The sequence below is a fragment of the Ovis canadensis genome, chromosome X (assembly GCF_042477335.2).
Source record: "Ovis canadensis isolate MfBH-ARS-UI-01 breed Bighorn chromosome X, ARS-UI_OviCan_v2, whole genome shotgun sequence".
In the NCBI taxonomy this organism is placed as follows: Eukaryota; Metazoa; Chordata; class Mammalia; order Artiodactyla; family Bovidae; genus Ovis; species Ovis canadensis.
In genome coordinates, this window is record NC_091727.1 from 122,802,190 (window position 1) to 122,946,368 (window position 144,179).

A 144,179-nucleotide genomic window follows, 5' to 3' on the forward strand; every position below is an offset into this window, starting at 1 on the left:
TGGTTTCGATCCCTGTGATGGGCAGATGCCCTGGAGGAGGGCATGGCAACCAACTCCAATATTCTTGCCTAGAGAATGACATGGACAGAGCAGCCTGGCAGGCTATAGTCCATAGGGTCATATAGAGTTGGACACAACTGAAGTGAGTTAGCACACACACATACAGCATACAGGGCTTTCCAGGTGGCTGAGAAACTAAAGAATCCACCTGCAATGCTACAGACCCAGGTTTGATCCCTGGGTCAGGAAGATCCCCTGGAGAAAGGAATGGTTACCGGACACAGTACCCTTGTCCGCAGAATTCCATGGACAGAGGAGCCTGGTGGGCTACAGTCCATAGGGTCACAAAGAGTTGGGCATGACTTAAGCAACTTAGCACACATGCATACAATATAAAATAGACTATCTACAACATGTTTGGGAAAATCTGGAGAGAGAGTAGGTTTGGGAAATAAGGAAATTCAAAAGCAAGGGACTGGCTGTCAAAGGGACTCTGAAGAGTCTTCTCCACCACCATAGTTTGAAAACACCAATTTGTTGGTGTTCAGGCTTTTTCTGATCAGCTCATCAATTGAGAATTAAAACTAGTAACTCCCCCTACAAAACAATTATCTGTTCCTTTTTTCTACTCTCTTCGATTCTAGAAAGGAAAATTAAAATGTCACAAGTAACATGGTAGTAAAAGAAAATTGAAATAAAACTGTCCAATAATACTAAATATACTATGTATCTGGGCTTCCCTGGTGGCTCAGGCTGTAAAGACTCTGCCTGCAATGCAGGAGACCTGGGTTGAGAAGATCCCCTGGGCTATTTATAACACAGGGATATAAACAAAAAATAGTCCATTTACTGACTTTTGGAATTGAGCAAAAACTGGAAGATAAGACTAATCTGGCCTATTCTCTATTCTTAATTTATGTAACAGATTGACTTTCATCTGTTCCACAGACAGGAATGTTCAGAGTCATCTTCTCTGAGATAGAGGTGGGAGAATGGGATATATTTAGTGGGTTCCACTCCTTCTTTCTAATTAATAGATACATTTTCTCTTTTTTTAGCATGCCTAACACTTGAATATACAGTTTAGGATAAACCATAAATGTAGACTACTGCTTTGGTTAAGCAGTAGGTCATCTTATTCTTGGAGTATTGAAAAAAGTATTCTAAGTGGTTCTTCATAACACTACTTTGTGTAAAATCTTTCAGTAGCTCCTAATGCCTATAGAATGATAAAAATATATATATCTTAGAATGGAATGGAAGAGCACTGTATTCTAGACTACTTATTGAATGTGAAAGTGTTAGTCATTCAGTTGTGCCTGACTCTTTGTGACCCCATGGACTTTAGCCACCAAGCTCCTCTATCCATGTAATTCTCCAGGCAAGTACACTGGAGTAGGTTGCCATTTCCTTCTCCAGGGGATCTTCCCGACGCAGAGTTTGAACCTGGCTCTCCTGCATTGTGGGCAGACTCTTTCCTGACTGAGCCACCAAGGAAGACCTAGTAGGGATTGGCAAAGTAAGCAGTGACAGAATTGTCAGTCTCTCCAAGAGCCTCTGAATCTAAGGATAGAAGACTAGGCAACTTTGACTAAACCAGAGGGGTGCTAGGGAGGAAAAAATGCACATTTTTAAACTTTCTTTCCAATTTACTCATGACCATAAGAATTTGTGTTTTTCAATGATTATAGAATACTTTCAGGAATAAAGATGCTAAAATAGGGTCAAATTACACTTGTTTCAAAAATTCAGCAAGTGGTAAGTTCCGTTTCCCACACCCCACCCCACTCCCACCCCTGCTCCCCCTTTGGAATGCCCTTCAGCTCAGTGGGACTTTCTCAGAAGTCACTGCTTTTCAGGTCTCTCTAGTCTCTCCTCACAGGGTGGCTTGAAATGAGCCATTTTCCATCATCCTTCTCTTGCACCTTAGCTCTTCTCAAAAAAAGGATCCTCAAACTATCTTTGATCCATCCTCGTGCTCTCCCAGTGCCCTGAGGCTGCTTCGCAGGTCTGTAGAATGGGAGAAACTCTCCTTCTGTCCACGGCACAGCTTTAGTCAGTGGCCCTTTTGCCTTTTTTGGTGGAGCCTGTCTTGAATGTTTCCCTTTCCCAGACAAGGAATGAAGATGAAGGCGGGAAAATTGGGTAGAGACAGGAGAAGTGGGCAGAGATCTTCCAAAAGAGAAAATGCAGGTTAGCCTCTGTGATGTATCTTCTGACAATTTTAAAACAACCTGGCTAACACTGAAAGAGCTCCATGACAGAGAGCTGCACTGCCTACAGGCAAAAATAACCAGTCTGATGAAAGAGCAATTGTCAGACGGGAGGTGGACAGGCTCCATAGACAGAATTAGAATTGATGGAGCAAGAGAAAGTCCTTAATGGCATTATCCATGACCTGCGAAATCAATTAAAGGCCAAAGTATGTGACTATTGTACAGTAAATAAAATGTACAGGAATATGTTACAGCAAGAACTTTAGAATATCTAAGAACAAAATCTGAAGTTTATTGGTGAGTTCACAGCAGAAAGGAATAAATTGAGAGAAGAAAACACGGAGTTTTTCAGTTCAGTTCAGTTCAGTTGCTAAGTCGGCTCCAACACTTTGTGACACCATGAACCACAGCATTCCAGGCCTCCCTGTCCATCACCAACTCACGGAGTCCACCCAAACTCATGTTAACTGAGTCGGTGATGCCATCCAACATCTCGTGCTCTGTTGTCCCCATCTCCTCCCGCCCTCAGTCTTTCTTAGAATCAGGGACTTTTCAAATGAGGCAGCTCTTTGCATCAGGTGGCCAAAGTGTTTCAGTTTCAGATTCAGCATCAGTCCTTCCAATGAACACCCAGGATTGATCTCCTTTAGGATGGACTGGTTGGATCTCCTTGCAGTCCAAGGGACTCTCAAGAGTCTTCTCCAACACCACAGCTCAAAAGCATCAATTCTTCGGCGCTCAGCTTTCTTTATAGTCCAAGTCTCACATCCATATATGACTACTGAAAAAAACATACCCTTGACTAAATGGACCTTTGTTGGCAAAGTAATGTCTGTACTTTTTAATATGGTGTCTATGTTGGTCATAGCTTTCCTTTCAAGGAGAAAGAGTCTTTTAATTTCATGGCTGCAGTCACCATCTGCAGTGATTTTGGAGCTCCAAAAAATAAAACCAGCCAGTGTTTCCACTGTTTCCCCATCTATTTCCCATGAAGTGATGGGACCAGATGCCATGATCTTTGTTTTCTGAATGTTGAGCTTTAAGCCAACTTTTTCATTCTTCTCTTTCACATTCATCAAGAGGCTCTTTAGTTCTTCACTTTCTGCTATAAGGGTGGTATCATCTGCATACCTGAGGTTATTGATATTTCTCCCAGCAATCTTGATTCCAGCTTCTGCTTCTTCAAGCCCAGCGTTTCTCATGATGTACTCTGCATAGAAGTTAAATAAGCAGGGTGACAATATACAACCTTGATGTACTCCTTTTCCTCTTTGGAACCAGTCTGTTGTTCCATGTCCAGTTCTGACTGCTGCTTCCTGGCCTGCATATAGGCTTCTCAAGAGGCAGGTCAGGTGGTCTGTTATTCCCATCTCTTTCAGAATTTTCACAGTTTATTGTGATCCACACAGTCAAAGGCTTTGGCATAGTCAATAAAGCAGAAACAGATGTTTTTTTCTGGAACTCTCTTGCTTTTTCCATGATCCAGCGGATGTTGGCAATTTGATCTCTGGTTCCTATGCCTTTTCTAAAACCAGCTTGAACATCTGGAAGTTCATGGTTCATATATTGCTGAAGCCTGGCTTGGAGAACATTTTGAACATTACTTTACTAGTGTGTGGGATGAGTGCAATCGTGCGATAGTGTGAGCATTCTTTGTCATTGCCTTTCTTTGGAATTGGAATGAAAACTGACCTTTTCCAGTCCTGAGGCCACTGCTTTTAGTGCGCAGCAAATCGGGCGGGAAGCAGCAAAAAAGGATTAGGGCATGCACTGTGGAGGTTCCTAGTCTCATGGTCGCATGCCCGGGAACCGCTGTTGCATGAGGGGAAGGCGGGATGCCCAGGTCCATCTTTTAAGCATATAGCTGAACTTGGTTTATTCAGTTTGAGAGTATCTTTTAAGAGCTTAAATGTCTGGAAGTTCAAGCTGTGTAGCGCAGAAGCCGGCAAGAGGAGATTCCCCATGTCCAAGGTCAGGAGCAGCGGCTGAGAGAAGATACCCCACATCCAAGGTAAGGAACTGTGGCTGCACTTTGCTGGAGCAGCCATGAAGACATATCCCACGTACAAGGTAAGAGAAACCCAAGTAAGATGGTAGGTGCTAAGAGAGGGCATCAGAGGGCAGACAGACTGAAACCACAGTCACAGAAAACTAGCCAATCTGGTCACATGGACCACAGTCTTGTCTAACTCAATGAAACTAAGCCATGCCATGTGGGGCCACCCAAGACAGACGGGTCATGGTGGAGAGGTCTGACAGAATGTGGTCCACTGGAGAAGAGAATGGCAAACTACTTCAGTATTCTTGCCTTAAGAACTCCATGAACAGTATGAAAAGGCAAAAAGATAGAACACTGGAAGATGAACTCCCCAGGTCAGTAGGATCAGTGGAGAAATAACTCCAGAAAGAATGAAGAGATGAAGCCAAAGCAAAAACAACACCCAGCTGTGAATGTGACTGGTGATAGAAGCAAGGTCCGATGCTGTAAAGAGCAATATTGCATAGGAACCTGGAATATTAGGTCCGTGAATCAAGGCAAATTGGAAGTGGTCAAACAGGAGATGGTAAGAGTGAACGTCGACATTCTAGGAATCAGAGAATTAAAATGGACTGCAATGGGTGAATTTAATTCAGATGATCATTATATCTACTACTGTGAGCAGGAATCCCTTAGAAGAAATGGAGTAGCCATCATAGTCAACAAAAGAGTCCAAAATGCAGTACTTGGATGCATCTCCGAAACTACAGAATGATCTCTGTTCGTTTCTAAGGCCAACTATTCAATATCACAGTAATCCAAGTCTATGCCCCAACCAGCAATGCTGAAGAAGCTGAAGTTGAACGGTTCTATGAAGACCTACAAGACCTTTTAGAACTAGCACCCAAAAAAGATGCCCTTTTCATTATAGGGGACTGGAATGCAAAAATAGGAAGTCAAGAAACACCTGGAGTAACAGGCAAATTTGGCCTTGGAATACAGAATGAAGCAGGACAGAGGCTAATAGAGTTTTGCCAAGAACATGCACTGGTCATAACAAACACCCTCTTCCAACAACACAAGTGAAGACTCTACACATGGACATCACCAGATGGCCAACACCAAAATCAAATTGATTATATTCTTTGCAGCCAAAGATGGAGAAGCTCTATATGGTCAGCAAAAATAAGTCCAGGAGCTGATTGTGGCTCAGATCATGAACTCCTTATTGCCAAGTTCAGACTTGAATTGAAGAAAGTGGGGAAAACCACTAGACCATTCAGGTATGACCTAAATTAAATCCCTTCTGATTATACAGTGGAAGTGAGAAATAGATTTAAGGGCCTAGATCTGATAGACAGAGTGCCTGATGAACTATGGATGGAGGTTTGTGACGTTGTACAGGACACAGTGATCAAGACCATCTCAAGAAAAAGAAATGCAAAAGAGCAAAATGGCTGTCTGGGGAGGCCTTACAAAGATCTGTGAAAAGAAAGGAAGCCAAAAGCAAAGGAGAAAAGGAAAGATATACCCATTTGAACGCAGAGTTCCAAAAAAGAGCAAGGAGAGATGTCAGGGGATGTTTAACAGGAGGATTTTTGTGTGTTGTTTCTCATAAATCCTCTGTTCCTTATCTGCTTCTGCCAGAAGTGAGTAGAACTGCATGCAGCTCTCAGGACTGAGGTCATAAGATGAGACAGGCCTGAATCTCCTTCAGGAAATATTCTCCTTATGACAAAACTACCCAGTCTCAATCCTCTTTCTTGAGATATGGATTGTCTCCTGACCTTGTGAGCATTATTATCCCTTGTTCTCTTGGCAATGGTTGCTGTACATTTGGTTTTCTGATCTTTATCATTGTCAAAAGAAATTTCTTGTACCATAGCCTATATATTCTCACAGAAAGATCATTAGGCACCTTTGCTCCATCAGAGCTTGGGTCCCCATGTATTTCTTTCTTTCACTCTGTCTTTCTCTCTGGCTAATTATCTGGAGAATAGAAACCCGTCATGATCACTCTCCTGCCTGGGCTTCCAAGACCCCCTCGAGAAGGCACCCTGTGCTTTCACCCCCTCAAGAGGGTGCCCTATGCCTTCATGAGTGATGCAAGCCCTGTGTCAAGAGCTTTATTGGTTCTCTGTGTAAACCAGGAAATATCAGCCTCTTTCTCTCTTTCACTTTCTTATTGTCAACCCGGACTGCTAGGTCCTGGTCCATTAAAGGACCTCAACAAGTGACGCGCGAACAGGGGCACTGGTATACATGGCATTTCGGATGGAGTGACTCCAGGCTTATTGAGGTCAAGGCCTATTGAGGTTGGTAAGTAATGGGTCAAATGGCTGGAAAGCCCCATCATTTCTCTACTTTACTTCACCATTTGTTTAAAGCTCAGGGACTTTTGGATTTGCACCAATGAATAGAGGCTTACTTTCAAACAGTGATTAAATGCAATCCTTGGTTCCCTGATAAATACAGTTTTTTTAAATACAGTTTTGATTTATAAATTTGGCACCGGGTCAAAGAAAATGTTGAATGAGCCACCAAGCAAGAAAAAAATATTGCAATTGATTTCTAGCCCCTATGGCCTCTCATTAAAGCTGTAATTCTGCAATTTCAAGGTAAATTCTAGCCCTCCCAATATTCGACAACAGACAGAACACTTTTGCATGAATATGAATTAGATGATGAAACTTTACAAAAGGCCCAATTAGAACAACATAAAATATTTCAAAATTTTCCTACTACCCCTGCCACAGCTGCTCGAAATGCTCCTCCTCTGCCAGCAGACACAAATCCAAAAGTCTGAATTATCAGAAAAAATAAGAATCCCATTTACTATTACATCAAAAGGAATAAAGTACCTAGAAATGAGCCTACCTAAGGAGGTAAAAGACCAGTACTCAGAAAACTATAAGAAATTGATGAAAGAATTTGAAAGTGACACAAATAAATGGAAAGATACTCTGTGTTCATGGAATGGCAGTATTAACATAATGAAAATGACCATACTACCCAAGGCAATCTACAGATACAATGTAATCCTTAACAAAATGCCAATTCTATTTTTCGCAGAATTAGAATAATTTTAAAATTTGTATGGAAACACATAAAATCCTGAATTGCCAAAACAATCTTGGCAAAGAAGAACAGAGCTTGAGGTATCACATTTCCTTACTTCAGTTATGTAGATGACACCACCCTAATGGCAGAAAGCAAAGAGGAAGTAAAGAGCCTCTTGAGGAAAGTGAAAGATGAGAGAGATAAAGCTGGCATAAAACTCAACATTTAAGAAACTAAGATTCCTGCATCCAGTCCCATCACTTCATGGCAAATAGATGAGGAAACAATGGAAACAGTGACAGGTTTTATTTTCTTGAGCTCCAAAATCACTGTTGATGGACCCCGTCTACGTGGTCGCAGAGAGTCAAACACGACTGAAGTGATTTAGCAGCAGGGAAGTTTTGGACTGTGTCTTTCAGCTTTATAGCTTTACCTCTATTTTCTAAAATACATAGAAAAAGTAAAGTTGGAATAATATATATTAAGTTGCCTCCAGAGGCACTGAGGAGTTTCTGGTCAGAGAATAACTCATTAAGAACAGTATAGACCTCATTGTTCAGAAAGCACCCTCTTTTTTGAAAATATAGCAATAAGACAAATGGCAACAGTTTGGGATCATATGACTAATTGGTTTTCAAATTTAAAATATTCACATTTTGGCATCAAAGATCTCTCATTCAGAATGCCAGCAATATTCAGTAAAATCTCTTAACAAAATATCACTTTGTAAATAAATATATTGCCAAGGATATTTCATTTGAATATTTGAATAATAGAAAATCAGAGCTATTGTGAACAATAAAGATTATCTAGGTCATGCCCTTTAACTCATAGGTAGACAAACTGAGGTCCAGAGAGGTGAAGTGATTGGATTGAAATCACAGATAGTGGCACATTTAAAACAACATTAGCTAGACACTAAGTTTAGAATAGGAGTTTCCGAGTATCTGAGAGAGAGAGTTTTGCCTTTAATGGAATTAAAATCAAAATCACTGTATGGCTTTTCTTTGAACTCATATTGTAAGAGAGACCAGCCAGATCAAACTCCTTTAACATATGTTAACAATCAAGCTGGAAAAATTAATTACATCCTGGCTGATCTCAGATAATTTTTGCAATCAGTATTTTGTAATTTCATGAAAACATTTTATTAAATGGAAATCGAATTCCCTTTACCTACTAACTTTATATAATTAAAAGAGTGAAATTTTGACTGAAAAAATATAATACATTATTTAGAAGTCACTGGTTTCTTGGAATTCTTAATAAAACTTCATATATTTTTTCTGTTTTCAGCAGCATTCTTATTCTCAAGATATATTTACTGTTCATTGTAGTCATGGTGACTTACTGATCTTTGTTAACTAACCTGGAACATAAATGACACAGTAGCAAAGCTTAGTAGAAAGAGCTACGTACTAGGTGGTAAGAGCCCTTCAATTTCAGTTCAGTCCCTCAGTTGTGTCCAACTCTTTGTGACCCCATGGACTGCAGCATCCCAGGCTTCCCTGTCCATCATCAATTCCCAGGGTTTGCTAAAACTCATATCCATTGACTCAGTGATGCCATCCATCCATCTCATTCTCTGTTGGCCCCTTCTCCTCCTGCTTTCAATCTTTCCCAGCATCAGGGTCTCTTCCAATGAGTTAGTTCTTCACATCATGTGCCCAAAGTATTAGTTTCAGCTTCAGCATCAGTCATTCCAATGAATATTCAGGACTGATTTTCTTTAGGATTGACTGGTTGGTTCTCCTTGCGGTCCAAGGGACTCTCAAGAGTCTTCTCCCAACACCACAGTTCAAAATCATCAATTCTTCAGCGCTCGGCTTTCTTTATAGTCCAACTCTCACATCCATAATGACTACTGGAATATCCATAGCTTTGACTAGATGGACCTTTGTCAGTAAAGTAATAAATATCTTTTATTTTTAATATGCTGTCTAGGTTGGTCATAGCTTTCCTTCCAAGGAGCAAGCATCTTTCATGGCTGCAGTCACCATCTGCAGTGATTTTGGAGCCCAAGAAGATAAAGTCTCTCACTCTTTCCACTGTTTCCCTATGTGTTTGCCATGAAGTAACGGGACCATATACCATGATCTTCGTTTTCTGAATGTTGAATTTTATGCCAACTTTTTCACTTTCCTCTTTCACTTTCATCAATAGGCTCTTTAATTCTTCTTCACTTTCTGCCATAAGGGTGGTTCAATCTGCATTTCTGAAGTTATTGCTATCTCTCCTGGCAATCTTAATTCCAGCTTGTGCTTCATCCAGCCCAGCATTTCACATGATGCATTCAGCATAGAAGTTAAATAAACAAGGTGACAATTTGAAACCAGTCTGTTTTTTCATGGCCCATTCTAACTGTTGTTTTTTGACCTTCATACAGATTTCTCAGGAGCCAAGTAAGGTAGTCAGGCATTCCCATCTCTCGAAGAACTTTCCACAGTTTGTTGTGATCCACACAATCAAAGGCTTTGTTGAAGTCAATAAAGCAGAAGTAGATGTTCTTCTGGAACTCTCTTGCTTTTTTGATGATCCAGTGGAAGTTGGCAATTTGATCTCTGTTTCCTCTGCCTTTTCTAAATCCAACTGGAACATCTAGATTTTCATGGTTCACGTACTGTTGAAGCCTGGCATGGAGAATTTTGAGCATTAGTTTGCTAGCATGTGAGATGAGTGCAATTGTGCAGTAGTTTGAACATTATTTGGCATTGCTTTTCTTTGGGATTGGAATGAAAATTGACTTTTTTTCCGTCCTATGGCCACTGCTGAGTTTTCCAAATTTGCTGTCGTATTCCGCACAGCACTTCACAGTATCATCTTTTAGGATTTTAAATAGCTCAACTGGAATTCCATCACCTCCACTAGCTTTGTTCATATGCTTCCTGAGGCCCACTTGACTTTGCATTGCAGAATGTCTGACACTAGGTGAGTGATCACACCATCATGGTTATCTGGGTCATGTAGATCTTTTTTGTATAGTTCTTCTGTGTATTCTTGCTACCTGTTGTTAATATCTACTGCTTCTGTTAGGTCCATACAATTTCTCTCCTTTCCTGTGCCCATATTTGCATGAAATGTTCCCTTAGTATCTTCAATTTTCTTGAAGAAATCTCTAGTCTTTCCCATATTATTGTTTTTCTCTCTTTCTTTGCACTGATCACTGAGGAATGCTTTCTTATCTCTGCTTGCTGTTCTTTGGAATTCTGCATTCAAATGAGTAAGAGCCCTATATTTTAATAAACTACTACATATTTTATTAACTGTTTGATCTTGAGTAGGTTACAGTGGTAGACACCCTCTCCCCATGCCCCTGACCAAAGATGTCTGTGTCTTAATCCCAGGGTTTGCAGTTATATTACTTTTTGTGTGGGATAAGACAATTTGCAAGTGTAATTAACATTACAGACTTTAACATAGAGAGATTATTTAGGATAATCTGAATGGATCTAATCTAATCATGTGAGCCATAAAAGCATAGAATTTTTAAAACTGAAAATTGTAAAGATGAGGCAGAAGGAGCGTTCAGAGAGATTTGAAGCTTAAGAAAGACTCAGCCTAGATTACTTACTCTTAAAATGAAAATAGTAATGCCTGAAGGGAATGCAGGTGATCTCTAAAAGACCCCTGATTGACTTCACTCTCTCTGACACTCTCTAGTTCCTTCTACGTCTATACAAATGAGCCAATTTTGTTCCTCTTTATGGTTGAGTAATATTCCTTGGTATATATGTACCAGGGGAAAGTGGGGTTGGAAGGAATTGGGAGGTTGGAATTGATACATATATAGTATTGATCCATTGTATAAAATATGTAACTAATGAGAACACACTGTATAGTACAGCAAACTCTACTTAATGCACTGTGATGATCTGAATGGTAAAGAAATCAAACCGGAGGGCATATGTGTAAATGTACAGATGATTCATTTTGCTGTAGGGCATAAACTACACCACAAAGCAACTATATGCCAATAAAAACTAATTTAAAAAAATGTTCTTGAATAATAGACAGCAAGGAAGTAGTGACCTCAGTTCTACTGTTGTTCACTCAGTGATGTACAACACTTTGCAACCCATGGACTGCAGCATGCCAGGCTTCCCTGTCCTTGTCAATTTCCCAGAGCTTGCTCAAACTCATGTCCATTGTGTTGGTGATGCCATCCAACCATCTCATCCTCTGTCATCACCTTCTGCTCCTGCCCTCAATCTTTCCCATTATCAGGGACTTGACTTTTCCAGTGAGTTGGTTCTTTGCATCAAGTGGCTAAAGTATTGGATCTTCAGCTTTAGCATCAATACTTTCAATGAATATTCAGGGTTGATTTCCTGTAGGATTGACTCTTTGATCTCCTTGTTGTTCAATGGACTCTCGAGCATCTTCCCCAGCACCACAATTTCAAACTGTCAATTCTTTGGTGCTCAGCCTTCTTAATGGTCCAACTCTCACATCTGTATATGGCTACTAGAAAGACCATAGCTTTAACTATATGGACCTTTGTCTGTTCTGTAGCTATGTGAAATTGAATCTGTCCAACAACTCAAGTGAATGTGGGAGAGGATTTTCTCCTAAAGCCTTCAGATAAGAGCACAGACCAGTTGAAACCTTGATTGAGGTCTGTGAAACTTGGAGCAGAGAAAGCAACCAAGCCCACTCAGACTTTGACTTACAGAACTGTGAAATGATATATTTATGTTGTATTAAGCCACTGCAGTTTTGGCAATTTATTACACAGCAATAGAAAACAAGTGCTGTCATTTATCTTTACTGCCTTGATTATCTCTTTGATAAAAATGCCTTACCTTCTAGATCTATTTAATAGTTATTATACAGGTGGAATTTTGTTTAAAACAGAGTCCTGTGATATAACAGGAGAAGAAAAGGACTGTGTCTATAAGCAGCACATTTTCCATTTAACAAGAAAAGAACTATCTCAGATACCTCCGTAAACCATTCTTTCCTTTCCTAATCTTTAATTGTGTGTCCTGTTATCTAGGCAAAAGAAAAATATGATGAGAACTAGTTTGTAGGAGAGAGATTTTTCTACTGATTCTAAAAGATGCAAAATAAATTATGACTATTGTCCAATTATACCTAAGGCTGAAAACTTATTATTCTCATTACATTAAATTAAATTATTTTTTTTACATTTTTGAGTAGGATATAGCATGTTTTTTGAGTGTATTATATTAATTTCCTTTTACTTGTGGTATAAATTAATTGGATGGTCATTGGGCTCCCCAGAGATGACGTATATAGCAGGAAAATGAGAAGTAAAAAGAAAAATGATTGTACCTTTTGCTTCCTGGGAATTGGAATAGCAAAATAAGCTTACAGAATAATAACAGTGAGAAAACATGAACACTGCTCACAGCTTGTTTAGGTAAATCAGAAAACACAGATATCACCTTACTGTGGAGCTGCCTACATCTCCTGTTAATTTAAAGAGGAAAAAATTTCTCCTATTCCTAAATCTCTGTAGAACAAAACTGCCTTTCCTAACCATAAGCTCAAATTATAATGAATCTTATTATATCTGTTACTTCTTGTAACATTATTATTCAGCTTTGTGTCTCTTTATTGGAACTTCCCTTTTATTACCTGTCACAGCTGTCACATAGATCACATATCCTAATTTCCAGCTCAAAATAACAGGAGCTACATTTTGGAGTTGTGGTTATTTGGATTACCTTCAGTGACCACTAGAGATATTTGGATTTACACATACAGTCTGGTCTATTTGGTTTTTAACCAATTAAATGTACCGTTTTTGGTGTATGTGTGTGTGTGTGTGTGTGTTTGCATTGTTTTAATTCTGTCAGCTACATGAAATATTATTTTGTGTAATGGTTGATATTGTAAAAGAAGAATATTACTTCTCTGGTATGTGAATGAATTTCATGACAAAATTGATATTCTTGTAATTGCCCAAGTTGCTTTCAGCAACTTCTGCCTTCAAAATTACAGTCTAGAAAAGAGCATTTTTCCATGATGGAAATTTGGCCAGGGTATTCTATATCAGGCAGTTTGATTATTTTCAAGTGTTATACTAAAATGCATTTGCATTATCTGTGCTATTGGTGAACTTCAGAATTTTTATAAAGTACTGTTTCAAGAGACCTGGACTGGTCCCAGTACCAGTGTTAATTGGCTTTGTGATTTTAAAGTATTCACTTAGACTCTCTCTGTTTTCTCATCTAGAATACAGAAGTGAAAATAACTCCCACATGCATTGGCCTTAAAACTGTAATTGATTTTCTCTGGCAGTGTAAAAGTGGTTCGTGCAGTTTATTTCCCTGAAAGAGAGAAATTGAGGACAAAATTTGACTGATTTGCACCATGTTTGTCAAACTCGCCCCTTGTCTCTCAAGATCACAATGATGATCTACTGGTCATTCAGTTCAGTTCAGTTCAGTCACTCAGTCATGTCTGAGTATTTTCGACCCCATGAATTGCAGCATGCCAGGCTTCCCTGTCCATCACCAAATTCCAGGGTTCACTCAGACTCACATCCATCGAGTCAGTGATGCCATCCAGCCATCTCATCCTCTGTCGTCCCCTTCTCCTCCTGCCCCCAATCCCTCCCAGCATCAGAGTCTTTTCCAATGAGTCACCTCTTCGCATGAGGTGGCCAAACTACTGGAGTTTCAGCTTTAGCATCATTCTTTCCAAAGAAATCCCAGGGTTGATCTCCTTCAGAATGGACTAGTTGGATCTCCTTGCAGTCCAAGGGACTCTCCAACACCACACTTCAAAAGCATCAATTCTTCGATGCTCAGCCTTCTTCACAGTCCAACTCTCACATCCATACATGACCACAGGAAAAACCATAGTCTTGACTAGATGGACCTTGGTCGGCAGAGTAATGTCTCTGCTTGTGAATATACTATCTAGGTTGGTCATAACTTTTCTTCCAAGGAGTAAGCGTCTTTATTTCATGGCTGCAATCACTATCTGCAGTGATTTTGGAGCCCCCAAAAATAAAGTCTGACACTGTTTCCACTGTTTCCCCATCTATCTGACATGAAGTGATGGGACCAGATGCTATGATCTTCGTTTTCTGAATGTTGAGCATTAAGCCAAATTTTTGCTCTCCTCTTTCACTTTCATCAAGAGGCTTTTTAGTTCCTCTTCACTTTCTGCCATAAGGGTGGTATCATCTGCATATCTGAGGTTATTGATATTTTTCCTGGAAATCTTGATTCCAGCTTTTGCTTCCACCAGCCCAGCATTTCTCATGATGTACTCTGCATATGTTAAATAAGCAGGGTGACAATATACAGCCTTGACGTACTCCTTCTCCTATTTGGAACCAGTCTGTTGATCCATGTCCAGTTCTAACTGCTGCTTCCTGACCTGCATACAGATTTCTCAAGAAGCAGGTCAGGTGATCTGGTATTCCCATCTCTTGAAGAATTTTCCACAGTTTATTGTGATTTACACGGTCAAAGGCTTTGGCATAGTCAATAAAGCAGAAATAGAAGTTTTTCTGGAACTCTCTTGCTTTTTCCATGATCTAGCGGATGTTGGCAATTTGATCTCTGGTTCCTCTGCCTTTGCTAAAACCAGCTTGAACATCAGGGAGTTCATGGTTCACGTATTGCTGAAGCCTGGCTTGGAGAATTTTGAGCATTACTTTACTAGCATGTGAGATGAGTGCAATTGTGCAGTAGTTTGAGCATTCTTTGGCATTGCCTTTCTTTGGAATTGGAATGAAAACTGACCTTTTCCAGTCCCATGGCCACTGCTGAGTTTTCCAAATTTGCAGATGTGAATTGCAAAAGGAAAAGAACAGAGTCCATAATCCAATTTCATTCATAGCTCACTATAACCATAAGGCAAGCTGGGAAATCTCCATGATTGCAGTTTTTGGGCAAAGTTCCCGGGGACAACTGGCTTCTTCCTTATAGATTCAAAAAAATATACATGCATGTCAATTCAAGGCCACTAGGCAAATGACCAAATGGTATTTTGTGCATAATATTGAGATAGGAAGGGGTAGGACACAATCTTTAAAAGAATGACATAGCTCTGAGGACATGACATATACTGATTAGAACCAACTAGGTCCAAGATGGTAGATGAGTCAACTTCCACTAGACCTTGAGCCTCAGTATACCCTCATTGTAACACATCAGCTAGCTAAATGACATACCCACAAGTGTTAGGACAGTTCCAAAGCTGACTATAAAGGTCAAAAAGTGGGTGGTGGCCCAATTCCTGGAAACCCCCACCTTTTCCCCAAAATAGCTGGAATACTCCTCCCACTCATTAGTCTATGAAATTACCCACCCCTGTAAAAACTGACAACCCCATACCCTAGTGCCTCTCTTGTCATCCGAGAGGAACCACACTCAGTCTATGGAGTGTGTGTCATCCTGAATTAATGGCTTGTTCTTGAATTCTTTTCTGCACGGAACCAAGAATCCATACTTGGTAGTCATCCCAGGAACTCACCTGAGGCCTGGAACATGACCATCCTCTCTAGCCCTACCTCCTGCTACATTATAATACTGAATAATAGTGAAATTTTGGGCTTCATGAGTGGCTCAGTGGTAAAGAATCTGCCTGCAATGAAGGAAATGCAGGTTTGATCCTTGGGTCAGGAAGATCCCCTAAAGAAGGTAGTGGAAACTCACTCCAGTATTCTTGCCTGGAAAATCCCATGGACAGGAAACCAGGTGGACTATGGGGGGGTTGCAAAAGTGTCTGACACGACTTAGTGATTAAACAACAAAATAGTGAAATTTAAGGAAAGAAATGCAACCATATATCTAATGAACTTAGAAATGGAAATATCAGAATACTAATGTTCACTGATGTGATTCTTAAGAAACAAGGAATTTGTTTTCCAATCATTTTGTTTATAAAGGAACAAAGATGCCTGGTATAAATAAATAAAGATGCATTAAGCAAAAATTTTCAGGAACTGCTATGTAAGAAACCCAGTACTCTGATGTGCAAAATTGGGACCCAGGAATGAAAGATTTAGCTGGCAATTGGACTGGAGGGCAAGATTTTTTAAGAGTACTTCATACCAAAAAACAAGTAGAAAACAATGTGAGATCATGCATATTGCTGTGCTTGATGACCTAGAATTTTAGCAAAGAGGTTACTTATAGCTTCCATAAGAAGCTGGCTTTAACTGACTCTCCTAATATTATCTACCTGTCCCTACTACATGCCCTACACACTCCAGTCACCATTCCCTACACGAGAATTTTATGGTTTTTTGAGTTTGTCATTACTATCTTTAAATGAAATACACGTCTCTGATTGGTAAAGTTCTACTTTCACTAAAGACTCATCTCTTTCATTTCTCTTCTCTGTTAATTATGCATCCATTTTGTGTTATTTTCTCCATTCTATTTTAGTACTTAGAATGCTCAGATTTATTTAAGTCAAGGACAGGTATAACAGCTTAATGCTCTCTATAGTGCCGCACACCCAGCAGAATGTTTGACTCATAGTTGATGTTTAATAAACAGTTGTTCTTCTATTTGAATAAATATTTGTTCATCCATTCAACTTATATATACATAAGTTTAGAAAAATAAGGTAAGAATAAGTTGATGAAGGAAATGTGCATATCTACTTGAGGTGTTTGGGATTTCTGCTGCAGAAATGGGGATCCACAATAGGTTTTTGAGTAGACTAGAATAATGAAAGCATTTTTGTAGAGAGATCATTCTGGAGGTGATAAAAATCAAGAGAAGGAAGGAGATGATCTATAAGGAGCTAAAGACACAACAGTAAGATAGATCATAATCTTCCTAGCAATTACCTAGCAATTTAATGGAATATATAATCACTCAGTTGTGTCCGACTCTTTGAGACCACATGGACTGCAGCCCACCAGTCTTCTCTGTCCATGGAATTCTCCAGGCAGGAATACTGGAGTAGGTTGCCATTTCCTTCTCCAGGCATTCTTGTACAGGTCTCACCCAATTTTCTCACTTATGAACATTTTATTTTCTTAATGTATTTGGCAAGCCTAAGAAACAAATATCAGTACACTGCTACTAACAAAATTTCATACTTAATTTGTATTTCACTTGTTTTTCCATTAACGTCGTCTTTCTTTTCAAGGATCCAAACCAGGGTGTTACTGAGCAGTTAAATATCATTACTTCTTGGTTTCCTTTGGTTTGTGACACCTTTCTGTATTTTTTTTTTTTAATGATCTTGTTTATCTGTAATGGTAGTGGTCAAGTATCCTGTAGAATGTCCCTTCATCTGAATTTGTCTGGTGTTTTCCTCATGATTAGACTGAATTTATAGATTTCCAGGAAGAGTACCAGAGAGAGGAAGTTTCCCTTTTCATCACATCTATCAAAGTTTATAAGATATCCATACGATGTCACTGATGATGTTAACATGCATCACTTACTTAATGTAATGTTTGCCAGGTTTATTTATAAAGTTATTATTTTTCCTTTCCCCTTCCTATTCTTTAGAAGCAAGCCATTGATTTCAGTCTATCCTAAGGGGGTTGAGTGAGGAATAAGATCTAGTTCCTTGAGAGGGAAGCATCTACATATATTATTTGAAATATTTTTATAAAAAACATTTTCTTCACTCCTCAATGTATTTATGTATTTAATAATATGTTACTTTCACTATGTGTGCATGTGTATTTATTTCATACTTTGAATTATAATCCAATCATACTTGATTTAGTTTGTTATTTAAATTGTTCCAGATTTGGCCATTGGGAGCTTTTTTAGTTGTTTTCAGTATCCTTTTGACATATCCTCATCATTGGGAATTTTTCTTGGAGAAGGGAAGCACTTTTATAATTTCTGGCCCTATGAGAAGCTCAATTATTTTATATATTCCTCACTCCAGCCCTAGTATCAGCCATTTCTCCAAGGAGCCCTGGTGCCTGGATCTACCTGTTGCTACTGGAATGTCATTCTTTTCTAGGCCCTTTCAGTAGACAAAGCAAGAAAATACACATGTGTATATGAAACTATGTGTATAAACATCATTAATACCATTAATGTACATGAATATCATTAAACATTTCTTTATGTACTGAGTTTAGACATCATGGAGATGTCTCCAACTCTAATCCAGTATCACATAGTTCATTCTAGTCTTGTTCTTTTGCTTATCTGTAACTCCAACACTAAGAAACCTGGTTGTCACTATTTACTGTACATTTAGTTACTTCCCTGATGGCTCAGATGGTAAAGCGTCTGCCTGCAATGTGGGAGACCTGGGTTCGATCCCTGGGTTGGGAAGATCCCCTGGAGAAGGAAATGGCAACCCACTCCAGTACACTTGCCTGGAAAATTCCATGGATGGAGGAGCCTGGTAGGCTACAGACCATGGGGTCACAAAGAGTTGGACATGACTTAGTGACTTCACTTTTTTACTTACTCCATAGCAATATACATGGAAAACAGTTTCAGAATTGTTAACATGTGTCCTCACGTGAAACAAATTTACCAACTAGAGTAGAGTTTATAAACATTTCCATTTGTCTTCAGTTTACAGGTTCCACTCAAAATATTCTTTTCCAAAATTATCTAAGTCAGTTCTTTTTCCCCCACCTCCTTCATTGTCTTTATATTATATATTTTCAGTAGAGAGAGATTTGTTTGTCACAGTCTTCATTCTGTCCTGAGATACCTCAAAATCCTGACTAATTTTTTTTTTTTTTTTTTTAGTTTACATACATTAAAGTTGACTCTGTAATATAGTGTCCTATCAGTTCAGTTCATTTGCTCAGGCATATCTGACTCTGCATGTCTGACTGTATGTCTTTGAATATTTCATGACTAAGTAAGTGAGTATAAACATAGGAATAACTGAGATCCATATGATGAAGACCTGGTGATTATTAACCAATCTGTAAAATACAGATAGCTGTACTACTCAGATGGCAGAGCTGTAGTCATTAGTTTGGTTGTGTGAATCCTAAGATTATGGTTTTAACATAATTTTTAAACATATTATTATAATCATTAGCAAAAATTAAAATAAGTCTTTAAAAGCCTGAGCTTCAAGAATTACTTTTCTAGTTTTTTCTTGGGGTCATATACATTTCTGGTTGCCTATGATGTTCACATAAAGTACACAATTTTCTCCCCAAAATGTCAGAAAGTCTAGCACACATAAGAAGCATAAAAATTGATACAGGTGAACACAAGTATAGCTTTAAAAATGTAAATATGAAGTATTAAAATATCTATGATAAAGAGCTTTATAATACCATAAGTAAAGTTCTATTCTCCAAAGCAATGAATATGTAACAACAAATTAGCTTAGATATTATTATATTTTTGGTAATTAAACAGCAGAATTTTCCTGAGCCTTTATATACGTGTGATATTTTAAAGCTTCCAAATAAATTATATCAAAATACCCTTAGATTTAAAAATCATGTGTTAACAGTGAGATATGAGAAGTAATATATCTTCTCCTTCTTGGTAGCACTGATAAAATCTTTCCAGTTTAAAAGACCATGGTAGGTACATGTACAACTGCACAGAAGGTGTGCATCTCAAAATTTATATTGTTCAAAGTGAAGTAATATACATAATTCAATTACTACAATAATAGCTAAACCTTACTGAGCACTTCCTTAAGAAGTGCTTTAAGTAGTCTACCAGACAATGCTTTAAGTAGTCTACATCCATTATTTAATTCCATCTTTATAATCTTATGAAGAATGTATTTATAGCCATTTTTCAGATGAAAAATGACCAAGAAATTAAAAGCCTTACTCAAGTTCACACAGTAAACTGGAAAGATAAGATCTGAATCCACAGAGTCTGACTATAGAACCTGTGCTTTTTACCATGAGGCAACAGAACTCAGATTCCAAAGGCTCATGTTTTCCAGTTTGAAGATGCTGAATTAAGTTCACATATGTAAAAGTCATCTGCCACAAATTTCAATATACACACTGTGTTTAATTAAATATTTGGCATTCCATGGATCACTATAGGTAAAATAGTGAATAAAAATTTATGTTACCTGCCAGTGAAAATACAATTATAATAGCTGGAAAAGTACAGTAACAATGAGGATGGAGGGAAATTAATGGAACTGAGAAATATTTGGGAGGTAGCACGGCTGGAAATTGATGAAGAAGTGGATAGCTGTGTTAAAGGAGAAGTTACACTGAGAACAAAGAATAAATTCATTGATGAAGTTGGAGATAAATCAATAGATCTGATTTTGAAGTGGATGTGGGGTATCAAAATGGATAACTAGTACAGGACTGGAAATTCAAGTCTAGATCTTAGGAGAAAGTCCTGGAGGAAAGATACTAGAAGGAGGGGGTATAAAAATCGTATATGAAGCCCTGGAAGTTTGGGAGGCCACTTAAGGACAGGGAGATGAAAAGAGACTGAGGAACATAAACATTTAAGCGGTAGGCAGAGGAAATGATCCAGATCTTTAGGTATAACTGTCCTAAAGACATTTCCTGTTTAGATATTTTATAGATATCTCAAATAGAATATGTAGTTTCCACTCACAGTATAGGATACTAGTTTATTTTGCGCCAAACCTCTTGCTGAGAACAAAAGGAAAAGTTAGATAAATGCACTTGAAGATCTTGGAAATCTATAGACACAGGATGGACTTGTGGGACCAGTATCCCAGAGAAAAGATATCAAGAGAAGACCTAAAATTTGGTGCAACTTTTCCCTGAGAAATCCACATGTAGAGTTTTCAAGTAGTCTCATGTGGCTGAGTAAATTTATTGAAGTTCAAGGCCCCAAGAGGAGGATGAGCTCTGATAAGCACTCCAAGCTTTAATTTAGTACATCTTAAGGCACACTGGTGAAATAAAAATAGATTAGCTCTTACAAGGACTAAAGCATAGCTTTGAATCAGTACACTTCATGATTGGATTAAGATAATCTGTCCCTAACATAAATAACTTGTAAAATGAACACTAAATTTTCTCTGAAGGAAGGTAATGTTGTTCAGATTCTAAATCTCTATTTTTTTTCATTCACAATGACTGACATTCAATCAAATCTAGTCAGTTAAGAATTAAGCAGATATTGGTATGCCATATGGCAAACTATGAAAATGCCTTGCCATGAAAAACATTAAAAAAATAACATGAATCAAAGCAAATTTGGATCCAGCTATTAATTAAAAGCAAGGATCTGAAAAAAATTTGGTCAAAATTGGCCCAAAGACTGTAATTTACCAACCTATGATACACACGAAATATAGAGGACAGGGGAAAATAGTAACTCTATACTACATGGAAGCAATCTGCAAAAGCTAGCCTGTGAAAAACTATCCAAAACAAATAACCAAGTTTCTTTATTTTTGAAATAAATAAGTTGCATGAAAAAATACTGAAACTATATTAAAACCATGCATATGTCTATCAGTGGCATTAATTTTAGATTTAATGGTAAAAGTACATATTTATCAGTACCATTTTACACTAGTCAGAATGGCTGCGATCCAAAAGTCTACAAGCAATAAATGCTGGAGAGGGTGTGGAGAAAAGGAAACCCTCTTACACTGTTAGTGGGAATGCAAACTAGTACAGCCACTATGGAGAACAGTGTGGAGATTCCTTAAAAAACTGGAAATAGAACTGCCTTATGACCTAGCAATCCCACTGCTGGGCATACACACTGATGAAACCAGAATTGAAAGAGACACGTGTACCCCAATGTTCATCGCAGCACTGTTTCTAATAGCCAGGACATGGAAGCAACCTAGATGTCCATCAGCAGATGAATGGACAAGAAAGTGGTGGTACATATACACAATGGAGTGTTACTCAGCCATTAAAAAGAATACATTTGAATTAGTTCTAATGAGGTGGATGAAACTGGAGCTGATTATACAGAGTGAAGTAAGCCAGAAAGAAAAACACCAATATAGTATACTAACACATATATAGGAAATTTAGAAAGATGGTAACGATAACCCTGTATGCAAGACAGCAAAAGAGACACAGATGTATAGAACAGTCTTTTGGACTCTGTGGGAGAGGGAGAGGGTGGGATGATTTGAGAGAATGTCATTGAAACATATATAATATCATATAATAAATGAATTGCCAGTCTAGGTTTGATGCAGGACACAGGATGCTTGGGGCTGGTGCACTGGGATGACCCAGAGAGATGGTATGGGGAGGGAGGTGGGAGGGGGGTTCAGGATTGGGAACACGTGTACACCTGTGACAGATTCATGTTGATGTATGGCAAAACGAATACAGTATTGTAAAGTAAAATAAAATTTAAAAAAAAGTTTTTGAATACTGACTAGATATTTTATGATATAAACTAATTACAGTTTATACTTAGGTATAATAATCATACTCTGATTGCTTTCTACAGTATCCTAATATTTATAAATATGTATTAAAAATAATGTAATATCTGTGATTTGCTTCACAATAATATAAGGGAAGTGGGTGAGCCAGATGGGCTATGTGATAATGATCACTGGGACTGTTGATGAATATATTAGATTAATTATATTTTTCTCTCTGCCTTACATATATTTAAATTTTTCATAATCTGAATAGAGTTAATCTAAAATATATACATATACATATACATACATACATTATATATATATATATATATATATATAGAGAGAGAGAGAGAGAGAGAGAGAGAGAGACAGAGAGACAATAGAAAGAGACCAACAAAGAGACTAAGATTTTGGTATAATTAAATGGAGACATTTCCATGACTCTCATGAAAATTTTCAGAATAAGAATTAAAAATATAAAATATTGCCAGGGATAATACTATCCATACTATAGGATAGTATCTATAAAAATTAATAGAATGAGTTTAGACTTGAAAAACAACTAAAATTGGAAGTCAAAAGATTAGATTTCTGCTTCTTTCCAAGACTGAATTTCAGAAACTAGATTTACCCTATTCTTTTAAAAAATTTAAAAACACACAGAATATATAAAATAATGTTTTTTTAGACATTGGATATATGGTAGGACAAGACAGTGCTCCTAGGGAAATGGAAGACAAATAAGTGAGCCCTGAGCCTGTGCCAGTTTAAGTGAAGGAAAGAGTTTTCAGGCTATAGTACATGGAGAGGAAAACTCAGAATGAGGATAAATTGATCCCTACAACAATATGGATGAATCATAAAATAATGCTGAGTCAAAGAATATAAAAAACCAAAATACATAATTGATTATTCTCTTTATAATATATAAGCATAATGGAAATCATATCAGTGTTTGAAAATAGGTAGAGATAGGATTTGAAGTTGGAATTATGGAGGAGTATAAGAAAACTTGGAAAAGTTAATATGTCCATTATTGTGGTTGTGGTGATAAATTCTTGAGTGTATGCTTAATAGGTAATCAGAAGTAACAAACTATATAGTTTAAATACATGCAAGTCAGTTGTGTTAATGATAAATCATAACAGCTGTTAAAAAGAGGGCTAGATATACCTAGGGCATATTAGATATAGTGGAAGAAGGAATATGTGAACTAGCAGGTAGATCAGAATAAAATACCCAAACTGAAGTATAGGGGGAAAAGAGTTTAAATAATACAAAACAATATTCAAGTCATATGGTACATCAGTATTGTTGTTCAGTTGCTAAGTCGTGTCCAACTCCTTGTGACCCCATGGATGGCAGCACACTCATGGATTTAGTGATTCTATCTAACCATCTTATCCTCTGTCATCCCCTTCTCCTTTTGCCTTCAATCTTTCCCAGCATTAGGATATTTTCCAATGAGTTGGCTCTTTGCATCAGGTGGCCAAAGATTCGGAGCTTCAGCATCAGTCCTTCCAATGAATATTCAGGACTGATTTCCTTTAGGATTAGTCAATCCAATTAGTTTGATCTCTTTGCAGTCCAAGGGACTCTCAAGAGTCTTCTCCAGCACCACAACTGAAACGTATAAATTCTTCAGCACTCAGCCTTATTCATGGTCCAACTCTCACATCCATATATGACTACTGGAAAAAACCATAGCTTTGTTGGCAAGGTGATGTATTTGGTTTTTAATATGCTTTCTAGGTTTGTCACAGCTTTCCTACCAAGGAGCGTCTTTTAATTTCATGGCTGTAGCCACTGTCTGCAGTGATTTTGGAGCCCAAGAAAATAAAATCTGTCACTGTTTCCAGTTTTCCCCCATGTATCTGCCATGAAATGATGAAAATAGATGCCATGATCTTAGATTTCTGATTGTTGAGTTTTAAGCTAGCTTTTTCACTCTCCTCTTTCACCTTTATCAAGAGGCTCTTTTGTTCCTCTTCACTTTCTGCTATTAGAGTGGTCTAATATATTACACACATACACACACACACACACACGTCTAATGTTTAATATGGTGGGCCAGAAGCACAAGAAAGAATGGCACAAAAGAAATATTTGAAGTATAATAATTGATGGTGACTGCAGCCATGTGATTAAAAGACACTTACTCCTTGGAAGGAAAGTTATGACCAACCTAGATAGCATATTCAAAAGCAGAGACATTACTTTGCCAACAAAGGTCCGTCTAGTCAAGGCTATGGTTTTTCCAGTGGTCATGTATGGATTTGAGAGTTGGACTGTGAAGAAAGCTGAGTGCTAAAGAATTGATGCTTCTGAACTGTGGTGTTGGAGAAGACTCTTGAGAGTCCCTTGGACTGCAAGGAGAGCCAACCAGTCCATTCTAAAGGAGATCACCCCTGGGTGTTCTTTGGAAGGAATGATGCTAAAGCTGAAACTCCAGTATTTTGGCCACCTCATGTGAAGAGTTGACTCATTGGAAAAGACTCTGATGCTGGGTGGGATTGGGGGCAGGAGGAAAAAGGGACAACAGAGGATGAGATGGCTGGATGGCATCACCAACTTGATGGATGTGAGTTTGAGTGAACTCCTTGAGTTGGTGATGGACAGGGAGGCCTGTCATGCTGCGATTCATGGGGTCACAAAGAGTCAGACACAACTGAGCAACTGAACTGAACTGAATCAAAAATTTTCCCAAAACTCTCAAAAGTTATAATTTCAAGAAACTCTATATCCTTTAATGAGGATAAATTCAATTAGAATCACATTAAGGAATATCATAGTAATAATATAAATAAATAGCTATAGTAATAATACTAAAAGGTAAAAATGAAGAGAAAATCTTAATGAAACCATATGAAAAGTTAAACTTATTATCATAAAAGGAGCAACACTAAGTTAAAAGCTGAATCTTGAACAGAAGATTGACGTCAGGAGAAGGGGGTGACAGAGGATGAGATGGTTGAATAGCTTCACCAACTCAATGGACGTGAGTTTGAGCAAAGTATGGGAGATAGTGAAGGCTAGGGAAGCCTGGCTGCAGCTGAACAACAACAGCAGTGTTGTAGCCATGCGTTCTGGGAAACAAGCTCACTCAGAAGGACAATGTAGATAGTGGAGTGCAGTTTATTACACCAGCGGGCCCAAGGCAGAGTCTTCTCTTAGCCAAGGACCCTGACCAGCATTTGTTAAAATATTTTATACCCCATGTGTACATGTCCAAACCCACCACTCCAAATTCCTTGAGACTTACATAAACCAAGGAAAATACAATCCCAATAACACCATCATTTGTGTGCTATGTGCTCATGTGCTCAAACAGTCAATTAGCCAATAATCAATAAACCTGAGGTTACACTCCAATTGATACATAAAAATTTATGGCCTGTCTGGAGGAAGGGGTGATTAGTGTATGTTTTCTCTTAGGCGATAAGTAACCTAGATACAATCGTCAAGGTTCCCCTGTCTGGAGGAGGTCTTATCCCTCTGTTGTTGTTTTCATAGGCACTAAACACAGAGTTCAGAGTCCATTGGAAAGGTGGCCGAGCATGATCAGCATGAACAAGCCTAAAATGGAGTCTAGGTCCTATGAATTCCTTCTTCAGTAGCAAACCATCATCCCAACTCATCCCCCTGCCTTCACTGTTTGCTGTCCCCAAAAACTTTTTCTAGGGTGTAGTCAGAATTGACTATCTAAAGCACTGTCACAAAACTGGTCATATAACTTCCCTGTTGAAAAACAATTTATTCTATTCCCCTCCTTTCTCAAGATAAAGCCCATTGCCTATAATGTAACTCATAAAATGTTTAGTAATCAGGCTCCTGATTACTTCTCCTGACTCCTCTTTGCTTTGTTATTTATCCCCTCTTACCACACAGCGCTTGCAAAATACACTCCATCTCTACCAAGTAATTTACACTACCAAAATATGCTGTGCTCTTTCTTTCCATTACTAAAATATGCTTTTGGCTAGTCAAGACTCCAGAGTTCTGTGCAGAAAGCCTTCAGGGACAGCAATGTTGTTGGAAGATAATGCTAAAAAATATTAAAGCTACATTTCCATAACAAATGAACCATTTTGCCTGTGTGCTTTGAAGCTTGGTGGTGATGCTAATAGATATTATGAGGGGCTAATGATTACCTCCCCTTGTCCTCAATTTCCCCTTGACCTTTGTACTTTATGTAATTTATGCATTCTAAACCATTTCTCTTCCTCTCTTTCCACCCAATCATCAGATCATTCTTCTAGTTAAGGTATTACTTCCTCTTTAGTGTAAATCTAGCACCCTTGACTTGGTTCTATCACAGAGCATATTAGGATTGTCAGAGGATAGACTCTAACAGTCATTATCTTGCTTTTCTCCCATTGTGAGAGTTGTAGGTTAATTATAGAATTCATAAACCTAGTAGCTGAGAACACAGAGGAAGGCTTGGAGTCTCAGATTGTGTATATCAGTATGGAGTCTCAGATTGTGTATATCAGTAATAGTAAGTGAACATAGAAAGAGATAAATGGAGGAAGAGTGTGGGTAAGTACAAAGAGAAAAAAAGGTGAAATCTGGAACATGAGGCTGGAAAAGTAGACAGTCCAAGAATCTACTTGTCCAAGTAGACAATTGAAGTTCTACAGTCCAAAACAGCTTTACTGGCTTTCATAGGGAGTTTAGTCTTTACTTTTAGTGCAGTGAAATGTTGATGAAGGATTCTCTTTAATCATGACAAAACTTTTAAGATATATTACATTTTAAAAAAATCAAACTGCAGAACACAGTATACAGAGGCTAATATTTATTTTTAAATGAGATATAGATATTTAGAAATAGAAATCTTTTCAAAAATATATAATAAATGATAGTGTGTATTTCCTTGGACAATAAGGACTTATAGCCTGGAATGGTAGCTATATACTTTTATATTAATTGTGTTTTTGTTCAAGTACATGATTACTTTAGGAAATAAACTTAATTGATCATGAATTTTGTTATCAGACAAAAATAAGTTATAATCTTGTCCTGCTTAATCACTGTGTGACATTGGACAAGTGACTTTATCTCTCTGAAACTCAGTTTCCCCTGTGTTATTGAGGATGACAACCATGAATGCCTATGGTTGTAAGGACCAAATACATTAATGAGAAGTTCTTAAAACAGAGCCTGACACATAATAAACATTCACTATATTTTACCTATTTCTATTACCGTTGCCTCCATATCAAAGTGAATTTAAGCCACACAGATCAGCAGAGCACAGTAAAGAACTTGAGCTGTATAGTTCAGAACTGAGTTCAAAATCTGTTTCGGTTACATTGTGTGACATTTATCAGGTCACTTCCCCTTTCCACGCCTCTACTTCCTTACCATAAATGTGGATAGCTAGAGTGGATAGCCAGGGTGGTTTTGAGACGTGTGCCACTCAATAATGATAACAGCTCCCACTCTGTGTGTACATTCTATCTGCCAAGTTATATTAAGTGCTTACTGATACTGGTTAATATTATAACTCCTATTAGTGTTGTTATTATTGATGGAAATGTGGGGAGGGAGAGAACATCAATAGCAATAATTTAGATGATTACTGATTAGATGATAATAATAATTTAGATGATCACCAATTTTCTTTAGATTACCAAGTTTTCAATAATTTAAATGATTACCAATTTCTTTCCACAAGAAAGCACAAAGACATAATAGTTTATTTTTAATATTTTAATATATCTTAACTCTGCTCTCCAAGTCTCCCTGTTACCAAGCCGTAGCCATTGCAAGGTCAGCCAGGCTACATGGTCCAGTGTGCCATGCACAAATATCAAGGTGCTTGTGGTCCAGATAAAAGGACAGAAGGCAGGTTCTCTGTATTCTGCGCTGGCACCAAATCAGGAAAGTTTCCTCATGAAGCTTATCCACATGACATTCATCATCTATACCTGATACTCAACATGAATAATGAAATGCTATAACAGTGACATCTCGTTACTGCACAAAGAGACATATAAGAAAGGTCTGCCAGTGATTTTGCAGATGACACAGATACACTCTAGATTAATGAGGCAAATATCCATTCGAATTTGCTTTTTCTTTTGCTAGAGTTTACTTGTGGGGACCAGAGAGAAGTCAAAATATATAGTGCTCTTGAGGAAAGATATGTATACACTCCAATGAGGTGTCATTGCTTGTCCTTCAACAACTTGAAGATTAGTTCAGTTAAATTGCTCAGTCGTGTCTGAATTTTGCGAGGCCAGGCCTCCGTGTCCATCACCAACTCCTGGAGTTCACTCAGACTCACGTCCATCAAGTCAGTGATGCCATCCAGCCATCTCATCCTCTGTCGTCCCCTTCTCCTTCTGCCCCCAATCCCTCCCAGCATCAGAGTATTTTCCAATGAGTCAGCTCTTTGCATGAGGTGGCCAAAGTACTGGAGTTTCAGCTTTAGCATCATTCCGTTCAGGGCTGATCTCCTTCAGAATGGACTGGTTGGATCTCCTTGCAGTCCAAGGGACTCTCAAGAGTCTTCTCCAAAACCACGCTTCAAAAGCATCAATTCTTCGGCGCTCAGCCTTCTTCACAGTCCAACACTCACATCCATACATGACCACAGGAAAAACCATAGCCTTGACTAGACGGACCTTAGTAGGCAAAGTAATGTCTCTACTTTTGAATATGCTATCTAGGTTGGTCATAACTTTTCTTCCAAAGAGTAAGAATCTTTTAATTTCATGGCTGCAGTCACCATCTGCAGTGATTTTGGAGCGCCCCAAAATAAAGTCTGACACTGTTTCCACTATTTCCCCATCTATTTCCCGTGAAATGATGCCATGATCTTGGTTTTCTGAATGCTGAGATTAAGCCAACTTTTTCACTCTCCTCTTTCACTTTCATTAAGAGGCTTTTTAGCTCCTCTTCACTTTCTGCCTTAAGGGTGGTGCCATCTGCATATCTGAGGTTATTGATATTTCTCCTGGAAACCTTGATTCCAGCTTGTGTTTCTTCCAGTCCAGCATTTCTCATGATATACTCTGCATAGAAGTTAAATAAGCAGGGTGACAATATATAGCCTTGACGTACTCCTTTTCCTATTTGGAACCAGTCTGTTGTTCCATGTCCAGTTCTAACTGTTGCTTCCTGACCTGCATACAGATTTCTCAAGAGGCAGGTCAAGTGGTCTGGTATTCCCATCTCTTGAAGAATTTTCCACAGTTTATTGTGATCCACACAGTCAAAGGCTTTGGCATAGTCAATAAAGCAGAAATAGATGCCTTTCTGGAACTCTCCTGCTTTTTCCATGATCCAGTGGATGTTGGTAATTTGATCTCTGGTTCCTCTGCCTTTTCTAAAACCAGCTTGAATGTCAGCAAATGCACGGTTCACGTATTGCTGAAGCCTGGCTTGGAGAATTTTGAGCATTACTTTACTAGCGTGTGAGATGAGTGCAATTGTGTGGTAGTTTGAGCATTCTTTGGCATTACCTTTCTTCGGAATTGGAATGAAAACTGAACTTTTCCAGTCCTGTTGCCATTGCTGAGTTTTCCAAACTTGCTGGCATATTGAGTGCAGCACTTTGACAGCATCATCTTTCAGGATTTAATACAGCTCAACTGGAATTCCATCACCTCCACTAGCTTTGTTCATAGTGATGCTTTCTAAGGCCCACTTGACTTTGCATTCCAGGATGTCTGGCTCTAGATGAGTGATCACATCATCATGATTATCTGGGTTGTGAAGATGTTTTTTCGTACAGTTCTTCTGTGTATTCTTGCCACCTCTTCTTAATATCTTCTGCTTCTGTTAGGTCCAGACCATTTCTGTCCTTTATTGAGCCCATCTTTGCATGAAATGTTCCCTTGGTATCTCTAATTTTCTTGAAGAGATCTCTAGTCTTTCCCATTCTGTTGTTTTCCTCTATTTCTTTGCATTGATCTCTGAAGAAGGCTTTCTTATCTCTTCTTGCTATTCTTTGGAACTCTGCATTCAGATGCTTATATCTTTCCTTTTCTCCTTTGTTTTTCACCTCTCTTCTTTTCACAGCTATTTGTAAGGCCTCCCCAGACAGCCATTTTGCTTTTTTGCGTATCTTTTCCTTGGGGATGGTCTTGATCCCTGTCTCCTGTACAATGTCACGAACCTCAGTCCATAGTTCTTCAGGCACTCTATCTATCCGATCTAGGCTCTTAAATCTATTTCTCACTTCCACTGTATAATCATAAGGGATTTAATTTAGATCATACCTGATTGGTCTAGTGGTTTTCCCTACTTTCTTCAATATAAGTCTGAATTTGGCAATAAGGAGTTCATGGTCTAAGCCACAGTCAGCTCTTGGTCTTGTTTTTGTTGACTATATAGAGCTTTTTCATCTTTGGCTGCAAAGAATATAATCAATATGATTTTGGTGTTGACCATCTGGTGATGTCCATGTGTAGAGTCTTCTCTTATGTTGTTGGAAGAGGGTGTTTCCTGGCGACGGAATGAAACACCAACACTGCAGAGTGGTTTAAATCTTTATATTTTTAACACTTGCTTCTTACAGCTGCTTTATTTTATATCCCCTGCACAACAACCTACAGGGCAAGCTGCCAAGCACTATGATTCAGAGACTATACAGTGCGCAGGCGCAGGGAGAGATAACCTTTACCTTGGCTTATTTACTGCAGCTAAGACTTTGTTTTGGGGAACTTACTTATCAACTTAGAATCCGTTTTGTCCCAAGGTCTGTTCCTTTTGAGGAATCAGAGAAACATCCTTGTGTGCAAGCAATGTTCTTTTCCCATGGGAACAAACAGGATTTTTAGCAGAACATCTCGTTTGCAAGAATGCTCAGCCCTGATTGAGAGTCTCATTTGCAAGCACTTCTCAACCTTCTTTATACCTTGTTCCCTACAGGTGTTTGCTATGACCAGTGCATTTTCTTGGCAAAACTCTATTAGTCTTTGCCCTGCTTCATTCTGCATTCCAAGGCCAAATTTGCCTGTTACTCCAGGTGTTTCTTGACTTCCTACTTTTGCATTCCAGTCCCCTATAATGAAAAGGACATCTTTTTTGGGTGTTAGTTCTAAAAGGTCATGTAGGTCTTCATAGAACCGTTCAATTTCAACTTGAACATGCTTGACAGTGTTATCTTCTAGAAGTAGTCTTTGATCTTGCCTCTGCTCAGGTCTCCAATGATGAAAGCTAAAACATCTTTCCTGCTTATGTTTTTCAGACTAGAGTCTAGAGAAATTTCCCTGTTTCCCCTAGATTATAGCACATATTTTCTTTGTCTGGATGACAGATGGCTGCATTGTACCAGCTAGCCAGTGGTTTGAACTGCCCATGGCCTCTTAAAATGGCAGGTCTCAATAGCATGCTGGTTGCCATGTCATCCAGATATATAAAGATAGATTAGACCAATATATTATGAATTTCCACTGATTTCTCTGAACATAAGAGGGACCTGATACCACCATAGTTGCTAGAATCTACTGCTCTTTTTCAGCATGTTGTGGGGCTAATTCATAAAGCCATGAAAACTGTGGGCTTTTTGGATCAGTTCTGGGCTCAGTCTCAAGCCCAGATGGTATCATCTAAGCAAATGACGCAACCTCACGTGTCCAGCTGCTCTGCTATGTATGATACCATTCATAATCATCTGCAAGCTCAGAGTCATAAAGGAAAATGTGCCAAAGTGGCAGCTGAAGCTCACCTAGGCTCTGGAGTGGCTATACTCAGCTACCAACCTCAGGATGCAGTTCTAGCTCCTGCTACACCTCTATTCATCTTGACTTCCAGAAAGTACATGGTCGGAGAAAACTTTGGCCACTACCATGTTGGTCACATGATTAGTAATGTTCAATGCTTTAAAGATAGGGTTGTTACATGATTCAAAATGATTAAAAAAGAATCACTGTGTACATTGTGGATGTAGTTCAGGAGAATGAAAGCAGCAAAAACAGTTATATTATAGTAATCTAGGCCATAGTAGTAACAGCTTGGATAACTACAGAAGTGAAAGCAAGTAGTCATTATATTTGCATGTAAGATTTTGTTTTAATCAAGATTTGAAAAAACATCACATTTGATGTTCCAAATGACAAATGCATCAAAAGCATTCCATTATGACTGGAGTGGTCAGGCACCGATTAACATGAAATATTTGCTCTGATCTTAAAATAAAATAGTCTTTGATAGAGAGGAGAGATGTGACCGGGAAAGCAGAATGAACAAATGCATGGGAATATAAAATTTTAAAAGGGTGCCTAGGGAGTAGTAAATGGAAGAATTTAAAGTAGACAAGTTTTTTTTAAGGGTAAGGTGAAAGTTAATGTTGGTAAAATAAATGTGTGTCAAATTGTGAAAGTTTGTGCCCATATGGATAGTTGGTTTAATTTTATCCTCTGGGCAATGGGAAACTAACAGTCCTATTGAACAGGAAATTAAATCAAAGTGGTAGTTTAGACGGATTAATCTAGCAGTGGTGAGCAGGAGTGATGTGAAAAGCATCTGGAGGCAAGGAGGTCAATCAGTAAGTTACTACAATATTCCAGGCACAAATGCCTAGTCCTGAAATCAATCCATTCCATTCATCGCCAATAAATAATCAGATAATAAATGAGATATTCTTTTGAATTAGCCATATGACAATGAAAATAGGAAAATTCTGCTATGAAAATCTTAAAGGACTTGGGAAAGTTATGTAACACTTGTGAGCTTTAATTAACTCTCATGTATTTTATCATTATTAAGAAGAATATATGAGGCAAATCATGTTAAATGTATAGCAAAGTGCCTGAAACATATCTTCTCAAAGGCTGATTCTTTCCTTTCTTCTTTAATTGCTATTTAGATAATAATCTAAGGCTAAAATTAGGCATCAAAGCCTGATTTGAAAACTTTACACGTACAACATTTACTGAGAAACAAACTATGCTAATTATTATAATAGTAGCCCAGTTAATAAAAATAAATAATTTCAACAAAAGGTATTTTGAGGGAAGAAGATTGGTTAGATTTTTGATATATCATCCTATTCAAGTGCAAGATTATTGCCTATGGTTAGAATTGCTGAATTAGATTGAGAGTCTTCCCCAGAGGCAGGAGCTGAAAAATTGATACTAGATAAAGTTACCAAAGAAGAGATTAAATAAACAGGTCAGAGAAGAATTTTCACCCCTGGCCAGTTGTCAACCTTTTATCTAACAGTTGCTAATTTTCTATAATTTTGGACAGATGCCACAGTAAGGGGTTATATAGTCAGTCTATTTTCCTTGAGCAACTATTCTTTGTTAGATATTCTGTTAAGCATTTTATATGCATTGTCACATGTAATTGTTCCAATGACCTTCAAATAGATTTGAATTATCCTCTTTGTATATGTGAGAAAAACAAGATTCAGAGATGTTTAATGCTTTATGAAAAGACATTCAATTCATGGAATCAGGTATTCAATACAAAGCTAACTGACTATGTTTATTGGGCCTAAATTTGCTAAAAATATTTTGTTTACTAATTCACCATATTTTTTTCTATTGAAACATTCACACATGCATACATACATACAATGAACCTTACAATGTATAAAAGTCAACTCATCAGACACATCTGGGTTTGAATCTTGCCTCTATCACTTCATGTGTAAGCTTGAGCAATGACTGACACTGAGAAGGATTCTGTTGGGCTCCCTGTTTCTTGTTTGTAAGAAAAATGTTTCAGCCTCCTAGACCTTCCCTGAGTCCCAAAGGGCAGATTCAAACAGTTAATGATTAGAATAATAAAGATACAAGACTTCTATTAATAGTTCCTCCTAAAGGACTATACTTAAAAATCCAGTACATATCTCTGAGTTCTTCTACAGGAACTAAGGCCCCCACCAGGTGGAGGATGATAACTTCAGGCTGAGCACATGCACATGGACCCCAGACTAGCAGAACCAGAAGACTGATGATTAGGATGCCTGGAACAAAATCCTGTTACCTCACCACCAACCAACCAGAAGAAAGACACACCCTGCAGCCCTCACCTGATTTGCCTTAAAAAAAACTCTTCTCTGAAACCCTTCAGGGAATTCAAGTCTTGGGAGCACAAGCTGATAATTCTCTTTACATGGCCCTTGCAATAAACCTTTCCCTGCTCCAAACTGATTTTTTTTTTTTTGGTTCATATGGCTCTGTTGTGCATCAGGGACATGAACTGAGGTTGGACAACATAAACTTCTTGAATCCCAGTTTCTTCAGATTTAAAAATTAGACAATTAATGCAAAAAATCTAGTTGTATTTAGCATATTCCTAATGACATACTATGCCAGTTTCCTCCATCTCTCATTTACTCTTTCATCATTAAATTTTTCTTGTCTAGATAAAAATGAGACCTTATCATATTGAAAAAGTTCCTTTCCCAGGGCATATTCTGTCTTGTAATTAAATAAACATTTTAATGCATTTGTCACTTGGAATGTCAACTGTTAGTCTCTCTCAGATTGACATTAAATCACTGTGTGTGTACGTATACATGTGTATATATGTATATAATGACCAGCTTTTGGAAGAATTCTGCCATTTCTATTATCTTGCTCTAAAATACTAGTATTCAACATTTGATAGATTAAGCATTATTCTTTCAGTTCATTATCAGGACTACAAGCACACAACTCTTTCCATGTGTTGCAGGATGGGATATCCCTTCCATGGCCTGAAAATGACCTAACATTTGGAAATGAATTGTCCGAGGAGACACATGTGCTGACAAAGCAAGAGATTTTATTGGGAAAGGGCACCCGGGTGAAAAACAGTAGGGAAAGGGAACCCAGGAGAATAGCTCTGCCACATCTCGGGTTTTAGGTCAACACTGAAATCAGATTGATGATATTCATTGCAGCCAAAGATGGAGAAGCTCTATAGAGTCAACAAAAAGAAGACCAGAAGCTGACTGTGGCTCAGATCAAGAACTCCTTATTGCCAAATTCAGACTTAAAATGAAGAAAGTAGGGAAAACCGCTAGACCATTCAGGCATGACCTAAATCAAATCCCTTATGATTATACAGGGGAAGTGAGAAATAGATTTAAAGGTCTAAATGTGATAGATAGAATGCCTCATGAACTATGGAATGATGTCCATGCCATTGTATAGGAGACAGGGATCAAGACCATCCCCATGGAAAAAAAATGCAAAAAAGCAAAATGGCTGCCTGAGGAGGCCTTACAAATAGCTGTGAAAAGAGGAGAGGCAAAAAGCAAATGAGAAAAGGAAAGATATAAGCATCTGAATGCAGAGTTCCAAATAAGAGCAAGAAGAGATAAGAAAGCCTTCCTCAGTGATCAATGCAAAGAAATAGAAGAAAAGAACAGAATGGGAAAGACTAGAGATCTCTTCAAGAAAATTAGAGATACCAAGGGAACATTTCATGCAAAGATGGGCTCGATAAAGGACAGAAATGGTCTGGACCTAACAGAAGCAGAAGATATTAAGAAGAGGTGGCAAGAATACATGGAAGAACTGTACAAAAAAGGTCTTCACAACCCGGATAATCATGATGGCATGATCACCCATCTAGAGCCAGACATCTTGGAATGCAAAGTCAAGTGGGCCTTAGAAAGCATCACTATGAACAAAGCTAGTGGAGGTGATGGAATTCCAGTTGAGCTGTTCAAATCCTGAAAGATGATGCTGTCAAACTGCTGCACTCAATATGCCAGCAAGTTTGGAAAACTCAGCAGTGGCCACAGGGCTGGAAAAGATCATTTTTCATTCCAATTTTAAAGAAAGGCAATGCCAAAGAATGCTAAAACTACCACACAATTGCACTCATCTCACATGCTAGTAAAGTAATTCTCAAAATTCTCCAAGCCAGGCTTCAGCAATACATGAACCGTGAACTTCCTGAGATTCAAGCTGGTTTTAGAAAAGGCAGAGAAACCAAAAATCAAATTGCCAACATCCACTGGATCATGGAAAAAGCAGGAGAGTTCCAGAAAGGCATCTATTTCTGCTTTCTTGACTATGCCAAAGCCTTTGACTGTGTGGATCACAGTAAACTATGGAAAATTCTTCAAGAGATGGGAATACCAGACCACCTGACCTGCCTCTTGAGAAATCTGTATGCAGGTCAGGAAGCAACAGTTAGAACTGGACATGGAACAACAGACTGGTTCCAAATAGGAAAAGGAGTACATTAAGGCTGTATATTGTCACCTTGCTTATTTAAATTATATGCAGAGTACATCATGAGAAATGCTGGACTAGAAGAAACACAAGCTGGAATCAAGATTGCTAGGAGAAATATCAATAACCTCAGATATGCACATGACACCACCCTTATGGCAGAAAGTGAAGAGGAGCTAAAAAGCCTCTTGATGAAAGTGGAAGAGGAGAGCGAAAAAGTTGGCTTAATCTCAACATTCAGAAAACGAAGATCATGGCATCTGGTCCCATCACTTCATGGGAAATAGATGGGGAAACAGTGGAAACAGTGTCAGACTTTATTTTTTGGGCTCCAAAATCACTGCAGATGGTGACTGCAGCCATGAAATTAAAAGACGCTTACTTCTTGGAAGAATAGTTACGAACAACCTAGATAGCATATTCAACAGCAGAGACATTACTTTGCCGACTAAGGTCCATCTAGTCAAGGCTATGGTTTTCCCTGTGGTCATGTATGGATGTGAGTGTTGGACTGTGAAGAAGGCTGAGTGCCGAAGAACTGATGCTTTTGAAGTGTGGTATTGGAGAAGACTCTTGAGAGTCCCTTGGACTGCAAGGAGATCCAACCAGTCCATTCTAAAGGAAATCAGCCCTGGGATTTCTTTGGAAGGAATGATGCTAAAGCTGAAACTCCAGTACTTTGGCCACCTCATGTGAAGAGTTGACTCATTGGAAAAGACTCTGATGGTAGAGGGATTGGGGGCAGGAGGAGAAGGGGACGACCGAGGATGAGATGGCTGGATGGCATCACGGACTCGATGGACGTGAGTCTGAGTGAACTCCAGGAGATGGTGATGGACAGGGAGGCCTGGCATGCTGCGATTCATGGGGTCGCAAAGAGTCGGACACGACTGAGCAACTGAACTGAACTAAACTAACTCAGAGTCCTTCTGGTGGTGCACACCTTGTTCAGCCTAGATGGATGACAGAGAGAAGGATTCTGGGAGGTGATTGGACATGTGGTGTCTCTTTTTGACCTTTCCTGACCTCTTCTGGTTGGTGGTGGCTTATTAATTCTGTGTTCCTTACCAGGACCTCCTGTCTTAAAACAACTCATGATAATAGTTATTTTTGTGTCTGGCCAGGGCGGGCAGTTTCAGTCAGTGTGCCTCCCCTAACACAAGTACTGATCAAGTATAAATCCATCATATAATTGGATGCAATTTCAAAACTGCTTTGTAAATGAATAGGTCTGGAATATGAATCTAAGGGTATGCAGGTCAGCAATTTTAGCAATATTGGAGGCTTAAAGCACTGCTACGCTGTATGTTTGAACTGTTACACATCTTTTAAAAAAATGCTTAGTTTTGTGAATCTGAATTATAACATATACAAAAATAGAGCTCGACCAACTAAAAAAAACTCAAATTTATTAGCAAGACGTGACTTGTCTCTATTTGTCTCATCCATTCTTCCCTTTAACTACATGTGATTTTTCTCTACGCTTCTATGGATGCTTATCCACCTGAAATGGGGCATCAGTGCAAGTACTGGGTAGAATGCAAGCTAGAAATAGAATGTTTGCTGCTATTGTGAAGTATTAACATCTAAGGTTCAGGCCATTTTTAATATAAATCCCCTGCATATATTTCCTTTATACACCATTATGAGTACTCTGAAATTTAAAGCATAGAGTACCTACACATTTCCCACTGCCTTGGTTCACTTACCTGGGTTTGTCATTTTACCCCTGTCTGATTCCTACTTTGGCATGGACTTGTCCTCCTTTCATGTCACTTAACTCTTAGTCCAATGCTTTCTATGAATTTTGTTGTTAGAGGCCCAAGATACCTTTCAGTTCAGTTCAGTCGCTCAGTCGTGTACAACTCTTTGTGACCCCATGAATCGCAGCATGACAGGCCTCCCTGTCCATCACCGACTCCTAGAATTCACTCAGACTCGTGTCCATCGAGTCAGTGATGCAATCCAGCCATCTCATCCTCGGTCGTCCCCTTCTCCTCCTGCCCCCAATCCCTCCCAGCATCAGAGTCTTTTCCAATGAGTCAACTCTTCACATGAGGTGGCGAAAGTACTGGAGTTTCAGCTTTAGCATGATTCCTTCCAAAGAAATCCCAGGGTTGATCTCCTTCAGAATGGATTGGTTGTATCTCCTTGCTGTCCAAGGGACTCTCAAGAGTCTTCCTCAACACCACAGTTCAAAAGCATCAATTCTATGGTGCTCAGCCTTCTTCACAGTCCAAGTCTCACGTCCATACATGACCACAGGAAAAACCATAGCCTTGACTAGACGGACCTTAGTCGGCAGAGTAATGTCTCTGCTTTTGAATATGCTATCTAAGTTGGTCATAACTTTTCTTCCAAGGAGTAAGCGTCTTTTAATTTCATGGCTGCAATTAACATCTGCAGTGATTTTGGAGCCCCCCAAAATAAAGTCTGACACTGTTTCCACTGTTTCCCCATCTATTTCCCATGAAGTGATGGGACCTGATGTCATGATCTTCGTTTTCTGAATGTTGAGCTTTAAGCCAACTTTTTCACTTTCCTCTTTCACTTTCATCAAGAGGCTTTTTAGTTCCTCTTCACTTTCTGCCATAAGGGTGGTGTCATCTGCATATCTGAGGTTATTGATATTTCTCCTGGCAATCTTGATTCCAGCTTGTGTTTCTTCTAGTCCAGCGTTTCTCATGATGTACTCTGCATAGAAGTTAAATAAGCAAGGTGACAATATACAGCCTTAATGTACTCCTTTTCCTATTTGGAACCAGTCTGTTGTTCTATGTCAGTTCTAACTGTTGCTTCCTGACCTGCATACAGATTTCTCAAGAGGCAGGTCAGGTGGTCTGGTATTCCCATCTCTTGAAGAATTTTCCACAGTTTACTGTGATCCACACAGTCAAAGGCTTTGGCATAGTCAAGAAAGCAGTAACGGATGTTTTCCTCGAACTCTCTTGCTTTTCCCGTGATCCAGTGAATGTTGGCAATTTGATCTCTGGTTCCTCTGCCTTTTCTGAAACCAGCTTGAACATCAGGATGTTCACGGTTCATGTATTGCTGAAGCCTGGCTTGGAGAATTTTGAGCATTACTTTACTAGCATGTGAGATAAGATGCCTTTATATAACTTTATTTTAATAAATTCTTCCCCTACTTAGCATTCTTCACACATGAGGTGTCTAAGTTGCTTAGATCTACTTCCCAGTATCCTCTGTCAATCTCAACATCGTGTACAAGGTTTCCCTCTTCAAACATTTCCTATTATCTGCCTTCATCAAAACTTACCTATATCCAGATCTATTTTTTTTAGGGCCCAATCCCTAGTAACCCAATAAATAAAATCCAGTTTATGTATTAATGATTGATTGTGAGTTGAGGGACAATTCCTAGCAAGAAATACAATTTTATTTTTTCTTAGCTTTTCATGCTTTAACTCCAAATAAGTATGACTGGTGAGGAAGCTATATTGTGGGTTGGGATTGTCTTTGAAACATCCTTCAAATCATGCAGTTGATATTGCAGCCAGTAAATTTCTATATTGTTTTTGAAGAATTATCTTCTGAGAATGTATATTTTATACAGAGTTAAAGACTTCAGCACACATTTACACTTTATCTTCAAATGTGTTTGACATTGAATGTATATTGGGTATAATTTTCTCTGTATAGTTCAGTTACATTTCCCAAATGCAATTATCATGTTTGAATGGAGTTTGTTCCCCAAAGATGAAAACTTCATATTGTGAAAAGAAATCATTGCAATATAAAGTCAAGGAAACAGATAAAGAGGATTGAGACCCCTGTTACAGATAGAGAATGTTAAAAGAAAGAGTCTTCATCAAGGCTTAGTAGACCTTAGTGCAAACTTGTAAATTAGAAAAAAAAAAATCTTGTAACTATCAGTTTTAGCATCTTAAAGACATACAAAAACATGGCCAAATCTTCAACCTATACCCTCTGCTTCCATGTCAGAATCCAAGCCCTCTCAACATTCCCCATAAAGATGATGGAATCAGGGTTCTATGTGCAGTGAATACACCTTAGTAACACTTTCTCATAAAAACCCAAAAATATTATAATAGAATCCTTTTAAATGAACTCATTTCTTATGTTCTCTGGATTAGCAGTAAAGAACCCAGCTGCAGTGCAGGAGACCTGGGTTCGATCCCTGGGTCAGAAAGATCCCCTGGAGAAGGAAATGGCAACACACACTAGTATATTTTTTAAATTAATTTATTTTAACTGGAGGCTAATTACTTTACAATATTGTAATGGGTTTTGCCATACATTGACATGAATCAACCATGGGTGTACATGTGTTGGCCATCCTGAATGTCCCTCCCCATCCCATCCCTCAGGGTCATTCCAATGTACCAGCCCTGAGCACCTTGTCTCATGCATTGAACCTGGACTGACAATCCATTTCACATATGATAATATACATGTTATTATATGTGGTACACTGGAGAATGTGGTCCACTGACAGAATGAGGTCCACTGGAGAAGGGAATGGCAAACCACTTCAGTATTCTTGCCTTGAGAACACCATGGACATTATGAAAGGGCAAAATGATAGGATACCAAAAGAGGAACTCCTCAGGTCATTAGGTGCCCAATATGCTACTGGAGATCAGTGGAGAAGTAACTCTAGAAAGAATGAAGGGAAGGAGCCAAAACAAAAACAATACCCAGCTGTGGATGTGACTAGTGATAGAAGCAAGGTCCGATGCTGTAAAGAGCAATGTTGCATAGGAATCTGGAATGTGAGGTCCACGAATCAATGCAAATTGGAAGTGGTCAAACAAGAGATGGTAAGGGTGAATGTCGACATTCTAGGAATTAGCAAACTAAAACGGACTGGAATGGGTGAATTTAACTCAGATGACCATTACATCTAGTATTGTGGGCAGGAATCCCTTAGAAGAAATGGAGTAGCCATCATGGTCAACAAGAGTCTGAAATGCAGTACTTGGATGCACTCTTAAAAATGACAGAATGATCTCTGTTCGTCTCCAAGGCAAAGCATTCAATATTATAGTTATCCAAGTCTATGCCCCAACCAGTAACACTAAAGAAACTGAAGGTGAACGGTTTTATGAAGACCTACAAGATCTTTAAGAACTAACACCCAAAAAAGATGTCCTCTTCATTATAGGGGACTGGAATGCAAAAATAGGAAGTCAAGAAACACCTGGAGTAACAGGCAAATTTGGCCTTGGAATGCGGAATGAAGCAGGCCAAAGACTAATAGAGTTTTGCCAAGAAAATGCACTGGTCATAGCAAACACCCTCTTCCAACAACACAAGAGAAGACTCTACACATGGACATCACCAGATTGTCAACACCGAAATCAAATTGATTATATTCTTTGCAGCCAAAGATGGAGAAGCTCTATACAATCAACAAAAACAAGACCAGGAGCTAACTGTGGCTCAGATCATGAACTTCTTACTGCAGAATTCAGATTTAAAATGAAGAAAGTAGGGAAAACACCTAGAACATTCAGATATGACCTAAATCAAATCCCTTATGATTATACAGTGGAAGTGAGAAATAGATTTAAGGGCCTAGATGTGATAGATAGAGTGCCTGATGAACTATGGACGGAGGTTTGTGACATTGTACAGGAGACAGGGATCAAGACCATCGCCATGGAAAAGATATGCAAAAAAGCAAAATGGCTGTCTGGGAAGGCCTTACAAATAGCTGTGAAAAGAAGAGAGGCAAAAAGCAAAGGAGAAAAGGAAAGATATAAGCATCTGAATGCAGAGTTCCAAATAAGAGCAAGAAGAGATAAGAAAGCCTTCCTCAGCTACCAGTGCAAAGAAATAGAGGAAAACAACAGAATGGGAAAGACTAGAGATCTCTTCAAGAAAATTAGAGATACCAAGGGAACATTTCATGCAAAGATGGGCTCGATAAAGGACAGAAATGGTCTGGACCTAACAGAAGCAGAAGATATTAAGAAGAGGTGGCAAGAATACATGGAAGAACTGTACAAAAAAGATCTTCACGACCAATATAGTCATGATGATGTGATCACTAATCTAGAGCCAGACATCCTGGAATGTGAAGTCAAGTGGGCCTTAGAAAGCATCACTATGAACAAAGCTAGTGGAGGTGATGGAATTCTAGTTGAGTTGTTTCAAATCGTGACAGATGATGCTGTGAAAGTGCTGCACTCAATATGCTAGCAAATTTGGAAAACTCAGCTGTGGCCACAGGACTGGAAAAGGTCAGTTTTCATTCCAATCCCAAAGAAAGGCAATGCCAAAGAATGCTCAAAATACCACATAATTGCACTCATCTCACATGCTAGTAAAGTAATGCTCAAAATTCTCCAAGCCAGGCTTCAGCAATACATGAACCGTGAACTTCCTGATGTTCAAGCTGGTTTTAGAAAAGGAAGAGGAACCAGAGATCAAATTGCCAACATCCGCTGGATCATGGAAAAAGCAAGAGAGTTCCAGAAAAACATCTATTTCTGCTTTATTGACTATGCCAAAGCCTTTGACTGTGTGGATCACAATAAACTGTGGAAAATTCTTCAAGAGATGGGAATACCAGACCACCTGACCTGCCTCTTGAGAAATCTGTATGCAGGTCAGGAAGCAACAGTTAGAACTGGACATGGAACAACAGACTGGTTCCAAATAGGAAAAGGAGTACATCAAGGCTGTATATGGTCACCCTGCTTATTTAACTTCTATGCAGAGTACATCATGAGAAATGCTGGGCTGGAAGAAGCACAAACTGGAATCAAGATTGCTGGGAGAAATATCAATAACCTCAGATGTGCAGATGACACCACCCTTATGGCAGAAAGTGAAGAGGAGCTAAAAAGCCTCTTGATGAAAGTGAAAGAGGAGAGTGAAAAAGTTGGCTTAAAGCTCAACATTCAGAAAACGAAGATCATGGTATCCGGTCCCATCACTTCATGGGAAATAGATGGGGAAACAGGGGAAACAGTGTCAGACTTTATTTGGGGGGGGGCTCCAGAATCACTGCAGATGGTGACTGCAGCCATGAAATTAACAGACGCTTGCTCCTTGGAAGAAAAGTTATGACCAACCTAGTTAGCATATTCAAAAGCAGAGACATTACTTTGCAGATTAAGATCCGTCTAGTCAAGGCTATGGTTTTTCCTGTGGTCATGTACAGCTGTGAGAGTTGGACTGTGAAGAAGGCTGAGCGCCAAAGAATTGATGCTTTTGAAGTGTGGTGTTGGAGAAGACTCTTGAGGGTCCCTTGGACTGCAAAGAGATCCAACCAGTCCATTCTGAAGGAGATCAACCCTGGGAATTCTTTGGAAGTAATGATGCTAAAGCTAAAACTCCGGTACTTTGGCCACCTCATGAGAAGAGCTGACTCATTGGAAAATACGCTGATGCTGGGAGGGATTGGGGGCAGGAGTGGAAGTGAACAACAGAAGATGACATGTCTGGATGGCATCACGGACTCGATGGACGTGAGTCTGAGTGAACTCCAGGAGATGGTGATGAACAGGGAGGCCTGACATGTTGCAATTCATGGGGTTGCAAAGAGTCGGACACAACTGAGCGACTGAACTGAACTGATATATAAGTCTTTTGTTTATTTAGGTAGATTTATTCCTAGGTGTTTTATTCTTTTCATTGCAATGGTGATTGGAATTGTTTCCTTAATTTTCTGTTTTCTCATTGTTAGTATATAGGAATGCAAGGGATTTCTATGTGTTAACCTTATATCTTGTAACTGTTCTATATTCATTGATTAGCTGTAGTAATTTTCTGGTGGAGTCTTTAGGGTTTACTTTGTAGAGTACCATGTCATCTGCAAATAGTGAGAGCTTTACTTCTTCTTTTCCAATCTGGATTCCTTTTATTTCTTTGTCTTCTCTGACTGCTGTGGGTAAAACTTCCAAAACTTTGTTAAATAGTAGTGGTGAGAGTGGGCACGCTTGTCTTGTTCCTGACTTTAGGGAAAATGCTTTCAATTTTATATCATTGAGGATAATGTTTGCTGTGGGTTGATTATACATGGCTTTTTTATATTGAAATATATTCTTTCTATGCCTGCTTTCTAGATTTTTTTTTATCATAAATGGATGTTGAATTTTCTCAATAGCTTTCTCAGCATCTATTGAGATAATCATATGGTTTTTATCTTTCAATTTGTTAATATGGTGTATCAGATTGATTTATTTGCAAATATTGAAGAATCTTTGCATCCCTGGGATTAAAGACAACTTGGTCATGATGTATGATCATTTTAACATGTTGTTAGATTATGTTTGCTAGAATTTTGTTAAGGATTTTTGCATCTATGTTCATCAGTGTTATTGGCCTGTAGCTGTCTCTTTTTGTGTGCGGCATCTTTGTCTGGTTTAGGTATTAGTGTGATAGTGGCCTCATAGAATGAGTTTAGAAGTTTACCCTCCTTTGCAATTTTCTGGAAGTGTTTGAGTAGGATAGGTGTTTTCTCTTCTCTAAATTTGTGGTAGAATTCAGCTGTGATGCCATCTTGGTCCTGGGCTTTTGTTTGCTGGAAGATTTCTCATTACAGTTTCGATTTCCTTGCTTGTGATGAGTCTGTTAAGATTTTCTATTTATTTCTGGTTCACTTTTGGAAAGTTATACTTTTCTAAGAATTTGTCCATTTCTTCCAAGTTGTCCATTTTATTGGCATATAGTTGTGATAGTAGTCTTTTACAATCCTTTGTATTTCTGTGTTGTTTGTTGTGATTTCTCCATTTTCATTTCTAATCTTGTTGATTTGATTCTTCTCCCTTTTATCTTGATGAGTCTGGCTAATGGTTCATCTATTTTATTTATCTTCTCAAAGAACCAGCTTTTAGCTTTGTGGATTTTTGCTACGGTCCCCTTTGTTTCATTTTCATTTATTTCTGCACTAATTTTTATGATTTCTTTCCTTCTACTAATCCTGGGGTTCTTCATTTCTTCTTTTCCTAGTAGCTTTAAGTATAAAGTTAGGTTATTTATTTGATTTTTCAGTTGTTTCTTGAGGTAAGCTTATATTGCTATGAACTTTCCCCTTAGCAATGCTTTAACTGAATTCCATAGATTTGGGGTTGTCGTGTTTTCATTTTCATTTATGTCTATGCATATTTTGATTTCTTTTTTGATTTCCTCTGTGATTTGTTGATTATTCAAAAGTGTGTTGTTTAGCCTTCATATGTATGTATTTGTAATAGCTGGTTTTGTGTGTGTGGTTTTTTTTTTTTTTTTACTGTAGTTGGCATCTAATCTTAGCACATTGTGATCAGAAAAGATGCTTGGAATGATTTCAATTTTTTTGTATTTACCAAGGATCACCCAGGATGTGATCTACCCTGGAGAAGGTTCCATGTGCACTTGAGAAAAAGGTGAAATTCATTGCTTTGGGGTGAAATGTCTTATAGATATCAATTAGGTCTAACTAGTCCATTGTATCATTTAAAGTTTATGTTCCCTTGCCAATTTCCTGTTTAGTTGATCTATCCATAGGTGTGAGTATAGTATTAAAATTTCCCACTATTATTGTGTTACTGTTAATTTTCCCTTTCATACTGGTTAGCATTTCCTTACATATTGTGGTGCTCCTATGTTGGTTACATATATATTTATAATTGTTATGTCTTCTTCTTGGATTGATCCTTTGATCATTATGTAGTGTCCTTCTTTGTCCCTTCCCCCAGCCTTTTTCAAACTCTATTTTATCTAATATGAGTATTATTACTCCTGCTTTTTTTTTGTTCTCCATTTGCATGAAATATCTTTTTCCAACCCTTCACTTTCAATTTGTATGTGTCCCTTGTTTTGAGGTGGATCTCTTGTAGACAGCATATATAGGCGTCTTGTTTTTATATCCATTCAGCCAGACTTTGTCTTTTGATTGAGGCATTCAACCCATTTACATTTAAGATAATTATCGCTAAGTATGATCCCATTGCCATTTACTTTGTTGCTTTGGGTTCGAGTTTATACACGTTTTCTGTGTTTCCTGTCTAGAGAAGATCCTTTAGTATTTGTTGAAGATCTGTTTTGGTGGTGCTGAATTCTCTTAGCTTTTACTTGTCTGTAGAGTTTTTTATTTCTCCTTCATATTTGAATGAGATCCTTGTGGGTTATAATAATCTGGGTTGTAGGTTTTCCTCTTTCATCACTTTAAGTCTGTCCTGCCATTCCTTTCTGGCCTGAAGAGTTTCTATTGAAAGATCAGCTGTTATCCTTATGGGAATCCCCTTGTGTGTTATTTGTTGTTTTTCCCTTGCTGCTTTTAATATTTGTTTTGTGTGTTTGATCTTTGTTAATTTGATTAATATGTATCTTGAGGTGTTTCACCTTGGGTTTATCCTGTTTGGGACTCTCTGTATTTCTTGGACTTGGGTGGCTATATCTTTCCCTATTTTAGGGAAGTTTTCAACTATTATCTCCTCAAGTATTTTCTCACGGTCTTTCTTTTTGTCTTCTTCTGGGACTCCTATGATTCGAATATTGGGGCATTTGACATTGTGCCAGAGGTCTCTGAGGTTGTCCTCATTTCTTTTAATTCTTTTTTTCTTTTTTCCTCTCTGCTTCATTAAGATGTAAAAAGTGGAAGGAAAACAAATCAACCATTGCCACAGGTTGGAGTAGTAATTGACTGCAAAGAGGATGCAGTAGAGAATTTTGGGGTGAAAAAAACTGTTGTTTTTTTTTTTAAATTTCAGAATATATGAATCACAACTTCACCTTTTCTAAGATAAAATTATATATGGCTATTATAGTTATAATAAATGTAGATATAGGCACTGCCTAAATTTTTTGAGAAATAAGACAGCAATGTGAAATACTGCATCCTAAGCTCTTAAAAACTGAACATATCAATCAACTGTAGGCGGAAAAAACAATCTAGCTGTTCACTGAAGACTGACCTAGAAATGGATGAGAGAGTTGCATTGGAATATCAATGTCTAGCTTAACACTGCAGCCTTTCAAGAATAAATGGGAAGAGGGTTGTAAGGCTGAGCTATTGGAAGTTGGGGAAACTGACTCTTCTGATGATCAGGTGGTTTATTAGTGTTGTTCAAATTATTTTTTCCTGTTGTCATTTCCTCTCCCTAGTTTGGTGTGAGTATAATAGTGATGGAATAATACACAGGGTGGAAACCACTGACTGAGAGCATCTGGAATGTAAGTGAAGTTGGTAACATGAGTTGGGAGAGGCTTGAACATTAATGTGCTAGGGGTATATCCATCACCTCAAAAATAGTGACATTCTTTACGTAAGAAAGAAAACTATAGGAAGTAGTTTGACCAAAGTATGGAAAATGTAGAACTCATTGGGGAGATGGCTGATGGGGAGCTTTTTGAAGGTGCACACTTTGTCTTATTTAAGTATGTGTCTTTAGTGCTTTAGTACTTAGCCTGTTTGTTGAATAAAATATAAATGCACCACAAATTTAGAGAAGTTTCATGTTAATATGACTACCTGAATCCTTAGAGTCTCAGGAATTTGAAATTTCAAACAAGCAAGGGGGTGGAAATTTGAGGTATTGACACTTATAAGGAGAGTAGATCTGGATTCATTAGTGAGGAGACGTGGCTAGCTAAAAAGAAGAAAAACAGCTTTGAGTGCTTGGAGAAAGAGGAATGAAGGTTCGGGAAATAAAACAAGTAGCATCAACAAGGTTAAAATGTCTTCAATACCAACTGAAGCTTTGTCCAGACTCTGAGGACAATGAACTATCACCATAATATCGCTGAGAATAAGCAAAGTCTATTTAGTCTACCAATTAAACATCTTCCCAGTCTAGTCCTCCCTTATCATTTGCACTGCTAAAAATCTAGCAAAATTTCTAATGATCTCTTACTTGGACATTTGCAACAATCCTCAATGAGAATAGAAGTAAGGGTTTTATAAGCATTACTCACTGTTGAACCCTTAGTACTTAGAAGAATGCCAGACACATACAATGATTTCAAGACAAAAAATGTTAAAGACTGTGGTCTGAAATAGCTTTGTTGAATAAATGCTTGAGTATGTGAGTTTGATCCCTGGGTTAGGAAGGTCTCTTGGAGGAGTAAATAGCAACCCATTCCAGTATTCTTACCTGGAAAATCCCATGGACAGAAGAGCCTGGTGGGCTACAGTCTGTGGGGATGCAAAGAATTGGGACATGACTTTGCAACTAAACAACAATAACAGGCACATTAGCAGCTTATTTAACACAGCCCTCTCTATCACGGTCACACAGTTGCCAGATGTTAACTTAGGTGAAGGTGCTGAAATTCATTATAGGAAAGCATGTTTTGTGGTAATTTAATCATACTAGCAAATATATATAGCCTCTGTTCTTGCTAAGCAGTACCAAATAAATCAGTCTGTATATTTCTGGACCTCTCTTTGCTGACTTAAGCCAAAAAAAAAAAAAAAAGAGTTGTCAAGGGCAGATTAGCCAGGGCCCCTAAAAGGGCCCCCTGAAATATTGTACAGTCCAGCTAAAGCACCAAAGAAGAGGCCACAGAACTAGCATAGAAATTGAAGTGCAACCTTAGGGGTAAGAAAGACATGAACAATTGTCCTTGTTTGTTACATCTTTTCCTTTAACTTACAAAAGCTACAAAGAGTGCTGGTAAGGCCTGTGTGACAAAAGCAGCAATTGGGGTCATAGATAATTTTGCTTCTTCTGTCAGCTAATACTGAGCTGGACATCGAGGTAAATGGTAAAGTTCATTAAACTCCAAGGTTAAAGTAGATACTTAAAATTAGCTAGAAGTTTAACTAATATTCTCTGGAAACCAGTAAGCTTACAGAAACAAGTGCAATTCACAAGATATGATTCTATTCAGAATCTTGTAAATGAAAGCAAGAACTGTGTTTTCATGTAGGAAGTAATCAATGTTCCACATTCTGTGATCATTGAAGCAAAACGCTTATTTTCAGGGGAAATTAACCATATATATTTGAGAGAAGAATGTAGATTTCCACTGTAGAATCAGTTTTAATACATGACAAAATAATATTGCACTTAACCTCTCAGATTAGAACTTATTTATTAAAAATAATGACAAGGTATTTAAATTTTAAAAGCTTCCCACCTCCATCAACTCCACCCCCAAAAGTTGAAACATTAAAAAATTCAGAAAATCCATATTGAAAGAGGGCAGTCCTGCTAACATTAAAGTTTTATCCAACTGATTAAAACTAACATTAAAAAGGCCTTTTTGAAGGAAAGTTTTGACTCAAATCTATGCTTTTTTAAATTCAAGGAGAGTATCTCTCCTTAAATTCATTTAGTTAGAAGGGTTCAATAAGCATAGAAAAAAGCAGTCCTTTTGTTTTTCAGTCATAGACAATGAAATTTACCATCATCATTAGCAATTTCAGTGTCATCAAGGTTAATCAATTATTTAATACATCAAACTGTATAACTGTGATGTGTTATCCATAGATCAAATTGGGAAGCACTGTTTGGTAATCCAGATTTTTTACAGGGCTTTGTGAGATTACATCCATCACTTGATCAAATATATATGCCTCTGCTGTGTGCCAAGCATACTGTGTGTATGTATATATTTTTGTATACATATACATTTTTATTATTGTTGTTTCTATGGTTGTTTGTTAGTTTATCTCAGGAAGCTCTCCTTGTTCTGATTCTAGATGTTTAAGATCTGGTACATAATAGTTGCTAAATATTGTGAGAATTAAATATAAAAATACATGTAAATGTTTTGTCCAGGGGCTGGTTTGTACTATGCTTGAATTAAATGGTAACATCATTACTTTCAGTCTGACTATAACTACTGGACTGTCTTTCTTTCTTCCAACTTTTAACTTTAGCACATGCCATCACTCTACTTTGTTTACTTGGTAACCTAAGTTTTTGCTTAACCGTTACTATATAAAAGAAATATGATGCCACTTACTAGCTATGTGACATGATCACTTAACTTTGAGGCTTTAGTTCCCTTGTTGTTTAAGTGAGCTTCTTGGAAGCTGATACCTGAAGTCCTGCCCTAGCCTCTAATTTTATGATTCCAACATTTGCCAAGCTCAACCATTATACTTTTGTACTTTAAAAGTGGAAACTATGTTTCCTCATTGACTTTGAAAACTGCCTCCCTGTAAACATCAGGCAGTGCACCCCACACCACCACTCAAGAAACTCCTTTTGTTGTTGTGATAACAAATTACTTTTAATAGAGAGATTCGATTTCTGAAATCAACCTTAGTGGAACCTTGCTTAGCCACTTCTAATCTTTTATGGAAGAGAGTGGCTTATAAATATTACATAAATAATATGAAAATCAAATACCATATTTAAAATTCCATTTAAACAAAACTTAACAGGATTTTTAAGCACACAAAGCAGAGGCATCAAAACCTCTCTTCCCGGGGAGTTCATTTAGTGGGCTGGGGCAAAGGGTATTCCAAGAATAAACATTACCAAAAAAAAAAAAAAAAAAAACTTGGAGGTGAGAAGGCTTGTACCCAGAGATATCTTCAGCTTGACCAGAATCGTCAGGATGTTTAGGATCGTAGAAACTCAACAAGAAATAATACAATTTAGGCTACCAAGTAAAAAAATAGAGTGATGGCATGTGCTTCAGGTAAGGTAATGACGTTATTACCATTTAATTCAAGCGTAGTACAAACCAGGCCATGGACAAAGCATTTACATGTATTTTTATATTTATTTCTCACATAATTCTATGCAGTTAGTAGTTTTATCCTCATTTAAAGATTGAGGAAACTGAAGCTTATAAAGTTAATTAAATGTTTCAGAATCACAGACTGTATACTTCAGAGTCTATCTAAAAGATTTTCCTAGCCCCACAGTTAAGTTTTTCATTACCATATGGAGTGTCTGTACTTCACTGTGGCCCTGATTATTCCAGAGGTTTGGTCTGACGAATAAGTGTATAGTTTTTATTGTTACTGCTTTATTTGAACTCGGTGTTCCCACCTCCTTCTATTTTGCCAGCATGACTTGTGACATTTTATAATTAATTAACTGAAGATCATCTTACAGTTGTTCCACTTTGTTTTCTTAATGGAGTGACAGATTCTGTTCCTTTGATGAGATTTAGCTCAGAAAACTGCTTAGGTTGTCAGTTAATGCTTCTTAGTTTGTATCCCTTTAAAAAATCTGATCAGAGTCCATTTCAAAAAGATAACAGTGTTCCCATCTTAACACCAACAAAGGTTAACAATAGCACTCATGATATTAAAATGAATTTTAGCCATTTGGCTGCAAAACCAGGCTTGTTTACAAAATAACAATGCAAATAGGTGTTTTGAAGGAAAAAAATCCAAATTTCTTACTATTTTGTTTAAATAGTCTAGTGTTATTTTATGGACTTATGATTAAAATTTTCTTCTAGGGCTTCTTTTGGGAGAATACCTACTTCTCCACTTTCACTTTGGCTTTTAACCATTTGGTACACAGAAAGATATAGATCTGACTCTCTGAACTTAAGTTACATGATTAAGAATATATGAACCAGAATGAATTTATACATTGTGCTAGGAAGTAGGGATGTATGACTGAATTAGAAATTCTTCTTACCTTCAAAGAAGCTTACTGTCTACCCTAGCTTTACCTAAAATATGTTTCTTGAAATTTTGACATTGACTGTGACATTAGATTTTGGAAATCTTGAATATTCCCAGTATAATTAATAAAAGCATTAAAAGATTTTAAATTTATTGAATGAGGAGGAGATTGTTTAATTTTCTTTAAGCAAATTTACTTGATAACAGGTATTTACTTGATAACAGGTATTTTTCATCTTTCTGTCACAGACACACACAGTTTTATTAACATTTATGGGATCTGTATTCTGAAAAAATAGGTTGGAAATGCCAATCTACTCCATTGGAGGAAAAAGGAGGTAAAATGAATAGACCACATCTGTAACCACATTCTTATCTGGCATCATACCTAGGGAAAAGTTTAACTTACATGTGCGTTCTAACTGCTGGGGACAGGCATGAAGTGTCTATTGTTTATGAGACAATGGTTTATGCAGTAATTCTGTTTTTCAACCTGTTTAAGAAATGTTTACATTTAAAAGTAAACTTACTATAACTCATTCTATTATCAAAATTACAGTCTAGACCTCTTTCATCTATCTACTGTATCAGTCAGTTCAGTCACTCAATAGTCCAACTCCTTGCGATCCCATGGACTGTAGCACACCAGGCCTCCCTGTCCATCACCAACTTGCCGGAGCTTGCTCAGACTCATGTCCATCGAGTCAGTGATGCCATCCAACCATCTCATCCTCTGTTGTTCCCTTCTCCTGCCTTCAATCCTTCCCAGCATCAGGGTCTTTTCCAGTGAGTCAGTTCTTCACATCAGGTGACCAAACTATTGGAGCTTCACCTTCAGCATCAGTCCCTCCAATACATATTCAGGACTGATTTCCTTTAGGATGGACTAGTTTGATCTCCTTGCTGTCCAAGGAACTCTCAAGAGTCTTCTCCAGCACCACAGTTCAAAGGCATCGTTTCTTTGGTGCTCAGTTTTCCTTATGGTCAAACTCTCACACCCATACATGACTACTGGAAAACCATAGCTTTGACTTTGTTGGTAAAGTAATGTCTCTGCTTTTGAATATGCTGTCTAGGTTTGTTATAGCTTTTCTTGCAAGGAGCAAACATCTTATAATTTCATGGCTGCAGTCACCATCTGCAGTGATTTTTGAGCCCAAGAAAAGAAAGTGTCACTGTTTCTATTTTTTCCCCTCTATTTGCCATGAAGTGATGGGACCAGATGCCATAATCTTAGTTTTCTGAATGTTGAGTTTAAGCCAGCTTTTTCACTCTCCTTTTTCTCTTTATTTAGTTTCTCTTCACTTTCTGCCATAAGGGTGGTGTCACCTGCATATCTGAGGTTATTGATATTCCTACCTGCAATCTTGATTCCAGCTTGTGCTTCATCCTGTCTGGCATTTCACATGATGTACTCTGCATAGAAGTTAAATAAGCAAGATGACAATATACAGCCTTGACATAAACCTTTCTCTGTTTGGAACCAGTCCATTGTTCCATGTCTGTTTTTAACTGTGGCTTTTTGATCGGCATACGGATTTCTCAGGAAGCAGGTAAGGTGGTTTGGTATTCCCATCTCTTTTAGAATTTTCCACAGTTTGTTGTGATCCACACAGTCAAAGGCTTTAGCATAGCCAATGAAGCAGAAGTAGATATTTTTCTAGAATACTCTTGCTTTTTTTATGACCCAACAGATGTTGACAATTTGATCTCTGGTTCCTCTTCCTTTTCTAAATCCAGCTTGAACATCTGGAAGTTCTCCATTCATGTACTATTGCAGCCTAGCATGGAGAATTTTGAGCATTACTTTGCTAACATGTGAGATGAGTTTAATTATGCAGCAGTTTGAACATTTTTTGGCATTGGAATGAAAACTGACCTTTTATATTAGGGCTTCCCTCATGGCTCAGTTGGTAAAGAATCCTCCTGCAAGGCAGAAGACCCTGGTTCAATTCATGGGTCGGAAAGATCCACTGGAGAAGGGATAGGCTACCCACTCCAGTATTCTTGGGCTTCCCTTGTGGCTCAGCTGGTAAAGAATCCACCTGCAATATTGGAGACCTGGGTTTGATCCCTGGGTTGGGAAGATCCCCTGGAGAAGGGAAAGGCTATCCACTCCAGTATTCTGGCCAGGAGAATTCCATGGACTGTATAGTTCATGGGGTTGCAAAGAGTTGTACATGACTGAGCGATTTTAAGCAAGAGGTAGTTCTAGTTCAAAACTCATGAATCGTATTTATGCTAATCCAGAATGCCTAAGGGCTTTCCTGGTGGTTCAGTGTTAAGGAATCTGCCTGTTATGTAGAAGACACAGATTTGATCCTTGGGTCAGGAAGATCCCCTGGAGAATGAAATGGCAACCCACTCCATTATTCTTTCCTGGGAAGTCCCACGGACAGAAAGAGGAGGCTGGCGGGCTACAGTCCCTGGGGTCACAAAAGAGTTCACACAACTTAGCAACTAAACAACAAACAGCAACAGAATCCCTAAACTCAATTATTGGTCAATTTTAATGCAGCCCCTGGAATGTAGCCTGCCATGCTGCTCTGTCCATGAAATTCTCCAGGCCAGAATATTGGAGTGGATAGCTGTTCCCTTCTCCAGGGGATCTTCCAAACCCAGGAATCGAATCCAGGTCTCCCACATTGTGGGCAGATTTTTTTTTACCATATGAGCCACCTGGGAAGCCCATGAATACTGGATATACATCTTAAAGGATTTTGTCAACCCTATTATATCACTTTGAGATACAGTTTTTTTTCTTTAGTTTGGCAAGAAGCGGGGTATTTGCACTGTTCTAAATAGTAAACCAGTATTTTTTGTGTTGGTAGTTTAAATGTAATTTCTAATTTCAGGTGAATTCTCTAAACAGACGGTTCCATGGTGTTCCAATTATGATCTTATCAATCCAAGTTACCAAAATGAGTTAACTATTTTGTATAAATCAACAGTCTCTCAGAGGAATGTAATTTCTAGTATCAGAACCTCAAAAAAAAAAGAAAGAAAGAAAATATTACAATCCATTACATATTCAGAGGTATAGCATTATAACTTGATATCACAGTCTGCTTTTTTATTGGTGTCGTTCATAGTTGTGTGGATCAATAATAACTTAGCATGAAATAGCAAGTCTAATCATATCAATAGGCATGTCCTCAAGGTCAGTTTAAATAACTTATGACTGAGAAAATTAGTATATATTTTATGATTTGTTTATCTAGATGTCTTCAATGTACCGAGACTAAGAATTCCTTGGGTTTTCCAGGGTACTCAATTTTCTAATTGCCAGAAATATTACACCTTGGAAATGATTTACCATAACAGGAAAAGTTGCAGTGACATATATTATGTTTTTATATATGCATTTGTTCATTTATTAATTTTGTCAACATATACTGAGTTCCTATTTGATACCAAGCACTGAAATGGGTAAGGGGATATAGAGCCAAATAAAACACAGAGCCTGATCTCATGTTTAGTGGATAAGAAAGACTTACAATATATAAAAATGATGAAATGTCTTAAAAACTTTGATAGAGATGAAAAAGTGCTATACAAACACAGAGACAGGAGCAAAAAGGAACATGTATCAAAGTAAAGATAATTCTAGAAACCAGGAATCAGCAAAATTGAAGTAGAACTAGTATTCTTTGGGAGCTGTACAGAACATAGTAATCCTTTATTACCATCCTTACATAAAAGTCATTTTATCAATCATATTAAGACTATGCTCTAAAAATTGAAGTATTAAATGTTACTGAATTTCTCAGTATCACAATTATTCTCAGGGCCTCAGTCCCTACACTTTAACAAAGTAAGATTATATCAAACCAATATGAAGACTGACTCAATAATGTTAGTTTTAATATCTCAGGTGTATTCAGAGTTTATAACTATTAAAAGAGTTGAAATTTGCCCTATACAAAATAAAAGACAATAATTCATTTAAATTGAGTTCAGAACAATGTAGCTTAACTTTAATTTAATTTCCCATGTATATACCCAATTATAATCTACAAGAGAACCAAATTTCCACTGGGTCAGGAATAACAGATGGAATGAAATATGTAATACTCATTCTGAAAATAGTGTTTAAACCCACTTAAGAAGAATCTGTCATCATAAAATTTTATTTGATTGAATAGCAATGTATAAAAATCATTATAAACCCTTGGTTCTTTACTGCTAAGTTATAGATAGACTTCAGATTTTTAAATCCACATGTATTTTTGTAGTTTTCAGTTCTTTAAAACTAAAATTTTATCACAACTTGAAAAGGTCATTCAAATTAATTACTACTATAGTTCCCTTATAGAGCCCTAAATCTTCAGTGCAAATGCTTGTGATATTACACTTGATTGAAACAAGTGTGCTACGTGCATGTATGTGGTAACTGAATCAACAGAATGACTAAATAAGATACTTAACCCACTCCAGTACTCTTGTCTGGAAAATCCCATGGACAGAGGAGCCTGGTAGGCTGCAGTCCATGGGGTTGCTAGGAGTTGGACACGACTGAGTGACTTGACTTTCACTTTCATGCATTGGAGAAAGAAATGGCAACCCACTCCAGTGTTCTTGCCTGGAGAATCCCAGGGATGGGGGAGCCTGGTGGGCTGCCGTCTCTGGGGTCACACAGAGTCGGACATGACTGAAGCGACTTAGCAGTAGCAGCAGCAGCAGCAGAAAGAATTCTGTTTCACACAAAATAGAGGTGGTGGCCCTGGAATCAGGATCAATGGAAAGGAGGATAAAACACTGGGAAAGAAGTTGAAAAGAAGAGTAACATTGTATGCCTAGGTCTTTTTTTTCGCGGAACATAAACTTTTGAGCCCAAGTATTAAAAGTTAAACCAATTAGTGTGAAAGGAGCTGAGATGTGGCAAGACTCACTCTGTCAATCTTCACAGTCTTTATTGATTAAGAGTGATTGTCATGGACAGTCAAGACAGTGTGTCTTTATACATTGGAGCAAAACAAAATGGCTTTGACCAGTCAGTTTAAAATCCCTCAGGCCCTTTGGGGAGAAAATAGAATGTTTCATTGAACATTCTAGCTATTTGAACAATAGTAGGGATTAGATGCAAATTTCATCTATACCCAGCAGGTGCAGGGAGGAAGCTTTCAAAAGAAATTAAATGTTGCTCCTACTATGATCTTTACAAACCACCCTTTTGTGGAGCCTCCAGAGCATTACTAAAAACTGAAGCTTACACAGGTCTTCTTATGGTCCTTAGAAGATGCCAAGGATCTAACACAATCAATTACTAATATTTAATCAGTTTGTTCCTTCTCCCTGGAACTCTCTTGTCTCCCATGACTTCTTTCCTCACACCATTTAGGTCTCTACTCAAATATCAACTCAGAGAGACACTTCCGTGATATCATCTTCTAAATGGAAATTATCTTCTACTCCTTTATCTTTCTTTATTTTTCTCCATAGGGATTTTACTAATTGACCTTATATTATGTTTGTTTTTCTGCCTCCTGCCCATTAAGATGTAAGATCCTTGAAGGCATGCAACATATCTGTTTTGTTCATTGCCCAGAATATATCATATGCAAGATAAGTCCTTAGTAACTATTGTTGCCAAAACTTAACTTAGAATTTAGTATATTAGTTGATCTGATTCTTTTAGTGTGACATGCTATATTTGGTTTTCACTTGGTTGAGACACAGGATGGTTAAATTTTGATGAGTGAAGAATGGAGAGAAAGGATCTAACCGTCAGATTAATGTCAAGATCAGAATAATCAGAGTGGAAAACCACAGTATGAAGTCTTAGATATCTAAGGCCTATGAAGACACTTTGGACTATTCCCCCTAAATGGAGAATGACAATCAGGAGATGGGTCATAGTGGAGATAGTGGTAAGGACATATTTTGAAGGAACCAGTTTAGATGCAGAGGATCATAAATGAATAGAGATAATTATGAGACAAGGAGGAGAAGACAGCAGAATCAAGCACAGGTAAAAAGAGCACCCCAGATTTATATTTTGTCCTCACAAGGATCTAGCCTACTGAGTACCCAGCACTGTCATAGCTTGGGAAATGCTATTCATTATAGTTTATTGAAAAAATTGTACTTTCCTGTGCTATACAGAAAAATCTTATTGTTTAACCATTTCATACATGGCAATGTGTATCTGTTAAACCCATACTCCCAATTTATCCCTCCCTATGCCCTTCCTCTTTGGTAACCAAAAGTTTGTTTTCTGTGTCTCTGCATCTGTTTCTGTTTTGTAAATGAGTTTTTTGGTACTATTTTTTTTAATTCCATATATTAGTGATATCATATAATGTTTTTCTTTGACTTACTTCACTTAGTATGATAATCTTCATGTCCATCCATGTTGCTGCAAATGACACTATTTCATTCTTTTTTATGACTAATATTTAATTGAGTACACTACACACACACACACACACACACACACACACCACATCTTCTTTTTTCATTCATCTGTTGATGGACACTTAGGTTGTTTCCATGTCTTGGCTGTTGTAAATAGCACTGCAATGAACATAGGAGTGCATGTTCCTTTTCGGGTGTTCTCCAGATATATCCTCAGGAGTGGGACTGCTGGATCATATTGCAGCTCTATAGGTGCCATATTCATTGGAAAGACTAATGCTGAAGCTGAAACTGCAATATTTTGGCACCTGATGTGAAGAACTGACTCATTGGAAAAGACCCTGATGCTGGGAAAGATTGAAGGTGGGAGACAAAAGGGATGACAGAGGATAACATGGCTTGATGGCCTTACTAACTCGATGGACATGAGTTTGAGCAAGCTCCAGGAGCTGGTGATGGACAGGGAAGCCTGGCATGCTATAGTCTATGGGGTTGCGAAGAGTAGGACACGACAGAGCTGTTGCAGAAACCAGTACTTGAGAAATCAAGCACCACAATCAGAGAGTTGGAGAACTCAGGTTTATTACACTGGTGGATATGGCACATATATCCAGTGGATTATTACTCATCCATAATAAGAAGGAATAAATTTGAATAAGTCATAGTGAGGTGGATGAAGCTAGAGCCTCTTGTACAGAGTGAAGTAAACCAGAAAGAGAAAAATATTTTATATTAACATGTATATATGGAAATCTAGAAAAATGGTATTGGTGAACCTATTTGCAGAGAAGGAATGAAGATGCAGACATAGAGAAGTGACCTGTGGACACTAGGGCAAGGAGAGAGTGGGACAAATGGAGAAAGTAGCACATATATATGCACATACACTATCATGTATAAAACAGTGGGAAGCTGTTATATAACACAGCCTGTCTTTCTACAACAACCTAGAGGGGTGGATATATAATTATTAGTGATTTGTGTTCTTGTATGGCAGGAACCAATACAACACTGTAAAACAATTATGTTCCACTCAAAAAATAAATTAAAAAAAATAAAATGTTTTAAAAAGGGATTTCATGAGGAGCTCTACCAATTCACAGTAACAATAGATTGTGCTATCCATTGCTTTTGCTGGGGCTGGTCTGTGTCTACTGGCTTGAGTACATGCAGTCTGGTATCCACCTTGTCCTAGCTTCCAGGAGCCTCCTTATTTTGGTGTTGTTTTACATTATATGAGTTTCAGAATGTAACGTAGATGCCTCCTTTTTTTTGTCACATTCAGTTCTTTAAATATTAAATTCCAATCTCAGTTCAATAAAACCTAATACAACTGCTTTTAAATTAAAAAAAAATGAATTAGGTACCAAATAGAATAGGATTGTGGTTGTAATGCTATCATTTTAACTTTTTATTCTTGAGATAATTATTTACATGAAGTCTCAAAAAAAAAAAATGTACAGGGTTGTCCCATGCATCATTTACCAAGTTTTCTTCAACGGTTACAACTAATCTATCTGTGATACAATAGCAAAAAAAGGAAAATGTACAATAATATTTTCAATTATTTTGTTTCCCTACCCCTACTGTTTTAGTGTAAGAAACTATGATAAGTTTAGGTCTTTGATGTGGGAATCTCAGTATTATTTAGAAACCTGATCTAAAAGAGTCAACCATAACACCCTCATTCCTACCCCTAGATTGCAATTTAACATGATCCATCTGGCATGGGATAACCTGGGATTCAGCCACGTTATACATACTTGGTGGGCCACTGGCAGTAGGGTCCTTAAATCTCCCAAGTTCAAAACATTGAGTTAGATTTGGGATTTTCAGAACTCTCTCTGAATTGCAACAACCAACCCAGTTTTAGCTGATTAGCCCCCATAATTTGGGTGAGTCACTTAACCTGTTTACTCCTCAATTTTCTCATAATTTAGCAATTTGCCTCAGAATTTTTGTAAAACGTAAAAAAAGGAAATCTAAAAAAAGTTATTCTGAGATGTATAAAAGTATTTTATTTATATCATTTATATATTATTTTGAGTACTGAATCAACCACTTTCTGAAGTTTCCAGTATGTGTTTCATGATACCTGCCTGCACTCATTGTTGTCCTGCAGGTTCGAAATACTAACTTAGAAGGCAGACTGTTTAAGTCACACTGCATGAGTGCTTAGCATATACCAGGAAATTTCTTGGATGTTTTAGTATATACCATCTCATTCAATCTGCACAGTCACAATGTGAGTTAAGTAGTTAAATTCCCCAGTCTTGTTTGATAAGGAAGCTGAAATTCATAGGCTTTCTTGTCCCTTGTCACTTGTCAAAGGTCACTTTGGTATTAAGAATTAAACTCAATTCAAACTAAGTTTGACCTCTTTCAGATCTCATTTTATCTTCTTTCAGAACCATGCTGCTTTGTGAGGAGCAACTAAGGTCTCTTTAGGAACTAAATTATTCAAACATCTCAAAGGACACAAATATAGTTTGACTGGAGTAGGCAGTTACTAAATTTTGTAACTGGATTGAATTTGAAATATTTGTTTTATAAATTGACATGTATGCAAATACAGACAGAATGTATAGATACAGATGGTTGGTGTTCACAGCTGTGTTTTCTTTATAAGGCCTCTCTGTTTCCTAAGAGCCTGAAAAACAGTGCATTAGAACATACAGTTATGTTCTCAGAATCCTGTCTTTTAAAATATTTCTTTTATGTCAAGGAGAGAGACTTTTCATATGACTTAAATACTTGGGGCTTTCTAGGTGGCTTGTGTGTACATGCTAAGTCACTTCAGTTGTGTCTGATTCTTTGTGGACCCATGGACTATAGCCCACCAGACTCCTTTGTCTATGGGATACTCAAGGCAAGAATACTGGAGTGGCTTGCTGGGCTTCCCAGGTGGCTCAATGGTAAAGAATCCACCTGCCAGTGCAGGAGATGCAGATTCCATCCCCGGGTTGGGAAGATCCCCTGGAGTAGGAAGTGGCAACCTGCTCCAGTCTTCTTGCCTGGAAAAGTCCATGGACAGAAGAGCCTAGAGGGCTACAGTCCATGGGACCATAAAGAGACATGACTGAGCAACTGAGCACAAACAAATATTTTGGAAGAAAAACCCATTCATTTAATAAACTAATACAATAACCTAGCTTAATTTAACATTGAGATACCCTTTGGTCACTAGATCTATCTTTTCATAAACCCATGTTACAGATAGTGCTTTAAAAAGAAGTAAAGCCTGGTGAGCCATGTGCTAAGGAGTAAAGAGGGAGTAAATGTTGATGTGAAGAAAAACAGAAGCCATAAATGTGCTATAATAAATGAAGAATTTCAAATCACTGTCAGGGTCAGATCTTAGAAACACTGTCTTATTTTCTTAGTCCATTCAGGCTTCTATAACAAAATACCACAGACTGAGTATCTTCTAAGAAACAGAAATTTATCTCTTACAAGTCTAGAGACTGGAAAGTCCAAGATCATGGCAACAGCATTGCTATGTTCTGGTGATGGACTTCTCCAAGATTGAAAACTGCTGGCTTCTAGCTGTGTCCTCACATGGTGGAAGTGGGATAGAGATGTTTTGGGAGCCTCTTTTATAAGGGCACTAATTCTGTTTGTGAGGGCTCCACCCTCATGGCCTAATGACCTCTCAAACATCTTACCTCCTAATACAATAGCTTAGGCATTAGATTTTCAACCTATGGAATTCTGAGGTAATGCAAATATTCAGACCATTTCATTTATGAAACAGCAGAAGCATCAATTGTTTCAAAGTCTAAATCTAAAGTCATTTTGTATGTGGGTTGTGGAACATGGTAGAGGAATATGTGTTAAAGCAATTATCCAAATTTTGATATGAGGACATATTACAAGTGTTGGATTAAAACATGCAAGAACTAGTATAGGACAGAACTTTAAGCACTTGAGAACAGAGATATAAAAGTATGTTAGGCAGAGGATTGAAGAGGTAGGAGGATAGGTTTTTGAATTCAAACAGACTGGTATAAGTTCTGATCCTCCAACTTAGTGGCTGTGAGAATTTGAAAAATTACTTAATGTTGTACCTAAAATTTCTTCAGCCTCAAATGATCATAATATCAACTTCACAAGATTGTTGTGAAGATTAAATGAGACAGGCAATATTAAGGATGTAACTCAGTGCCTAGTTGTAATAAGCAGTGATAAGTATTAGATAGTTTCATTGTCTTCTGGCATTTAATGACTAACTCTGAGACCTGCCTTTAAAGTAATCTCTTTGGGAGCAGGAGGGCTGGATTCTTCTAGAATGCTTTCTTTCTTCATAAAATTTAAAACTTTCAAAAAAATACATTTTAATCTATTTTCATTTTTCTATTCTCTGATAAATTATTTAAACTTGTCTATTTAGTTCTCCATTCAACTTATTAATCTTATGTTTCAGTTCAGTTCAGTCACTCAGTTGTGTCCAACTCTTTGCAACCCCATGGACTACAGCATGCCAGGCCTCCCTGTCCATCACCAACTCCCAGAGTTCACCCAAACTCATGTCCATTGAGTCAGTGATGCCATCCAACCATCTCATCCTCTGTCGTCCCCTTCTCCTCCTCCCTTCAATCTTTCACAGAATCAGGGTCTTTTCAAATGAGTCAGCTCTTCATCTCAGGTGGCCAAAGTATTGGAGTTTCAGCTTCAACATCAGTCCTTCCAATGAATCTTATGTTTTGTCCATTATTATTTTCCATGTGTTCTGATCTATTTTGACCAGCTGTATGATATGAGCAAGGTACTTAACCTGTGTGAACTTCAGTTTACTTATCAACAAAGTTGATATATTGGTAATACTTGCTTCAAAGTGTTGTCCTGAGAGGTCAGTTTAAAAAAACAATACATGTAAAGTACTTACTACAGTGCTTGATATATCAATATATTGTTGTTTATATTGTTATTGGCATAATAGCTTTCTCATATCTGCTATGAAGATTATTGTTATAATGTATAAAATTCCTAGCATATGCTTGACATTCAATGAGCAGGTGAGCAAATGGCTAAAGTTATTACAATGATTAACTGCAATCGTAATAAAAAACACAGGATAATCTCTCAGTAGACCACAGACTTCCTCTACTCTGACCAAATAAAGGGTTTAGCCTCTTGTGTTCAGTCATGCCACCAAAACATACATGAGATAGAGCAAGAACTGGTATTTGACAAAATATGTTAGCAGAAAGCAATGATAAGTGAGAGGGAAATCATTGCTATTTCAAGATACCAAGTACTGCTATGTGCTCGGTGTCACCCAAATCATATCACTCAATATAAACCACCTGTCACTTTATTAAATACTTTCGGTATTCACAACTTTGTGGTATATACTGAGAAATGACTAGGATGTGGCCCCTACCCTTTAGTAAATCACAGAGATATGGACATTCACTTAGCAAAATACTTAGAAATGAAAATAATGGAAAGCAGGATGTGGTTAGTGCTAAAGTGGAAGTGCAGATAAAGATGTCTGGGAGTATAAAAGAATGAGATAAAAGCAACTTGTTTGTTTCTGCAGTGGCAGTGGGAAAAACAAAGATATAAATCTAGTTACAAGGAGCTGGCATTAACTAACAAGTAATAATTAAGGATAATTCACAAAAGTTAGGTCAAAACAAGTTATATAAAATATAAATGCATCAACATGTTTAAATTGATTTATTTCACAGAAGAGATAAAGATCAAGAAGGTGAAAGTGTGTAGATCAGACTTAGAAAGGGGACATGTTTTGTCAAACCCACAGAGATGTTGTTTGGAGTGATTTGAGTCTAAGTCTGAGAGATGTCCAATTTAGTAAACTTTATTGGTTTTCTGAAAACAAGGGCAAAAAAATGGACTGGAACCCAAATAAAGCACTGAAATTGGGGAACAAGAATAATAACTTAGTAATAAGCAATCAGTGAGAGAACAAATACGAGTGTACCATCAAAGAATAATTATTCAGAAGCATCTGGATGTGAGGAAGCAGAGTCTTCTTTGACATAGTAAAATATTTTATACTTATGGTTTCAATCTTTGATAATGAACATGGGGATGAGTAATATCTTTGGCTGGCCTTGAAATATTCAAGTAATTGATATTAAGTAAAATCTGTTGTGGGGAAACTTATTTAGGGGATGTCTACAGTATGCTGACAGTTAAAGAAAGGGATTTGTGCTCCCAAACCCCCTTTCTTTTCACATTAAGAAGTAGGGCCATTTTGCAAGTGTGCTTTCTGACAAAGATAGAAGAGACAATTACAGCATTATAAAAGACTGAGTGCACTGGCACTTGGCTATACATAGATGAGTCTGCAAAGAGAGTGAACGTCCTTTGGCAGGAAATTATTCTGAAAGAGATAATAACCACATGGGGAGGAAGGAGGGAGGGGGGTTCATGTGTATACCTGTGGTAGATACATGTTGATGTACAGCAAAACCAATACAATATTCTAAAGTAATTAACCTCCAATTAAAATAAATAATTTTTTTTTAAAAAAGAGATAATAACCGTCAGCTAACTGAAGGATTTAAGCCTACTTGAAGGATATGATTACTACTTTAAACTGGGATGTAAGAGCCAAGGTTCCTGCAATTATCCAGTGAAGTGGGAAATGAAAAGAAAGTTACTGAACTATATTAGTGATCTGAAGATGAATGCCTTATATCCATGACCTCTGTAATATGCCAATGTCATACTTTCCAAAATAGACTGTATATTGTTCTCCTGCTGATCTATTTAGAATCTTTTGTATAAGCATGATGTTTAAGACTGAGTTGTATAAGATCTGAGACTTTGAAATACTAATAATGGTACTAATTCAGAGGAATGGTGTAATGCCTGAGTAGATATAAACATATAAGTGCTTAGAACAATGTCTGGCACAATAAGGGCTCAAGTATAGTAACATGTGGCCATGAGATCCAGGGCTACTTTATCCAGGTCACAATTCTAATGGATAAGGTCTGTATTCAGAGCCCTCAGCTGTATTCTACAACTCTTCAGAGGAAACAGCAACTTCTGTTATCTTTCACAACACAGGGAAACTCTCAGGGAGTCACTGGTGAAGGAATAACCTCTGAGGCTTTCTCCTTTCAGAAACTTCCAGAATTCTAAAGAAGATGTGAGATAAACAGGTATGTATCTGCTTGCTTCACTGGGGCTGGTAGAATCAGTTCAGTTCAGTTCAGTCACTCAGTCGTGTCCTACTCTTTGCAACCTCATGGACTGCAGCATGCCAGGCCTCCCTGTCCATCACCAACTCCCTGAGTTTACTCAAACTCATGTCCATTAAGTTGATGATGCCATCCAACCATCTCATCCTCTGTCAGCCCCTTCTCCCCCTGCCTTAGATTTTTCCCAGCATCAGGGTCCTTTCAAATGAGTCAGTTCTTTACGTCAGGTGGCCAAAATATTGGAGTTTCAGCCTCAGCATCAGTCCTTCCAATGAATATTGAGGACTGATTTCCTTTAAGACGGACTGGTTGGATCACATTCCCTTTTTATCTGCCTTTGTATAAAACTGTAGATCAAGTGCCTTTGCTTCTTGCTGTTAGTTGTAAATAAAAAAGAATTTAGGAAACCAGTATCCCACTCACCTTGTTTCCATCACAAGATTGCCAGTTTCTCCATGTACTTGCCAATATTTGCTACTTTCTGTTTTTTCTTTTTCTTTTTTGTTAAATTTAGTAGCCATCCTAATGGGAGTGAAGTCATATCTTATTGTGGTTTTGATTTTCATTCCCCTAACAGTAATGTTAAACTCCATTTCATGTGCTTATTAGCCATCTAAATATCTTCCTTGGAGAAATGACTATTCAAGTTCTTGGCCCATTTTTTTTTTAATTGAGTGGTTTTTGTTGTTGATGGGTTGTCAGTGTTCTTTTTGTATTATGGATATTACTCCCTTATCAGTTATATGAGCTGCAAATACTTTCTTCCACTCCACAGATTACCCTTTCACTCTGTTGGTAATATCCTTTGATGTAGAGTTCTTAATTTTGTTGGAATTTAGTGTATCTATTTTTTTTTTTAATTGTGCCTTTGGTGTCATGTACAAGAAACCATTGCTGAATCCAATGTCAGGAAGCTTATCCTATTTGTTTTCCTTTCTTTTTTCAAACTGGAGGTATTGACATATAATTGTGTAAGTTTAATATACAGGTGATGATTTGATACATGTATATATTGCAATGGGCTTCCCAGGTGGTGCTAGTGGTAAAGAAATTACCTGCCAATAGAGGAGATGTAAGAGACGTGGGTTCAATCCCTGGGTCAAGAAGATCCCCTGGAGGAGATCATGACAACCCGCTGCAGTATTCTTGCCTTGAGAATTCCATGGACATAAGAGCCTATTGGGATATAGTCCATAGGATTGCAAAGAGTCAGACACGACTGAAGCGACTTAGCATGCACATGGATATATTGCAATATAATTAACACCATAGCATTAGCTAACACATCTATCATGTTACATGATTATAACTTTATGGTGAGAACATTTAAGATCTGATTTCTTAGCAACTTTGAAGTATATATACAATATTTTTTTTTACTGTAATCACAATAGTATGCATTAGAGCTTTAGAACTTACTCATCTTCTGATTGGAAGTTTGTACCATTTGACCAAAAGCTTTCCAATTCTACTGCCCTACAGTCCCTGGTAATCACCATTCTATTCTCTGTTTCTAGTTTGGCTTTTTAAAATTTTATATATAAATGAGACCATACAGTATTTCTCTTTCTCTATCTGACTTATCTTATGTAATAGAATGTCCTCTAGGTCCATCCATGTTACTGGAAATTCCTTCTTTCTCATGGCTGAATAATATGGTTCATTTTGTGTGTGTTTGTGTGTGTGGCACATCTTATTTAACCATTCACCCATTGAAGGACACTTAAGTCATGTCCATATCTTAATTTGAATAATGCTGCAATAAGCAAGGGAGTGCAGATATCTTTTTAATGTCCTGTTTTCACTTCCTTTGGATGTATACCCACCCAGAAGTGGAATTGCTGGATGGTACAGTAGTCTTACATTTAATTTTTTGAGGCACATCCATACTATTTTCCATAGTGGCTGCACCAATTTATATTCCCACCAGTAGTGCTCAAGGGTTCCCCTTTCTCCACGTCCTCACCAACACTTGGTATCTTTTGTCATTCTTATAATAGCCATTCTAACAGTTATGAGGGGATACCATATTCTGGGTTTCAATTGAGTTTCCTTGATGATCAGCGATGTTGAGCATCTCTTCATGTACTTGTTGGACATTTGGATGTCTTATTTAGATAATGTCTATTCAGTTCCTTTGCCGATTTTAAAAAGTCAGATTGTTGTGTGAATTCTGTATATATTTTTGTATTAACCCTTTATTCAACATATGACTTGTAAAAATTTTCTCCCATTCTGTAAGTTGCCTTTTCATTTTTTCACTTTGTTTCTTTTTCCATCCAGAAGATTTTTAGTTTGAGGGAGTCCCACTTACTGATTTTTCTTTTGTTGCTTGTGTGCCCATATGTTTTCTTCTAAGTTTATAGTTTTAGCTCTTACATTTATGTCTTTGAGTCATTTTGAGTTAATTTTTGTATAAAATGAAAGGTAAGGATCCAACTTCATTCTTATACATATGGATATCTTATTTTCTCAGCATCATTTGTTTATAAGAATGTCCTTTCTCCAGTAAATGGTCTTGGCGCACATTTTGAAAATCATTTGACCATATATATATATATATATATGGGTTTATTTCCAAGATCTCAATTTTTAGCTCCACTAGCTCTACCATTTGGCAATTATTGATAACATTGATAAGTTTGTTTCTTCAACCTATGGCTCAGAGGTTAAAGCGTCTGCCCACAATTTGGGAGACCCAGGTTCAATCCCTGGGTAGGGAAGATCCCCTGGAGAAGGAAATGGCAACCCACTCCAGTACTCTTGCCTGGAAAATCCCATGGACGGAGGAGCCTGGTAGGCTACAGTCCACAGGGTCGCAAAGAGTTGGGCACGACTGAGCAACTTCACTTTCACTTTCTTCTTCAACCTAGGCTTACAGATTTGGAAATGGTTCTATTAATATTGGGATTTCTGTTAGGAGTTCACTTTGCTCAACTATCATACAAATACTAGCTCTTCTTGCCTTCCATTTCTACCCCAATGTCCAAGTTAATGGCCATTAGAGAAAGCATTCTTGAATGAGAGAGAAGTGACTAACTCTGCCATGGATAGTGATTTGAAAGGCATGTGAAGAGGCAAAACATTTTGGACAAGGTTAAAAGATCTCTCATGCCCCAACTTAAAAAAAATAAAAGGTTCCACATGCTACAACTAAAGATCCCACATGCCACAACTATGACCTGACACAGCCAAATATATAAAAAAAAAAAAATAAGAAAAAGTGTTGAATTGCCTACTGAGTATAATATATCAGATTAGGAGATATACAGATGCCCAGTGTTCCATTAAAATTGCCCAAAACTCAAACCAAGTATACATTCATGTCCTATATTCAGTAGAGGCTCTTGAGGCATTAACTTATGAAATAAAAATGACCTTTTCCAATGACATTTTGCTCTTATATGAGATATTCTCACATGAGAAGATTTGAGGACAGTAGCATGGCCAGTACTGCTGAATGTCAATAAATGGAGAGACAGCTGAAAGTATGAAAAAGGGTACAAAACCAGGAATAGTAGACAACAAAGAATGAATTTGCCAATTGGATAGCACTGCCAAGCACTGGCCTTTCATGTGGCTCATCAAAGAAACTATTGCTGAATGTTGAAAAGCACCTCTTGGACAAATCCACACATGGGGTCATTGCCATCTGTTTCACTGGCATTTGTTATTCCACAGAGTTTACCCAGGTTTGCATAGAATGTATAAGTTTGGACTTCATAAAATTCTACTCATTGAGTTTTGAAAATCAAAGACAAAAGTTTTCTTACTGCTTTAACTTAAAACATACACTTCATCCAAAATTTAGTCCCTCTGATTTTGTGACAGCAAAGAATATGTAGATGCATATTTTCATTTTAAATATTTTCCTCATTTATTATAGTATAAAATTATTGAGATGAGGAAGAATATAGTTTATTAAATACTGCCAAATATCTTAAGCAAATTATGTGATAATGGAAGTAAAGTAATGTAGTTACTGTTTTCTTTTTCATAATATCTGGCAGAGTTCTGGATTCATAAAAGATTTTAACAGGGCTACAATAAAATGGCCTGCAATGTATTTCAGTCAAATTTAATAAGATAGTCAGTTACTAGCTTCATTAAAACACAGTGAGTTCATTATAACCCAATCTGGCAGGAAATTTCATTGCACTGAGTTTGTGTTACTTTATGTGATACTGCTTTTTCCCCCTCCTTCAAACCCCATCACACCTTTGGTGCTACATTACAGTCAATTAACACATTTTAACTGCTTATTTTCAATACATCACTTTTAAATTACTATTCTAAGGGAGTTTACTTTTTCTTCATTTTCTTCATCAGATCATTGAAGTAAGTCTCCAAGGCTTACATGTTATATTTGATTATACTCAGTGTCTTGAAGAAATGCTATGCTAACACTATGAAATACTACCCTTCTGAATCATTATTTCTTCCCTGTCATAAAAATATAGTTCCATGTTATTTTCTTCTTTTAACTGATAAAAAAAAAAGATATGGGAAGCTCATAGACAAAAAATCTGTAATAGACTGTAAGCTTCTTTAGAGAATGATTAAAATTTTTATTTTCACATAGCATGACAGCTGAATGGTGTATGTATTATACTATTCAATTATCCCTATCTTACAAGTGGAAAATAATGAAGCTCTGAGGGCTTAACCATTAGCCCAAGGTTACAAACTTAGTAGATGTGGAACAAGAGATCATCTCTGGTTCTAACTCAGAAATCAACACTTTATCCATCTTCCAGGCTGCTTCTCAGGGTCTTTGTATCCTTAGACCCCAGGACAGTGATTATCACTGAGTTGGCACTCAAATATTTGTTGACACCAGTATTGATGAAGCTAACAAATCAACAACAATTAGTTGCAATTTACCACTGCTTGTTTCTATGATATCCTTTTTAATAGCCATTTTTGGATGGATTCAACTATTGTTTTATTTTGTTTATTGTCAAAATGATTTATGAGCACACATAGTTCAAAGAGAGCTGAAAAATAAATGTTTGTCATAGCTACAGGGAAGTCTGTAGAGGGGTCAGGGTGTTAAAAAGGAATTTGGCAATCAAAGGAAGCTGACAGAAGGAAGCGAGAGAGAGAAAACAACAACAACAAAAAATTTTGAGAAACAAGAGACAAATGCTTTTACCTCCTCTTGTATTCTCTACTTCGTTTGGTGCCACCCTCCTTTCCCCAGTTATACATGCTAGAAACTTAGGATGCATTTATGGTTCTCCCTTCTTCTTTACCTCCCTTATTCTACTTAATAACATGCGTATTTTAATTACTACATATGTTTTTGTAATCTCTCCTCTCCTCTTCTCCCCTAAAATCACTCTCTTTTATGTCTCACCAGAATTAAAATCTTTCAAATTAGTCTCCCTACTTTCATATTTTTCTTCATTTTAGGTTTTGTCCACAATTGTAATGCTGACATCAAAATTTTAAATCTTATCAGTTAACTTACCTCTTTGAACCTTTTCGGGCTTCCCTGGTGGCTCAGAGGTTAAAGCATCTGCCTGCAATGTGGGAGACCTGGGTTCGATCCCTGGGTCGGGCAGATCCCCTGGAGAAGGAAATGGCAACCCACTCCAGTAATCTTGCCTGGAGAATCCCATGGACAGAAGAGCCTGGTAGGCTACCATCCATGGGGTCGCAAAGAGTCAGACACGACTGAGAGACTTCACTTTCTTTCACTTTCACTTTGGACCTTTTTAGTGGCCTCTTTCCATTCTCCTTTCTCCAGTAGTTTACTCAGAGTAAGCCTATCCTACCTTTCTTTTTAAGTCCATGTTATGTGTTGCAAATGAGTGAAACCAATTTGGATGGTGCAACAAATGCTGGGGTTTTTTATTTTGTTTTGTTTTTACTATGATGTCATTTTGTAAATATTGGTAGCCTCTCGTAGTGACAGGTAGCTGGTGACTATGTTCTCTCTCCCACAGACTGACTGTTAGATGGTATGTTACAATAATAGAGTCTCAAGTTAAATTTCATCCAGTGTACAAACATGAGATCCCACTCTCTGATCTAAAGCCAAAGACTGGTATGTGCTTAGTTGCTCAGTCATGTCCCACTCTTTGTGCCACTCTACCCCATGGACAGAGGAGCCTGACAGTCCATGGGGATTCTCCAGGGAAGAATACTGGAATGGGTTGCCAGCCTCCTCCAGGAGAACTTCCCAACCCAGGGTCAAACCCAGGTCTCCTGCATTGCAGGTAGATTCTTTACCCTTGTACTTTACCTTAAAATCTCATTCTGAGGAAGATGTAATGAAGTAGCAATGATAGAACTAGAGAGCTTTGCAGTGGATTATGGAGCAGAAAACTGAGAAACAGAAGTATTGGGTTGACCAAAAATTTCATTCAGGTTTTTCCATACAAAATTACAGAAAAACCCAAATGAAATTTTTGACCAAACCAATACATGAGACCAAAGTAGCTCTAGACTTCCAGCTCTTTGTTGCCTTCTAAAACCTCCTTTGTGCAAGATTAAGTGGGTATGTCACTTCTAACAATAACCTATCTTAAACACTACTCATTTTAACAATTAAAATGTATTTTTATATTTCTGAAAATGAGTAGACCCTATCATATAGCTCTTGTTAAAGAGGATCAGCATTAAGTAACTAGTCTTGAAGGTAATAATTCCTGATTACTATATTTTCATGTGTTATTTGACAACCCCTAGGAGAAGGCAATGGCAACTCACTCCAGTACTCTTGCCTGGAAAATCCGATGGGCAGAGGAGCCTGGTAGGCTGCAATACATGGGGTCGCTGCGAGTCGGATGCAACTAAGCAGCTTCGCTTTCACTTTTCACTTTCATGCATTGGAGAAGGAAATGGCAACCCACTCCAGTGTTCTTGCGTGGAGAATACCAGGGACGGGGGAGCCTGGTGGGCTGCTATCTATGGGGTCGCACAGGGTCGGACACGACTGAAGCGACTTAGCAGCAGTAGCAGTAGCAGTGACTATTTTAATTCAAGCACTTTGACACTATTAACTGCTCTTATAACACACCATGCCCACTTTCATATACTTTTAGCTCTAGTGACATGTAAATACTTGTAGTTTCTTCACTGGTTCATCCACAAATATTTATTTAATACTCCTTTATTCCAATCACTGTTCTAGAGCCTGAATATATAGTAGGGAACATGGCAAATTCCCTGTTCTCATCGCACTTTTGTTTTAGTGGGGCACAGAAAAAATGTATGTATAGATATATACGTATATATGGTTTTATATATGTACAAAAACATATATAACAATAACATATGCAATAATACAACTATAATATCAATACATTTGATGAGTACTTACTATGTGCCAAGAAATATTCTGCTTTACATGTATTAACATATTAATCCTTACAGTGGTATTGTGTACATACAACTCTCCATTTTACAAAGGAGGAGACTAAGACACAGACAGGTTGGGCAGTTTATCGTCACAATGATAATAAGTGGTGAAACTTACATTTGAACCCAGCCAGCCTCATACTAGAGTATATTGTCCTAGCTTTCATGACACATCTTTTTTCATTTGATACATTGGTATGTTAAAACCCTAGGAAAAGTGTCTCATCTGGATTGGTAATATGCTATCCCTTGTAGAAACTGTTATACCCAGGGGAATGGAATACCATGACTAGCTGTATCCGGGTCATATGTCTACCCTGTAGCAATGGTGGCAGTGTAATATGCTTAACAGTCTCATCGTATAGTTGGAGTGAAAAACATTAATGACTAAAACAATAAAGGGGAAAGAGTACAGAACCAATGAAAAAACTAGAAACAACCTTTTTCATAATGCTGTTTCTCACCTCTGCTCATGAGCTCATATTGCTTTGACTGGCATGTTTTGCCCAACATTCTCCCACAAATAGACACTTCAGTTTAAAGAATGATATAAGGTTAAATCTCTACCTAGAAACTGCTATTATCAACTCTTTAAAAAATTGTTTTCATAACTTTTGCATATTTTAAATTTTTGGCTTTGCAGCATGTAGGATTTTAGTTCCCGAACCAAGGATTGAACACATGCCTCTGCAGTGGAAGCACAGAGTCTTAATCACTGGACTGCCATGGAAGTCCCCATTATCACCTCTCTTAAACTGAGTTATATACTTCTTTGCTCTTTGTCCATAATATCCTGCATGTATCTTCATCATGATAGTGTCCTCATGGCATACATTTCTACTTCCCCCAGTATACTGTGATTCCCTTTAAAACCATGATGCTTTTTTATTCATCTTTTTTTTCCTAAGGCTTAGTTCAATGTCCACACATATTCACCGGGAATCAGTAAATGCCGGTTGATTCAATGGCAGATTTGGAAGCCCCTTGGGAAAAATCAAAAGCAAAGGTCCTATGATTTGAGTTCCTACAATAATATGTCAAGGGAAAAAAAATCACAGTGACATGGTCTGTCTGGGAATAATTCAATTCTTTTCAACTAGTTTGCCAGAAACAAGGCTTTTATATTGGTTATTGTATGAGTTTCAGAGAAGTTAGAATTTGATGGTCAACACCGAAATCAGATTGATTATATTCTTTGCAGCCAAAGATGGAGAAGCTCTAAACAGTCAACAAAAACAAGCCCAGGAGCTGACTGTGGCTCAGATCATGAACTCCTTATTACCAAATTCAGACTTAAATTGAAGAAAGTAGGGAAAACCACTAGACCAATCAGGTATGACCTAAATCAAATCCCTTATGATTATACAGTGGAAGTGAGAAATAGATTTAAGGGCCTAGATCTGATAAATAGAGTGCCTGATGAACTATGGAATGAGGTTCGTGACATTGTACAGGAGACAAAGATCAAGACCATCCCCAAGGAAAAGAAATGCAAAAAAGCAAAATGGCTGTCTGGGGAGGCCTTACAAAGAGCTTTGAAAAGAAGAGAGGTGAAAAACAAAGGAGAAAAGGAAAGATATAAGCATCTGAATGCAGAGTTCCAAAGAATAGCAAGAAGAGATAAGAAAGCCTTCCTCAGTGATCAATGCAAAGAAATAGAGGAAAAGAACAGAATGGGAAAGACTAGAGATCTCTTTAAGAAAATTAGAGATACCAAGGGAACATTTCATGCAAAGATGGGCTCAAAAAAGGACAGAAATGGTCTGGACCAAACAGAAGCAGAAGATATTAAGAAGCGGTGGCAAGAATACACAGAAAAAATGTACAAAAAAAGATCTTCATGACCCAGATAATCATGATGATGTGATCACTCACATAGAGCCAGACATCCTGGAATGTGAATTCAAGTGGGCCTTAGAAAGCATCACTATGAACAAAGCTAGTGGAGGTGATGGAATTCCAGTTGAGCTGTTTCAAATCCTGAAAGATAATGCTGTCAAAGTGCTGCACTCAATATGCCAGCAAATTTGGAAAATCAGCAGTGGCCACAGCACTGGAAAAGGTCAGTTTTCATTCTAATTCCAAAGAAAGGCAATGAAAAAGAATTCTCAAACTACTGCACAATTGCACTCATCTCACATGCTAGTAAAGTAATGCTCAAAATTCTCCAAGCCAGGCTTCAGCAATACGTGAACCGTGAACTCCCTGATGTTCAAGCTGGTTTTAGGAAAGGCAGAGGAACCAGAGATCAAATTGCCAACATCTGCTGGATCATGGAAAAAGCAAGAGAGTTCCAGAAAAACATCTATCTCTGCTTTCTTGACTATGCCAAAGCCTTTGACTGTGTAAATCACAATAAACTGTGGAAAATTCTTCAAGAGATGGGAATACCAGACCACCTAACTTGTCTCTTGAGAAATCTGTATGCAGGTCAGGAAGCAACAGTTAGAACTGGACATGGAACAACAGACTGGTTCCAAATAGGAAAAGGAGTACGTCAAGGCTGTATATTGTCACCCTGCTTATTTAACTTATATGCAGAGTACATCATGAGAAACGCTGGACTGGAAGAAACACAAGCTTGAATCAAGATTGTTGGAAGAAATCTCAATAACCTCAGATATGCAGATGACACCACCATTATGGCAGAAAGTGAAGAGGAGCTAAAAAGCCTCTTGATGAAAGTGAAAGAGGAGAGTGAAAAAGTTGGCTTAAATCTCAACATTCAGAAAACGAAGATCATGGCATCCAGTCCCAACACTTCATGGGAAATAGATGGGGAAACAGTGGAGACAGTGTCAGACTTTATTTTGGGGGGCTCCAAAATCACTGCAGATGGTGACTGCAGCAATGAAATTAGAAGATACTTATTCCTTGGAAGAAAAGTTATGACCAACCTAGATATTATATTCAAAAGCAGAGACATTACTTTGCTGACTAAGGTCCATCTAGTCAAGGCTATGGTTTTTCCTGTGGTCATGTATGGATGTGAGAGTTGGACTGTGAAGAAGGCTGAGCGCCAAAGAAATGATGCTTTTGAAGTGTGGTGTTGGAGAAGACTCTTGAGTGTCCCTTGGACTGCAAGGAGATCCAACCAGTCCATTCTGAAGGAGATCAACCCTGGGATTTCTTTGGAAGGAATGATGCTAAAGCTGAAACTCCAGTACTTTGGCCACCTCATGCGAAGAGTTGACTCACTGGAAAAGACTCTGATGCTGAGAGGGATTGGGGGCAGGTGGAGAAGGGGACGACCGAGGATGGGATGGCTGGATGCCATCACTGACTCGATGGACGTGAGTCTGGGTGAACTCCAGGATTTGCTGATGGACAGGGAGGCCTGGCATGCTGCGATTCATAGGGTTGCAAAGAGTCGGACACGGCTGAGCGACTGAACTGAACTGATGCATCATAGAATCATGGAAAGACAGAGCTGAAAGTGTCTTTAGAGGTTATTTAGTACAGTATTTTTCATTTAATAGGTAAGAATTTTGAAGTGAGTTATTTTGTAATAAAGCATGCAGAGTAACGATGCTTACAGAAGAGCCAGGAATAATATTCAGATCTCCCTATCTCTTGTGTTTTAACTTCCTTGACTGATTTACCTCTGGCACTCAGCTACACAGTGTTCTCTGATATTATCTGACTGCTTAGGTTCGTCTAGCATCTTGTTAGCATTTTAGGATCTCCAGACATGCATCTTGACTTGATCTTCTGTTTTTCCTTTCCCTTCTCCCTCTCTAAAAACCCAGACATCAAAATGTACTTGTCCTAAGAACCTGAATCTCTCTTTTCCCAAGTCATGGCTTCTAACTAATTCTGTGTCAATGGTCATTAGCAGATTCCATTACTCTGTGTTCCCCTTTTATCTGTTGGTCATTCCAAGTATTGTCTCTAACTTTATTAATTCTCTTATAGAGAAATTCTGAGAAATCAGCTACAGTGGCGTTCACATCAGAAAGCTAACAGATCAGTATCAAATTCTCATTCTAGGTTCAAGTTTTAAGGAATCAAGTTTGTATATCATAATTGAGATTGCCTATTATGTGATTCTATACACTTAATACCTCCAAGTTGGAGACACATCCAGTAAGAATTAAGATTAGGTATGCCTATTGTGCTGGTCATTGTTTCCCTCTCCTGAATCAATGTGAGAAAAGGTAAAAGCTATAAAATTAATAAGAATTTGGCCTGTGGTCATTTGTGGTTGAACATCTGAGCTTTTTTCCATTGGAGAGTATGAGGTAATCCAGCATTAGTGATAAACCACATATAATCTGGAGCTAGACTGCCTCAATTGAAATTCTGGCTCTACATGTAATGTCTGTGTGGTCTTGCCAAAATTAGTTAAATTTGTTGTGTCTCAGTTGCTCTGTATATAAAATAGAGATAATGATACTAACTATCTCATAATGTTGATCTGGAGATGAAATTTTTTAATGCCTTTAAGTGCTTATAAGGATCCCCTGCACAGAATAAATGCTACATTTTTAATCATTGTCTGTCTTGGAGTTCAGTGGTAGAAATCATGTAATCAATTAGCAATGTTTGCTGTGGTTTCAGGAGAAAGGTGACTATGCATGTCATAAATGTGTCATTCCTGGTAGAGACAAAAGGAATGTTTATGCTCAAAGAGGCTACTTTTGGATGAATTACTTAGCTGTAGTCACATAAAGAGTAGACAATTCAAGGTTAATTGAAATAGCTAAAACATTTTAATCAGGAAAGAAGAGAAAGGCAAAGACCCAATTATTTCAAAGGTGAGAAAGAGTAATCATAGGAGAACAAATTCTATAATTTACAATCTACAATACAATCTAAATTCTAGAATGGTCACTTGAGAAGGCTTAAAACTCATGAAAACACCATGAAAAAAGGAAGACTTTCGAAGTTTAGAGTGCTAGTGACAAAACTGGACAGGGTTAATATCCAAAACCTAAACATTTACCTGTCCTTCAATTTGTGTGATCTGAAGAGAATTATAATGTCTGTCAATTAATATCTGCTGGCAAAGTTAGGATAATTCAAGTACAACTTAGAACATTACCTCTGCTTGATATTGTGAATTCAGCTTGCTTCTAATCAGAGTCCTCTCCAAAAATCTGAATTCTTTTTCTGCTTCCACATGCTTCTGTCAATGAAACCTGAATTTTCATTTGGTCCATAGGAATGGATTTTCAGCATATCTATAAATGCTTCTACTCCCACAGTTGTTGGCCTTTCTTGGTCTCTATATGTTTTGAGGTCCACAAGTAACAATTTTTTTTTTAAGCTACAGGGAGGCCTAGCATGCTGCGATTCATGGGTTTGCAAAGAGTCAGACACGACTGAGTGACTGAACTGAACTGAACTGACTGATTCTCCCCACTTAGCCTCATTTCTGGGTCTGGCTATTTACCCATCACTGTAGGGACTTATTGATTTTTCTAGGCCCAGAGACCATATATCTATTAACAATTAGCTCTATTCTTTAACATACATAAGCACAGTCCCACACAGCATTCAACATATGTACCAAAAAAAAAAAAAACAAAACAGGCCATTCTTTCTAGTCAAAGATACCAATCTTATTTTGAATGTAACATTGGACAATTTCCCTATACTCCCTTGGGTTCATTTATTTTATTTTTGAAATATTACATGTGGAGAAAATGTATGGAATTTAAAACAGTTTTTTTTTTTTTTTTAAGAAAGTTATATATAGAGCCTAAAGAAACTTCTTTCTTGATCAGTACCATGAATAAATATGTTGGAATATATTTTTGGAACAGACCTTAGTTCACAGAAAGAAAAATAATAAGTAAAGTTATATGATTTAGTTGGAAATATCTGGAGTTAAACATCAGTTTATAATCCTTACACATCCTTATATAATCTTTATAATCCTTGTGGTCTTTAAGTAGCTATGTGATTTTAGGCATGTCACATAATTTGCCAATCAGGGAAAATACCACATTCTGCCAATATCTCAGAGTTGTTTTCCTTGTAAAGATATAGAAAACTACTATGCAAATCTCTAAATTGCTTCTTCCCTTTTATAAAGAAAACTTCACAAAATTTCTTATACAAAAAATATAATTGTATAATAATTAAATACTTATTTACTAGTAACAACATGAATACTAATTTAATAATTTATAAAAATTTAATTCTAAACTTATTAGGATAAATATTTATTAATATTAGGGAATACATTATTACTTTTAATAACAGGATAGATGTGAATTTTGCTGATGAATCAGAAACCTATTAATGGTCTCATGAGCCTCTGATGAGAATTATTTTTTGTAATATTTAGTCATTGCGTATGAAATCAGATTAATATTTTTAAAATTTTTATTTTATATTAGAGTATAGCCAATTAAGAATGTTGTGATAGTTCCAGGTAAACAGCGAAGGGACTCAGCCACACATATACATATATCCATTCTCCTCAAACTCCTCTCCCATCCAGGCTGCTACATAAATTTGAACAGAGTTCCCTGTGCTGTACTGTAGGTCCTTGTTGGTTATCCATTTTAAATATAGCAGTGTGTACAGTTGATCCCAAACTCCCTCTCTGTTCTCCCTATTCTTCCCCTCAGCAACCATAAGTTCATTGTCTAAGTCTGTTAGTCTGTATCTGCTAATAATCATATTAATCTTGTATAATGGAAAACCATTGATCTTATTATCTTGTATCTTATAATGAAGCAGAAATTATTGCTGTGGATTCCATGTGTGTTTGCATAAATGGTCAGTGGACACTGCTTTCTAATCAGATGCGTCAAAAGGAGAACGAGCTGCAAGTTTTGGATGACGCTGCTTACTTCATGTCTCAACCATTTTCCTTTTTTTTGCCAAAGGATTGTGAATACTCATGGGTGACCCAAAGAGTTGAGTAGTAGAGGCTCCAAACCAAGTTTTAGGCACAAGATGTTATTCTTTACCTTTTTTGCCCCTCAGAGCTTCGGCAGTTCTCCTTCTCAAAAAACTAGCTCCCCTATCTAGTTCCCTCATCCCAGGCATCGCTTCATACCCTAAATTTTGCCCTTTTCTTTTGTCTTTATAAAAATTTACCTATCTCTTACCCCACTGTGTCAGGAACATTTGCTGCTTTACAAGTTAGCACGTATTGAATTTTATAAAGAATTACAGGAAATGTGCTAGGGGCAGAACTTTCTTGAGTGTGATCTATGAAAAACTTATTGGGAAAAAAAAATCCATGGTTAAATAAAATTTGGAACTGCTGTATACTACATCACCCTCTTGGTAATTCAAAATGTACATTAGCATACTTAAAGGTCCTGAGAAGTGCAGCTGTCAAAAATCTGGTTTCATTCTCTTTAACACCATGCTTCCCACACGTATTTGAACATATGACCTATTTTCAAGTCACATTTACTAATATCTCTCCGGACACTGATCTTCCAGAGAACACTCTTTCTGTATTAGAATACACACTGTACTAGAAAATGTTAACAACATGATATGTCACTCTTTATTCATAATATGTTTATTTATATTTAACAACAATTTATAGAGAAATTTTAACTCAGAGATTGCCATATTTTCAGAGAAAATAGTTCTTTTATATTTTCACAGAGAAGAGTACTTTTTCAGCTGTTCATGAGTTATTGCATCCGAGATTTCTTATGATTATTTTTATACCTGGATCATTTTTAAGCTGCCTAAAATTCATTCTTTAGAATTTCTTTCAGTGAAGGTCTATTTGTCTTAGAATGTTATTATTTCACACTAATCATTGGCAAATGAGCATGTTTCAGTGGGTGTGGAATTCTAGGTCTGCAATTGTTTTTGTAGAAGTTTTAAAATATTATCCCACTCTACTGTGACTTCCATTATAGCTCTTGAGATGTCAACTATTATTTTAACTGCAATTGTTTTTAAAAAATCTTCTCTTTACATTTGATCTAGAGTTTCACTGTGATGGGTCTTAATGTGGATTTACTTATAAATATATTTTATATACCCCACCTAGACTTCATTGACTTTGAATCATTAGATTTTTTTAATCACTTCTGGAAAGTACACCACCATGGAAGAGATTCTTTATTTCTCATATATTTAGAGAGCATCAACTAATCTGGTTGTGTATATACTGAGTGTGGGGTTGGAGTGTGGTGTCGTGTGGTAGAGAAAGTTGCTAATGATAGGACAGAACTGATCCTCTGAAGGCCCAAAGAGGTTATGTGGTATGGCTTTTCACAAAGGCCCTATTCTCAATAAATATCCTACCACAAGGAAGAGCACAGGTAGTTCATGTCACCCTCTGAATTAATCGGTTGAGGATTCCCATGTTAATGCCCAAAATACTCTAATGATGAGAACCAGTTTGCTGTAGAAGATGGGTATATGGTAGGGAAACTTGTTATTTGTTTGCTTGTTTGTGAATCGGAGTGGTTTCACAATTCATAAAATCCTTGATAGAAGGCTGCCTATTCTCCTTAGATTGAGATCTTACAATATAGCAGGACTTGAGTAGTAAATAGCTTTTACATCCTCTCCATATTGATTCTAGAGAAGGAAATGGCAACCCACTGCAGTATTCTTGCCTAGAGAATCCCATGGATAAAGAAGTCTGGCAGGCTACAATTCATAGGGCTGAAGAGTCAGATATAACTGAAGTGACTTAGCATGAATACAGCATTGATTGCCAAAGTTCACCCAATTTCTGAATTTCTTAAATGTTACTTGGTGGTTGTAAGCTTTTTAAATATTAAAGCAGAAAATGCTTGGAAAATTAGCCAGACTTCTTGGAAATTATATTTTGTCACACCTTCCCAAGTCCCTTAGTGGTAAAGAATCCGCTTGCTAAGGCAGGAGACGCAAGAGACATGAGTAAGATCCCTGGGTCAGGAAGACAACCTGGAGAAAGAAATGGCAACCCATTCTTGCCTAGAAAACCCCATGGATAGAGGAGATTGGCAGGCTACAGTCCATAGTGTTGCATAGAGTCAGATACAACCGAGTAAGTATGAGTATCATACTTTGCTTAAGTATGGATCAATTCCTCTCAGCCACTAACTCTGGCTGACAGGGTATTAAAAGATAGTGCTATTCAAACTCAGCCTTTAAAATTGTTTTCAGAGGAACCAGTTGGATGCGTTTCAAAATATTGTGGTCCATTAGGTACCTGAGATCTAAATGTTAGAAAAAAATTTCCAGTAAATATGTTTATGGTGAAATCGGACATTGTGAGAAAAAGATAAAATCACATTATCAGAATATGACTGTCACATCTCCTTTGAGACAGATAGTTCCAAGCAAAGAAGAAAAAAAATCATTATGAAAAAAGACAAGACATAAGCAAAGACTGAATTTTGATACTTTACATTAGGTGATCATAGTGGTCATTTATTCAACATAACTTTTCAAATTTATACCAGGCACTGTGCCACAGTCTTGGAATGGTCCCTTGAAAGATATGTGTGTTTGGGAGATGTGTTTTTCCACTGTAAAGGCTCAGTTCAACTAACAAAGACAAAGGTGAGAGAGAGAGATTAGGAAAATCACGAAAGAGGAACAGGTGAAAAATAGTTCCTAGAATGGAAGGCTGCTGCTGCTGCTGCTAAGTCGCTTCAGTAGTGTCCGACTCTGTGCGACCCCATAGACGGCAGCCCACCAGGCTCCCCCATCCTTGGGATTCTCTAGGCAAGAATACTCGAGTGGGTTGCTATTTCCTTCTCCAATGCATGAAAGTGAAAAGTGAAAGTGAAGTCGCTCAGTCATGTCCGACTCTTAGCGACCCCATGGACTGCAGCCTACCAGGCTCCTCCATCCATAGGATTTTCCAGGCAAGAGTACTGGAGTGGGGTGCCATTGCCTTCTCCAAAGAATGGAATGCTAGCAGCCCCTTAATTGACAAGGCCTACTAATTGTCTAGATCAAAAATAAATATATAATTAATAAATAACTCATATTAAGGCAGCTTCCAAAGATAAATAGGTTACATTCAAGGGATCAAGAAGCAGAGTTACTTCTCCCTGCTTAACATTAATACCAGAAGCTAGAAAGCAATGTTCCAGATCCTCAGATAAAATTATTTCAGTCTAAAATTCTGTGTGCCACCAAACTATCAGTCAGGGTGTATTTTCACATAATTTTACACAGGAATATATTCAAAAATTTAAATATTCTACTAAAACAAACAAACAAAAGCCTAAGAAGTAGGATCCAAGAAGCAAGTGATTCCATGCATGAGAGCACAACAGAGAAATGAAGAGAATTCCACTAATGATGGCCAATGCAAGTGCCAAGATAGCTGTTATTCAGCAGAGATAAAGTACAACAAGTCCAGACTAGACTACAAGGATGGAAAGCTCCAGAAAAACATGGGACCTAACGGATTGCATGGGATCTAATCAGATGACTGATTTAAGCATTGTTGAGACCATATGGAAACTTAGATGAAATTCAAAGAAAGTTTAGCAAATAAATGTTTAGACAATTACTAAGTCTAAGGATAATATGCTGTATGTGAAAGGAAATATTATTGGGAATTCCAAGTTTGGACAATTAATTTTATGGTCACTCTAATGAAAACTTCATGGTCAAAGAGCATGGTCTTTCTCTGGAACCCTGAAGTCATTCATCTAAATTGAGAGTTGGCACAGCTCTCTAGACTGCAAGGACATTAAACCAGTCAATTCTAAAGGAAATCAGTCCTGAATATTCATTGGAAGGACTGATGCTGAAGCTGAAGCTCAAATACTTTGGCCACCTGATGCAAAGAACTGACTCATTGGAAAAGACCCTGATGTTGGGAAAGATTGAAGGGAAGAGGAGAAGGGGACAGCAGAGGATGAGATTGTTGGATGGCATCACCGACTTGATGGACATGAGTTTGACCAAGCTCCAGGAGTTGGTGATGGACAGGGAAGCCTGGCGTGCTGCAGTCCGTGGGGTCACAAAGAATCGGACAAGACTAAGCGACTGAACTGAACTGAACTGCTCTGACCATGAAGTTTTCAATAGAGTGACCATAAAATGAACTGCCCAAATTTGGAAACTTTTGACAGTGCAAAGGATGTGCTATTAATAGTTAATATGGGACAAAAGTCTTAAGTTAAACCTCTCCTAGGCAACCTGGGACATATGGTGTTCCTAGCTGTCATGGAAATACCTTTTCCACCTGGTGGCAGCTTACTTTTAATTTGCAGTCAAAGTACTCTGGAGAGAATAAACTGCTAATCTTGGAATCTCCTTTGTAAAATGTGATTAAAAATGTTGCAATTTACTTCTGAAATGAATCAGGTGCTTTATTTGCAGGTGTTCAGGAGTACAGAGCTTACTGTATAAAAGCAAGTGAAGAAAAGAATTCTTATTCATGAAAAGTAATTTGAAAATCACATTCTTATAATAGACATTTCTTGTAGTTTATAGTAAACAAATGTTTCATAAATTACTGATGTTTGCAAACATGGATTTTAAGAGAGTTTCTCAATAAGGCTCCAAATTTATTTATCCAATTATGGCTAATCTTAAGGCTCTAACAACTTGATTTCACTAATGAGTAAGTCTCATCTTTCTACTTTTTTTTAGAGTAGAGTCCATTTGGATTCTTTAGCTAGGCTTATTCATTAATTATTGTACTTACATAGTAAATTCTCCATCCAACCCCACTTTTCACTCAAAATCCCTATTGTGCATACCCAGTGTGTTTTTAAAAAATATGTACCAACCATTCTCAAAGGGGCCAAAATCAAAATATTGCATAGTTCAACAACATACCAATGCTCTGTGATAACTCTTCAATATTAAAGCTAGATTTTTTTTTTCTAAGCAGCATTGTGAATATATTCATAAGGATTTGAATTATGATTTCCCGACAAGGAATCAACACGCTGCTGTTCTTGTCATTCAAAGCTTTTCCCATCAAGCGTAACATAAGCAGAGGATGGGCTATTACCTTCATCCTCAAGACATTTCCATTTGATAAGTTCACATGTGACCATTTTGATGTGTTTTATGCTATACATAAAGAAGACTCAGTAAAGAAGATTCATGGCTTCAAAGGTTTATAAGGATTCTGAGATGTTTAATTATGAATGAATTTGTGTAGATGAATGAACCTAACCTAAATAAAACCACATATATAGTGCTACTAATAGAAAATATTCCTTCAAACTTAAGTAGATTTTCACATTATTAGAAAACTGCTTACCTCAAGGGAAGGTTTTCACTGGTTTTAAGCTTATTATTCTTTTATTTCCATTTTAAAAATTTAGAATTTTTAGCTTTTAAATTTATTTGTCATCATTTTAATAGAATGACCTAAAAAGGGGAAGACATTAGTGTTAATGTTTTTGAAATCTAAATTTTTGGAAGAGCATATAATGGCTTGGGCATTTTAATAATATTATCTGTGAAAACACATGGATGTTGCTTTAGCTAGTGTTTATAAACTTAAAGCAATTTTGAACATTTCTCCATACTCTTTAACAATTCTAGGAATTTTCCTTCCCCAAAAAACTTTATTTTTCTTGATTAAGATAACAGAATCATGTATATTCTCCTTCTTTTAACTTTTCTTCCTATGCATTCATACATGTTGCCAACTCTGCCCGTATCCAAGCCCGCATAAATCAGAGTGGTCAGCATCTTGAGAAAGAATGAGCAAGCTTGAAGAGAAGTTTTTTTAGGAGTAGAGAATAACAAAAAATAAAATAAATTGGATCAACCAAAATTCAACTAAATATCAAGGCTATTTTTTGAAGTAAGAAACTTTTCACTGTTTGTGTGTGTGTCAGTGTGCATGCACACGGGCACACACAAGCATGCTTTTGTATACATGTGACTGTTTGTTGTATAATGAAAAGTTTCTGGAAACCAGTTCCAGTTTATGAGTTTTAATTCCAGCTAAACTCAGGATCACCTTAGGGTGGATCACTATTTTGAGTAATAGCCAATTTGTTTACATAATTCCGGAAATCCTTATCCCATTTGTGTACACAGGAGTACTAATCAATGTAATAGTGAAGTAAAAACCCTGTTTTTGTCTTTTATAAGCTTGAACTATTTTCTGCATCCTAAATAAAAACTGTTAAATACAACAGCCTCCCCCCCACTTCCCCACCTCCAGTGACTGAAATGTCACCATGAATTTAATGCCCATTTCAAAAATGGCTATACTCAGCCTCAACTCTATAATATAAAACTGGGATTATACAGACAAAGTCTAAGTCACTAGAAAGACAGAATCAGCTTGAGATTTCTTTCCATTTGGGTACTTGAATATGCCAAAGTTGACTTGAAATTTTAACTAACTTTTGTAAACCCATTGGGCTTAAAAACCAATTAGCCTCCAAGGAAACAAAATTGTGAGGTTTTACAAGGTGCTGCTTCCAAAGAGCAAAGACTTTTCAAGGATGCTTGAAGAGGCTTGTTTCCCTGAACAATGGCCAGCCAGACTTGGTAAGGAAATCTGTCATGTGCTTGGGTTGCAGAGGGTTAGGAGGCAGGTAACTCTTCTAAAGGCTCTGCAAAACAGTCCCCTGAAACAATCATTCAGTAATCCACCATCTAGCCTTTCCCAAGCTGCTGATCTGTGTTAGGCTCTAACAGTTAAACAGTGAGTAAAAATTTGGAAGTTAGATATTGGATAGTGTTTATTCAAACTCAAACAGCTTTGGAAAGATTACTTAGACATGGCCTGTTCCCATTTATGTTAACTTTGCTCCAAGACCCTCTGCTGGAACACACTCCATCCTGTTGTTAGCCATACTGATCATAGTGGTGTCACCAATAAAATAATTTTTGGTGAAACTGAATCAAGGCCCTAAACCTTGAAAGATTATGGTGACCAATACATTGATATGTAATTAAAAATAAAATTCTCCTTTTCAAAATGGCACAAAACTTGAATACAAGCTGTAACTAAATATTTTAGTTTTTTCAAGATAGTTTTCTTTTTTCTAGACACTTGACATTTTTACTCCAAAATCTAGATAGGTTAATCAAAACTGAACTTTTCTGGTGCTCTAAACATAAGCTTAGTCTGAATTTTGGGTAACTCATTACTAGGTCTTGGATAAGATTTCTGTTTTCAATAAGAGACTTCCTCTCTGGTCACTCTTCCAATTAGGCTTACTAGACCGCACAGCACAAACAAATTTGGGAAAACTGACTCAACGGTTATAAAACTCCTAAAATCTTTTGGGAACCCCCACAGTTCCTTGCCTGTAATGGAACCTGCATAATGATCTCCTTTATCTTGATTTTTAATTCCTGAAAATATAATGTTTGTTGGTTTATAGTTGAAACGCCAAGAAAACATGTTCAGGCAAAGTGGTCAGTGTAACAGAGGTTTAGAATTTAATAATTTATCCACTCTTGACATTTGTTTTTAATCTCCAGAAGTGGACACTAATCATATTTTACCTTTTAACAATGATAATTTAGCCTGTGTCAAGAGATGGCTATACATTCATTGCCAAGCTCAGTTGCACAGTCGTGTATGAATCTTTGAGATCCCATGGACTACATGTAGCCCTCCAGGCTCCTCTGTCCATGGGATTATCCCAGCAAAACTACTGGAATGGGTTGCTATTTTCTCCTCCAGGGAATCTTCCCAACCCTGGGATGGAATCTGAGTTTCTTTACCATTGAGCCATCTGGTGAAGCCCCAGTTTAGCCTATACACAAGATAAAATCTAGCATCCTCTTAAGAAATTTTAGTCTAAAATCAAATAAGTCAAGATGGAAAAAATGGTTAATTAATAGCTCCTTCAAGTCAATCAATCAATCATTTGGTTGACAGATTTTAGTTTTGTCATCTCACCCAGGTAACTTTTAGATGGTATAAATGCAATTCTTTGGGCAATAGGAGGCATAGATGAGACAGTGTTACAAATACAAGCCTATAATAACCTCCAAATTTAGAAACAGAATTATCACAGGCAGTACTTACATTGTCATTCAGAGGAAAAATTAACATTTATCAACAACTAATTTTCAACCATCTTGCTATGTTTTATTAAATTTGTTATTTTATTTCTCCTTTGTATTAACCCTATAAGGTTGATATTCTACCATAATATTACAGATGTGAAAGCTGAGGCCTAGAAATACTTCTATGACTAGTATAGGATAGATCCAAGATTGGAGCCTGGATAGTTAGATTCTAGAAGCTTCTCTTTTTTTTCGGGCAGTATTCATTAATGGTTAACAGACTTCTCTGGTGGCTCAGATGGTAAAGAATCTGTCTGCAATGCAGGAGACCTGCTATTGTTATAATTTTTATTATATCATCCAGTTGATAATTTTCAGTAATGAGAAGCTGTTTGTATCTCAAACAGTAACTCATTAAAAAAAGTTCTTGTTCACAAGAGTTTACAAATGAATGGGATAAAGAGTAAAACTAGAATTTCCTTGCCAATTTCATATAACAGTAATTTCCCCCTGAGAATTTTTAATATCACAACTTATCAGAATATTCAGCATAGGGTCTTCCTTGGTGATCTAGTGGTCAAGACTTTGCGTTCCAATGTGGGCAGTGTGAGTTCAATCCTTGGTGAGGGAGCTAAGAACCCACATGTCTTATGGCCAAAAATCCAAAACATAAAACAGAAGCAATATTGTAACAAATTCAATAAAGACTTTAAAAAATGATCTACATTAAAAAAAAACTTTAAAAAATAATATTTAGGATATTATTTCCCTACCTTTTATAAAACATGCCCCACTGGTACATAATTTAAAAGTTAAATTAGTAAAATTAATAACTTGGGCTTCCCTGGTAGCTCAGACAGTAAAGAATCTGCCTGCAATGCAGGAGACCCCGGTTCAATACCTAGGTTGGGAAGATCCCCTGGAGAAGGGAATGGAATAAATTAACTGAAAATTTTTAAATTATCCTTACCATTATAATTTCAAGATCAACTAAATATAAAGATTAAAAGCAGATTAAAGTTAATGCAACAATGGGCAGTTTTATCTCCAAAACACACTTTTCATCTATTCTTCCAACATTTGAAAAATAATATGGCAATATGTGCTGAGTGTCAGACAAGAAATCGAGTTTCTGAGGACATCAGTCACCTGCTGTAAAATAGGAATACACAGGTTTTATCCTCTTGCCAGGATATACTGGGAATCGAATGAAACACTAGATATAAAGGCATTTTCTATTCCAGAAAAGTCTGATCCAAAAAAGATTCATTATTGTGGATGGTAACACACTTGCTATCTTGCTGTTAGTAGCTCATTCATCTTAAGCTAAAAGCATCCAAATGTATTTCATTGTTCTCAAAGTCAAAGAAACACAATTTTTTTTGGTCATAGCTGTTAAATAATATTTCCATTTTAGGAAGGAAAGCTATGAAGAAAAACAGAGCCAGGTTATTCATGAACAATAATGTTAGCTTTCCAAATGCTTTCTAATCCAGGACCACTTAGTCAATTTATAATTCAATGGTATGACAGTCAAGCATATTCAATGCAGATACAGTTTTTATAATTCATGATAGCGTATGGAAAATATCCTGAGTTGCTGCCACTTAAAGTGATCCACACGTCTTAGGACACATTTTATGGTAATAATTAGAATGAATCTAGGAAACATTTGGAATGAATATATTCTTGGTCACTGATTGCAGGAGGATTGGCTAATATGCCATGTTCATTATTTGTGCAGTCTTTCCTTACTGCTGTATTTGCATGCAAATAACTTAGTTTTTGTCTCTAAGTAGAATTTTCCATTACAAACAAAGAACTAATTGTAAAACCATAAAAGAAAATTTGTGCGCTCCCTTTATTAAAAGTGGTCCTGAAAAATAGAAGGAGACAGCTGCTGGCAGATTAATCTCATTTCCACATTCTCACTAGAATTTTAACAAGTTTTAAGCAAAACAGGCATTATTTCATCTCATCTACACTTGCTTTTTTTTTTTTTCCAGTAGTGATGGATTTAAGAAGTTATGGGGTAAGTCAACTTTGGTGTCTCAGAGGGAGAGTTTGGGGAAGCAAGGGATAAAGGAAGAAACTTGGGTGGGGAAGACAAGGAAGGAGGTCTGAAAAAGTTCCCAACCACACAGATGCAGACCAGTAGGCTGTAACTCACACACATACCAAAAAAGCTTTGAGCCTCATTTTGATGGTTTTACTCTCCTCCTTCCCCTGTTCCCTGTCCTCCCTGCACACATATTTCAGACAAGATCCATGTTGTCATTCAGTTTAATGCACCCAGCAGATTTTGACTGACAGTGAAATGAGTACATTGCATCACTTTTATATAAAGAACAATTTTAATGTTTTGCCAGATAGAAAGCAAGTTGAAATACTTTGTCTTCTTTTGTGTTTCCTATTATAATGTTTATTTTTTTAATTGTTTCAATTGGCATTTATCTGTGAATACAGTAAGCTCCCAGAATACCATAATAAAAATAATCTCAAATTAAAAACAAAGACAAAAAGCCTTGCCACAGACTGGCATACTTTTTAACTATGTCTAGAAAATGGGATTGCTAAACAAATTAATATTTTCAAGAGGATTATAGGAGGAATATCTAAATCACTAATTCAAGTTCTTAGTTCTAAAACCACTTTAGCAACCTCTATTTACTGATAAATAAATACTTAAAGCATTGTAGAGCTTCAAAAGTCTCAGATATTATCTATTTTAATCCTTTCATTTTATAGATGAGGAAGTCCAGTGTTTTCAGTAGCAGGTCTAGTAGCTGCATATATATGACTCTAGTCCATTGGGTAGTTCCACTCTTTTTCATACTATCCATTTAGAGCCTAATCACAATCATAATTTTACTAGAAGTCCCATCCATTGCCAAAAATTGGTTAGCTTTAAAAAATTTATCTTATTACACTGGCTCAATGTAACCCAACCATATATTTTTTTAAACTTATTTGATTCAGGCTTCTCACTAAATCAGGATTGCCTTCTTCCCAGTTACTCTTAATTACTGAAGTCTTGTCTATAGTTGCATCTTGAAGCTTTGCTACTTTTCAAAGTAGGAATTTAATATTAATAAACAGTAGTAAAATTTTGTTTATATTTGCTATCCTTGTATTTTTATCACCTCAAGATAGTTAGTAAATCAGTGTCCCTACCATGAATATAAAGTGAAAGGAAATTAACTATAAAAAATGATTTTTAGAAAAGTGCAAGCCTAGTTTGTGGTTATAAAAGTGGAAAACTTCCTTGAATATTTATTGAAGGGTTCTTCTTTTGAATGAGTGTGGGATTATTTACCTTTTAGACAATGGTTATGCCAATCATCTCAACCCTCATGTCAGTGTGTTATTACACAGTCACGTAGTGTCCTCATGCCTCTTTTTCACTATTCAACATGGACTATGCCCATGTTCTGGTTCTACTTTTCCTGTCAAAGCTTATCTTGCATTTGCTCCATTCTTTAAGAGACCTGTCAGATGAGTAACTGGCAGATCTGTTGATACTGCTTTGCATATGATATATGTCCTTGATTCTAAGACACATACTGTTTTTCTACATTCAACATCTTTGATATAGGGATGCATTCTAAAAATTTATCGTATTCTACCATCAACAAGGGGTAAGTTAATTGTCATGAAATTCAATCATTATTGTTCATATGGTCATCACTGCAATGTGTTGTATACTTTCTTGGTACTATATACATTTTTTTTTCTCTTTCAATTAATTCATCTTTTTTGGTTATGCTAGGTCTTCATTACTGCACAGGCGTCATTGCTCTAGTTGTGGTGAGCAGTGGGTGGTGTATTCTCAAGTTGTGGTGCATGGGCTTCTTATTGCAATGCCTTTTCTTGTGGAGCACAGGCTCTAGGGCACATGGGCTTAGTATCTGTGGCACTGTTTCTTCATTGCCCCAGCCCCATGGCATGAGCGACCTTCCTGTACCAAGGATCAAACTGCTGTCTCCTGCATTGGCAGGCAGATTCTTAACCAATCGACAACCAAGAGAGTCCCATATTAGCATTGTTTTTTAAAATGTCTCCAAAATAACTAAAATGTGATTTCTCATTGAGGCAAAAGTTACTGAGTATATAAGAAGAGATAGAAAAAAGCAGGAGGCCTGCATTTCATACTAGTGATTATGGTACACAGAAAAATGCCTCACCCAAGAAAGACATGCACATCTTAATTTCAGGAATCTATGAATATGTTATCTTATATAGTCAATGGGAATTATAGTTCCTAAGAAGAAGACCTTAAAATAGGAAGATTATCCTGGATTAACAAGGTAAACCCAGTATAATCACAAGGAAACTTAAAAGTGGGAGACAGGCAGGAGATAAATCAGTCAACAGGAGATGTGTTTACAAAGGAGAGATTTAGATGGCAGTGTGAGAATTTGGCCCAGGATGGCCACTTTTGAATGGAAAAATGAACCAAGGAGTGTGGGCAGCCTCTCGAAACTGTGAAAAAAGCAAAAGACAAAAAAAAAAAAAAAAAAAAAAAAGGCTTTATTAAGGGCTGCATTCCCCTTGGATGCTAAAGCAGTGCAAACCTGCCAACAGCTTAATTTTAGCCCATTGAGACCCATTTAAGACATCTGTCCTCCATAGCTGTAAGATAAAGATTGTGTATTGCTTTTAACTATCGCTTTGGTAGCAATTTGTTACAGCTGCAGTAGGAAGACAGTTAGATTAGTGATAACTGGAGAAATGACACATTTCTAATTTTATTTGAAGGAACAAGCAAAAAGTTTTATGAAACTTAAGAAATAAAAGTGCTTATGTGTATTAAACCACATTGCATTCTTTTCGCTATGTGTGAAAAATGAATATTTACCACACAACTAGTAACACAACTGAAGGCAGATGACAGAAGTGGCCAAATATTGTGGAGCTGATAAAAGAAACTGGAAAACAACAAGAGACGGATACAACCAATTCAAATAATATATAGAAGTATCATTAAAGCATTAAGTTACAGTTTAATTTTTAACTTTTTTTCTTTATGAGGGGTGCATAATAATGGAATTTCTTAAAGTGATGTCACTTTTCATTCAATGAAATAAATTAATAGTAATGAATTTTTATATCAAAGTTAACTCAAGTTCATTGTGTTTATTTTGGAAAATACAGAAATGTATAATAAAGAAAAATGACATTTTCCATAATTGTTTGGTTTTGGTCAGGATAATCCAGTTCATGTGATAAAAAGCAATCCCCAAATCTCAGTTGCTGAAGAAACAAAGATGAGTTGCTTGCTCATTCTACCTGTCAATTGTGATTTGGCAAGAAGAGGCTCTATTTATAATAGCTACTCAAGGACCAAGGTTGGTGAAACAGTGATTGTGTTGAATGTTAATTACTGTTTGTCATGTCAGCAACAGAGGGGTTTTGAAAACTCTAACAGTGCAAACTAACTGCTGCATTCCAGAAGCAACATATTATTATTTCTGCTCACAACCCACTGGCAAGAAGTAGTTATATGGTTCCATCAAACCAGAAGGAAGCCAGGAAATACAATTATATCATATGTTGGGAAGGCTGAAATTTTAACAATGGTTAATGGCTACAGTATCTAACACTGATATAACCACCATTATTATTAAGAAATGAATGCATTTTCATCTGATTTTTGAACGTATATGTATTATTAAAGAGATTGACATTCAAATGTATGTACAATTTTACTTAATATTTACATAGTAACATTTTCCAATGTAATTATTATTATAAAACCATTTTATGTAATAGCTAATATTCCACCTCATGTATTTATATTAACATTCCCTTTTTAGATATTTGCAGTATATTTTGTTATTTATGCAATTACAAATAATGCTGTGGTGAATATTCATATAAATTCATGATGATAATATCAAGTACTGGCACTTAGTATTTTAAGGTAGAGAATGAGCAAAATGAGAATTTGAGTAGCTATAGTATGCCAAGTAAAGGCTAAAATATTCTATTAGTCTATTAGATACCATCTAAATGACACAAAATAGAGCTATAATTTCTGAGTAACTGATAGACACCTCAAAAAGAAGGATATTTTCTTACAGTTATATGTAAGGTTAAACTGGTGGAGAATGCCACTTCGAGAAAAAAAAAAAAAAGGAATCATAGGGACCAGAATTAATCTCTTTCCTAAAATAAACATACAGACAATAGGAAATAAAGGAGAGGAACCTTGAAAATGTACTTAAATGAAGTAAGCCATATGATTTCCCTACTTTATTACTTTGAGAGAGTTTCTAGGCTATGGTGCAGATAGGGGAAAAGCACGCCGAACCCTATGGAGTCACTATGTCGAGGAACTGGGAGTCTGGAGAAATCGAGCTAACTACAATACATAGGGCAGTGTGTTGAAGATGAGAGAGTGTTCAAAAATTCTAAGTGAATGAAAGGAATATGAGACCTTTGAAGTGACAAGGAAACACGAGTACTAAAAATATTTACAAGTACCAAAGGAAGCCAAGCCTGTATAAGCCAACCCTCAGGCATGACTAATTTTCTTCACTCAAAAGAATATTGAAACGAATACAGTAGTACCCCCTTATCCACAGAGGATGTTTTCCAAGACTCCCAGTAAATGCCTGAAACCATGCATAGTACCAAACTTTATATATACTGTTTTGCTTATACATGCATACCCTATGATAAAATTTATGAATTAGGCAAAGTGACTAGTAATAATAATAAATTAGAATAGAATGATTATAGCAATATACTGTAATAAGTTATGTGAATGTGGTCTTTTCCTCTCAAAATATCTTATTGTACTATACTCACTCTTCTAGTCATGATGATATGAAATAATAAAAATTCTTGCATAATGAGATGAAGTGAGGTGAATGAATAGGTATTGTGACAGAGCATTGGACTACTATTGACCTTCTGATGAATCATGAGGATCATATGCTTTGGGTGATCCTGGACCATCTAGCTATGATGATGTCAATGGCTGGATATTATAAGGAGCAGCTGATACTGATGGTTGGAGACCTCCAGCAGGATAAAGCAGGATGGTGTGAGATTTTATCACACTACTTGGAACAGTGTACAATTTAAAACTTATGAATTGTTTATTTCTGGAATTTTCCGTTCAATATTTTTGGACCTTGGTTGAATGCGGGTAACTCAAACTACTTAACTGACTATATTTTTTGATCATGTCTATGAAGAAACTACCTGTGTCAGGGTGAAGAAGCCCTCAGGGAAGTTTTGAGAATGGTACCTGGGACATACATGGGACCAAGAATAGTGCCTTTTCCCAGAAGTCAGACTGTGAAACCTCATTGCTCACAGGGCATTGGGCAGATTACTCAGAAGGTTCTTGATATATTATTGGGGAATAAATAGTGTAAACTAATCCTTAGCTTAATGAAATTAAAACATGCTTACTCCTTGGAAGAAAAGCTATGACCAACCTAGACAGCATATTCTAAAGCAGAGACATTACTTTGCCAACAAAGGTCCATCTAGTCAAAGCTATGGCTTTTCCAGTAGTCATGTATGGATGTGAGAGTTAGAGTAGAAAGAAGCCTGAACATTGAAGAATTGATGCTTTTAAACTGTGGTGTTGGAGAAGACTCTTGAGAGTCCCTTGGAGAGCAAGGAGATCAAAATGAGTCAATCCTAAAGGAAATCAGTCCTGAATATTCACTGGAAAGACTGGTGCTGAGCCTGAAACTCCATTACTTTGGCTAACTGATGCGAAGAATTGACTCACTGGTAAAGACCCTGATGTTGGGAAAGATTGAAGGTAGGAGGAGAAGGGGATGACAGAGGATGAGATGCTTGGATGGGATCACTAATTCGATGGGCATGAGTTTGAGCAAACTCTGGGAGTTGATGATGGACAGGGAAGCCTGGCATGCTGCAGTCCATGAGGTTGCAAAGAGTTGGACAGACTGAGTAACTGAACTGAGCTATCCAAGCTCTGGTTGTGCCTAACACTTCTTAAAAGCATGACTTGAAAAGATAAAACCATTTCCAAGTAATTTTGTATATCTATCTCTATATAGTTTTTTTCCTAAAGCTTTGTTCTGGGATATATAAAATCACTTGGAAGTCCCTTGGACAGCAAGATGATCAAACCAGTCAATTCTAAAGGAAATCGGTCCTGAATATTCATTGGAAAGACTGATGCTGAAGCTCTAATACTTTGGCCACCTGATATGAAGAGCTGTCTGATTGGAAAAGACCCTAATGCAGGGAAGGATTGAGGGCAGGAGGAGAAGGGGATGACAGAGGATGAGATGGTTGGATGGCATCACTGACTCAATGGACATGAGTCTGAGCAAACTCTGAGTGATAGTGAAGGACAGGGAAGACTGTTGTGCTGCTGTCCATGGAGTTGCAAAGTCAGACACAGCTTAGTGACTGAACAACAACAATATAAATATATATAAGTGTGTGTATATGCATATTAATTCAATAGTGGCAAACATAAATTCAGGCAAGGGAAGAACTAGGAAAATACAACTCATAATGAAGAGACGAATTAAACAATTGAAATTTACTTAGATATTAAATGGTAGCAGATAATGATATTAGACTAGTTGTTATAACTGTATTATATATGTACATAAAGATCATCAGAGACATGAAAGATATTTGACCAGATTTAAATAAAACATCTAGAGATGAAAACTATAATGTGTGTAATGAAAAATTCACTAGTTGGGATTAATGGCAGACTAGGTATTGGAGATGAAAAGATTAATAAACTCAAAGACATAGCAATAGATACTTTCCTAAGTTAAACAAGGGGAGAAAAAATAATTCAGCTAATGAGAAGCATTTCTGAGTCCTGGAATAATTTCAAGGAGCCTGATATATGTAGAATTCATATCCTTAGATGAGAGGAAAGAGAGAGAAAGTCAGACAAGATATTTCAAGAAATAGTGGACAATTTTTTTCCCAAACTGATAAAAACTGTAAACCTTGTGATCCCCAAAGTTCAGGGAACCTCAACCACAAAAACTCAAGAAAAGTACAAGGCATATCAGTATTAAATTAACTAAAACCAGCAGTGAAGGTTAATCCTAAAAACACCCAGAGAATAATGAACAAACTTAAAGGGCTAACACTATCTGATTTCAAAATTTCTTATGTAGTTAGAAAACATATATAGCAGTGTGATTTTAGCCTTCATGATTGTTGAATCAATGGGGCAGAGAAAAGGGCTGGCAAAGAGATTTGCAAATATATGGACAACTGATTTTGACCAAGGTGCAAAGACAGTGGAAAGAAGATAGTCTTTTTAGCAAATATTATTGGCCAATTAGATATTTATATATAAGAACATGAATTTTCTTAAATGATCAGTATCTTACTATTATACAAAAATTAACTCAAAATAAATCATAGACCTAAATGTAAAACCTAAAGTTGTATCTCTTGTAAAGGAGTAAGAAATTTATTACCTATTTTTGTCAACAAAGTTTTATGGGAAAGTCCAGGAGAACAGAGTTGAGCTGCTGTATTTTTAAGACAATTTAAAGAGAGAGAGAGAGAAGTTGACACAGAGAGACTGACATACACACAGAGACTGATTAAGAGATTATGCGTTTGAGTAACTGGCATCTGTGTAGCCTTCAGAGAGGGTCTTTATTGACTTTGCGGGCTGTAGCATAGTGAAACGGAGAAGGCAATGGCACCCCTCTCCAGTACGCTTGCCTGGAAAATCCCATGGATGGAGGAGCCTGGTAGGCTGCAGTCCATGGGGTCGTGAAGAGTCAGACACGACTGAGCGACTTCACTTTCACTTTTCATTTTCATGCATTGGAGAAGGAAATGGCAACCCACTCCATTGTTCTTTCCTGGAGAATCCCTGGGATGGGCGAGCCTGGTGGGCTGCCATCTCTGGGGTTGCACAGAGTCGGACACGACTGAAGCGACAGCAGCAGCAGCATAGTGAAAAGTATTTTGCTTGCTGATATTTTCAAAGAAATAATCTTTGTTTCCACATTCTTTTCAGTTATGTAATTAATGACCAATCAGTCATTGATTTTATCACTGTGTTTTTCCTGCACAGAGGTTTCAACACTTGTAAGCCTGGAATTTATATAGTTCAGTGGCTTTTTAGAGGGACTGTAAGGGCTTCAGAAGTCTACATGTTCACAAATTGGCCACCCGTGACAGGTGCTTGAAATTCTACCATTGGTCTGTACCTCAGTTACTTAAAATTTTGACCCTTTTAAAATTGTTCATTGAATGAGTTGTTTTTAAAAGCCTGCTGTGAATGGGGGATTTATAAAGCATGAAGTCACCTTCTGTTAGGTCCATACCATTTCTGTCCTTTATCGAGCCCATCTTTGCATGAAATGTTCCCTTGGTATCTCTAATTTTCTTGAAGAGATCTCTAGTCTTTCCCATTCTAGTGTTTTGCTCTATTGCTTTCATTGATCGCTGAAGAAGGCTTTCTTATCTCTTCTTGCTATTCTTTGAAATTCTGCATTCAGATGCTTATATCTTTCCTTTTCTCCTTTGCTTTTTGCCTCTCTTCTTTTCACAGCTATTTGTAAGGCCTCCCCAGAGAGCCTTTTTGCTTTTTTGCATTTTTTTTCCATGGGGATGGTCTTGATCCCTGTCTCCTGTACAATGTCATGAACCTCATTCCATAGTTCATCAGGCACTCTATCTATCAGATCTAGGCCCTTAAATCTATTTCTTACTTCCACTGTATAATCATAAGGGATTTGATTTAGGTGATACCTGAATGGTCTAGCAGTTTTCCCTACTTTCTTCAATTTGAATTTGGTAATAAGGAGTTCATGATCTGAGCCACAGTCAGCTCCTGGACTTGTTTTTGAACAGAAGCAGAAGATATTAAGAAGAGGTGGCAAGAATACACAGAAGAACTGTGCAAAAAAGATCTTCATGACCCAGATAGTCATGATGATATGATCACTAATCTAGAGCCAGACATCTTGGAATGTGAAGTCAAGTGGGCCTTAGAAAGCATCACTACGAACAAAGCTAGTGGAGGTGATGGAATTCCAGTTGAGCTGTTTCAAATCCTGACAGATGATGCTGTGAAAGTGCTGCACTCAATATGCCAGCAAATTTGGAAAACTCAGCAGTGGCCACAGGACTGGAAAAGGTCAGTTTTCATTCCATTTCCAAAGAAAGACAATGAAAAAGAATGCTCAAACTGCCACACAATTGCACTCATCTCACATGCTACTAAAGTAATGCTCAAAATTCTCCAAGCCAGGCTTCAGCAATACATGAACCATGAACTCCCTGATGTTCAAGCTGCTTTTAGAAAAGGCAGAGGAACTAGAGATCATACTGCCAACATCCGCTGAATCATGGAAAAAAGCAAGAGAGTTCCAGAAAAACATCTATTTCTTTTGAAAAAAGCAAGAGAGTTCCAGAAAAACATCTATTTCTGCTTTATTGACTATGCCAAAGCCTTTGACTGTGTGGATCACAATAAACTGTGGAAAATTCTGAAAGAGATGGGAAAATCAGACCACCTAACCTGCCTCCTGATAAATCTGTATGCAGGCCAGGAAGCAACAGTTAGAACTGGACATGGAACAACAGACTGGTTCCAATAGGAAAAGGAGTACGTCAAGGCTGTATATTGTCACCCTGCTTATTTAATTTATATGCAGAGTACATCATGAGAAACGCTGGACTGGAAGAAACACAAGCTGGAATCAAGATTTCCGGGAAAAACATCAGTAACCTCAGATACGCAGATGACACCACCCTTATGGCAGAAAGTGAAGAGGAGCTAAAGAGCCTCTTGATGAAAGTGAAAGAGGAGAGTGAAAAAGTTGGCTTAAAGCTCAACATTCAGAAAACGAAGATCATGGCATATGGTCCCATCACTTCATGGGAAATAGATGGGGAAACAGTAGAAACAGTGTCAGATTTTATTTTTTTGGGCTCCAAAATCACTGCAGATGGTGACTGCAGCCATGAAATTAAAAGACGCTTACTCCTTGGAAGAAAAGTTATGACCTACCTAGGTAGCCTATTCTAAAGCAGAAACATTTCTTTGCTGACTAAGGTCCATCTAGTCAAGGCTATGGTTTTTCCTGTGGTCATGTATGGATGTGAGAGTTGGACTGTGAAGAAGGCTGACCGCTGAAGAACTGATGCGTTTGCACTGTGGTCTTGGAGAAAACTCTTGAGAGTCCCTTGGACTGCAAGGAGATCCAACCAATCCATTCTGAAGGAGATCAGCCCTGGGATTTCTTTGGAAGGAATGATGCTAAAGCTGAAGCTCCAGTACTTTGGCCACCTCATGCGAAGAGTTGACTGATTGGAAAAGACTCTGATGCTGGGAGGGATTGGGTGCAGGAGGAGAAGGGGACGACCCAGGATGAGATGGCTGGATAGCATCACGGACTTGATGGATGTGAGTCTGAGTGAGTTCTGGGAGATGGTGATGGACAGGGAGGCCTGGCGTGCTCCAATTCATGGGGTCGCAAAGAGTCGGACACGACTGAGCGACTGAACTGAACTGAACTGAAGTCTCCTTTCATCTGGTTAAGTCAAAAAGGGCACCCAAGATTAATCTAATGTTTGCAGTTTCACTGAAGCTGCCCTTGGTGACATTGCACTGAAATATCTTAAAGGAATCAGTTCAAATTGTATCACATTTCAGCCTAACATAGCTATAGAATGAACACTAGCATTTGCTTTTTCTCCTTCTGCTTACTGAGTGCTTATATTACCACAAATGGTAAATAACTAAATAGAAGTCACTTCCCTTTCTTCCTCTAATACCAGAACACCCAGATGCAAAATAAAATGTTCAGTCTTCAATCTGGATATTTTGTCTTCATGATGCCAAACATACAACTGCTTGCAAAGTGCTGAACTGTTGATGACATTTTTCTTGTGCCTTTACAGTGTTTTGCCACTGGTAATGTAAGCACCGTATCCAATTAGAAGCTTGACTCCTCAGCAAATTGCTCAATTACATCACTTGCCACCTCCACTTCTTTGAGCCCTGTTCATCTGGTGACAACTTAGTATAATGGTAAAAAGTGTGGACAATGTAGATATATTGCTAGGGTCCAAATCCTTTTTCAGCTGCATGCTAGCTATGTCACTACGTGAATTAGTCTTTCCTTGCCCATTTCTGCAGCTGCAAGATGAAGATAATAAGCATACCTAATAGAATTGTTGCCACAGTTAACTCCAATACATGTAAAGGGCCAGGAATATGATGAATGTTCAATAAATGTTATATTTTTGTTCTTCCTTGTAGTAAAGCATCTAATGATGCTGTGGATCTAGCTTAGAACTGGGGAGAGGATGATCATGGGGACTTCTAGGTGCCAAAATTATTTTCCTCCGTTTGTTAAAACAGATCTACAGTGACTTGAATGGTATCAACGCCAAGCCAGTTGAGAAGTGGAAGTGCAGGACCTTGAAATGTCCTTCAGGCACATGCAAGCCTGCTTGGGCATGTGATTTCATTCTTTTCCATGGGTTTACAATGTAAACAAGCCAGGGGGGTCTTCTTAAGTAGCTACATGATTATAAAAAGGGCTAATAGCTACTTCTAATCTTACCTACTCAATGCTGGAGGAATTTCCTCTTATTAAGGACTTTGTCTTGGATTTTGGATTTAAGTTTTTATAACCTAAATGGAGCAAAAGAGGGAAAATAAGCTATTTAGTTTCATACATTCCAACCAGAAACTTTCAGAAGTATACCCTATGGACACAGCTGCTCATTAGAGAGGTTATTATTATTATTTTTTTTTTATTTAAGGGTCAGCCCTTAGCAAAACTGTAAAGGAGCCAATGTTGATCCTAAGATATGTTCTGATACCCTTTTGAGTTCTCTTTGGCTCCTCAACCCCAGGTGTCTGGTGCCTTCCTAATGGCTTGGATTTTCCAAGTTATGAAGGAAAGAGATCTGATAAATTAAAATAGAGTGTCAAGATACTTAATCTATTACCTCTGTTAGAAATTTTGAAAGAGACTGTTCATAAAGGGTAAATCCGTATAGGTGGGAGTTGAACTATAAACGGTCTCAATGAAAGAAGTACACAGTGCATACAGAGATTAGGAGATTCTAATCTTTATATCCCAACTGCCTATCATGCTACAGTATAAAGCCAACCCTACCTTGAGGTCTTATCAAGTGGTAATGGTCAGAAAGCTAAACTATTCAAAATTAAATAATTATAACTACCATTCCCCAAGTATCAGTAAGCCTCTGGGGTTGAAATAATCTCGGAAGAGAAATAATGTAAGGTTAAAAGAAAAACAACTTTGATCTACAAACCTATCAATCAATTTGAGAACTGTTTAGAAAAATCACACTGTGGTTAAGACACCCAAAGCTTATAAAGATCAAGGGAATTATTTTCAGTTCAAATATCAATACTCTTTTGGAACATACATCTCTAGGAATTCAAAACTGTTTTGTGTGCGTGTGTGTAGATTAGAACTGTCTCCTAGTTTGAATATGTCATTGCCCTTTATTTTCCATATAAATAAAATGGACCATGTTTTTATGAGAATTTTGATATAAAGCCAAACAGAAGGTTCAACATATATATAATATTACATGTAATTTTAGTGTATTTTATATTAAAAAAAAACTTAGAAAACAATTGCTTACAAATGAATTTCTAGCAAAGAGCAAAACATTGTGAATCAGGAATCCATTATATTTCCTATTTTTCCCCTTGCTTACAGAATTCTGAACGCGTGTCTGTCAAAATAGCCATGAGATGATTTAAATTTTTCATTATTTGAACTAAATAAACATAAATTGGAATGAAAGCACTATACGATGTTATAAGCAGCAGGACTGAAAGTTTTACGTTTTAAAAGCATGAGACTAGATGGACAGGCCCTGAATTGCTTGAAGAGCCTAGTTTATGGCAGTAGGGATAGATTTAAATTTTAACAAAGAGCTTCACTGGATATAGACATGCCTCTTTTGACTCTTAAAATGTTGCAATGGGGTTCTTTGTTAATATGTGCTGTATATTTATCCATACACATAGATAAAAGAACTCATATTTCCACAAGGGGAGTGGGAGACGCTTCCCTATATGGCCCATCTCCTGAGGTAAAATCATGTTGAAAATAAGATGCAGGTAAGTTCTATCCCAATGATACCTTATCCATTCCCAATATACAGACCCAGAGTCTGTTATCTGCACCCACATTTTCTGGCCAATGCTGCTGTCTGAAAAGGATCACGTGGCAGTCATTTTCACCTTACAATGAACTTAATTCATTGTGTATAAGAAAATTTATTTTTTAAAAAGTGTATTTATACAGTTGCATATATATACATATATATATATATATATATATATAGTTATGCACTATGTCAAAATAGTTCTCTTGTATAAAAGAGAAAACTTGCTAAGTTACTTACTCAGCTTCACCTTAAGGGAGACGATTTAAACTAGCCCAGGCAGAAATGTTACCATATGCTTCCATTAGCAACTCAGAAGAAAGGAAGCAGATTTGAATGAAATCCATATCTGAACATGAACCATAGAGCAGAGGTTTTGTTTAAAGAGAAAAAATTGCTACAGATCCTTGTGAAAAGAAGTTATGTTATTCTTAAAACAAGTTAATTTTCTTTTATTGTGGGTTTTCACAAAGTAATTGTAGACAAAGCTGTGTAAAAATTCAATTTTGTTACAAAACTATGAATAGGTTGAGAGAGGAAAATGAAGCCTGTATAAAAATAAATGTATCTATCAAATAAGAAAAGAAAGTAACTGATACTTAGTATCATTCATTTTCTTTTTTGTATTGCTCATTTGAGGAACAGATGTAATTACTTACAGCTTTCCTCTCTCTGTATGTAATTAATTTTGAGACTGTGAACAAAAAAATGAACAGAATATAGCTTATTATCCAGTTATACAAGGGTTAAGTTGTAACCCACTGCAGTCAGCTATCAGCTGTGCCCTGAGGGGAATTCAGGATGAAAAAACAGGATGAGGTACCCTGTGCTTTGGATAAGCAAGCCCTTAGATAGTAAGATGTATATCTCAAGAAGAATTTCAGTGACCCCAGAGACCTGTAACTTCCCAAACATAGAAAAACACTAAAATCATTAACTTGAGAGATCTGTTCTTTATGATTGGCAATAATATTTTACCTAGATGTTTGACTACAAGTATTCCCAAGTATTTCAATATATATACGTATGTGTGTATATACATAGATATATACATATGTGTGTGTACACATACACACACACATGCACACACATATAAGTATATATAGAGGCTCTTCCTCTATCTCTTCTGGGGCAGTTTACTCGTGGTACTGAGTGATTGCCTCTTAAACTATAGTCCTCAGTAAGATCTTGTTGTTCAGTCACTAAGTCATTTGGGACTCTTTGAAATCCCATGGAATGCAGCATGCCAGGCTTCCCTGTCCTTCACTATCTCCTGGAGTTTGCTCAAACTCATGTCCATTGAGTCAATGATGCCATCCAGCCATCTCATTCTTCACCACTCTTTCTCTTCCTGCTCTGTCTTTCCCAGTGGTAGCTTATGGTGAACAATGTTGGATTCATGATCTCCAAAGAAGATTTTATTTTCGGGGCCAGGGCCCAGGCTTGATCACTCAAGAGCTTTGGTGCAGCAGAGTTTTATTAAAGGATAAAAAGGGACAGAGAAAGTTTCTGACATAGACATCAGAAGGGGGATGGAGAGTGCCCCTCTTGCTAGTCTTAGCAAGGGAGCTATACACTTTTTCAATTGGTTATTACAGTAAAGTCTCAAGGTTGTAAATAAAGGTCTTACCAGACTCACTCTCACAATTTACATTTTAATATATCATGTTTAGAACTAATAATTGAAAGATCTTACCAGGCCACTCCCACAACACACAATTTAAGATGACAGGATTAACACAATTTAAGATGACAGGATTAGGCAGAAGATTCTTAAGAAGGAGAAACATTTCCTCAGCAGGAAACATTGTTGTTATAAAATCCTTAGTACAGAGTTTAAGATGAGTTGTTTTATTGTGTAATCATTAGCTCTGGGCTTAAAGAAAAAAACATTTTATATGCCTAAGACTAAGGAATGTAGGGAGAAAAAAAAAAAAGTTTGTCTTCTCCTCCTGGAGAGCCCCAGACCCCTTTCTCCTTCTCGGGGACCCCGGACTTCTTATCAACCTACCTAAGAATTAACTCTCTCACCAGCATCAGGGTCTTTTCTAGTAAGTTGGCTCTTTCCACCTAGTGGCCAAAGTATTGACCCTGAATTAACCTAAACTCCGAACTCTCATGTTATACATTTTTCTTTACTCTTGCCTGGAAAATCCCATGGACAGAGGAGCATGGTAGGCTACAGTCCATGGGGTCCCAAAGAATCAGACATAACTGAGTGACTTCACTTTAAGTTGACATTACAATAGCAGCAGAAAGTAACATTAGAATGGTATTTTCAAAGATATGCCTATTTGTCCAGTCATAAGAACCTCAAACATGCAGGTCTCCAGATAGCAATAATGCAAGAAAATATAGGACAGTTGATAAATCAAATTTTTTCTAATATTGACAGATGTTCAAACATCCCATCAGACAGGAAGGATATTAAACATTATCAAAACACTGGTCAATCTCCTGGCCTCTATGTTTTTTATGAGAATTCCAACTGTTATTTTTATTAAGAGTCCTTTGTATTAGATTGGACAAAAAGTTCATTCAGGTTTTCCAGTACATTTTATGGAAAAATCTGAATGAACTTTTTGACCAACCCAATCTATTAGTTACATTTCACTCATTGTTTTCGAGATTCTTTGGCTTTGGCAGTTTGTCTATGATGTGTGTAAGTTTAGATACTTTTTACTTTATCCTACTATTTAGTTGGTTATTGAACAGTTGTACTGTGAAAACCATGAATATGTTTTATTTTAGTAGTTTTTAACAGATATTTTCTCAAATTTTTTTCTGGCCTTTCTTTTCCTTCTGGAACTCTCATGTATATGTTGTCTATTTGGTGATGTCTAACAGACCTCTGAGATAATTATTCTTCCTTATTTCTGTTGGTTAATACAACTTGACCTGTCTTCAAGTTTTATGAATTCTTCTTCTACCTGTTCAAATCTGCTATAGAATTCTATCAATGAATTTTTTTATTATTGTGATTTTAAGCTATAGAATTTGTGTTAGGTTCTTTTTTTTAATAAACTCCGTCTCTACTGACATTTTCTTCTAGTTAGATATCATAGCCATACACTCCATCAATTCTTTATACACATGCACATGCACACACACATATATTTGGTTTTCTAAACATTTTTATAATACTTAATTTAACATCTTCATCAAGTAAGTCAAACATCTTCCATAGGGGCACTTATGTTGACTGTCTTTTTTCTTTCAAGTGGGCTATTTATTCATGTTTCTTTCCATGTCTTCTAATTTTTTTTTTTTTTTTTAGTAACTGATATTTTAATATAATGTAGTGACTCTGGGAATAAGAATTTCATTCTTCACATAGTTTGTTGTTGTTCCTCTTAGCTAGTTTTGTTGTTGTTTATCTTCATTTGTTTAATGACTTCCTTGGACTGATTCTGTAAAGTGTTTTCTTGACATATGTAGCCAGCAAAATGTCTGCTTGGTTAGTTCAGGTATCAGCTGATAATTAGACAGAAATTTAGTTAAATTCCACAAACCATTAATTCTCCTGGCCTTCACCAAAGAATTTTGCAAGTTCCTTGACACATGCCTTCAGTATTCTGCAGTTTGCAACTCTGCCTTAGCCATACTTCCTGCTTATTCAGAGCCTTACAGTCACTTAGAAGTGAGAGATTACAGCTTTCTAAGGTCTTCTTGGGCAGGCCTACAGCCCTTAACTCCATGTGGCCTTCTAGAGTATCCAAAATATGGTGAGCTTTAAAGCCTACTACAAACATCTCATTTACCAGTTTTTCCTTTTAAGTTTTTCAGTCAGCCTGTTGGTAAATCCAACTGGTATCACTGTCCAGGTAGCTGCAGGGTTAAATAATTACCACCACATTTTTTAAATCAAATTCCCTGATGGAATTTGCACAGAGGGAGCTCTGATGCAGGTCAGTTAAAGACAGGTCTGAGAAAGGAGATATGCAAGGAGCTCCTAGACATGTCAAGAAGAGAGGCGAAAAGCAAAGGAGACAAGAAAGATATAAGCATCTGAATGCAGAGTTCCAAAGAATAGCAAGAAGAAATAAGAAAGCCTTCTTCAGCCATCAATGCAAAGAAATAGAGGAAAAGAACAGAATGGGAAAGACTAGAGATCTCTCAAGAAAATTAGAGATACAAAGGGAACATTTCATGCAAAGATGGGCTCGATAAAGGGCAGAAATGGTCTGGATCTAACAGAAGCAGAAGATATTACAAAGAGGTGGCAAGAATACATGGAAGAACTGCACAAAAAAGATCTTCACGACCCAGATAATCATGATGATGTGATCACTAATCTAGAGCCAGACATCCTGGAATGTGAAGTCAAGTGGGCCTTAGAAAGCATCACTATGAACAAAGCTAGTGGAGGTGATGGAATTCCAGTTAATCTGTTTCAAATCCTGAAAGATGATGCTGTTTAAGTGCTGCACTCAATATGCCAGCAAATTTGGAAAACTCAGCAGTGGCCACAGGACTGGAAAAGGTCAGTTTTCATTCCAATCCCAAAGAAAGGCAATGGCAAAGAATGTTCAAACTACCGCACAAATGTAGTCATCTCACATGCTAGTAAAGTAATGCTCAAAATTCTCCAAGCCAGGCTTCAGCAATACATGAACCATGAACTCCCTGATGTTCAAGCTGGTTTTAAGAAAAGGCAGAGGAACCAGAGATCAAATTGCCAAAATCCACTAGATCATCAAAAAAGCAAGACAGTTCCAGAAAAAACATCTATTTCTTTTTTATTGACTATGCCAAAGCCTTTGACTGTGTGGATCACAATAAACCGTGGAAAATTCTGAAAGAGATGGGAATACCAGACCACCTGACTTGCCTCTTGAGAAATATGTATGTAGGTCAGGAAGCAACTGTTAGAACTGGACATGGAACAACAGACTGGTTCCTAATAGGAAAAGGAGTACGTCAAGGCTGTATATTGTCACCCTGCTTATTTAACTTCTATGCAGAGTACATCATGAGAAACGCTGGGTTGGAAGAAACACAAGCTGGAATCAAGATTGTTGGGAGAAATATCAATAACCTCAGATATGCAGATGACACCACCCTTATGGCAGAAAGGGAAGAGGAGCTAAAAAGCCTCTTGATGAAAGTGAAAGAGGAGAGTGAAAAAGTTGGCTTAAAGCTCAACATTCAGAAAATGAAGATCATGGCATATGGTCTCATCACTTCATGGGAAGTAGATGGGGAAACAGTAGAAACAGTGTCAGACTTTATTTTTTTGGGCTCCAAAATCACTGCAGGTGGTGACTGCAGCTATGAAATTAAAAGATGCTTACTCCTTGGAAGAAAAGTTATGACCAACCTAGATAGTATATTCAAAAGCAGAGACGTTACTTTGTCGACTAACGTCTGCCTAGTCAAGGCTATGGTTTTTCCTGTGGTCATGTATGGATGTGAGAGTTGGACTGTGAGGAAGGCTGAGCACCGAAGAATTGATGTGTTTGCACTGTGGTGTTGGAGAAGACTCTTGAGGGTCCCTTGGACTGCAAGGAGATCCAACCAGTCCATTCTGAAGGAGATCAACCCTGGGATTTCTTTGGAAGGAATGATGCTAAAGCTGAAGCTCCAGTACTTTGGACACCTCATGCCAAGAGCTGACTCATTGGAAAAGACTCTGATCCTGGGAGGGATTGGGTGCAGGAGGAGAAGGGGATGACCCAGGATGAGATGGCTGGATGGCATCACTGACTCAATGGACGTGAGTCTGAGTGAACTCCGGGAGATGGTGATGGACAGGGAGGCCTGGCATGCTGCGATTCATGGGGTCGCAAAGAGTCGGACACGACTGAGCGACTGAACTGAACTGAATTTTTTAGAAATCCAAAACTGTTTTTGTTCCCTCCATTAGTTGCCAGAGTGCTGGTTTTCATATTGCTGTGGCTACTATATTTGTGAGTCTGTCAGTGTTCAATGTTTCCACATATCTGGGGAGTGGAGAATAGAAGTAGGGAAAGCTAAAGTAACACAAAGTTTTCTGTTTTTACCCAGATTCAACTGTTCTTCTTTAAGAAATACTTTTTGGATTACTGTAAGCCTTTATTTATCATTCAGATTTTTAAAAAAGTTTCTTTGGGCCATTTTTTCCAGTGTTCTCATTGCTTTCATGGAGGAGAGGACTTTTGGAGAGCTTCTTTATTAGGTCCTTTGACAACTGTCTTTGACTTTTGCTCAGATCAGCAGAATATTGGCTTTTCTCACATAGTAATAAACTTTAATAGATCTTCCTTGTACAATGTAGAGAAAGGATATTTCAACAGTTAAAGTGAAATACTTTGGTATAGAAATAAAGCCATCTGTTCCATTTTATAATAGCCAGGACATGGAAACAACCTAGATGTCCATCAGCAGATGAATGGATAAGAAAGCTGTGGTACATATACACAATGGAGTATTACTCAGCCGTTAAAAAGAATTCATTTGAATCAGTTCTGATGAGATGGATGAAACTGGAGCCAATTATACAGAGTGAAGTAAGCCAGAAAGAAAAACACCAATACAGTATACTAACACATATATATGGAATTTAGGAAGATGGCAATGACGACCCTGTATGCAAGACAGGAAAAAAGACACAGATGTGTATAACGGAGTTTTGGACTCAGAGGGAGAGGGAGAGGGTGGGATGATTTGGGAGAATGGGAATTCTAACATGTGTACTATCATGTAAGAATTGAATCGCCAGTCCATGTCTGACGTAGGGTGCAGCATGCTTGGGGCTGGTGCATGGGGATGACCCAGAGAGATGTTGTGGGGAGGGAGGTGGGAGGGGGGGTCATGTTTGGGAACTCATGTAAGAATTAAAGATTTTAAAATTCAAAAAATAAAAAAAAAATAAAATATAGTCTCATGTAATTTTTATTTTTAAGAAAAATATTGCAACCTTTATAGATAGTATATTTCATTACTGAAGTAGGGGAATATAATTCTGTAAGAATTTTGGCAATGATAGTTTTTATTTTACAGCATCCCTGTCATCCCATACACATTCATCCCTTCTTGACATCAGTCAATGAGAATAATTTCATTGCAAGGCCCTGAAACATGCTATTTGTTTCAAATTATATAGATAGATTCAGAATGTTTATCATGGTCTCCTGAAATCTGAATGACACATATTGCAAATACAATGTACAGTCATTCAGCATTCTTCATACCAGAAGAGGCTCATATGGAAGGTACTAGAAGGTTAAAAGTGTAAGGTATAGTTCGGGCCAAGGCAGAAAAGGAGAGACGACCTCAACGGAGGTAGGTACTTTTATTCAGGCAAGGAGGGGCGACAGTCGGCCTAACTTATTTAAAGGGAGGTTTATGGAAGATATAAGGGAAACCTTAGGCAGGATGTTTTGGGTATTCTTTAGTTGAGATGGCATTTGTAGTTGAACAGGGGGTGGAAGGTTTCCGAACAGGGGCTGATAAGTACCAGGTAGATGCAACAGGCCTGGAGCATTAGGGTGGGACTTAGAGTTCGGTTTTGTTTTCCCTGAAGTTAGATGATTTAGCAAGGACCTTTGAGACTGTTGTTTTCTTTGCGAGGCCCAAAGACTCCTTCAAAAAGGAACGCTATTCTCAGATTCGTTTGTATCTTTTCCAGGGGGATTTTAATTTACCATCTTTGAGTGTAACCCAAGAGTAACAGGTTTGGTCTCCAAGGTTTGATGTATTCCAACTCCACATTGTGTAAAGCAAATTTCTTATATAATAATGACCAATGGAAATGACCATTACATTTTGAAATAAGGCTGCAGATCTTCAAAATCTAATTTCTATTTCACAGAATCTTGATACTTTGGCATGTATACAACATGGGAAAAACAACAACAACAACAACAACACTATCCTGTAAATAGATAGTAATAGTAAATAGATTTTTGAGCTTAGATTTTGTATCTCATACTCCTTTGGTACTTCACTGAGCTGTTCCAAGTTTACTATCAGTTCTTCCCTTGTGGCTCAGCTGGTAAAGAATCTATCTGCAATGTGGGATACCTTGGTACGATCCCTGGGTTAGGAAGATCCCCTGGAGAAGGAAAAGGCTACCTATTCCAGTATTCTGGCCTGGAGAATCCCTTGGACTGTATGGTCCATGGGGTCACAAAGAGTCTGACACAACTGAGTGAGGAACAATGAAATAACAGTCGTTATAGCTTGCTTAATCCAAGTAAATCTGACTTGAGAATGATGATTAATAGAGCCACTATAGTCCTTCAAATTACATTTAAGTTACTCTAAAAGTAATATACAAATGTAAAGTATAAAAAGTAAAAGTGTCAAGGATACACTACAATGATTGTATACTTCCTTCACAATTACAGGCCCATCAAAATCCATTTCAGTATGTCAGAATTCATTGTGAGTGCTGCATTATGAATCACTCCATGTTTAAGAATGTTAGGACTTCAGAGCTGAATGAATTATAAACTCTTAATAAAGAACAATTGTATCATGTAGTTTTCTCCTTTGTTGTTGTACAGTTGCTCAGTTGGATCCAACTCTTTGAGACCATGTACTGCAGCATGCTAGGCTTCCCTGTCCTTCACATCTCCCTGAATTTGCTCAAACTCATGTCCATTGAGTTGATGATACCATCCAACAATCTCATCCTCAGTGACCCCTTCTCCTCCTGCCCTCAATCTTTCCCAGAATCAGGGTCTTTTCCAGTGAGTTGGCTCTTCACATCAGGTAGCCAGAATATTGGACTTTCAGCTTCAGCATCAGTCCTTCCAAAGAATATTCAGGGTTGACTACCTTTAGGTTTGATCTCCTTGCAGTCCACAGGACTCTCAAGAGTCTTCTCTAACACCACAGTTCGAAAACATAAATTCTTCCATGCTCAGCCTTCTTTATGGTCCAACTTTCACATCCACACATACCTGACTCCTGGAAAAAACATAGCTGTGACTATATGAACCTTTGTGGGCAAAGTAATGTATCTGCTTTTTAATACTGTCTAGGTCTATCACAGTTTTTCTTCCAAGGAGCAAGTGTCTTTTAATTTTGTGGCTGCAGTCATGATCCACAGTGATTTTGGAGCCCAAGAAAATAAATTCAGTCATTGTTTCCATTTTTTACCCCATGTATTTGCCATGAAGTGATGGGCCCAGATGCTATGATCTTAATTTTTTGAATGTTGAGTTTTAAGCCAGCTTTTTCTCTCCTCTTGTACTTAATTCAAGAGGCTCTTTAGTTCCTCTTTGCTTTCTGCCTTTAGGGTTGTATCATCTACATATCTGAGATTACTGATGTTTGTAGGTTATTGATATCTGCTTTTTAGCTATACCTTATAAACTATTGATTGCCTTTGTAGAAATTTACTACTTGTAGATACAAAGAATTTTCTACTGTAAGATTAAAAATAGAGTTGGAGATGGGACTAGAAAATTTCAGTGATTGCAATGGTGGGCTGAGTTCTACATCTATGTTGGTGGTAGGGAAAAATACAGCCTGATCACAGGAACAAGGGATCCGGAGAATGGAACTAATAATATACACACAATATAGAAAGAGCAATAAGTTATGCAGTGATTCTCACTGGATGGGTATTATAGTACCTTTGTCCAAAAAGTGGATTCAGGTTGGGTTGGAAAGCCATGAGCAAACAAACAAAAAAATAATAATGATAATAACAGTAAGATAATAAAGCATGTACAATGGTCTAATAAATTATTCAGTGTAGTGTTGGTAGGACTACGTACTTGAGGTACTTAGAGGTAAGAATATACCTTTAGGCTATTTCAGCTAAGAATGACTGTATGATAACAAAATCTTGCTGAGTCTTGAGTGCTGATCCACAGCAGATTACTAAGTCAAATAACCCATCATTGACTTACTAAAAAGTACATCTTCGGTGAATCCAAGACTGTATATAAGTGCTGGTAAAGGCACCAAAACTACTACATGCTACTCCAAGATTCACCTGATTGCACAGAGGTAGCCTGTAGCTCAAACTTCTCTAGACTTTGCCAGCAAGTAATATTGTTGAATTCATAACTAAAATCCACATTATATGCTTAAGACTTCAAATACTGACTGCACCCAAATCTCTTAAAAATCTTACTCAAACTGACGTGTCACACATGCTCACAAGCAATATTTTTGTGTTATACTTCCATGTTTGTTTTTGAACCATGTCCAATTAAAAAAAAAAAAAACCATAGCAATAATATCGTCATAGTCTCTGCTATGCACTAAATGTTTATGTCCTCCCAAAATTTATAACAGTTCAGTTCAGTTCAGCTGCTCAGTCGTGTCCGACTCTTTGCGACCCCATGAATCACAGCACGCCAGGCCTCCCTGTCCATCACCATCTCCCGGAGTTCACTCAGACTCACATCCATCGAGTCCGTGATGCCATCCAGCCATCTCATCCTGGGTCGTCCCCTTCTCCTCCTGCCCTCAATCTCTCCCAGCACCAGAGTCTTTTCCAATGAGTCAACTCTTCGCATGAGGTGTCCAAAGTACTGGAGCTTCAGCTTTAGCATCATTCCTTCCAAAGAAATCCCAGGGTTGATCTCCTTCAGAATGGACTGGTTGGATCTCCTTGCAGTCCAAGGGACTCTCAGGAGTCTTTTCCAACATCACAGTTCAAACACATCAATTTTTCGGCGCTCAGCCTTCTTCACAGTCCAACTCTCACATCCATACCTGAGCACAGGAAAAACCATAGCCTTGACTATGGACCTTAGTCGGCAAAGTAATGTCTCTGCTTTTGAATATACTATCCAGGTTGGTCATAACTTTTCTTACAAGGAGTAAGCATCTTTTAATTTCATGGCTGTAGTCACCATCCGCAGTGATTTTGGAGCTGCCCAAAATAAAGTCTGACACTATTTCCCCATCTATTTCCCATGAAGTGATGAGACCATATGCCATGATCTTCATTTTCTTAATGTTGATCTTTAAGCCAACTTTTTCACTCTCCTCTTTCACTTTCATCAAGAGGCTTTTTAGTTCCTCTTCACTTTCTGCCATAAGCGTGGTGTCATCTGCATATCTGAGGTTATTGATATTTCTCCCGGCAACCTTAATTCCAGCTTGTGTTTCTTCCAGCCCAGTGTTTCTCATGATGTACTCTGCATAGAATTTAAATAAGCAGGGTGACAATATACAGCCTTGACGTACTCCTTTTCCTATTAGGAACCAGTCTGTTGTTCCATGTCCAGTTCTAACTGTTGCTTCCTGACCTGCATACAGATTTCTCAAGAGGCAGGTTTGCTGAAATTGTAATCACCCAGTTGATAACATTTGATGATGAGACTTTAGGAAGATGATTAGGTCATTAAGGTAGAGCCCGCTTGATGGGATAGAAAGTAAAAGTTGCTCAGTTGTGTCTGAGTCTTTGCGACCTATAGACTATACATATTCAGTCCATGGAATTGTCCACACCAGAATACTGGAGTGGATAGCCTTTCCCTTCTCCAGGGCATCTTCCCAACCCAGGGATCGAACCCAGGTCTCCGGCACTGCAGACAGATTCTTTACCAGCTGAGCCACAAGGGAAACCCAAGAATACTGGAGTGGGTAGCCTATCCCTTCTCCAGTGGATCTTCCTGACCCAGGAATCGAACTGGGGTCTCCTGCATTACAGGTGGGTTCTTTATCAACTGAGCTATGAGGGAAGCCCTAGTGAAGTGATAGTGCCCTCATAAGAAGATAAATGGAAGAGCTTGCTTCTTTTCTCTCTCTACCTTCTGCCATAGTTAAGATACAATAAGAAGACTGCCATCTGCAAACCAGGAAAGGACTTCTCAGCAGATGCCTAACATCTCAGCACTTCAATTTAGACTTTTCCAGTCTCCAGAAGTGTGAGAAAGAAATGTCTATTGTTTAAGCCGCTTAGCCTATGGTTATTTGTTATTGTAGCCTGAACTGACAGGGTCTTTTTCCCAAATCCATTCACAATGACAGGAAAGTATCTCCAATTTTTTTCCCAGCTACAAACCTGTGAGGTGTAAAGGTGATACATTGTCCTTTGGAATTCTGAATGAGTCAAAGCTATGTAATGCCCCTTGCAGAAGTTGGAAAATGTCATCCAGGCCCTGAAATACTATTACTGATTCCCCCATATGTTCACATTGCCTCCCCAGTAAGCAGCTACTTGAATGTTGTATAAAGTCCATATTTTACAAGTCTGAAATGCTAATTCATATTGCAGTCAAGGGACCAAACGATATTCTTACCTCTATCCCTCTTTCCTTTCATTCACACACACATACATACACACAGTCACTTAAAACAAAACCCCTCATAACTTTGTGTAAATTACATCTCCTTAAAGTTGCTCACCAGGATGCTAAAATATATCTGAATCCTAGGCTAATTGAAAGTTGGTCTTCTACTCTAGCTGCATAAGGATATGAGTGTAGTTGTTTATACCTCACATTCCTTATGCATATGCTATCTACATGAATATATTTTAGTCCCATCTTTTCACTTACTTGCTGTGGCTTCTGAACATGACTAATTGTCCCAATCTGAGTTTCCTTATGTGAAAAGTGAGAGTGGGACCAAAACTATATAATATTAAGGTGCTTTTTATTTCTGCTTTTACATTGTTCTATGATTCTACAGGAAGAATCAAATAACATGTATTATTAGCCTAAATTAAAATTTCTGCTTTCATTCCTTGGTAATAATTCACACATTATACTCATCAGTCAACCAATAAGATTTTACGGAGCATTTACTACGCAATTAATAGACACTCGACTAAGAAACTACAAATTCAGAAAAAGGGATTTAAGTGAGGCTAGTTTTCTGTGTGGAAGTTCATAGCAAAAACTTTCTGAAAGAGAGGATACCTGAGCTGAGTCTCAGAATGAATGGGAATGTACAGATTTCAAAATATCAGGGAGATGTGAGACAGTGCTGTGAATTCTGTAACTTCACAGAGTTCTATTATTGCTATTGGAAAATTACTGGAATATTAAGAGGCAAAATGGGAGGTGTTGGCAGATGCTTGGTGAAAAGGAGCCTCCCATTATCACAGTACAAAGTTTGTATTTTATCCAGAAGGTAATGGGAAACAATGAAGGATTTTGACCAGGAAATAAGATGATCACATCATAAATTATAAGAGAAAAAAAAAGAAAGAAATTCTGGTACTGATACAGACAACAGATTAGAGAAAAATAAGACTAGCAGCAGGTATATTGGGTAAACAGTTATTGGAAGAAATCCAGGGTGAAATTATAAGTACATGAAGTAAAACACTGCCAAGGGAAAAGGAGAAGATCTTGAGTATACAATAAGAAAATAGAATGAGCACATTTTGTGATTTGTTGATATGAGGAGTTATAGCAAAACAAAAGAATTCTCACTTGACCTCTCTAAAAATGATACTTCTACTCATCAGTTTTAGGAATTTAGGGGGGAATTACAACCATAGACTGTAGGGAGTAGAAGGAATGGATCTGAGCAACCTGGGAAACATTAATGAGGTGATGCTAAATCTAGATGAGAAAAATACTTATGTGGGAGTTTCATCATAAAAGAGGTAGTTTAAACCCATATGACTAGACAAGAGTTTCATCATATAAGAGGTAGTTTAAACCCGTCAGTTCAGTCACTTAGTCATGTCTGACTCATTGTGATCCCATGAAACGCAGCACACCAGGCCTCCCTGTCCATCACCATTTCCCGGAGTTCACTCAGACTCACGTCCATTGAGTCAGTGATGCCATCCAGCCATCTCATTTTCTGTCGTCCCTTTCTCCTTTTGCCCCCAATCCCTTCCAGCATCAGAGTCTTTTTCAGTCAACTCTTCGCATGAGGTGGCCAAAGTACTAGAGTTTCACTTTTAGCATCATTCTGTCCAAAGAAATCACAGGGCTATCTCCTTCAGAATGGACTATTTGGATCTCCTTGCAGTCCAAGGGGATCTCAAGAGTCTTCTCCAACAGCACGGTTCAAAAGCATCAATTCTTCAGGGCTGAGCTTTCTTCACAGTCTAACTCTCGCATCCACACATGACCACTGGGAAAACCATAGCCTTGACTAAATGGACCTTTGTTGGGAAAGTAATGTCTCTGCTTTTCAATATGCTATCAAAGTTGGTCATAACTTCTCTTCCAAGGAGTAAGGGTCTCTTAATTTCATGGCTGTAGTCAATATCTGCAGTGATTTTGGAGTCCCCAAAAATAAAGTCTGACACTTTTTCCATTGTTTCCCCATCTATTTCCCATGAAGTGATGGGACCAGATGCCGTGATCTTCGTTTTCTGAATGTTGAGCTTTAAGCCACCTTTTTCACTCTCCTCTTTCACTTTCATCGAGAAGCTTTTTAGTTCTTCACTTTCTACCATAAGGGTGGTGTCATCTGCATATCTGAGTATTTATATTTCTCCTTGCAATCTTGATTCCAGCTTGTGCTTCTTCCATCCCAGCGTTTCTCATGATGTACTCTGCATAGAAGTTAAATAAGCAGGGTGACAATATACAGCCTTGACGTACTCCTTTCCCTATTTGGAACCAGTCTGTTCTTCCATGTCCAGTTCTAACTTGATTCCTGACCTGCATACAGATTTCTCAAGAGGCAGGTCAGGTGGTCAGGTATTCCCATCTCTTTCAGAATTTTCCACAGTTTATTGTGATCCACACAGTCAAAGGCTTTGGCATAGTCAAGCAAGCAGAGGTAGATTTTTTTTTCTGGAACTCTCTTGCTTCTTCAATGATCCAGCAGATGTTGGCAATATGATCTCTGGTTCCTCTGCCTTTTCTCAAACCAGCTTGAACTTCTGGAGTTTCATGGTTCACGTATTGCTGAAGCCTGGCTTGGAGAATTTTGAGCATTACTTTACTAGCATGTGAGATGAGTGCAATTGTGCAGTAGTTTGAGCATTATTTGTCATTGCCTTTCTTTGGAATTGGAATGAAAACTGACCTTTTCCAGTCCTGTGGCCACTGCTGAGTTTTCCAAATTTGCTGGCATATTGAGTGCAGCACTTAAACAGCATCATCTTTCAGGATTTGAAACATATCAACTGGAATTCCATCACCTCCAATAGCTTTGTTCATAGTGATGCTTTCTAAGGCCCACTTGAATTCACATTCCAGGATGTCTGGTTCGAGGTGAGTGATCATACCATCTTGATTATCTTGGTCGTGAAGATCTTTTTTGTACATTTCTTCTGTGTTTTCTTGCCACCTCTTCTTAATATCTTCTACTTCTGTCCAGACCATTTCTGTCCTTTTTCAAGCCCATCTTTGCATGAAATGTTCCCTTGGTATCTCTACTTTTCTTGAAGAGATCTCTAGTCTTTCCCTTTCTGTTGTTTTCGTCTATTTCTTTGCACTGATTTCTGAGGAAGGCTTTCTTATCTCTTCTTGCTATTCTCTGGAACTTCGCATTCAGATGCTTATATCTTTCCTTTTCTCCTTTGCTTTTTGCTTCTCTTCTTTTCACAGCTATTTGTAAGGCCTCCCCAGACAGCCATTTTGCTTCTTTGCATTTCTTTTCCATGGGGATGGTCTTGATCCCTGTCTCCTGTACAATGTCACAAACCTCATTCCGTAGTTCATCAGGCACTTTATCTATCAGATCTAGTCTCTTTAAATTTCTCACTTCCACTGAATAATCATAAGGGATATGATTTAGGCCATACCTGAATCATCTAGTGGTTTTCCCTACTTTCTTCAATTGAAGTCTGAATTTGGCAATAAGGAGTTCATGATCTGAGCCACAGTCAGCTCCCATTCTTGTTTTTGCTTACTGTATATAGCTTCTCCATCTTTGGCTGCAAAGAGTATATTCAATCTGATTTCGGTGTTGACCATCTAGTGATGTCCATGTGTAGAGTCTTCTCTCACGTGTGAGGTCAGGGGTGGTGCCCGGGAAGAGGTACCCCCTGCCTGAGGCCAGGGGCAGTGGCCAAGATTGCCAGGATGCGACAGCACAGGAACAGCAGAGAGGAGCTACCCCATGCCCGAGGCCAGGGGCAGCAACCAGGAGGAGCTACCCCATGCCCCAGGTCGGGGCTGTGGCCAAGATGAGCAACCCCACGTCCAAGGAGCAGTGGCTGCTCAGGCGCAGGAGAGCCTAGAGGAGCTACTCCACGTTCAAGGTCAGGGAGGGCGGCGGTGAGCTACCCCTCATCCAAGGTAAGGAGCATTGACTGCACTTTGCTGGAACAGCTGTGAAGAGATACCCCACATCCAAGGTAAGAGGAAACCCAAATAAGACGGTAGGTGTTGCAAGAGCGCATCAGAGGGCAGACACACTAAAACCATACTCACAGAAAACTAGTCAATCTAATCACACTAGGACCACAGCCTTGTCTAACTCAATGAAACTAAGCCAAGCCCTGTGGGGCCATCCAAGAGGGACAGGTCTTGTTGGAGAGGTCTGATAGAATGTGGTCCACTGGATAAGGGAATGGCAAACCACTTCCATATTCTTGCTATGAGAACCCCATGAACATTATGAAAAGACAAAATGATAGGATACTGAAAGAGGAACTCCCCAGGTCATTAGGTGCCCAATATGCTACTGGAGATCAGTGGAGAAATAACTCCAGAAAGAATGAAGGGATGGAGCCAAAGAAAAAACAATACCCAGTTGCAGATGTGACTGGTGATAGAAGCAAAGTCCGATGCTATAAAGAGCAATGTTGCATAGGAACCTGGAATGTCAGGTCCATGAATCAAGGTAAATTGGAAGTGGTCAAACAGGAGATGGCAAGAGTGAACGTTGACATTCTAGGAATCAGTGAACTAAAATGGACCGGAATGGGTGAATTTAACGCAGATGACCATTATATCTACTACTGTGGGCAGGAATCCTAGAATAAATGGAGTAGCCATCATAGACAACAAAACAGTCTGAAATCCAGTACTTGGATGCAATCTCAAAAACGACAGAATGATCTCTGTTCGTTTCCAAGGCAAATCAATCAATATCACAGTAATCCAAGTCTATGCCCCAACCAGTAATGCTGAAGAAACTGAAGTTGAAGGGTTTTATGAAGACCAACAAGACCTTTTAGAACTAACACCCAAAAAAGATATCCTTTTAATTCTAGGGGACTGGAAAGCAAAAGTAGGAAGTCAAGAAACACCTGGAGTAACAGGCAAATTTGGCCTTGGAATACAGAATGAAACAGGGCAAACGTTAATAGAATTTTGCCAAGAGAACACACTGGTTTAAACCCATAGGAATAGACAAAAAAAGTTGAGACCATGTTCTGAATATTCTCTTCAATTTGTGGTCATTACATTCCTGGGAGCTCAGAGGTTAAAGCGTCTGCCTGGAATGCGGGAGACCCAGGTTTGATCCCTGAGTAGGGAAGATCCCCTGGAGAAGGAAATGGCAACCCACTCCAGTACTCTTGCCTGGAGAATCCCATGGAGGGAGGAGCCTGGTAGGCTACTAGTCCATGGGGTCGCAAAGAGTCAGACACGACTTCACTTTCACTTTCACTTTTCACTTTCTCATTGCCTACATCAGAAATAGAACGGGTGCTTCATAAAAATGCTGTACCCTAACATACTGAAAATTCCTTAGGAATTGGCCTTGAAATTTTATATTTTAAAAAGGAGATTATTTAGCACCCTACAGTTTAAAACTACTGATTGTCTTTCTCTGACTTTTCTTAACATAATACCCTCTGCATCCATCCATGTTGGTTCAGATGACAAAATTTCATCCTTTTCTATGTCTGAGTAATGTTCCATTGTGTTCCATTAAATATCTTTTCAAATTAATATTTTCATTTTCTTTGGCTATATGCCTAGGAGTAGAATTGTTAGATCATATGGGTGGTATTTGTGGTAAAGTATCTCCCTGCCAATGCAGGAGACATAACATATTCAGGGTCAATACCTGGGTAGGGAAGATACCGTGGAGGTGGGCATGACAACCCACTCGAGTATTCTTGCCTGGAGAATCCCATGGACAGAGGAGCCTAGTGGGCTACGGTCCATAGGGTCACAAAGAGTTGGATACAACTGAAGAAAATTAGCATGCACATGGTAGTTACACTTTCAGTTTTTTTGAGGAAATTCCATACTGTTTTCCACAATGGTTGCACTAATTTACATTCCCACCAACAGTGTAGGAGAGCTCTCTTTTCTCCTCATCCTCACCAACATTTGTTATTTGTCAGCTTTTTAATGATAGCCATTCTGACAGGTATGAGGTGATATCTGATTGTGGTCTTGATTTGCATTTAGTGGGTGGCTGCAACCCGGTGCACTAAGTGTGGCTGAAAGGAGTTATCCCACATCCAAGGTCAGGGGCAGCAGCCGAGAGTGCCAGGCTGCGACAGCACAGGAACAGCCGAGAGGAGCTACCCCGCGTCCGAGGCCAGGGGCGGCCAGGAGAAGCCACCTCATGCCTGAGGCCAGGGGCAGTGGCCCTAAGGAGCCACCCTGCACCCGAGGCAAGGGGCAGAGGCTGGGAGGAGCAACCTGAGGAGCAGTGGCTGTGCAGGGCACAGGAGGGCCTAGAGGAGCCATCCTACGTTAAAGGTCAGGAAGGGTGGTGGTAACGTGCCAGGGTCCAGCCCCGGTGGTTCCAGGGTGATTCGAAGGTGGGGGGATGGCATCGGCGTCTTTGGAAAAATACATATTTAATTACAGATATATAGAGAGATTAGAAACGCATAGTGTAGTAGGAGATAGTGTAGAAAAAGAGGCTGAATAACTTGGATTACATGGAATAGCATCCATGCTCCAGATGGGAATTCAGCCAGAAAAATGAGGAGCAAGAAAAGAACGACATGGGGGAATCAGTCTTTCTGGAAACTGATCCGATTTCTTTATTTTGGGGTTTGCTTATATACCTTTTGTTACATATAGGGATGAATACAGAGTCACGTGGGTGTCAGCAGTCCTGACCTTTATCAAAATCAGGTGCTTCACATAAAAAGGTCTTAGGGATTTTATGATCCTTTCTTTCTGATAACCAAAAACTTATTTTTTCCAAGGGTCTTTTTTCTTAAACCAGGCACCACCCTCCAAATAAAGTAACATTCCTATAGAGTGAGGGTGTAGTGAGTTACAATCAAGAAAGGAATTTATTTAATCCAAGGTTAACATGATTAATCTTAAAGGTTAATACTTGTTTATCCTATATGCTTAAAGGTTATTACTTATTTCTCCTATATGTTATTTATATTCATTACAAGGGCAGGGAACATGGAGATTTAGCAGCAAACATCAGCCCAACAAATGAAAATCTTTTCACCAATGCTCCCCTTAAGATCTATTTAGTCTTAAGACAGTGATAAAGTTACATTTTTATATAGCAAGGACACAGTGATAAATAACAAAGCACAGTGATCTAATACAAAAGAGAAAATCCATTAACTCAAAAAGTCTAATATTGCTAACATCAAAAACTACTATATTTCCTTTTCTATATTCCAAATACATTGATTAATATATTCCCAGGTGCCTAAGGATATGGAGGCCTGGTGGCAACCATTGACTCAACAAGAAGAAAAAGCCCTATGCTAATTAAGACTTCCAAAATACTCCAAAACTCTCTGTGCTGTTTATGGTTGAGAGGTAGTAAACAATCACGTGCTTAGTGGCAGGAGTATGGATAATCCTGTCACACAAGCTAGTCTGTCAGCAGAGAGGTTTGACCTGAAACATCCTTGTCCGACCCAGAGCAGGGAATTAGCAGCAATTATTGACACCACAAATGAAAAACCCTTCACCAATATAATTCCTAACCAACACACTATACTAATAATTTCCAACGCCCCAAGAGAATTTGCCTTTAGTAAGTCTAAAATATCTCGTGCTTCTCAGATGTGGAGGCTGTAAACAATCACATGTGGCTGGACGAACCTATACAGGTGGGCTAGATAACCTTCAGAGCAGTCCGTAAGCTGAAACACTCTTGTCACACCCAGGAACTTTTATTGCCTCGGAGCTGCACATTTACTCCTTCTCTGAGAGAAACAGTTATGGGGGAGACCCCCCCGTAAAGTCAGAGGTGTAGGTGAGAGCATAAAACAGACTGGTTTTGGGGTTAGATGTTCGGGAACAGGGGGTTTCCTGACGCTTGATCACACCTTTGCGTATGCCAAGCCTCCTTCCTCATGACCTTTGCCAAGGGCAGAGTTCCTCATGCTGGCCCCCGGCAGTAAGGAGATACCCCTCATCCAAGGTAAGAAGCAGCAGCTGTGCTTTGCTGGAACAGCTGTGAAAAGATACCCCACGCCCAAGGTAAGAGAAAACCAAGTAAGATGGTAGGTGTTGCAAGAGGGCATCAGAGGGCAGACACACTCCAACCATACTCACAGAAAACTAGTCAATCTAATCACACTAGGACCACAGCCTTGTCTATCTCAATGAAACCAAGCCATGACCATGGAGCAACCCAAGATGGGCGGGTCATGGTGGAGAGGTCTGACAGAATCTGGTCCACTGGAGAAGGAAATGGCAAACAACTTCTGTATGCTTGCTTGAGAACTGGGGAAGGGAATGGCAAGCCACTTCAGTATTCTTGCCTTGAGAACCCCATGAACAGTAGGAAAAGGGAAAATGATAGGATACCAAAAGAGGAACTCCCCAGGTCATTAGGTACCCAATATGCTACTGGAGATCAGTGGAGAAGTAACTCTAGAAAGAATGAAGGGATGGAGCCAAAGCAAAAACAATACCCAGTTGTGAATGTGACTGGTGATAGAAGCAAGATCCGATGCTATAAAGAGCAATATTGCATAGGAACCTGGAATGTCAGGTCCAAGAATCAAGGCAAATTGGAAGTGGTTAAACAAGAGATGGCAAGTGTGAATGTTGACATTCTAGGAATCAGTGAATTAAAATGGACTGCAATGGGTGAATTTAACTCAGATGACCATTATATCTACTACTGTGGGCAGGAATTCCTCAGAAGAAACGGAGTAGACATCAGGGTCAACAAAAGAGTCCGAAATGCAGTACTTGGATGCAATCTCAAAAACGACAGAATGATCTCTGTTCATCTCCAAGGCAAACCATTCAATATCACAGTTATCCAAGTCTATGCCACAACCAGTAAAGCTGAAGAAACTGAAGTCCAACGGTTTTATGAAGACCCACAAGACCTTTTAGAACTAACACTCAAAACAGATGTCCTTTTCATTCTAGGGGACTGGAATGCGAAAGTAGGAAGTCAAGAAACACCTGGAGTAACAGGCAAATTTGGCTTTGGAATGCAGAATGAAGCAGGGCAAAGACTAATAGAGTTTTGCCAGGAAAATGCACTGGACATAGCAAACACCCACTTCCAACAACACAAGAGAAGACTCTACACATGGACATCACCAGATGGTCAACACCGATATCAGATTGATTATATTATTTGCAGCCAAAGATGGAGAAGCTCTATACAGTCAACAGAAACAAGACCAGGAGCTGACTGTGGCTCTGATCATGAACTCCTTATTACCCAATTCAGACTCAAATTGAAGAAACTAGGAAAAACCGCTAGACCATTCAGGTATGGCCTAAATCAAAACCCTTATGATAATACAGTGGAAGTTTGAAGTAGATTTAAGGGCCTAGATCTGATAGATAGAGTGCCTGATGAATTATGGAATGAGGTTTGTGACATTGTACAGGAGACAGGGATCAAGACCATCCCCATGGAAAAGAAATGCAAAAAAAGTAAAACGGCTGTCTGGGGAGGCCTTACAAATAGCTGTGAAAAGAAGAGAGGCGAAAAGCAAAGGAGAAAAGGAAAGATATAAGCATCTGAATGCAGAGTTCCAGAAAATAGCAAGAAGAGATAAGAAAGCCTTCTTCAGTGATCAATGCAAAGAAATAGAGGAAAAGAGGAGAACGGGAAAGACTAGAGATCTCTTCAAGAAAAATAGAGATACCAAGGGAATATTTCATGCAAAGATGGGCTCAATAAAGGACAGAAATGGTCTGGATTTAACAGAAGTAGAAGATATTAAGAAGAGGTGGCAGGAATACACAGAAGAACTGTTCAAGAAAGATCTTCATAACCCAGATAATCATGATGGTGTGATCACTAACCTAGAGCCAGAAATCCTGGAATGTGAATTCAAGTGGGCCTTAGAAAGCATCACTATGAACAAAGTTAGTGGAGGTGATGGAATTCCAGTTGAGCTGTTTCAATTCCTGAAAGGTGATGCTGTTTAAGTGCTGCACTCAATATGCCAGCAAATTTGGAAAACTCAGCAGTGACCACAGGACTGGAAAAGGTCAGTTTTCATTCCAATTCCAAAGAAAAGCAATGCCAAAGAATGCTCAAACTACTGCACAACTGCAGTCATCTCACATGCTATTAAAGTAATGCTCAAAATTCTCCAAGCCAGGCTTCAGCAATACATGAACCGTGAACTTCCTGATGTTCAAGCTGGTTTGAGAAAAGGCAGAGGAACCAGAGATCAAATTGCCAACATTCACTGGATCATGCAAAAAGCAAGAGAGTTCCAGAAAAACATCTATTTCTGCTTTATTGACTATGCCAAAGCCTTTGACTGTATGGATCACAATCAACTGTGGAAAATTCTGAAAGAGATGGGAATACCAGACCGCCTAACCTGCCTCTTGAAAAAATTGTATGCAGTTCAGGAAGCAACAGTTAGAACTGGACATGGTTCCAAACAGGAAAAGGAACACATGAAGGCTGTATATTGTAACCCTGCTTATATAACTTCTATGCAGAGTACATCATGAGAAACGCTGGACTGGAAGAAACACAAGCTGGAATCAAGATTACAGGGAGAAATATCAATAACCTCAGATATTCTGATGACACCACCCTTATGGCAGAAAGTGAAGAGGAGCTAAAAAGCCTCTTGATAAAAGTGAAAGAGGAGAGTGAAAAAGTTGGCCTAAAGCTCAACATTCAGAAAACCTAGATCATGGCATCTGGTCCCATCACTTCATGGGAATGGATGGGGAAACAGTGGAAACAGTGTTAGACTTTATTTTTTTGGGCTCCAAAATCACTGCAGATGTTGACTGCAGCCATGACATTAAAAGACACTTACTCCTTGGAAGAAAAGTTAAGACCAACCTAGACAGTATATTCAAAAGCAGAGACATTACTTTGCCGACTAAGGTCCGTCTAGTCAAGGCTATGGTTTTTCCTGTGGTCATGTATGGATGTGAGAGTTGGACTGTGAAGAAAGCTGAGCGCCAAAAAATTGATGTGCTTGCACTGTGGTGTTGGAGAAGACTCTTGAGAGTCCCTTGGACTGCAAGGAGATCCAACCAGTCCATTCTGGAGGAGATCAGCCCTGGGATTTCTTTGGAAGGAATGATGCTAAAGCTGAAACTCCAGTACTTTGGCCACCTCATGCGAAGAGTTGACTCACTGGAAAAGACTGATGCTGGGAGGGATTGGGGGCAGGAGGAGAAGGGACCGACAGAGGATGATGGCTCGATGGCATCACTGACTCAATGAACATGAGTCTGAGTGACCTCTGGAAGTTGGTGATGGACAGGGAGGCCTGACGTTCTGTGATTCATGGGATCGCAAAGAGTCGGACATGACTGAATGACTGAACTGAACTGATGATTAATAGTGTTGAGCATCTTTTTATGTGCCTGTTGGCCATGTGTATGTCTTCTCAGGAAAAATGTCTATTCAGGTCTTCTGCCCATTTTTTAAATCAAGTGTTTGTGTGCATGTGTGTGTGTGTGTGTGTGTGTGTGTGTTGTAATTGACTTCCATGTGCTGTTTATATATTTTTTATATTAATCTAGTCAGTCATATTGTTTGCAAATATTTTCTTCCACCTAGTGTGGTGACTTTTGTATTGTTAATGACTTCCTTTGCTGTGCAAAATCTTTAGGTCTAATTAGATCCCATTAATTTGTTTTTGCTTGACTTTCCTTTGCCTTAGGTTACAAACTTAAAAAAAAATCTATTGTATATTCTTGCCTCTATTGTCTTATATTAAGTGACTCTAAGTGTGTGTTTATTCCCCCAGGCTGTCTATCCTGCTCCATTGAACTATGTATCTGTTTTTGTGCCAGGATCAGACTGTTTTGATTACAGGTTTATAGTATAGTCTGAAGTAATGAAATATGATACCTCCAGCTCTGTTCTCCTTTTACAAGATTGTTTTGGCTATTCAAGGTTTGTGTGTTTCCATACAAATTTTAAAACTATTCTAATTCTGTGAATAATGGCATTGATATTTTGATTAGGATTACATTGGATTGGTAGATTCCCTTGGGCAGCGTGGTCATTTTCATAATGTTAATTCTCTCATTCCGTAAACACAGTATATCTTTCCATCTATTTATGTCATTTTCAATATCTTTCATCAGTTTCTTAGTTTTCTGAGTATTGGTCTTCAACCAGTAGGTTGCAACTGCTGCTAAGCTGCTTCAGTCATGACCGACTCTTCAGTCGTGACCGACTCTGTGCAGCCCCATAGATGGAAGCCCACCAGGCTCCATCCCTGGGATTCTTCAGGCAAGAACACTGGAGTGGGTTGCCATTTCCTTCTCCAATGCATGAAAGTGAAAAGTGAAAGTGATCTCACTCAGTTGTGCCAGACTCTTAGCAACCCCATGGACTGCAGCCTACCAGGTTCCTCTGTTCATGGGATTTTCCAGGCCAGAGTACTGGAGTCGGGTGCCATTAGGTAGACTCATTTCTAGGTACTTTATTCCTTTTGATGTAATAGTAAATGGGATTCTTAATTTTTCTGATAATTCAATGTTCATGTATAGAAATGAAATAGATTTCTATATGTTAATTTTGTATCCTGCAATTTTACCAAATTCATTGATGAGCTAGTAGTTTTTTGGTAAGGTTGATCCTTAATATGGTTATCCACGTTGATCTCAAAGGGTATTGTAGGCCATAGTAATATTTTATTTTATTCTACCTGTGATTAAAAGTCTTTGAATGGTTCAAAAGCAGAAGAATGGAATAATTTGATTTATACTTTTAAAAAGATTATTCTAGGTGCTCTGTGATAACAGATTATCATGGGACCAAAGTGTCAATTAGCTGGAGCATTGTACTAGACACTAGGTAGGATTTGCAAGTAAAGAAAGACAATATACTTGGATCACAAAATCAGTTAACATAAAACATTTTGTTATTAATAGAACATAAATATGCAACTTTGCTACATTAGTGGTAAAGATTATAAATGTTATAGAATTTAAAATGAGAAAGGTATTTATAATTTAGTTTTAGGGAAGGCTTCAATGTGAAAGGTAGGAATTGAGTTGATGCAAGATACATAAGTAGTGATGGGGTGGCATTCCTGGAAAAAGATAAAAAGTTACAGATGGTATAATGGTAATACGTTTGTGGTAAAGGGGAGAGTGAACTGAGTAAGTCTAAGGATTCTTTTTAATGAGCAGTATGCCGGGACTAGTTCACATTAGGATGACGTTGACCATTCAGGGGTTTGGGGTGGAGAAATCAAGTTGCTACTCTTTGTTTCTCTTATTGATATAATAGGGTATGCCTAAATTAAACACTATATAGAGTTGAAAATACCAAAGAAAGAAGGAAACTTAAATCTTCCCTCTTTTTACTGATATTGTGATACTTATCAAACTCACTTATCCTCTTTAGCAAATCTAAATGGGTAAGATCTGGCTAGCAGACAACAGTAAGTTAGTTGAGACACTCAAGAGTTCTTCTACCAGAATGATGACCAGAGGAGGGAGATTTCAGCTATGTGCAACCCCATGGGAAGAACTAGATTGAATGCTGAAGAGCCAATAGGCTCTGACATCTCTAGCATGATATCTGTGGCTTGTTATTCCACTTAAAATGGACAGTAAAAATCTGAGCTTGCCAGCTGTCTATTATTTACCATCTCATAATGAGGCTTTAATGCTAAATTTAGGTGAAAGAACACAGTGGACAATATCATATTTTGAAAATTCACCAGCAGGATGATCCTATTTAGTATGGAAATGTCTAGATCCTTTAAAGGAGACTAGCGATTGTATTCTGAGCATTATTTTATTTTTTAGTAACTTGCCAGTGGGGGAAAATGATTTGTGATCTATCCCTTTACTAATATACTGATTCATGACCAAGGTCAGATCAATTTTATTGTAACTGAAAATATGATCACTTTACTCTTCAATTCAGAATGAAAATCAGGAACATTTGTTTTGTAAAATGAATTCATCTTTTTTTACTTTTTTGGGGTGCTACTGAATCATCATTTTAATTTGCTTGTGATCTTCTCACATTGTTACTCTAGTTCTTTTTAAAAATCTTTTGAATTTGACTAAAATATCTTTCCTTTTAAACACAAGGTATTACCAAGCAGTGTCTAGCAAACATTTCTCTTTTTTTCAATATTTAATTGCCATCATATTTTTACTTTTTTAAATTTCTCTCTTGGCTTGTCTGTAAAGCTTGTGAGGTGTTTAAATTACCTCCCAGAAGATTGAATATTACTCTTAAATACATAAAAAAATTGAATCAACCAACAACTGATAACTTTCAGTCTGAGCACATGCGAGTGATAAGGATTAGTGAGTATGTATGTATAAAGTTTAGATATCCATTACTTAATGACAGATGGGAGTTGGAACCTGTAATTCCATAGCCTGGACTGCTTTTTCTGATTTTCCATCTAATCAAATATTCTTGTCCTATTCCTTATTATGTGGGGCCTATGAACCCCAACTGTTGTATTTGAAAGTAAAATCAAGATTAATTCATTAAGTTCATTTCAGGCTGTAATTGGATGAGAATGGTTTAATGTGTTAACTTGCATTTAACTAGGACCTCTTAGAGACCCTAATTGATAAAAAGGATATTATGCCAACGGAAAACAACAGATTGTGGCAAGAGAATGGGAATATATTGATACTCCTGGTCATACTGCTAAATATATTTTTATGGAAGCTGGACCCACAACAAAGATCTGGTAAAGAATGGCAAACATACAAAAACATCTATGCCAATTAAAAACTAGAAATAAGATTTGAATGTAATAAAATTTAGCATAAAATATGGTTTTAAATATTTGCCTGTCCCCACATGATGGGTTAATATTAGTGTATCACTGTTCATTCATTCAAAAATATATTGTGAGCCAAACACAAATAAATACAGAAGAATATCAGAAAATAATTTATTCATTAATTTCAGGTTATACTACTCTAATGAAGACATCTACAATCACAGTAGACTTCAGAATACCAAACATATTTTTTTTCTCAGTTCTAGAGTGGGTAGACAGAAGAACAACATTTTTTCCTTCCATCTTACTGCTTTACACTGTACTAGGGTGTTGATCTTGACCATAAATTCAATCTAGCCTTTTGAGAGGGATTAAAAAAAAAGCCTAAATCCACAGGAATAAACTTGTCTTCCAGGTAGAAATGATTTAGATCTTACATACATTACATACATTCACACTCTGTTGACTTGAACTAGTATTATGGTTACAGCAGCTGAATAGGAGGATGAGAAATGTAAATTCTAGCTGAGCATGTGTCTATTTGGCCAAGAAGAAGGGGAGAACAAATTTGGGGGCATAAGTTTCTTTTTCTGTAACTGAATTTTATCAACTGGCAATAATTCACTTCTTCAAAGTCTTAGTCTTTTGCCCAACTTTTTGTTGCCTGTATATTATATTCTGAGAAGTAGAATCAAAGCGAGGAATTATCAGTTAGATAGTCTGAGTTGATAGGAAGACAGACCTCTTGGAAAAGAAAAGCATTCTCCTCAAGAGAGAAGGGGAGAGAAAGCTACTTTTCCCTTTTTTCTAACTGTATCTCAGGGTTTTCTCTTTACTGAAGACCGCAAAATGCAAGTCTGAGTCTCACCTTGTGGCTCATCAGCACCATGCGCTGCACCTGTAGCTCCATTAGTATTCTTGCTCACTGTGGATTGTTAGTGAACAAGGTGTCTGGCAACAGCTCTCTCACCGAATACCCAAGAACACCAATTGATGATCTTCTTTTTGCCTTAGATCTTGAAGTATAGTCTAAGGGAAATGCATTTCAAGTGGCCTTTTCCTTTCTCCGTGTAAAAGGAGAAAATACGCTTCTACTATAATCAGGAATATTTTCTTCTGAAATTTCAGATACTACTTGTGTAGGTCAGCTTTCTCCTGGAGAAAAACTGGAAAGGCTCCAAGGGAGATTGACCTGAGTTCCATGCTTTGGTGTGGAGGTCCTCTGTGGGGAGGTCCTCTGTGTGAAACTTGATTTCCTTTGTGGATGGCCAAGCCTGGCATCAGGAAGGCTGGAGTCACCCTGAAATCCATACCCTCTTTGAGGGGCGAGTGTAGATTCTAGAGGAACAGTGGTAGATGACTTCTGATTGCCACTGCTTATTGTGGTAGGCTTACTGCTGTTAGAGGAGGGGTGCTGGTACCTCAAAGAGGTCCTGACTGCAAAGTGGAACCAGAAACTTGGAACTCTGTAGCTGTTCCTTTTTTCTCTCCAGATTGCATCTGTTTGGTATTCAATTGCTTTATCCGTTGTGTGGGCAGAGGCATCTGAGATCTGGGTGGAGGATCCCTGACCAAAAATATTGGCTCACTCTTGAGTCCCAGGGACGAAGTCATCATTGCTATCAGAAAAAGAAGGATGAAACTGTTGCTAGTTCATTTTTAGCCTACCCAAAAAGGATGTCTGGCTCTAGGTGAGTGATCAAACCATCGTGATTATCTGGGTCGTGAAGATCTTTTTTGTACAGTTCTTCTGTGTATTCTTGCCACCTCTTCTTAATATCTTCTGCTTCTGTCAGGTCCATAACATTTCTATATTTTATTGAGCCCATCTTTACATGAAATGTTCCCTTGGTATTTCTAATTTTCTTGAAGAGATCTCTAGTCTTTCCCATTCTATTATTTTCCTCTATTTCTTTACACTGATCACTGAGGAAGGCTTTCTTATTTCTCCTTGCTATTCTTTGGAACTTTGCTTTGAAATGGGTATATCTTACCTTTTCTCCTTTGCTGTTCACTTCTTTTCTTTTCACAGCTATTTGTAAGGCCTCCTCAGACAGCCATTTTGCTTTTTTTTTTTTTTTTCCATTTAGCTTTTGTGCATTTTACCCCCCCTTGGGGATGACCTTGATCCATCTCCCGAACCTTAGTCCATAGTTGATAAGGCACTCTGTCTATCAGATCTAGGCCCTTAAATCTATTTCTCACTTCCACTGTATAATCAGAAGGGATTTAATTTAGGTCATACCTGAATGGTCTAGTGGTTTTCTCCATTTTCTTCAATTTAAGTCTGAATTTGGCAATAAGGAGTTCATGGTCTGAGCCACAGTCAGCTCCCAGTCGTGTTTTTGCTGACTGTATAGAGCTTCTCCATCTTTGGCTGCAAAGCATATAATCAATTTGATTTCGGTGTTGACCATCTGGTGATGTCCATGTGTAGAGTCTTCTCCTGTGTTGTTGGAAGAGGGTGTTTGCTATGACCAGTGCATTCTCTTGGCAAAACTCTTTTAGCCTTTGCCGTGCTTCATTCTGTATTCCAAGGCCAAATTTGCCTGTTACTCCAGGTGTTTCTTGACTTCCTACTTTTGCATTCCAGTCCCCTATAATGAAAAGGACATCTTTTTCGGATGTTAGTTCTAAAAGGTCTTGTATGCCTTCATAGAATCGTTCAGCTTCAGCTTCTTCAGCATTGCTGGTCAGGGCATGGACTTTGATTACAGTGATATTGAATAGTTTGCCTTGGAAATGAAAAGAGATCATTCTGTCTTTTAGGAAACTGCATCCAAGCATTGCACTTGGGACTCTTTTGCTGACTATGGTGGCTGCTCCATTTCTTCTAAGGAATTCCTGCTCACAGTAGTAGATATAATGGTCATCTGAGTTAAATTCACCCATTGCAGTCCATTTTAATTCACTGATTCCTAGAATGTTGACATTCACACTTGCCATCTCCTGTTTGACCACTTCCAATTTGACTTGACTCATGGACCTAACATTCCAGGTTCCTATGCAATATTGCTCTTTACAGCATTGGACTTTGCTTCTATCACCAGTCACATCCACAACTGGGTGTTGTTTTTGCTTTGGCTCCATCCCTTCATTCTTTCTAGCGTTATTGCTCCACTGATCCTACTGACCTGGGGAGTTTATCTTCCAGTGTCCTATCTTTTTGCCTTTTCATGCTGTTCATGGGGTTCTCAAGGCAAGAATAATGAAGTGATTTGCCATACCCTTCTCCAGTGGATCACACTCTGTCAGACCTTTCCACAAAGACCTGCCCATCTTGGGTGGCCCAAAAACGGCATGGCTCAGTTTCATTGAGTTAGATAAGGCTGTGGTCCACGTGATCAGACTGGCTAGTTTTCTATGACTGTGTTTTCAGTCTGTTTGCCCTCTGATGCCCTCTTGTAGCACCTACCATTTTACTTGGGTTGCTCTTACCTTTTACGTGGGATATCTATTCATGGCTGCTCCAGCAAAGCCCAGCCATAGCTCCTTACCTTGGATGTGAGGTATCTCCTCACAGCCACTCCTGACCTCAGTCGGACGTGGGGTATCACCTCTCAGCCGCTGCTCCTGACCTTTGACATGGGGAATCTCCTCTCAGGGGCTCCTGTGCCATGCAGCTTGAATTTCCAGACGTTCAAGCTCATAAAAGATACTCTCGAATTGAATAAAGTTCAGCTATATTCTTAAAAGATGGACCTGAGCATCCCACCTTCCCCTCATGCAAAAGCGGATCCCGGGCATGCAAACATATTACCAGGAACCACCACAGTGCATGCCCTAATCCTTTTTTGCTACTTCCCGCCTGATTTGCTACACACCAAAAGCAGTGGCCACAGGACTGGAAAAGGTCAGTTTTCATTCCAATCCCAAAGAAAGGCAATGCCAAACAATGCTCACACTATCCCACAATTGCACTCATCTCACATGCTAGTGAAGTAATGCTCAAAATTCTCCAAGCCAGGCTTGAGCAATACATGAACCATGAACTTCCTGATGTTCAAGATGGTTGTAGAAAAGGGAGAGGAACCAGAGATCAAATTGTCAACATCTGTTGGATCATCAAAAAAGCAAGAGAGTTCCAGAAAAAGGTCTATTTCTGCTTTATTGACTATGCCAAAGCCTTTGACTGTGGATCACAATAAACGGTGGAAAATTCTGAAAGAGATGGGAGAGAATACCAGACCACCTGACCTGCCTCTTGAGAAACCTATATGCAGGTCAGGAAGCAACAGTTAGAACTGAACATGGAACAACAGACTGGTTCCAAAAGGAAAAGGAGTACGTCAAGGCTGTATATTATCACCCTGCTTATTTAACTTCTATGGAGAATACATCATGAGAAACGCTGGGCTGGAAGAAGCACAAGTTGGGATCAAGATTGCCGGGAGAAATATCAATAACCTCAGATATGCAGATGACACCACCCTTATGACAGAAAATGAAGAAGAACAAAAGAGCCTCTTGATGAAAGTGAAAGAGGAGAGTGAAAAAGTTGGCTTAAAGCTCAACATTCAGAAAACTAAGATCATGGCATCCGGTCCCATCACTTCATGGTAAATAGATGGGGAAACAGTGGAAACAGTGACTGGTTTTATTTTTTTGGGCTCCAGAATCACTACAGTTGGTGATTGCAGCCATGAGATTAAAAGATGCTTACTCCTTGAAAGGAAAGCTATGACCAACTTAGACAGCATATTAAAATGCAGAGACATTACTTTGCCAACAAAGGTCCGTCTAGTCAAGGCTATGGTTTTTCCATTAGTCATGTATGTGACTCACATGGATGTCAGAGTTGGACTCTAAAGAAAGCTGAGCACCAAAGAATTGATGCATTTGAACTGTGGTGTTGGAGAAGACTCTTGAGAGTCCCTTGGACTGCAAGGAGATCCAACCAGTCCATCATAAAGGAGATCATTCCTGTGTGTTCATTGGAAGGACTGATGTTGAAGCTGAAACTCCAACACTGTGGCCATCTGATGTGAAGAGGTGACTCATTTGAAAAGTCCTTGATGCTAGGAAAGATTGAGGGCAGGAGCAGAAGGAGACGACAGATGATGAGATGGTTGGATGGCATCACCAACTCAATGGACATGTGTTTGGGTGGACTCTGGGAGTTAGTGATGGACAGGGAGGCCTGGCGTGCTGCGGTTCATGGTGTTCCAAAGAGTTGGAGACGACTGAGTGACTGAACTGAACTGAACTGGACTGAAAAGCTCCTTGTTTTCTTTTTTTAATTTATTCCTTTCTGCTGTGAACTCACCAATAAACTTCAGATTTTGTTGTTAGATATCATAAAGTTCTTGCTATAGCATATTTCTGTACATTTCCTTTACTGTACAGCGGTCACATACTTTGGCATTTAATTGATCTCGCAAGTCATGTAAAGTGCCATTCAGGACTTTCTGTTGCTCCATCAACTCTGTAATTCTGGCTATGGAGCCTGTCCCCCTCCCGTCTGACAATCGCTCATTCATCAAACTTGTTATTTTCCCTTGTAGGTAGTGTAGCTCTCTGTCGTGGAGCTCTTTCAGTGTTAGCCAGGTTGTTTTAAAATCGTCCAAAGATAAATCACACAGGCTTACCTGCATTTTGTCTCTTGGAAGATCTCTGCCCACTTCCCCTGTCTCCTCTACTCATGCTTCCCGCCTTCATCGTCATTCCTTGTCTGAGAAAGGGAAACAGTAGAGACAGGCTCCACCAAAAAAGGTGGAAGGGCCACTGACTAGAGCTTGGCCGCTGACAGAATGAGAGTTTCCCCCATTCTACAGACCTGCGAAGCAGCCTCAGGGCAGTGGGAGAGCACGAGGATGGGTCAAAAATGGTTTGGGGGCCCTTTTCTCGAGAACCGCTAAGGTGCAAGAGAAGGATGATGGAAAAAGGCACATTTCAAGCCACCTTTGAGGAGAGACTAGAGAGACCTGAAAAGCAGTGACTTCTGAGAAAGTCTCACTGAGCTGAAGGGCATTCCAAAGGGGGAGTGGGGTGGGAGTGGGGTGGGGTGGCGGAAACGGAACTTCCCCTTTGCTGAATTTTTGAAACAAGTGTAATTTGACCCTATTTTATTTTATTTTTAGTTTTATTTTATTTTACTTTACAATACTGTATTGGTTTTGCCATACATTGACACTGAAATTTTTTATCATAAATGGATGTTGAATTTTGTCAAAGGCCTTCTCTGCATCTATTCAGATAATCATATGGCTTTTATTTTTCAGTTTGTTAGTGTGGTGAATTACATTGACTGATTTGTGGATATTGAAGAATCCTTGCATCCCTGGGATAAAGCCCACTTGGTCATGGTGTATGATCTTTTTAATGTGTTGTTGGATTCTGATTGCTAGAATTTTGTTGAGGATTTTTATATCTATGTTCATCAGTGATATTGGCCTGTAGTTTTCTTTTCTTGTGGCGTCTTTGTCAGGTTTTGGTATTAGGGTGATGGTGGCCTCATAGAATGAATTTGGAAGTTTACCTTCCTCTGCAATTTTCTGGAAGAGTTTCAGTAGGATAGGTGTTAGGTCTTCTCAAAATTTTTGGTAGAATTCAGCTGTGAAGCCGTCTGGACCTGGGCTTTTGTTTGCAGGAAGATTTCTGATTACAGTTTCAATTTCCATGCTTGTGATGGGTCTGTTAAGATTTTCCATTTCTTCCTGGTTCAGTTTTGGAAAGTTGTACTTTTCTAAGAATTTGTCCATTTCTTCCACGTTGTCCATTTTATTGGCATATAATTGCTGATAGTAGTCTCTTATGATCCTTTGTATTTCGGTGTTGTCTGTTGTGATCTCTCCATTTTCATTTCTAATTTTGTTGATTTGATTTTTCTCTCTTTGTTTCTTGATGAGTCTAGCTAATGGTTTGTCAATTTTATTTATCCTTTCAAAGAACCAGCTTTTGGCTTTGTTGATTTTTGCTATGGTCTCTTTTGTTTCTTTTGCATTTATTTCTGCCCTCATTTTTAAGACTTCTTTCCTTCTACTAACTCTGGGATTCTCCATTTCTTCCTTTTCTATTGCTTTAGGTGTAGAGTTGGGTTATTTATTTGACTTTTTTCTTGTTTCTTGAGGTATGCCTGTATTGCTATGAACTTTCCTCTAAGCACTGCTTTTATAGTGTCCCACAGGTTTTGGGTTGTTGTGTTTTCATTTTCATTCTTATCTATGCATATTTTGATTTCTTTTTTGATTTCTTCTGTGATTTCTTTGTTATTCAGAAGCCTGTTGTTCAGCCTCCATATGTGGGGATTTTTAATAGTTTTTCTCCTGTAATTGAGATCTAATCTTAGTGCATTATGGTCAGAAAAGATGCTTGGAATGATTTCGATTTTTTTGAATTTATCAAGGTTAGATTTATGGCCCAGGATGTGATCTATCCTGGAAAAGGTTCCGTGAGCACTCGAGAAAAAGATGAAATTCATTGTTTTGGGGTGAAATGTCCTATAGATGTCAATTAGGTCTAACTGGTCTATTGTATCATTTAAAGTTTGCATTTCTTTGTTAATTTTCTGTTTAGTTGATCTGTCCATAGGTGTGAGTGGGGTATTAAAGTCTCCCACTATTATTGTGTTATTGTTAATTTCCCCTTTCATGCTTGTTAGCATTTGTCTTACATATTGCAGTGCTCCTATGTTAGGTGCATATATATTTATAATTGTTGTATCTTCTTCTTGGATTGATCCTTTGATCATTATGTAGTGGCCTTCTTTGTCTCTTCTCACAGCCTTTGTTTTAAAGTCTATTTTATCGGAGATGAGTATTGCTACTCCTGCTTTCTTTTGGTCTCTATTTGCGTGGAATATCTTTTTCCAGCCCTTCACTTTCAGTCTGTATGTGTCCATTGTTTTAGGTTGGTCTCTTGTAGGCAGCATATATAGGGATCTTGTTTTTGTATCCATTCAGCCAGTCTTTGCCTTTTGGTTGGGGCATTCAACCCATTTATGTTTAAGATAATTATTGATAAGTGTGATCCCGTTTCCATTTAATTTATTGTTTTGCTTTCGGGTATATATGCCCTTTTTGTGTTTCCTGTCTGGAGAATATCCTTTAGTATTTGTTAGAGAGCTGGTTTGGTGGTGCTGAATTCTCTCAGCTTTTGCTTGTCTATAAAGCTTTTTATTTCTCCTTCATATTTGAATGAGATCCTTTCTGGGTACAGTAATTGGGGCTGCAGGTTATTTTCTGTCATCACTTTAAGTATGTCTTGCCATTCCCTCCTGGCCTGAAGAGTTTCTATGGAAAGATCTGCAGTTATCCTTATGGGAATCCTTTTGTGTGTTATTTGTTGTTTTTCCCTTGCTGCTTTTAATATTTGTTCTTTGTGTTTGGTCTTTGTTAATTTGATTAATATGTCTTGGGGTGTTTCACCTTGGGTTTATCCTGTTTGGAACTCTCTGGGTTTCTTGGACTTGGGTGATTATTTCCTTCCCCATTTTAGGGAAGTTTTCAACTATTATCTCCTCAAGAATTTTCTCATAGTCTTTCTTTTTGTCTTCTTCTTCTGGGACTCCTATGATTCAAATGTTGGAGCGTTTCATATTGTCCTGGAGGTCTCTGAGGTTGTCCTCATTTCTTTTAATTTGTTTTTCTTTTTTCCTCTCTGATTCATTTATTTCTACCATTCTATCTTCTATTTCACTAATCCTATCTTTTGCCTCTGTTATTCTACTATTTGTTGCCTCCAGAGTGTTTCTGATCTCATTTATTGCATTATTCATTTTATATTGACTTTTTTATTTCTTCTAGGTCCTTGTTAAACCTTTCTTGCATCTTCTCAATCTTGTCTCCAGGCTATTTATCTGTGATTCCATTTTGATTTCAAGATTTTGGATCATTTTCACTATCAATATTCGGAATTCTTTCTCAGGTAGATTCCCTATCTCCTCCTCTTTGGTTTGGTTTGGTAGGCATTTCTCCTGTTCCTTTACCTACTGGGTATTCCTCTGTCTTTTCATCTTGGTTATATTGCTGCATTTGGGGTGGCCTTTCTATATTCTGGCAATTAGTGGAGTTTTCTTTATTATGGAGTTTCCTCACTGTGGGTGGGGTTGTATCAGTGGCTTGTCAAGGTTTCTTGGTTAGGGAGGCTTGTGTTGGAGTTCTGGTGGGTGGAGGTGGATTTCTTCTCTCTGGAGTGCTATGAATTGTCCAGTAATGGGTTGTGAGACGTCAATGGTTTTGGAGTAGTTTTGAGCTGCCTGTATATTGAAGCTCAGGGGTGTGTTCCTGTGTTGCTGGAGAATTTGCATGATATGTTTTGCTCTGGAACTTGTTGGCCCTTGGGTGGTGCTTGGTTTCAGTGTAGGTATGGAGGCGTTTGATGAGCTCCTATTGATTAATGTTCCTGGATTCAGGATTTCTCTGATGTTCTTAGGATTTGGACTTAAGCCTCCGGTTTCTGGTTTTCAGTTTTATTTTTACCCTAGCCTCAGGACTTCTCCATCTATACAGCACTGATGATAAAGCATCTAGGTTAAAGATGAAAGGTTTCTCCACATTGAGGGATACCCAGAGGGGTTCACTGAGTTACATGGAGAAGAGAAGAGGGACGGGGTAGTTAGAGGTGACTGGAATGAGATGAGGTGGGATCAAAAGAGTAGAGAGCAAGCTAGCCAGTAATCACGTCCTTATGTACACTCCACAGTCTGGACCACTCAGAGGTGTTCATGGAGTTATACAGGGAAGAGGAGAGGGAGGAAGTAGAAAGAGGTGGCCAGGAGGATAGAAGAGGGAAATGAAAGGGAGAGAGAGAGATCCGGCCAGTAACCAGTTCCCTGAGTGTTCTCTGCCGTCTGGAACACACAGAGATTCACAGGGTTGGGTAGAAAAGAGAAGGGGGAGGGAGGAGACAGAGGACACCTGGTGGAGAAAAAGGAGAGTCCAAAGGAGGGGAGAGTGGTCAAGCCAGTAATCTCACTCTCAGGTAAAATTGGGTACTGAAGATTGGGTTTTTACACGCACAAAATTGACAACAAATACCAAAAAGCAAAGATTAAAAATCTGTTTTTGAAGCCAATGATCTGCTTTGCTGGGTGCCTGATGTCCTCTGCCAGCATTCAAAAGTTGTTTTGTGGAATTTACTCAGCGTTGAAATGTTCTTTTGATGAATTTTTGAGGGAGAAAGTGGTCTCCCCATCCTATTCCTTTGCCATCTTAGGACCGCCTCGACCCTATTTTACCATCTTTATTCCTGACAGCATTCTATAATCATTGAAAACACAAATTCTTATGGTCATGAGTAAATTGGAAATAAAAAAACATGCTTTTTTTCTTCCCTAGTACCCCTCCGGTTTAGTCAACGTTGCCTAGTCTTCTATCCCTAGCTTCAGAGGCTCTTGGAGAGACTGGCAATTCTGTCACTACTTTGCCAAGCCCTACTAGGTCTTCCTTGGTGGCTCAGTCAGGAAAGAGTCTGCCCACAATGCAGGAGAGCCAGGTTCAAACTCTGCATTGGGAAGATCCCCTGGAGAAGGAAATGGCAACCTACTCTAGTATTCTTGCCTGGAGAATTACATGGATAGAAGAACCTGGTGGCTAGAGTCCATGGGGTCTCAAAGAGTCAGACACAGCTGACTGACTAACACTTTCATATCCAATGAGTAGTCTAGAACACAGTGCTCTTCCATTCTATTCTAAGATTTTTTTTTTCATCATTCTATAGGCATTAGGAGCTACTGAAGGATTTTACACAAAGTAGTGTTATGAAGGACCACTTAAAATTCTTTTTCAATAATCCAAGGATGAGGTGATCTACTCCTTAACCAAGGCAGTAGTCTACATTTATGGTTTATCCTAAACTGTACACTTATGTGCTAGGCATGATAAAAAAAAAGAGGAATTATATCTATTAGTTATAAAGGAGTGGAACCCACTAAATATATCTCATTCTCCCACCTCTATCTTAGAGAAGATGACTCTGAACATTCTTGTCTGTGGAACAGATAAAACTCAATCTATCACATAAATGAAGAATAGAGAATAGGCCTGATTAGTCTTATCTTCTAGTTTTTGCTCAATTTCAAAAGTCAGTAAATGGACTATTTTTTGTTTATATCTGTGTTATAAGCATTCCAGGGGATCTTTCCAACCCAGGTCTCCTGCATTGCAGGTAGATTCTTTATAGCCTGAGCCACTAGGGAAGCCCAGTTGCATAGTAATATTTAGTATTATTGGACAGTTTTATTTCAATTTTCTTTTACTACCATGTTACTTGTGACATTCTTATTTTCCTTTCCAGAATTGAAGAGAGAGAAAAAAAGAAGAGATAATTGTTTTGTAGGGGGAGTTACTAGTTTTTATTCTCAATTGATGAGCTGATCATAAAGAAGCCTGAACGCCAAAGAATTGGTGTTTTCAAACTATGGTGCCAGAGAAGACTCTTCAGAGTCCCCTGGACAGCAAGAAGATCAAACCAGTCAATCCTTAAGGAAATCTAACCTGCATATTCATTGGAAGAACTGATGCTGAATCTGAAGCTCCAATACTTCGGCCACCTGATGCAGAGCGCAATTCATTAGAAAAGACCCTCATCCTGGGAAAGATTCAAGGAAGGAGAAGAAGAGGTTAGCGGCATCACTGATTCAATGGACATGAACCTGGCCAAATGCTGAGAGATGGTGAGGGAGAGGGAGGCCTGGCATGCTACAGTCCATGGAGTCACAAAGGTTCAGACACGACTGAACAACAACATGAGCTGACCAAGGTCACAGGAAATATGTCACCAGTTCTTCTTACCCCCAGTATATTTTTTAATAGTTACTTGGAACACATTCCCTTTCCTAGGTTAAGGAAACGTAACATCACTGTATCTTTTTGGTTTAATAAAGTTAACTTATTAGCTGTCCAATAACCCAGTGGAATCAGTCACCTAGATGTTTGGGAAGCAGAAGCATTGTTTTTACTAAAAACATTGCTTCTGGTGACTCTTGCTACATTATAATTCTTACTGTTTCCAACTTAAATAAATTAGCAGTGATATATTGGTAATTTAAAAAGCCCATGGATTTGACCCTGAAAAGAACATTTTTAATATTTCTTAATTTTTTAATCTCAATAACCCTGAACATAGTTAGCCTTTACCCATTTGCAAATGACTTATCTATATCTCTTCCATATGAATTAGCTTATCAGTTCAAATTTGATTCATTTTTTTTATGATGTTTCAAAAGTTAGTTTTATCTTCTATAAGCTAAAAAATCTTAAGTAATACAACTATGGTAAACACAAAAGAAAATAAGAAAAAAATAGGAAATGAAAAAGATTCAAAGCAAAACTTTAGCATGAAAAACTTCAAATATATCTACTAATAGATTATTCTTCATTTCAATGATATAGTACTTCTGAGAATTCAGGCAAAACTTTCTGTTCTTGAGAATAGTAACTTCCTATTTTATATTTATTATAATAAATCACTATAGGATTTCTACCTGTTTTATATTTCTTATAATAAATCACTGAAGGATTTCTATAAAAATTAAGCTAGGAACTCATAGTAATGAAATAAATGGCCTCTGTATTTGAGATTATTAGGAAATTTTAATGATTTTACTACATAACATACAGGGTATTAGTAATCATACTAGAATACTTGCAAAGAAAAACTCTAACAGGCTTTGGAGACATGTCCTAATGCTAAAATTTTTATCATATTTCAAACAGTACTGCAACAGTACTGACCAACAATACTGCATAATTTCATATATTTTCCTCATTCTTGGCATATCAATAACATTTTATAAACTTAGTGACCTAGCAAAGAATGGTTTAGAAGCAGGGAATTAAGTGCAGGACTCACAGACATAAAAATAACATGACTTACAGATGAGAAATGGATGCTAAGAAAGATTTTAGTACATTAATATCAATCATAGTTTTAGAATATTTGTGTATTTTCTAATGATTAATTTTATCTGTCAACTTGCATGGGTCAAAAGGTGTACATATAGTTAAATTTTATTTCCGAGTATGTCTGTGAGGTATTTCTTGATGAGATTAGCATCTGAACTGATAGACTGAGTAAAGCCGATTGCCCTCCTTAGTGTGGGTCAATTCAGTTCAGGTCAGTTCTGTCGCTCAGTCATGTCCGACTCTTTGTGACCCCATGAATCGCAGCACATCAGGCCTCCCTGTCCATCACCAACTCCAGGAGTTCACTCAGACTCACTTCCATCGAGTCAGTGATGTCAGCTAGGCATCTCATCCTCTGTCGTCCCCTTCTCCTCCTGCCCCCAATGCTTCCCAGCATCAAAGTCTTTTCCAATGAGTCAACTCTTTGCATGAGGTGGCCAAAGTACTGGAGTTTCAGCTTCAGCATCATTCCTTCCAAAGAAATCCCAGGGCTGATCTTCAGAATGGACTGGATGAACCTCCTTGCAGTCCAAGGAACTCTCAAGAGTCTTCTCCAACACCACAGTTCAAAAGCATCAATTCTACAGCACTCAGCCTTCTTCACAGTCCAACTCTCACATCCGTACATGACCACAGGAAATACCACAGCCTTGATTAGATGGACCTTTGTTGGCAAAGCAATGTCTCTGCTTTTTAACAAGCTATCTAGGTTGGTCACACAAGGAGTAAAATGTCTTTTAATTTCATGGCTGTAGTCAACATCTGCAGTGATTTTGGAGCCCCCCAGAAAAAATAAACTCTGACACTGTTTCCACGGTTTCCCCATCTATTTACCATGAAGTGATGGGACCGGATGCCATGATCTTCGTTTTCTGAATGCTGAGCTTGAAGCCGACTTTTTCACTCTCCTCATTCACTTTAATCAAGAGGCTCTTTAGTTCCTCTTCACTTTCTGCCATAAGGGTGGTGTCATCTGCATGTCTGAGGTTATTGATATTTCTCCTGGCAGTCTTGATTCCAGCTTCTGCTTCTTCCAGCCCAGCAGTTCTCACGATGTACTCTGCATAGAAGTTAAATAAGCAGGGTGACAATATACAGTCTTGATGCACTCTTTTTCCTATTTGGAACCAGTCTATTGTTCCATGTCCAGTTCTAACTGTTGCTTCCTGACCTGCATACAGGTTTCTCAAGAAGCAAGCCAGGTGGTCTGGTATTCCCATCTATTGAACAATTTTCCACAGTTTATTGTGGTCCAGTCAATGGGTTTGGCATAGTCAATAAAACATAAATACATTTTTTTCTGGAACTGTCTTGCTTTTTTGATGATCCAGCGGATGTTGGCAA